At 38.9% G+C, this 144,179-nt stretch overlaps 1 protein-coding gene across 11 annotated transcripts; it reads left to right on the top strand.

Moving 5' to 3' along the window:
- Positions 1-54,644: 54,644 nt before the first annotated feature.
- POT1 (protection of telomeres 1) lies at positions 54,645-143,672 on the top strand. 11 transcript variants are annotated; one of them, XM_075428114.1, is made up of 21 exons: positions 54,657-54,677; positions 60,861-60,979; positions 62,495-62,628; positions 67,759-67,831; positions 69,297-69,388; positions 73,693-73,803; positions 76,278-76,325; positions 77,538-77,652; positions 96,316-96,446; positions 107,676-107,966; positions 111,783-111,938; positions 120,490-120,635; positions 121,383-121,471; positions 122,759-122,803; positions 123,245-123,401; positions 127,244-127,449; positions 130,566-130,701; positions 134,893-134,987; positions 136,592-136,683; positions 140,584-140,689; positions 141,720-143,672. In XM_075428114.1, exons 3-21 carry the CDS (start codon positions 62,506-62,508, stop codon positions 141,830-141,832), a joined length of 2,325 nt encoding a protein of 774 aa, XP_075284229.1. In that variant the 5' UTR covers positions 54,657-54,677; positions 60,861-60,979; positions 62,495-62,505; the 3' UTR covers positions 141,833-143,672. The 11 variants fall into 11 exon arrangements, 10 of the variants coding, with proteins under 10 accessions (XP_075284233.1, XP_075284229.1, XP_075284234.1 ...); XM_075428113.1 differs by lacking the exon at positions 54,657-54,677 and adding an exon at positions 56,014-56,095; XM_075428116.1 differs by lacking the exon at positions 54,657-54,677 and adding an exon at positions 56,014-56,095 and having other exon boundaries at positions 60,861-60,984.
- The last annotated feature ends 507 nt before the right edge of the window (positions 143,673-144,179 follow it).

Genomic DNA, 144,179 nt, shown 5'->3' with positions numbered 1-144,179 from the left:
TGTGCTTGCATTAGGGCTTAAAATACAAGAAGCCGTAACGTTAACTTCCTCTGAGAAGGCTCTTAAGAAAATAACAGGAAAACTTCACTATCCAGCAGAACAAATTATACAGTTGTGCAATTGCAAGCAGATTGATATAACATTATTTAAGACACTGTAAAATGATGTGTCAGCACTAATATGAAAGCCGTAAGTAATAAAAGCCTCAAATAATAATATACGCACTCTCTCTGTCATCATTATACACCATCATTTATAGATGGACAGCACCTGCATTCCTGCTGAATCCTCTGGCGTGTGTCCATCAGGCCCATTTAGTAAGTAAGTATTTCCCTTTGTGGTAGATCTGATCCTTTCATTGCTACTCAGAGGAACCTGCACAAAGATCCAAAGCTAATGGAATTTTTGGAAACTGACTGCAAAAATAAACCTAAAAAGAAAGAAAATTAAAATCATGTCTTTTTTAAACTTCTTTCTAAATTAGTTTCAAAAACTGGAATGCAAGTGTGGATTTTTCTTTTCACCAGATCAGAAAACAGTAGCAATCAGAATAAAGCTGACAGCCATAATCAGAGTACAGTTTCAGGGTGTGTGAAAGAGGGTGCACTTGGAAAATACACATGGGTGCAGGAGAGTTCTCAGAACTTTTGGCTTGAACTGAGGTGCATAACCTTCTACAAAATCAATACAGCGCAAACAGTAGTTAAGCTCTTTGTTCACTGCTCTAACTTCCTCTCTGACCATGCCCAACTTTTAATGTTAGGAGATACTTTTCTCTGTTCACTGACTTGAGAGGGAGCAAAGGTGCCAAAGCAGTGTATCTGAATCTCCAGCCTTTACCCCTAACGTATAGTACAGCTGTGAAAAGCTTTTAAGTACATCCACAGAAGCATAATACAAAGAGGAGACGTTGTAGGACAAAACTGTTATTGTCTACCAGTGCTAAAGGCTTTGCAAAGTGAATAATCCACAGACTAGAATTGCTGTATAGTGACTGATACCAGGCTAGAATGCAAAAGCATTTATTAGTTTATTAATCTCCATTAAAAGTAAAAATTTCTCTGCATCAGGAGAAGAGTGGTGAAAACATGCACACACACATTCAAATGCACACACATTTCTAATTTTGAAATTCAGGCCTAAAGTGACTTTCAGTGCAACCCAGGCTGATTGACAAATTCAGTGAGAGCTATTGACAGGCTGCTCACACAAGCTGATAAATTTTCATACAGACAAAAGAAGTTTTCTTAACATAGATGAAAAAGACAATCCTGTCACACCAAGAAACCTTTGGAGTTCTAACTTTCTTCAAGCAGTGTGTCAATGTGAGAATTTTTCAGTGTATTGTTGTTCACTCTCAATAACACTATGATGAGTGATATAAAGTAACATAATCTGTATTTTATGATTCCTCCATCTAGGCTTGACACTCCTGGAAAGGTTGTTTCAATTTTAAGTGGAAAACTGAGATACAGCATTTGATATAAAATGGTAACAATTATTTTCCAAATGCTTTCCAAGGTACCTAGCTGTCTCCCTAAATTTTGAACTTCATGCTCGCACTCTGTTGTGGTCGCAGCTTATACTAAAGAAGTGTGAATCAATGCTGTGCGTAATGATTCGATCTTTTCTTCATGAATTCTGTTAATAAGATCTATGGATTAATCCTGCCTAACTTTAGCTGTCTTAAAGTTAGATGTCTATTCTCACCTCATTATCCATCTTTCCTCCATGGTCAATACAGCAGGAGAGACAAAGGGATACCTTCACAGGCACATTTATCTCACTTTCCACCGCCGCCTGTCTGAGGTGGCCTATGTCAGCAGAAGTGAAGCCCACCTGCTTAGCAGTTGTCAGAGACGTCAGTGAAACACAATCGGTCTGACAGCCATGCAGCTCTGCAGAGCCTAGCTACGCCGTCTTCCACTCCAGCCTTACACCACCGAAACCACGAGCACAGAAAAGGCATTTGGAGCCAATTTTGTACTTTTCACTCTTGCAAATCCATATAACTAAACTAAAGGGCAAGTTCTGAACTGTTCAGGAAGGTTTGGAAAATTTAGAAGATGGAGGAAGAAGATACTTTAAAATATAAGACTTAAACTAACAAATTCTGAAAATATAGTTAATATACCAAGCTATTTTTCAGATTTACAACAGCAGACTATAATCTTTACCTGCTTTCAAATGTATTTACCAAGTCTTAGTAAAAAAAAATTTGAAATAATTCTCTAATGTTTTTCTAAATATTTGCTATGTATTTTTTAGTGCATTTTTTCAAATGCCAGCATCATGGTTTGTTAAAAGAGCTCCATCTTCTGGCAGCGGAAAAAGAACAGATCCTTCATAGATATAGAAGAAAGGCTTAAAATCATTTGCAGAATTTAATGAAAAATTGATCATGAGTAACCAATGTCTGCAGCTTCATTCCACAGAGACTGTGTGACATTTTTATTTTAGAGTAATTTGTTACTTGTTAACCTTGATTTCTAACCTTTTGTCAGGAATCTCAGTGGTTATCAAATTAAAATAAAAGGGTGACATATTAGAACAATCCTGAAGAAGGGAAGTAAATGTTGCTGACAGCAACATAACCACAGAACGACAACGTGCTATCTTGTGTCAGGTCAGGCTCCCAGCTGTGGCTGTTCAAAAAAAGAAAAGGCAAAAAGCAAAAAAGCATTGAAAATTTAGTTCAGCTTTTCAGAAAGAGCAGAATAAACACGAGAAGTACATTCTTCCACATTTTGTCTGCCTGACTTCCCAGTAGCTCAGTATTTAAAAAACATAGTTAATGCCAAAGAAAGAAGATGGCATCCTGTGTTTTATCATTTTTAACGCTTGTCTCACCCTTGATTTTGTTACTAAGCAGCTTAGCCTCATTCATTTTGCTTTTTTAAGGGGGAGTGTTGGAGGAAAAGTAAGCTGAGTCCCCAGGCTCTTCTCCCATGGTCTGCCAGCGATGGCACATCTGCTTGGTGTTACAGCATCACAGATCTGAGGAGAAAGCAACTCAGGAGATTCATCGCACCTCTTTAGTGTATTTATAAACTGAATAGTAAGACTCCGTTGCATTAACAGGTTGAAGGTTTGCGATACTTAAAATTCTTCACATAAAGAATAGCTGAAATTGTGACTAAAACACCAGCTTCCATGTTTTTAATCAGCCCTCTGTGAAAACAGATCACCTGTAAATGGAGACCGATCTGACTGCAGAATCAGTTCTTCAGAGGTCTCTGAAACACCGATCCTGCGTTAACAACTTCCAAAGGAAATGCTGAATATTTAAAAACTTGAAACGGAATATCTGGGGTATTTCCTCTCGCAGGGAAGTGCAAAACCAAGCAATGAAACAGGAATTGCTTTTTTTATATCCATTTCACCATTAGTAATTAATTGCACATTTTGACAAATAGTACAAAAAGTGTGTTTCAGTGAAATAATCATTGAATATTCATCCTGTAATAACATTAGAAAGACAGACTGGGAAAAAACATAATTTATATAATCCATCATATTTTCTCCTTTATATTTTCTTAACTGTAATATTAATTTGTCTCTGAAGCTGTACTTAGTAGATTTACTTTCAAAAATCAGCCGCTCCCCAGTCACACCTCTAAAATTATATTTAGACTTATTACTTTATTACAGATAAACTGGCCATAAAGAAAACTAGGCTGGAATTCAGAGGAAGGTTTTTACAAAATCCAAGCAGTAAAGTCTTTCAGTCGGTGCTACGGTTAAAGTATCTCACTGTTTCTAACTTCCACATGATTATATTTGCAGACCCACATGCTGCTAATGAAGGTTAGTTAAAGTAGCCTTGTCGAAACTGCATTAGATTTAGTAAAAAGAGTACTCATTGCTACCGATGAGAAGCACTCTCCTTTTACACTGTTTATAACAAGTTCATCCAAAGAACAGCAACATCTGAAGCCCCCATGCTCTTTCTGCAGAGGTCATCTGCTCGTGGCTTGATCCAGAATGTGCATGCAAAATGCAACATGTTCTTACTCAAACCTGAAGTGATTGATCATAGTAGATTGCCTAAAAATACAGACTCTTTTGAATTATCAATAATCAAAGTACACCCTTGTCACTATTATTATCTGTACCGAGCTTTCCTGACTACATTTATAGTATTCATTAAAAGCCCTCTGAAGACTGAAGAAGCTCTCTTCCCTCTGGGTTTTACCAAGAATATTGAAGAAATCAGAAGCAATGAAATTCTGACCTCAATTTGGTTTGGGATTGCAGCTGCCTTCAGAAGTCCCTATTTATTCTGATCAGTTATCCGTATCTGGGGCTCAACATAAGTCTATTTCCAGACATAATGTGCCTACTGCATAGAAGAAAAAAGTAGCAAACTATTAAAGTTGCAAATTATTCATTGTAGCATTCTTTAGTAGCTACTTATCTGTTCTTCTCACTCCTTGTACTGAAAATTCTCTTCTCTTTTCACCCATCGGTAAGCTTCATGAAAATGAATGTGAGGAGAAGTGATTTGGTTATTTGTGTGTACATCAAAGATGGAGAGAAAAATAGACACATTCTTTCATGTATTTAAAGTCTTTCAGAGAAAACAAGTGTGCTTAAAGAAAAGGGTTATTATGTAGGGGTGTCTCTGTCAGATATCGGCTGTGTTCTTTTCCAGAAGAAATTTGTTTTGGTTTCGGGACGTTATGAAGGTCTGAAAACTGAGCATCACTGAAGTATGCAATCATCTGGAAAATGCTGGTGTAATGAAGAAAAGACATACTATTCTAATAAAAACTTTGGCCCCAAGTACATACAGTATGTCAGAAAGACTATGTTCGGGAAAACTAGATTCCGGTCTTGTCGCTGTTGGGTGATCACAGGCATGTATTTAATTTTCCCTTCTTCAGTTTCTCCCCATGAAAAATGGTGATAATGTAACTTACCCCTGTAAAGAGCGTTCTGCTTAAAAAACATATCAGAACATATCACTACGTCAATGGAAAACCAAGTCTGCAGGAAACCAGAATATTTGGCAGACCCTCTGAAATCTGGCCATCATTCCTCACTTTAAGCTCCACTGCTGTGGGGTTTCTATCTGCTGTCCTCTAGCTCATTTACTTTGTCCTGGACATAGGCATTGTCTCCTGCAATTTGGCTTGAACTGTGCCTACTACTATGGAGCCATCTGGAATTGGCATGGACTGCTCTACAGTAATTGTAATTCAAATAATAAATCACAATAAATAAATTTCATGTGAAATTTCAATGGTATGATTGTATATACAGTCAGAAAGTGAGGGAGCTAAGGTATTCACATGGCTAAAAATCAGGGAAGATGGCATCTTACAGCATACCTGAAAAAATGCCAAATGTATGAGGAACACAATTTCAGGGAAAATGATATTGCTACAACATAAAGAACAAAGAGATAAAGACACAAAATTCTGTCATAAATCACAATTCATTAGATGTGGTTTTGACCATATATATAAATATTTTCAGAGACAGAAGGAACCGCAAGCTCTCAATCTATTAAATACATCCATTTTTCACACAAATTATCTCCATAAAATATTGTACTGTGTCTCAACACCTCATACTGGTTCTCAATGATCTTTTCTTCTAAATTTGAAAATGACTGTGGAAACATCTATTCTCATTTTCCCGCAATATATTTGCTTAATCCATTACCGCTACTGATTCCTCTTTATGGAGCTGTGAAGGTGGCAGGGCAGAGCTGATGCTGTGACAGGGTAGAGGAGCCCTCTCCCATGGCCATCTTGTGCTGGTGAAGTTCTGTTCCAGTGCCGTGACCCAGCCAGAACCTGGCAACCATCAGCCCATCACGCACAGGCATTAAGCAGCTGGGCTTATGTATCCCTCAGATATGATCAACAAGGAATAATAAATGAAAATAATATACATGGAGTGACACGCAACCCTCCCGTGACTGTACAGTTACTTTCACAAGCCTGCTCTACGCAATGTAGAGCGAGTTTCCCTATAGCACAAGTGGGCTAAATCAGCAAACAGGATCAATTTTTAAACATTTACACAGACCAGGTTTTCCCAGATTCTTCTGTGGCACCTAAATGTAACTCTGGTTACTTGAAGTCTTAAAGGTGCATGATTGTCCTCTGCAGACAGAAAAAACTGTAGCATGAAGGATTAAAAATTGGGAGTTTCAGAAACCATAATATTTTGTACAGCTGCAGTACTATGGCTTCCTACAGTAACAGACAACTTCTCGTTTGTGTATCTTTCCTTAAATCGCTACGAAATCCTAGAGAGAAACAAATTCAGCTGTGTTTTACAGTACTTCTCTTAAGTTTTCAATTGCCACGTCCCACTTTCTTTTCTGAGGTGCTACCAAGAGGAAGTTTAGAGTTCTCAACATTCAGGAGCAAAGCTGGAAGAGGACAAGAAAATGGTAAAAAGAGTGGAAAAACTGCAAAGGGAATAATTTGTGCAGCAGATGGAACCCCCTCAGACAAACTGTACAATGTCTAAAACCTACTCTGACAAAATCATCCCCGCCAAAAAGAGAAATAAATTGTTGTCCTGCATAGTTATTAAAGAGCAACACCTCTATGCGTGTCTGGAACCACACACGCTCTCCTTCAGTAACAATATAACTGGGTCACCTACTGAAATTCAGCATCTCTTTTCCATATTATTTATTTCATTTGTATTACTGAAGTAGCATAATAAGGACAAATTAATCATAGAAGCTTCAGGGACTTATTTCACAGTGTATCCAGCAATTTAATATCGAAGGTGATGAAATAATAGTGTCTTTGATGAAACTTCCCACATAGGACCTGCAAAAGAAACCACTAGAACATAGAAAATAAGAAAAAGAAGCAAATTAGACAGAAAAATAATTACAAAGGACTAGCCAAAACTACATTGCTCTAATGTTCTTTTCTTCACAGCCTTAAGAGATTCAAACTGTTTGAAAAAACTAACAAAGATCAGTCGGAAAGGGGGAGAGAGGTGGAGACAGTTATTTTTTTATTAAACAGGAAAGACTTACAAAGGATTAATCCTACCGTTCATTATGCATATTAAAGTATATATGTAAAATATAATTTAATTCATTTTAGCTTTCCATTATCTTCCTATCCCTCTGAGAGAGGGGCTATATACTGAAGATAAACTGATTAGAAATACAGAGATGCTTCAAATAAAATGTTGCATATCTGAGCAAAATAAACATAAGGCTTATGCGAAGAGAAAATATTAATTTGTCAGTAAATGTGTAATTGTAACTGGCCACAGATTTGGCAAGGAAACAAAAAAAACATTCACACAGAGGAATTCCATGCCAGAAAATAAAGAAACTAAACTGAAGAAGATAAATTACACCCCATCAACAAGCTGGCCAGCTGTAGCATCATCTTATGCTCTCTGGCTAGCAGAAGCTCAGGGCCAGCCCACAGATTTGTTCTGTTTTTGACAATGGCACATCCCTCAAAGAAATCAGAATACAATAAAAAAATAAATAAACATATTAGACTTACAGTGAGAAAACAAAGCATTGGCATTTGGCTAAAAAGAGTAACTTTACCCTGGATTTGTAAAATGTGCTCAGCAAAAGACAGACCTGCAGCTGTCCTGCACAGCCTTGGCAGAACTTGATAGTGCTTTGAATACCGAACAGTTTCAAGGAAAAAAGATATTTCTTATTTAGAAGGGCAAAATTGCAGCTACACTGCCTCCTGTCGATGTTTTTACTCAAGAGGCACAGGCAGGGATATCCTACCCATAAGGGACAGAGGAAGCTGCTTTCAAAATCCGGACAGAACTTGGTAGGAACATAGTTGTTACTCTCATCTCAAAGATGAGGGATCATGGCCTGAGAGGCAAGTACATAATCAGCTCTTGGTGTTGAGACCAGAGTTCTGCAGGAAAAGCAAAATACAGCTACAGGGATCCGAAATTTCTCTTAAATACAAATGTCTTCCATTTACTCTCCTCCTCTATGTTGACAACACGGTTGCCCCTAAAATCACACAGCAAAAGACCTTCTTGTAGTGAGGGGCCCAAAACTGAACACAGTACTCCAAGTGCGGCCTCACCAGTGCCAAGTACAGGGGCATGATTACCTCCCTACTCCTGCTGGCCACACTATTCCTGATACAAGTCAGGATGCCCTTGGCCTTCATGGCCACCTGGGCATATTGAGGACTTACTTCCTTTGCCCACTCTGACTCCATGTAAAACTCTACTTCACTTTTTAATTAGTAGGAAACTACAGTATTTGAGTCAGATAAGGGAAATATCGTGCAACACTGACCCCATGGTCATAATTTATGCTACATAGTGTTACTGTTTGCAAAACCTCAGGCACTGATTTCATTCATAGTTCACACTTTCAGAAGAAATATTAATCAATCAATCACATTTGGTTTGGCCTGGATGAATGCCAGGTGCCCACCAAAACCGCTCTATCACTCCCCCTCCTCATCTGGACAGGGGAGAGGAAATATGATGACAGGCTCGAGGGTCGAGATAAGGACAGAGAGAGATCACTCACCAATTACTGTCACGGACAAAACAGACTGAACTTTGGGTGAAAAAGGAAGTTTAATACATCACCAATCAAATCAGAGTAGTATAGTGAGAAATAAATCCGGATCTTCAAACACCTTCCCCCACCCCTCCCTTCCCGGGCTCAACTTCCCTCCCGTTTCTCTCCCTCCTCCCCCCGAGCGGCACAGGGGGACAGGGAAAGGGGGTTATGGTCAGTTCATCACATGTTGTCTCTGCCACTCCTTTCTTTTTCAGGGGGAGGACTCCTCACACTCTTGCCCTGCTCCAGTGTGAGGTCCCTCTCACGGTAGACAGTTCTCCACAAACTTCTCCAACATGAGTCCTTCCCACGGGCTGCAGCTCTTCATGAACTGCCTCAGCATGGGTCCCTTCCACGGGGTCCAGTCCTTCAGGAACAGGCTGCTCCTGTGTGGGTCCCCCACGGGGTCACAAGCTCTGCCAGCAAACCTGCTCCGGCATGGGTTCCTCTCTCCATGGGTCCGCAGGTCCCGGTAGGAGCCTGCTCCAGCGTGGGCTTCCCATGGGGTCACAGCTTCCTTCAGGCATCCACCTGCTCTGGCGTGGGGTCCCTTCCATGGGCTACAGGTGGATATCTGCTGCAATGTGGACCTCCATGGTCTGCAGGGGGACAGCCTGCCTCACCATGGTCTTCATCATGAGCTGCAAGGGAAGAGTCTCTGCTCCGGTGCCTGAAGCACCTCCTCCTGCTCCTTCTTCACTGACCTTGGTGTCTGCAGAGTGGTTTCTCTCATATCGTCTCACTCCTCTCTCCCCACTGCTGTTTTTTTCACCGGAGGTTTTCTCCCCTTCTTAAATATATTATCACAGAGGTGCTACTATCATCGCTGATTGGCTTGGCCTTGGCCAGCGGTGGGTCCATCTTAGAGCTGGCTGGCACTGGTTCTATCAGATATGGGGGAAGCTTCTCGGAGCTTCTCACAGAAACCACCCCTACAGCCCCCCCCGCTACCAAAACCTTGGCACGCAAACCCACAACAACAGTCCAGGTCAGAAACAGTGTATTGAAACTGTTTTCATCTGGACATCTCTATGTTTGTCATTTCTGGTTTGTGACTATGGTGGCCACAGTAGAGAAAGCCACTATGGATCACCAGGAGTCTGCTGGGTCCTACCAGGACAAACACTTCTGCGCACTGTAATATATGTTGAACACAGCAGAGTAGGACAGGAGATCTAGGCACCACAAGGAGGTATCAGAAGACCGATTATCCTCACTCTGTACCAGTAGAGAATGCCCAGATGACTTGTCTACAGGTGAAATCAAAATGAATTTATATACATTTTAACACATTTTGCAGCTCCCTGAGATACAAGTAAAGTAAATTTACAATAAGTGTAGCATGCTACATGGCAAATATTTGAGCTAAGCCAGGTTAGTGATTGAATTTGTTGGAAAAAGATTTCATTAAAGAAAAAAATCCGTAACTGAAGTTGTTAATCTTTCAGTGAAACTATTGCAGCTTGCATATTTCATTGTAGAGCTGAGGCCAAAGTTATAGTATACTTTCATGTTGTACTAACTCTAAATTTATGGAATCACAAAAGAATTATTTTTTTTTCTCACTACCAAACTTTCAGCTGTGATAATTCATTAAAAGTAACACAGTCTTCTGTAGTTCCTGATAAGAAAAAAATGCATCATGGTTGTTATTAGACAAGAAAAGACCACTGTTGTCTTCTTTATGTTGTCTTCTTTGTGTTAGCCTAAGCTAACTTTAAATGAAGTTTTCTTCTTAGTTTTGTGAGTTAAGCATAGGCTTAGATCTGCCAGCTTCTTAGTGGTTACCTTGGTTATGTTCTTTCATTTTTTTTTCTCCTTAGATTACAACTGCACATTGAGAAGGCTATTTTACACCAATATCCTAATAAACGAACTCAATACAAGAAACTGTTTCTCAGATTAACCCCTTTCAGCATAAGAACGATAAAGAAAATGGACTAAATGTAGCAAAAGTATTTGCCATTTACTTAGCTGGAAAAAACATCTAGAAACTTTGATGACCTCCCCTTCCTTTAAGTTCCCTTTATTACCTGTATCCATGTTCTAGTTTTTTACTCCAAGTAAGGTTAAATTCCTAGAAATAATCATGTGAAATATATTCACACTGAATTTTGTGCAAGAAGTATTATACCTGTTTTAAATCCTTCTAGTATTCCCAGAGCCTCCTCTCCAGAGCCTGCAAACATCAGGTAGGGCTCAAGACACAGGCAAAGAGAGGGATCAGACTATTGACTGAAGCACGGTCTCTCTATCTATAAAAACAAGATGAGGTAGTTAGCCCGAGTGAAGACGTTACAACAACCTACTCACCATACAAACTACGAAAACAGAATTTACACTTCAGGAGAAGCAAGCTCCAGTGCCCTTCTTGCAACATTTCTGGCCAGGTATTTGCTTTCAGTTCTAGACCTGAGAAGCAGAGGCTGCTTAACAGATGTGTTGAACAAGGGTATCTTTGATCCTCAGCTAGGCTGGCCTCCCAAGCGGTATGAAATATTCTCAGAAGCTCTGGGCCAGTTTGTTCCTGGCAGTGTGGGCAGTGTCCTTCTTTCTGTCGCCTCTTTCCCTTCTCGGACCCACAGGGTGGCTTCTACTGCCACCAACCTGCCAGTGTCTCAATTTGGCTTGCAACTTTCTATGTTTATAACACATGAAAAAGTAAAAGGACAAAGTTTTGCCCCTAAAGTAGTTTCTATAAATAGTCTTCTCACCTACAGGTACACAGATAGATTGCACAGAGCCTTCCTTTCCAAGTGTCTCTGGTGTCCCCTGTCCTTCCCACATGATTCATCAATATCTCAGCGTATTCATGTTTAACATTTTCATCCAGTCATTGCCAAACTTCTCTTCATATAAGATGCTTCCAGTCTTCATTCATTGGTGCTCCATGTCTTGCACAGATCTTCTTTCATTCAATTAAAATTCCCTTGGGGGGTACTAATTGTGTTTATCTGTCTCAGGAGTAGTTTTTAAGCAGCCTCTGCTCTGAGCCCTTCTGCGAGTTTTATTGTTTGATATTGCATGCTTGCCAACCAGATTGTATGGTGATCCTTTAAAATGTCACAAGTTAATCACGGTCACCACTAAATGACAGGATCCTAGAAAGGCTGAATATTAGAGAAATACTGCTTGTATTCAACATACATCTTTGATTTCCAAAATTAGAAACCAAGCACATGAGATAAAAAGGGAACTGGGAGAGGAAAGGGTAATGGATTTGAAGTGGAATAGGAAAGGGTTTTACTGATTTGCAGCTAGCTGGAATCTACTGGTGCTGACAGCCTACCTAAACGTTTCAAGCATAGATGCCATTATTCATTTCATAGCAGTCTGATTTCAGTTTTCATACTGTCTAGCCCCCCTGGTGACTGCTACTTGATATTAATTCAGAGCAAAATTGCATGTCACGCTACTGTCTGTTCTTAGCTGCTATATGCCAGTCTGAATACAGTTGTATTCCTGGGGGGGGGGGGGGGTGTGAATAAACCTAATTTACCTACATCTCCATGGGTCTGTGATACCTAATTACTGCTTGAAAAACTCTCTGAGATCATTGATTTAAAAAAAAATGCTCTTCAGCCATCCCAAGTATTGTAATACAGTGCTCCTAATAATATCTTCCATTTAAAAGTCCTGTAGTACATTTTCTCTAAATAGAGCTGCTAAAGGAGAAGAAAGAAGTTATCATTGTGCTTGCTTTTTTTTTTTTAACATCTAGATCAGTCATTTCAACTATCATTGTAAAATATATCCAGCCAACTCAAAACATATCCTAACACTCCAGAACCATTATCTTCCCCATAGAGTATTTGGTCATCCTTAGAGCACAAATTGAGTTCCTCGTAATACCAGTCAGTTACCAAGATCAAAACAGGTCTTATAGAAACATGTATTCTGTATGAAGTCTACATATGGACTGTAGAAGCATGTACAGACACTGTAGTTTGCCTCTTGACAAACTGGAGACAGACATTTGTATTTTTTTTTTATTTTGCATAAAATCCTAAATTACCTCAAGTGAAGTACAAAGATATCCAGGATTAGATTTTGGCTTTAAAGCTTTACCAGTACTCTACCTCGAGATCTCACAGGCCACAGAAAAGGTTATGAATGATTTCCAAGATTTCTACTTGCTACTGGAGAAAGAGTGGAAGGAAAGAGAAAAAAAACCAAAAAAACATATCTCCTGGGGACTGTCAGAATGAGGTGCATTGTCATCAAAAGAAAATAATGCTCTGTATCCCTGGAACTCACTGCACAGAAAGAAGCTAAGACACTGAGCTGTAATTTTGGCAATGTTGGCATTGTAACACCACCAAGTTGTGGGAATCTTGAGCTACTCCGCAAAAGATTTTTCCATTGTTTTTTTTCTAATCCTTCAAATCCTCAGCTGCTGTTTCTGAGAAGCACACACAATTTCACTTTATGCCTTTCCACATTCACCAACAGGAGATTTATTTAATGTATCTCCAGAATCATGAACAGTCATCAACTTTTCTTTATTAAAAAATCAGTTCTTTCCCATAACTTGCAATCCTGTGGTTTACTCTAGATGATTGTTATCTGTATTTCAATGTCTCGCATCAGCAGAAACAGAATGCAGGCATTTATTAGCACATCTGTCATTTGTTCCTACGTAATAGCATAGCCTACGTCTTCTTAGAGAAATTGGTTACTTTTCTCCAAAAATTTAAAGCCAGAAATCTTAATATAAAGATATTTTCCCCTAAAAGTATTTTTAAAAAATAAAATCAGATCCTTTGTCCTAAATGAAAATTGACTTCAATCAACAGCAAATAACAAGAGGATATTTCTTTTTCAAAATCATTGCCTATGTCTAGTTCTTCTAAATATACAGTCATATATATATGAAATCATAATCTCACAAATACAATTACAAAAAAGTGAATTCATTTTCTAGTCTGTCACCCTACTTCCTGCCACACTTCTTGATTAGAAGCATCCAACGTAATCTTTTTTCTCAAATACTCCCCATGGTGTTGGTGATTTGACCGCCACCCTCAGTGATTTCCCACATTGTCCAATTGTTGTAGCTGTTAAAGATTTTTTTCTTAATGTCTAACTTCAGCTTTTCCTTTCCTAGCTTCAGGCCATCACTTCGTGTCATGCCGTCTTCTGAGACAGTGTAATTCCCTTCCTTCATTTTTATTGTTACCTTGATGGTGTTTATAGACTGTGATTATGTTCCTCCTAAGCCTTCTCTTTCCTAGACTATAAAATGTTGTCATTTCCTCTATGCATATCCTTGTACTGATTATTCTTGTTAAATCTCACTGTATTTCCTGACTCCGTCCCTGCATCCCCCTGTTCTTCAGTATCAGAGGTGCCTGCAGTTTGTCAAGTGACTTGCCCAGTGGCATGTCAAGCGCTTTCACATTGTTCTGGTACATCATAATGATGCATGAGCTTCTTGCTTTGTTAAAAAAAAAAAAAAAAAGAATAGACTCTACTGGAGTTCACAATGTTCGGTTGTATTCTCACTTGGAGTCCCCAGGGCGGGCAATGCAGGACCTGGCAGCCAGGGCCCATCTGGCAGTGGGACGGACTCCGTCTGCAGGGTCCTGCCCTCTCTGTTCCCAGCCAGGAGCAAAGCAAATCTGGGGGGGGCATCAAGTGGCAGCCCCAGCCCTAGGCTTCATGGACCTCCCCAGGGATGGGGACAGGCCCCACCAAGTGGTGCTCCTCCGGCTTTCTTGCCCTATAATAAACTTGTTCATAATTTTTAGCAGTGCATTTCATAAAATTTTTACTCTGTTGGCATGGTCAGGTCATTTTGCAATTAGCTTTTGTGTCTCAGTGGCTTTCCGACCCAGCTATTGGTTTTCAGAGAATTCTTCTATTTTGCTGGAAACAAGCCAGGGGACTGGGGAGGGGACACAAGACTCAGAAGTGAACTACTGAATTGTGTAGACCTCAGTCTCTCAAATCAAAAGAAGTACATGTGAAACATTAACATTAATGTTGCGAACAGGAGTGATATATCAGATTAAAATATATCATTTGATAGATACTTTAAAAAAATCATTTTTTATAAAAAGCTCCATTTCTATCAAATTATCTTCTTCTGAGGAAAAACAGGTGCACTGAGAAAAATTCATTTGTTCCGCTTAAGAGTAGTGAATTGGTACAAAAAACAGTTGGATAACTATAAAATAAACCCTTAACAACTATGGTTGGCTAGGTCTCTCTGATGTCACCATTGTTAGGACTACAGCACACTATCGTCATCTAAACTAATTTGAAGAAAAAAAATATCCTTACAAAGAAGCAAGCCAGCAATGCGAAATTAATAATGAAAGTAAGCAAGAAGCAGGCGTGGTTTGAAGCACTGTGTTATCTTTGTACCACATTAAATGCTATCTGCAAATATAATTGTGATTTCAGTTACACTTCATTCTACAAAAGTGAAATTCCTTTTACTTCAGTAATCCTGTTCCCCTTTCTAGCCCTTTTAGGTTCTTCACTTCTATCTCCTCTGATAGACATCAAATCCATGCTACATCATTTTGGACCAGCTGGTATACATCATATAACTTGCTATTCTACAACTGATAGACAGAATTCCTTTACTGAAGTCCCTTTGCCAGATAAATCAGGATATTGAGAAGGGATTGCTTTCATTTGGCAAAATCACTTTAGTAAATCTATCTAGCTCATTAGCTACCAAGGGCCATTTTCCAAAAATAGTCTCTTTTCCAAAAGAGCTTTAGATAAGTGGTCATTTGCTGAGCCTTAATACTGTGATGCAGAGCCCAGTGCACATGTCCCAGGATAATTATATAGTGCCGGTGGCACATTCACAGAACCTTCCCCATCTCTTCTTCTCACCACATTTCTTGGTATTTTGCTTTTTCTTTTTGTATATTCAGTTGGTAAGGGGTTAACACAGCTAACACAGAAATCATATGGATGTGTCTAACAGGATAAAAGATCAAGCTGATCATCTTTCTGTATATTTCTCTCTGTGTGTGCCCTATCAAGGGTGGATTTGCTGGGGGAAGGAGAAATATGGAGGTCAGATTATACAGTGCAACCACATAGCCCTGTGTAGAAGAGGATGACATTCAGCAGTGCATGTATATGCATATGTTTGTTCACTTCTGTTTTTTTCTTCAACTTAACTCACTGAAATTGAATTACACTCACCTTTCTCTAACTCCTTTCTGAGTCTCCTCAGTATGTAATACATGTATATATATACAGACGTTTATATTTCAATTCTGATAACTAGAAGAAAAGAACAGAATCATAGTTACTTACACAATTCCATTCATTGCCTGTCATTTCAGTAATACAAACAGTACCTACCTTTTACATTTTTTATTTCCCCCACTGGAATATGAAACAAGATAGAGGAAAACTCATTTCCACACTGCCATCCACTGATTAACTCACTAGGACAGTTATTAGCCAGACTTTGCAACCCGTGTGGCGTGCTGCTGGGAGAGCTGGCAGCCAGAAGAAGAATGACTGCTAAGGGGTCAAATGCGGCTCTGCTACCCAGGAGGAACCCTCAGAATAACTCCACTGACTTTGAAATCAAAGAGTAAGCATGTTGCCACAAAATTCCAACACTCAGCAGGACACAATGTAATCACTGAGCAGAGCATCTCTCTTCAGTAGAAACATACTTAGTGTTTCTCTGAAAATGTTTAAGAAAATGCTCACATCTTCAGTCAAGTTAGGCCAGTTCCATTGCCTGCTGAAGTCCAAGAGTCCTACGAGAAGGGAGCCTGAACTTTCCCTCTTATCTGTTGTGTTCTTACGTTGAAGGCTGTCAGATGTTTCTCTCATTATTTAACTGACTTCAGTCCAGCTTTACAAATAGATCCCAGTCTTCCTATGAAAGCCGAGGTAGGAACAAATTTATTGAATAGCTGTTGTGTAAAAGAAAGTGGGTCTAAAGAAGCAAGCTGCATCCCACGGTCTGGATTAGTTCCAGTAATGCTGCTCTTAGCTCTGATCTCTCTTGAAGTTCATTCATTTTTGGCACCACTTCAAATATAAAGAAATAAATATGAAAGCTCTCTCTTCAGAAAAAAACCTTTTTTATAGGGTATCCTGGCATATGTTTGTGTCTCTACATTTTCTCTCCGATAATTTTTACTTGTTCAGCCTAAGACTATCTGTTTAAATACCTTGGTTTAAAACAGCAGCAACACCAGCCAACTACGTTGTCTTACACTTCTAGTAGAGTTTTCTCTTTTTCATTCATATTCGTTTTCTTTCTATTTCAAGATCTATAGTAGTATTTGCAAGTCATTATTATGTGCAAACAGCAGCATCCCTGTGGTGCAGTGTTGTAATGAGGACCAAGAAATTCCATTTAAAAGATCAGGAAGGGGAAGGAAGGGTGGTATGAGCGCCACATTTTTACTTTTAAAGCTCCTCCTCTGCCAGGCAAAGGAAATCAACCAATACTACTTTTTGTTCCAAAAATGCATGAAAACTAACTGTAAGTTAAGCATATTTTTTACAAAGGAATACTCAATGGATTTAATTATGCGGAAAGACTGTGACACTTATGGAATAAATATGACATTATATTCAAACCCTTTATGTATCCATCATCCACTAGAGATTGCTGAGCTGACCCCACTGCAGCTGAGGAGTCAGAAATTTGATTTTTAATGTCATAATCACAGCAATTAGTACATAGTGTCTGAATTTTGACACGTCAGGCAGAGGCAGAAGAGTCTGCAAAATACGGTCTACTGAGGAAAGAAACCTCAAAACAAAGTAACACACTCACAAAAAAAAACCCAAAAAAAAAGAAAACCAAGATAGAATTAGAGCAATCCTGCAGAGCCGATTCTGCACACATGGATGGATCTTTGCCTCCACATGGCTCAGATTCACGACCTGTAGTGCAATCAGTGAACTCTGGGTGCCAAGTCTAGGTTTAGTAAATTTTTTAAGAAAGAGATGTCTAAATGCTGAGTTATTTAATTTTCATCATAAAATTAAACCATAGTTTTGGAGGACAACACAAAAATTGCTTGCAGTGTTTCTCTCCAGAAAAACAAGAACTAGAGCAAGGAGCCAGGGACCACTGAGCACTCTTCCTTTGGATTTGAGGTGTTAACAGGGTGTAAATGCCTTGTTGCTGTCTCTTTGTTTTATCCTTTACTCCACCTGATGAGGTCAATTTGTTTTCAGTTAGAGGAAAAGGCAACTACATGACTGGATATAACATTTGTAATAGGATAAAGAAAATGTCCTGTACTATTGGAACAAAGTAACTACTCCTAATGTGTAATGTATATCGGAAGTTTGATCAGCCATCCCTATTACATGTTGTTATTTTGAATAAAAGAACCCATACAGGAGCAAGTGTGTGTTATAAATGCATTTTAAAGTGTTTCAGTTTAAGCGAAATTGCAACAGATGTGGATATAAAATACCGTATTGTCTGTTCTATTCCATCTATTTCCTCAGTATCACGCAGATATATGCCTATATAGACTTCTCTTATTTACTTTTTCTGCAGGCTACGTGCTTCATACGGACAGAGGTTCGAAGGCTACAGTTCTAACACAATTCCTGACCGGTTAACCATCTCTTAAGGCCTATTATCAGCTAGCACAGATCATCTCAGGCCCAAGGTTAAACTATGCTGTGCAAAGTCTGATACAGAGCAGGGACAGGAATCAGGGAGAGAAAGTGGGATCCTTCAGTCTTCCTTCTTTATCTCCTTCTGGATACAATGGAGAGAAACGATCAAGAGACCTGAAACAAAGTGGTCTGTCATTAGCCAAGATTTCTTCTCTGTTCTCACCTGTTTCAAAGCATTGCTGCTCTTTCAGCTTCTGCTTATCACTGGGAAAGGACTGAGTATAATTTGACATAATTTAGGGTATATTTTAGTGGGTTTTTTTCTTCTGTGGTGGAAAGTGGGGATAATGGAACGGTCTCCATGGCTGAAATGTTACCTGCTTTGAAGTTAGTGTGATGGATTTCATCACCTGACTGCAAGTGGGAACATGCTGCTCAGCATGTGCTAGCGCAGAAGTTCTGCATCTCTCCCCCATCATTAAGCAGCTTCACTTTACAGCAGTTGCAGATCCTACTTTCTGTTTAACACAGGGCAGAATTTCATTTTCAGTGGTCATTAAATACATATTCATTAAATAATTTAAATAAGGTGTTGTGGTGAATAAATATCTCAAGACAATACACATTCAAAGTCATTTTGGAAAGTCAGTTAATCAAGCTAAAATTTTATCCTCTCCTTTCGTTTAACCAAATGTGAGTTTCATTCATTTAGCGGTAGGATTGATTTCACTTAACTACGTGCCTAGTGTGGGCTTGTCATTGTTCTCTAACCTGTGGAGAGAAATGAGCACATCCAGACAGAAGTTAATCCCATTCTCTATTAGAAATCTATTTCTGGTTATAATGACCCACTCTATGAAAATATTTCCACTGACTAAAGAGCTGTCTAGACAACCACCTTAGGCTAAACATGTAATTTTCACATAACTAAAGTTAGGTGAGACATATCCTACTAAAGTGTCAATGAAGTTAACTTTGTACCTTTTTCCAGGCAAACAGAAAATAGTTATGCACAAAATTCACATGCATAATTCTGTGTTAGCAACAAATAACATTCTTTTAATTAATGTTTTCACTAGCTGTCAAGGAAATACCAAGCCACTTACTTTCATGCAAGCATCTGTTTTGGGAGTGCCCAGTCCTCCATCAGCAATAGCCACTGCTTTATGGCTACAGCAAATTTATAAAAAATTACTGCTCTGGATTCTTAAAATGTAACCTACACGGTGAGGAATTCTACTGAACGTGATCTGAATTCTTGAAGGAGGGCAGGTGACCTATTTTGCTGCTGAAGGTAGACCTCAATTACCTTCTTGTACCTCCTTTTGTACAGTCATTATGGACAAAGGTCTTTCAGAAATGTAAGCCAGGCAAAATTACTCTTAATTTTCCCTTTAGTTCAATTTACTATTTGTAGAAATACAAAGTACAATACAAATCTATTTACTGTCTGTTAATGAAAACTAATTTATTCTCCCACTAAATCCTCCAAGTAACACATGGTAATTTCTAGCTGTTAAGAAAATGCAGAGATATCTTCTTCATGTCATGCATTTCTGTATGTAAGCAGTGTGTAACGGCAGTTCAAGGTACTTTGTTCTTACTGCCAAACACAGAATAAGCCTCTTACATTTTCTCTAACCTGGTTTTATACAAAATGTCCCCTTAAATGGGACTAGCACTATCTGACACATATTTACATTTCTAGCAGAAGACTTAAGATGCAATCTGTAAGCCAAAAGATTTTTTAAAATTATCTCAGACAGTGTTTTCCAAAACCATCCCAGAGAGACCATGATGCTATTTTTATGTCAATCCCTCTGTTAAATCATTTGCACCGTTACTATGAGATTTGCTGCCAAAAAAGAAGGCAGCAGACACAGTACTTTTTGTACGTGACAGCCACGTCACAAACCTGCTTCTTAGCTATGAAATGTGAAATGTTTGTCATGTTATTGGCATGAATGCACCAGTCAACACAGTACTGCAAAGATGATGACACAAGGTATGAATAATTTCTTTTTATGTTCTGTTTTCTTGTTACCCACTGGGCAATGCATGTTAGATATTGCTTTCTGTGCCTGATCTACATAGTATTTAGAGTTGTTACAGCAGACAGTTAAGATCAAGTTGTATGGATTCACAATCAGTCGTCTGCAAATCCCCAGCTTGGTTTTTAGTGCATCACAGAGTGATGGCTATGGTAACACTGAGGAAGGAGAGAACCAAGAACTGAGGCTTTGAAATGCTTGGGATGAGATTTTGTGAAAAGAGGGTGTTTTTTAATGTTTTGGAACTGCAAAACCCACCGGTTAGAGCGTTATTGTCCCCTTCTGTGCCTGCTTGCACACTATGTGTAAAAGGCTTACTGCTGTGAGACACTACACCAAGGGCTGAAAAAACTTTTCTTACTCTTTTAACCTGATGTACCTACTAAAATACTTACTATGTTAATTCTAAATGGCTGAAGACTCTCAAAAGAATGCTCATGCATATTGCAAGCCCTGCACTGTCAAGAGGTGCCTCCTGTCTTCTGTAATTGTACCTGCCCTGAGCTACAAAAGTGCAATTTCCATTTAGTTTGTGGTGTGTCAAAGGGGGATAAATACTATACAGCACAGAACTGGCATGCACCGTATTTCTTATATTCTTCCTTTTCACAGAAAAATCACACACAGTAAATATTTTTCTGTTGACTTGGAATAGTGGGAGCAAACTAGATGGCATAAAGACAGGCAACAGTATGTCTGCATGCTGTTTAAGCTGAAAGAAGCTTCTTTGTTCAGTTCTTTCTTTTTTCTTTTATTTCCTGCTTGTTATGCAAGGAGCAGACATACCACACCGATGAGCACAGTGTGAATGCTTATATTAACAGTTTTTCCCCAAAATACTCTTTCAAAAATATTAATTTTCTCAAATTATGTGTGCATAGGGTAAATCACTTTAACAAATTAAAATCCTGCAGAGTTTGACTCAAAATCCTATTACAGGTCGTATTCACAACAATTTTAAAAGGGATACAACTGACATGAGGAAAGTGATATCAACTTCAACCTGTACCTGCTGAGGAATGAGAGGTCTTAATATCATTTTGATGGATATGGCATACCTATGTATTAACTAATATGAACAGAAAGACACCCCAGCGGCAGTCCATCTCTACTGTGTGGAGAGGAGGCTGAGCACACTTCGTAAGCCTTTTTAATGGCTAAAGTGTCCTGCAGTTACAACAATGCCACCATTTTAAACTGCTTTAGCAGAGAAGACTCAGCTTATTATAATGTTATGGCAGTAGTATTTCCTACTAAGTTTCATTGTTTATTTGTACCCATATGATGCAGGTGACAACGAGTTTAATATAGGTTACAGTTTAAAAGACAGAAGCATGCTTTTTCACAGTGTTTACATGCTGCGTAAGTTTTAGTCCGTAGACATGACGAGCATCCAAATATAAAAAAGTTTTGTCACTGTATCAGATCAGGTACATTTATAATGTGATGTGTGCTCCATTCTTTTGCAGCAGAGAAACTGATCATTGTAACAGAACCTAAAGAAAAGGTAAGGCTAAGACCTCTGGGAAACACTGAGACATTTTCACTATGTGCCTTAATGTCAAAACAGAGAAATGTATTAAAAAATAGCTTTTCTGTTTAGTTCCAAGAAATTCCTGTAAGCTTCAGCTACCTTTCGGTTATTTTTCATTTAAAGAATAACACACTACTTAGAAGTTACAAATGCAGATGCGGATGTAAAACATTATGAATATTTTTAATTATTATCCATATTAATTTGGAAATCCCTTCAACATATTAAAGTGCTTAAATGAAATGACTGCCAGTGAGAACAAGAACCTGGACTTTGCCAGTGGAGGAGGCTGTGTCTTGAAAGTTGAGAATGTGTATGAAGCCTCTTGCATTCCCCACAGCTCATGGTCAGCTTGTGAATCCTAAACGACAGTTATACTAATCTATGGAAAAGGTAAAGAAAGAAAAGGTAGAAAAAAAATCACTCGATAAGGTACAAGAATTAAATGGATTTAGTGCTAGAGATCTGTAGACGGAAAGAAATCTGGATAGGAGAAGATCAGGAAAAACACTGACACTTGGCAGAAGCTTACGTACATGAGTCAAACTTCATATTTAGAAATAATTCATCAGCCTGTCACTGTAATGTTTCTAAAATTACTTGTTGCTTGCCATGACCAAGGATTTGAGTTGTAGACAAAGGGGCTGAGGGGAGAGGTGACTACAACAGGTGTCCTGGCAGTCCTTGCCAGTGTCCCACAGGATGGATGCATGGAGGATTACATGGATCTGCAGAAGAGGCTTACAGAAGTGCAGGCCAAGGAGGTTTTTTCTAGAGAAACATGGACAGAATAAAGCAAACGAAAAGGTAGTTCAACCATGTGAAAAACTGGGGATGGCTTTGCACTGGAAGAATTTATTTAAGGATTAATTCTCTCAACTGGTGAAATCTGTGTAAGTAGCTGGGAAAATACACAGATAGGACTAACTTTCAATTGCCAAATTATTGAAGAAAGTTGTAAAAAATCATGACGTGTGCATGCCTGATTTCAGTACAAAGGAAAAGGAAAATCAGTCAATCAAAGACACAGGAAAGAGAAGGAATGCAAAACAAGGGAAATGCTAAGATTTATAGAAAAAAGCACTAGGAACACAATCATTGATAGAATGAAACTTAATCTGCTTGGAAAATTTGGTGATGGCAGTAAAAAGCTCAGAAAGCTTGTGCACTGTTGCAAGGAAAAAAACAGAAGACTCTGAATTATTGCCATAGGACATAAAAAACATATTTTACCAGTGGCAGACAGGCAAGAATAATAAAACATAGTTTCCGAAAGATATCTATTATTAAAGATACCTAGAAATAAAAGTGCTGAGGAAACACTAAGTAAATAATGTTCCAGGGAGAAGTGAAAGAGCAGACAATACAGAGTCAAGCACTGGAAAATAGTATGGAGGAATTTGTTTCTAGGTCCAGAATCAACTTTAAATACTGATGTTGTCTCAAATCCTATGACTATTTATTTATTTATATTATGCAAAAGACTGAAGTAGTCCTGAAACTCGGGCTGGAACACAGATTTCTTATACCGCATTTGAGCATTCATTTCTTTCTCATTCACTGTTTTGCACATTTACTATGCTCTGAGGGTCTAAGTGGTAGCACATTGTATCAGAAAAGTCAAAGACAGATTAAGGAAATGGGTCCTGCTCCCCAAATACTCCTGGCCAACTGCTAATGAAACATTTTGATTATTTATTTTTCAAACCATAGATAAGGGAGGTTTTCATTTACAAATGTGGCACTCCTTTCTAAATTCATTTACAAGTGTGTCTATACAAATTTGCACATATGTAAACAACTGCATGTTTACCTGAGGTGAATTTAATAAATGTTTAACATGTTTTAAAACAAAATAACCTTTTCAAGCCAGTGCCACAGTTGAGTTTAATGCTTGCTGACAGACTCTATTTTGACAATTATTTTTAAAGGTCTGTTTCTCTTCATTTTATTAGTGCGTGATAAAGTCAAGCCCTAAGGCATCCAATTTCTGAAGTAAAATGATGAAATACAGTAGTTAGTGAAGAGGACTAAATTAAAAAGATAGAAAAGATACTATGTTTGGAAAAAAAAACCCTCCACGCAGAGTGATTTTTTAGAAAATTTGGTTCTTACAAACTAGTGAGCAAAAGGTTATAGTATTTTATTGACAGCCCGTGCTTTACCGTTCAGTTTCTATGCCTTTCAGTTGTACTAGATGGTAAGGTACATGTTGCTACTGAATGCAAGAGAGAATATTAACCCCTCTGAATTTGTGCTGTTTCAAGTCAGTTGACTGTTAACAGACTTGGTAGGAAAGGTATTGACAAAACTACTGAGAAAGGTAGAAAGCTGACAAACCAGCAACAGCTACGCCAACGCAAGCTATCGATCCGAAGCCTCTTCATTTTGGAATTGCAATGGTAGAGACAGGAACGTGAACAGAAAAGCTGTCTATCATTTCAAAACATACCTTTTTGTCCAATAAAGAAGCATTAAATAACTAATCTAAGCTCAAAGACATGTTTTGCTAATTATCCAGACATTTCTCACTCCAGGGGAAAAGGATTTAAAGCAGAACACTGTTTAACCTTCTTAGGACTGCCTATTTACATTTTATGGAGAACTCTTAGGAATGAATGGTTTTGTGCAATATATGGATGTAAAGAGAATTTGACCTATGTCTTTTTGGGTACATGAAATATATTACAGTGTCAATAGGAAACTAGTAATCTGTATACATAAAAATCTTTTTAATATTATATGTAAGAAAGAGGCCTGGGACAGCAGCAATAATACTAGCTTACATAAGCTATTCAAAACAAACAGCATCTAGTAACACCATTGCAGCATGACTACTAAATGGCCTGTGAGACAAATAAATACTGCCCCAAGGGAAAAGAAGCTTGTTGATTACCTTGACCTTTACGGACAAGTATTATCATTCTTTACTGGTGTGCTGGAAATAATCAGAAGCACAGGAGATGGAATACATCTGACCATGTGTAAACTCCTTCACTGTCTATATGTAAGCTAGAAGTTTAGACTAATTTTATAATCAGTGGTGAAAAAAGGGGAATTCTATATTGCGATATGTCTCTTGTTAGAGAAGGCATCTTAAAATAAATCAGACTAATAATAATTATGTTTTTCTTTGATGGTAATGGGATACCTGCTGTGGATATCTACATTATGAATGTACTTAAAGAGAATGTGATGAATTGTAACTCCAAATACAACAGAAATTAACAGTATGTGCACATATATGTGCATAAGAAAGCAAGAAATAGAAAACATACCTATTTTAGGAAGCACACGCTTGCACCACATGCACACTGGTGTGTGCTGATTGACTGATTTTCTGCAATTCCATTAGTATGAATGTATTTTTTAAAAGCTTCTGCTACTTCACTGTCAATTTCTAGCATCTGTTTTTCAAGTAAACAGAAGTATAACTTCCAAAATAAGTGAATTAAGCCTTCCAGTTTGTTCAGTCATGAAAAGAATTCAGCCATAGTGTGATGTTCTGGTTTGAGCCCTGCACTTCAAAAACAGAGATGCAGATCAGACAAAGAGATGAGAGGAGAATAATGAGAATATGTAGAAACACATCACATATACAGAAAGTCTGAAGGACATAGGATTGCTTAGATTAAAAAAAGCTTAAAAAAAATTGAACTAACATACTTGCAGTCTTTAAATACATAAAACACTGTTAAGAAGGAAAGGAAGTAATTTGTTTTCCATTTCCACAGTGGATAGGAATAACAGGCTTCAGTTCCAGCAAGACACATTTAGGGTAGACAGTAAGGAAACACTTCATAACAATAAAGGTGATGAAGTACTGCCAGTGTAAGCTCAGGTGTCTTCACCACTAGGGGTTTTTAAGTGGTCAAACAAGCCACTGACAGAAATGCTTTAGCTCTAAGTGATCTTGCATTGAAGATAGTAGCAAAGAGACTACGTGGCCTTGGTACTTTCAGGTATATTCTCTATGAGGCCTATTTGTGAGAGCCCAGATTCCGCTTTCCAGAATTGAGGAGAATTTACCACTCAGTAATGGCACACTGCTTTTCATCTTCTGATGTTTCAGCAATTAAACTGTCATCAACAAGGAGAGACTGTGAATGTATTTTAGCAAAAATAAATAATCTATTTGAAGAAGAATAAACAGGATTTGACTTATCAGTCATAGAATCATACCATAATTCAGGTTGGAAAGGACATTTGAACAAGATCTAGTCCAATAGCCTCCTCCAAGCAGGTACATCTGTGCACCAGAAGGCTCTAATTTCCCTGAACACTGTAATTCTCTGGAACTTTACAACTAACTCTGTAAGTTGTAAAAAAGAGCAGTGAGAAGCCTTATCTGGCTTTTCTAACCTTGCACTCCATATGCATTGGCTCACAAGTTGCATTTAACCCCAGGCCTTTGCTTTTCCTCCTTCCTTGAGCTATAATGTATATAAGCTGTGTGAAGCCTTGTATCTTGTTGATCCTGGCCTTGTTGGCTTGACTTTCTGGCTTGACCTCAAACACACTTTGTCACTACAGACGTCTCTGGTGATCACTTGATGAACCTGGTTACCATCGTCAGATCTGCTCTCCTCTTCTCATCTGGGTTCTGTGGAACTGTGCCCCCTGTTGGCAGGGGAACAATTTGTCTGCAAACAGCAATTTGTGTGCATTGCCTTTTGTCCTATCAGTGGGTACCACTGAGAAGAGTCTGGCTCTCTCTTTTGTTCTCTCCCATCTGGTATTTACAAGCATTGATCAGATTCCCCCTGTGAATTCTCTTCTCCAGGCTGAATAGTTCAAGCTCTCTCTGTCTTCCCTCATATGAGAAACTCTCCAGTTCCTTAATGACCTTCATGGCCCTGTGCTGGATTTGCTCCATTATGCCCATCTCTGTCTAATACTGGGCAGCCCAGAACTAGACACAGTACTACAGGTGTGGTCTTACTAGTGCTGAGTAGAGGGGAATTATCACCTCCTGTCGCGTTAATTTGGCAGAAAATAAACCTCCTTGTGTTCTAACTCTCTTCACCGGAGTGGGAGGCTAGGTGTGGCTAGGTTTAAATTCTGAGTGATATCCATTTTGCCACTACCAGTCCACTTGCATTTAACATGTATATTAAACTACCACGATTCTGGATACACTAATAGCAGTCTGCACCTTCAGTCCAGTTGTGCTCATGAACTAGCACGGCCGCATTTGGTTGCATTCAGTGAGAAACTGTGACAACTGGCTACTTAAACAGTGCAGTTTTATTTGTGCAACAGGTATATAGGTTTTTTGAATTGCCAGTGATAGTGACTGTCTGCAAGAAAGCACGTGCAAATATAAAACGCGTGAAAAGGTTATAAATAATACAGCCTGGCTATAAACATTAGGGAGTAACTATTCCCAAGAAAAGCACTTAGTTTAAGTCTCACCCAAGGCGTCCCAAGAAGGGAAGAAGCAAGGCTCAGCCCATCGGCCAATCCTGGTTGTTGGAGGCAGTCTGAGGTGGAGTTTTCCTTGACTTGCTCACGTTGTTGTCTTCTTTTCCTCCGAAAATCTACGGTGTTAACTTCTCCTCCAAAAATCTATGGTGTTATCTTCTTCTCCGAAAATCCCCCATTTCCCTGGCTATTTTTATATCCTTTCTACCTTTAAGGTGGAGTTTGAGTGACTGTAGTCATACATACCTTTTATCATGATTGGTGTAAAATTCTCTCGCTTCACGTTTAAAGGTATAGTTTACAAAAAATTGAGAGCGCAGACTCGAAGAGGGGTGGTCGCACTTTGGAGGTGGGTAGCCTTCTGGATGGAGGTGTGTTTTGGTATTAAAATGATATTAAAACGAGCAAAGTTCACGAGAGTATAGCACTTTGGCAATGTTTCGAAAACGTGTTGGCTCAGGGGGCCAGATGAGCTGCTTATCAGTTCTAGAGAACCATTTCTTCCCACTTTATCATCACGGAGCCTGGCCACGGAGTCTCCACTCCGCTCCATCCTCTATGGTACGTTGCAGGGAGTTGCTGTGTTAGTGGATTCCTCGCATGCCTGCTGCAGCTGTGTCCCATCCTCAGAGCTCCTTTTGATTTCATGCTTTTCCTCAATGGGTGAACACTGCTACGTTTTTCATATAAACCTTAATTTTCAGATGTAAAACCTTAATTTTACTAATAATTCCACACATCCCTTGACCTGCTGGCAACATACTTCCTAACTGTATTTGGTATAAATGCCAAGGTTTTAGAGCAGGAAGAGCTGCATGTGTAGTCTCTGTGGGAGGAGATAACCGGCTTCTCTTGGCAGCTGGTTCCAGCCAGCTCCACACCAGACCCACCACAGGACACAGGTGAGGCCATCAGTAAAGCTGCTGGTGCCTCTGTGCCAACACATTTAAGAGAGAGCAGTAAACACCAAGACAAAGGAACAAGACCAGAGCAGTAGAACGTGCTCCACAGCGGAGATGGTAACACCCCAGAGGGATAGCAGCCAATAGATAAGGCCATGGTCAAGCAGGTACAACCATGTGGATCATGAAGGACCCATGCTAAAGCAGGTACATCACTTAAGGGACTACAGCCTGTGGATGACCACTGTCAGAGCAGAAGAAACCACTAAGAAGGAAGGCACAGTGGAAAAAAGGAGTAAGGCACAAGTAGCTGCAGAAGAAACTGCTATCTAGTGACCCCAATCTCCTGCAATGCCCGTTGTCTCGATGAAGGGACTGAGTGGAGACTAGGAAAGGGAAGGAATCACAGAATCACAGAACGTTTGGGATTGGAAGGGACAAGGTGTCTTCTTTAAGTGTTTGAATGTTTGTCTTCTTCACTTTCCAATACTGGATCAGTAATTAAGTGTCTTAAATGGAGTTAGATTTGCCAAGTCAAGTCTGTTTTGTCCATGACAGTAATGAGTTCCCTGTCTTTACTTTGATCCATGAGTTTTATTGCTCTGTATTTTCCTATTTTTCTCCCCTGTATCACTGTGTGTGCACATGGGAGGAGTGAGTGAGCAGCTTGGCTGCTAGCTGGGGCCAACCCACCACACTTATGTAGTCCAGGATGTTGTTTGCCTTTGTTACAAGACTGCACTGCTGCCTCACTATCAGCTTGTTGCTCACCAGGACCCCAATGTCTTTCTCTGCACAGCTGTCTTCCAGCTGGCCAGCCCCTGTTTGTACTGGTTGGTACACGGGGTTATTCCTCTTCAGATGCAGGTCATTGTACTTTCCTTTGTTGAACTTTATGAGAAATCTCTCAGTCCAGTTCTCCAGAAAGTCCAGGTCCCTCTGAATGGCAGCAGCTACTGTATCAGCCACTCCTCCCACTTTTGTGCCATATTCAAACTTGCTAGCTCTGTCCCATCATCCAAGTCATTAATGAAGAGGTTAAATAATCTTGGCCCCAGTATCAGCCCCTGAGGTACACCACTGGTGACTTTCCTCCAAATGGACTTTGTGCTACTGATCACAACCATCTGGGCCTCGTTGTTCAGCTATTTTTTAATCCACCTCACTGTCCATTTATGTAATCCATATTTTTTCAGCTAATCTATGAGGATGTTATAGAAGACAGTATCAAAAGCCTTACTAAGTAAAGGTAAACATGCCCACTGCTCTCCACTTGTCCATCAACCTAGTCACTTTATTGTATAACGCCATCAGGTTGGCTAAGCATGATTTCCCTTTCATAAATCCATGCTGCCTACCTGTGATCACCTTCTTATGCTCTACCTTCTTGTGCTTCTAGTGACTCAGCACTTGTGGCTGCAACCCATCAGTCTGCATGGATTTCTGTATTAAGTTCTCCCTAACGTGATCCTCCTCCATCAAGGGTAATTCTTCCTTGCTCCAGACTTTCCTCTAGTCTTAGGGACTTCTGATTCCTGAAGGCTGGTCTTACCTGTAAAGATTGAAGCAAAGTAGGCACTGAGTACCTTGGTCTTTTCCATGCCGTTTGTCAGAAGTTCCTCTTCCCTATTCAGCATTGGGGTCAGGTTTTCCCTAGTATTCCTTTTGCTGTTTATATACTTGCATAATCCTTTCTTTTTGTCCTTCATATCCCTTGCCAGATTCAACTCCAGGTCAGCCTTGGCTTTCTTAACTCCATCCCTGCATGATCAGACAGCAACTCCTGCAGAGCTCCTCATGCTGCTCCCTGGCACAGAGGTGACTTCCAAGGTTGAAGCAGGTTGCTCAAGGACTTGCCTGCTTGAGACTCTGCACCCTCTCTGTGCAACCTGTTCTGTGCTTAATTGCTCTCATTGTGAATACTTCTCTGTGCACCTCCAAGCAGAGTCCAGCTCCATATTCTCTAACTGATTTTCAGTAGTGGAAGACCCCCTAAGCCTAAACAAATTCAGCTTCACATCTCCTCTCCCTGTGTTCTATGCTCCAGGCATATAAAATAAAGCAATATAAGGCATAAACACCTTAATGGACCTCCACTGGATTCTTTCCAGTTTGTTGGCATTTCTCTCACACTTGGGTACCCAAACTGGGCAATTATAACTGATTAATAACAAAACATCTAAAATGATGGCCATCTTCAAAAATTTCTCTTCTTCCAATCAATTCTTTTAATTAAAGAACATATCTTCTGACATTACTAAAGTGAAAACTATGCTGACATAAAACAATAAAAATTTAAACAATCTAAACCTTCTAGCTAGCCATCCCCATAGGGTTGGGATGAGATGGGTTGGAAAGAATCACAGAATCACAGAATGTTCGGGGTTGGAAGGGACCTCTGTGGGTCATCTAGTCCAACCCCCCTGCCGAAGCAGGGTCACCTACAGCAGGCTGCACAGGACCTTGTCCAGGCGGGTCTTGAATATCTCCAGAGAAGGAGACTCCACAGCCTCCCTGGGCAGCCTGTTCCAGTGCTTCGTCACCCTCAGCGGGAAGAAGTTCTTCCTCATGTTCAGACGGAACTTCCTGTGCTTCAGTTTGTGCCCATTGCCCCTTGTCCTGTCACTGGGCACTACTGAAAAGAGGTTGGCCCCATCCTCCTGACACCCACCCTTCAGATATTTGTAAGTATATATTAGGTCCCCTCACAGCCTTCTCTTCTTCAGGTTGAACAAGCCCAGATCCCTCAGCCTTTCCTCATAGGAGAGTTGCTCCAGTCCCCTCATCATCCTCATAGCCCTCCGCTGGACACTTTCCAGCAGCTCCTCATCTTTCTTGAACTGGGGAGCCCAGAAGTGGACACAGTACTGCAGATGAGGCCTCACTAAGGCAGTGTAGAGGGGAAGGAGAACCTCCCTCGACCTGCTGGTCACACTCCTCCTAATGTATCCCAGGATCCTGTTAGCTTTCTTTGCAGCCAAGGCACGCTACTGGCTCATGGTCAACCTGTGGTCCACCAGGACACCCAAGACCCTCTCCACAGAGCTGCACTCCAGCAGATCCGCCCCAAGCCTGTACTGATGCATGGGGTTGTTCCTCCCCAGGTGCAGGACCCTGCATTTGGCTTTGTTGAACCTCATCAGGTTCCTCTCTGCCCAACTTTCCAGCCTGTCCAGGTCACGCTGAATGGCAGCACAGCCTTCTGGTGTATCCACCAGTCCTCCCAGTTTGGTGTCATCAGCAAACTTGCTGAGGGTACATTCTAACTCTTCATCCAGGTCGTTGATGAAGAAGTTAAACAAGACTGGGCCCAGTACTGACCCCTGGGGGACACCACTAGTTACCAGCCTCCAACTAGAGTCAGCGCCGCTGATGACAACCCTCTGAGTTCTGCCATTCAGCCAGTTCCCAATCCACCTCACTGACCACTCATCCAGCCCACACTTCCTCAGCTTCCCTAGGAGGATGTTACGGGAGACTGTGTCGAAAGCCTTGCTGAAGTCAAGGTAGACAACATCCACGGCTCTCCCCTCATCTACCCAGCCAGTCATGTCATCGTAGAAAGCTATCAGATTGGTCAGGCATGACTTCCCTTTGGTGAATCCATGCTGACTACTCCTGATAACCTTCTTTTCCTCCACTTGCTTGATGATGGCCTCCAGGATAAGCTGCTCCATCACCTTTCCCGGGATGGAGGTGAGGCTGACCGGCCTGTAGTTCCCTGGGTCCTCCTTCTTGCCCTTTTTGAAGATTGGAGTGACATTGGCCTTTCTCCAGTCCTCGGGCACCTCTCCTGTCCTCCAGGACCTCTCAAAGATGATGGAGAGTGGCTCAGCAATGACATCCGCCAGCTCCCTCAGCACTCGTGGGTGCATTCCATCGGGGCCCATGGATTTGTGGGCGTTTAGATCACTTAAGCGATCCCTCACACAGTCCTCCTCGATCAAGGGAAAGTCATCCTCTCTGTGGGCTTCTTCTCCTACCTCCGGGGCCTGGGATTCCTGAGGGCCAGTCTTAGCACTGAAGACTGAAGCAAAGAAGGCATGCAGTAGCTCTGCCTTCTCTGCATCCTCCGTCAGCAGGACACCCACCTCATTCAGCAGCGGCCCCACATTGTCCCTAGCCTTCCTTTTGCTGCTGATGTAGTTGAAGAAGACCTTCGTGTTGTTTTTTGACATCCCTTGCCAGCTTCATTTCCAGATGGGCTTTGGCCAGAATTCTTTGGTCAAAGAATATGTATGGAACAACAGAAACAGGAAACTGAAAGTACTGTTTTAGGAAACTGAAACTTGTTAATTGGAGCAAGGCTGAGACATTCTCCTTATTCAAATATCCTTTCTGCCTCGTCAGACTATGAAATTCTTGTGCATCTGTTTTGTTCATTCTTTCCTTTCCAAGTACCAAAGAAGAAAAGAACAGACTGCAGTGATTGGATTTTTTTAGATGCTTTCAGTTAATGGTACAGGGTTCAGAGTCAGTTTCTACTTCTCTTAACAAAAAAACACAATAATCTAACACAGCCTTCTTTTAACATGATCCTTCTGAAAATCTGGACTGAAAATTTTAGGTTGATTGCTGAAACTCAGAGAAAAGAATTGGGAACAAAATAAAGGAAAAAAAACACAACCAAAATCTATGTCATTTATTCATATAAAAATGGCTGACAGCATTACTGGTAATGTTCTAAAGTATAACAACAAAAATCAAATGAAGTAATAAAAATACATGTTTAAATAACATTTAAAGCTCTAGTTAGCCCTCATAAGCCAGATGAAAAGCTTTTATATATTTCACATATTTCCTTCTGACGCGTTACTACTACATTTCCAAACATCAGTTGTAATATTTTAAGATGTAATAGCAGAGACTATAATAAAATGATTAAAGAATGCAGTTTAAAATGCTAATTTTGTATTCTCATATTTTGTGTGAAGTGGACCCCTATGTGCAATATGCTTATGATGAGAGAGCTTCCTGACGACAAGAAAGATTTGCCTATTTTTTCACAGGCAATTAAGAAACAAAGCAACAATTGAACAACATTAGTACCTTGCAACATTTCCAGCCCCTAGTCTGAGGAGAGCTACATCTCTCTAAATATAATTATTAGTTACGATTAATCATTCTCCCACACAGCTTGGCTAGGATCATTGATTCACTTTAGAACTTTTCAGTTTATTGTGTCAAAGGAAGGTATTTAAGCTAATAGCAAACAGGAATGATGCTAGGATGGAAGTGATGTCCAAATATTTTAACAGAAAGGGTTCAAACACAAAAATCAAGGCAAAAGGACAATGTGCAAAATTTACATATTTGTTCTTGCCTTGCAACAAAGAAATGCAATAGGATACCTGTTTTAAAGTCTTCTTGCTCCTTCCATTAGGTTTGCCTGTTAGATTTTATCTTTCAAAACTAGGTCTGTTGAAAGAGGACTCCATGCTTAGCCTTTATGCCAAGCTAATTTTTTTTGTCATGCTACAGAAATTACTGCACATAGACAGTCTGATTAAAGAAGACACATACACATTCACCTTTGCACTTATCCCATGAAAATTAAGGTTCCCGTTCAGACCCAAGGCAGATTATTCAGAAAACTCTGTTTCATCCCCCTCTGTGCTACCACTACCATCTGGTCGATCATTTAAACTAACAGATTACATGACCACTAGTAGAGATGAAGGCTTCAAAATCACGCAAACCTGTAGTTTATATTCCCATTGAAACAACAGGTATTTATCACAGATATTACAGAATCACAGAATGTTAGGGTTTGGAATATTAATGGGTGCTAGCTTGATACACTGCCTTTTTTGAGGCGTTTGGTGGTTAAGATAAATAATTTTGTAATGATAAACCCCAGGAACAATAGGCCATCGGAAGAGAACTCAGCGGGGTTTTAATCTTAAAATGAAATGAGAGAAGTGGGATTTGGGAAGTATTCCAGTCCAGATCCCTCAGCCCTCCTGATGTGGCTGAATGGCGCCCTGAGAACCCAGATGCTCTAGGGATATAAGCAGACCTTCCAGGGCCTTGTAGGCCATGCAACCTGTTGAATTTAGCTTTGCAAGGCTGGAATAGCCACAGAATCGACAAAGGTTTCCAAGACTAAGCCCCATTCCTTACCAAAACTATTGCTGTGGCAGGCTGCTCCACAGGGCAGGCAAACCACAGCTGAAGTTATGCACAGCACAGGCATCACTGTCTCTTCACAAGTGGGGCACAGATCCACAGTATCTGGGCAGGATGAGCACAGCAGGGATGCCCATCACAATGGCTCCCACTCACAGTCCAGACAAAGCTAAGGTGACACATCATGCCTAATATCAGTTCAGGAAATCTAATCAACAGCTCAGGAATGGCAGTGAACAGGGCTGGAGAGAGGCAGATGAGGTAAGGACTATGGGCCCACGCTTGAGCTGAAATGAGGCTCCTGGCCATGGACAGAGTGGGTGGGTACAGGTCACAGGTGAGGCTTTCAGGGAACTAAGGCTATTTCACAAAGGCATTCGGGACCCTCAGCAGAAGACGTTTTCATTGTTAGCAAGAGGAAAATGCTCTCAGTGGGGCCTCTAAGCTGTCCTCCTACTTCTGTAGCAAAACAACGCAGTCTCATTAGAGTTAGAATTACCTTGGGTAAGCGACTGTGAAGAAAAAGTAAATGACTGTAGACAGACCCATAAAACTAAAGAAATCATTAAATAGGTCCTTGTGGATAAGTAGCATCCCAGAAAACAGAGTGATGGTTGAGCCTATTTATTATTTGGTAGATGGTGCTCTGACTTTATGGGAAGAATTAAACCTGCTTATTACTTCTCTCATTTTTGGTATTGATCCTGGTACTGTAAAAAATAGTGCTTGGATTATGATGCCAACTGGTCCCTGGGAGGGTAGAAAGTACACAAACCATATATTTCACTTTTCCCTCCTGATGTAACAGCATTGCCCATACTGCCTGTTGAACCAGTGATTAGTGTTAGTTAAATTTAAAATAAATAAAAGCCTAGAATTAAAGATTAAAACAGACCTTCTTGCTATCTGATTCTAGCCCCTTGCTTTCTGTTCTGTAATACAATAAATGACTGACCCTGGCGTTTGAAGTAACTGGTGGTTTTGCCATTACCGTTTTTTTTTCAAAGGCTACTTCAAGATATTTCTTTGCATACCTTGTAGCCAGGATGTGCAACTGTCAACACTGGTAGGTCTTACAATCAAATGTTCCTGACTGATAGATTTTAAAAAGAAATGGCTAATTTTATGAGTGGCTGCATCAAGGTATTTATTTTATCAACAAAAATTGACCAGTTTTTATTCATTGCTGAATCCGTGAATGGAAGAGGAAAGACCATTACACAAATGATAAGTAAACAAGGTCTCATTCTGCTAGGTAGGGATGGATCATCAGGTCAACGCATTTTTCTCAGAAATACCAGTGAGCCTCCCTCAAAGGTATTCATCAAATAAGTTGAATAAATTGTCTGATCAGAATTAACAGCTTCACTTGGTATACATATAGCACTGAAGAGTTGCAAATAATTGTGGTAGAGGGAATCTCCACCTGACAAAAATTCAAGATAGTTCAAGCTGTATAGTGAGATTTTTCTGTTTATCAGTTTTGCTTCATTCTTTATCCCTTCCCCCAACTTTTCTCCAGTCTGTGGCAGAGGCACGCTAATACTTGCCCAATAATGGAATAACATTTAAAAGAATCCACTTTCCTCCAGCTCTGTTCATTTTTTCAACTATCTGACTATTGCCACTCTTTATTTATCTTATATTTCATTTATTTTTATACTACTTTGGCTACAACAGTACTACCAATGGTGAAAGAGGGTCACTAGAGCAGCCTTAGTACTGGCAAAACTGTTTCAGTGCTGGAGTAGTGGTTTTGCTGTGTAAAATTGGATAACCTTATGCTACTCTTATTCATAAGGAACGTTGAACTGGCTCTTGGTTTACCAGGATCATAGAAACAGAAATCTGGCTTTAGGCATAGTTCACCAGAACTCAAGGGAAGCTGTTTGGGCTCATATAGTTACTCACTGCTCTTAGCTTAATGTATGAGTATTATTTAATACAGCTGTACAGAATTTTTAAAAAGCAAACATTCCATGGAGAAAGGATAGGTTCTTCTGTGTCAATTGCCAGCTTTAGCTCTGGATGTTGTGAGCTGGATCCACACCTCTCTGAACAAATGCCAATTACTTTTCCATCAGGAAATCTTGTGTAGTGAAAAAAAAAGAAAAAACAGTAGGCTAGCCAGAAGGGCTTGTAATAACTTACCTCTGCTCCTTAATAAAATCCTGATGTTTTCCCTTGGGGGAAATAACAATTTTACAGCATGAGAATCTGTAAATTGTGTTTTAAAAACCCGAGGTAAAATTCTGAGGTGATAGTTTTTTCTTTCTTATATGAACTTTCACTGGAAGAGAGAAGCCAAAGTTGCTACTTCCTTTTAAGAGAGCTGAGCCCTGGGGGTTTTAGAAATTATTTGGTCGAGAAAATTTCTAAATTTTTTACTAAGTCTGCTCCATCTGACTATGGAATTTAAAAAAAAAAAAAAAATTTCTTTTACCTATACATGATGCTGTTGCAATTGCCAATGTTTCTCCTTAATATGCAGCCATTGTCAGATGTCCTACTGATTTCACAAGGATTATGTCAGTAATATTAAATGTATGCATCTATGACAACAGAGAGTTTAAAATAATGTAGTATGTGAACTACTGTATGCCTTTAAGCACTTCTGCAATTAATATTACATGCTTCTTGCATTTTATGATGTTTTGTGGCTTATTGCATTTACAGGAAAGTCTATTGACAAATATTTTTCCAAAGCTTAAGTGTATGGGTTCTGATGATTCATGAGGTGCAAAAATATTAAATTCTTAGACCTAGGTAGTTGCAGAGAAAAGTCTGAACATCTGAGATATAACACTTATGGTAACTGGAAGCAATAAAAGAAACCTTCCGTCATTTTCTTAATCAACCTTTCAGCCAGTTGCCTAAGTATAAAAGGTCCAACTTATTTTTTCTGAATGTAGTCTCAGTAACTCTGGGTTGTAAGAGTTCAGAGGGAGTTTTATGGAGATCACATAAAAATGAAGGGAAAAGAAAGATGAGACACATGAGAATTATTCTAGTAAATTAAATTTACTGAGAGTATTCCTGGGTCTTCAAGCCAGCTGGCACAGAAAAGCCCGTTTCTATGCTAGTAATTCTGTTATCCTGGGAAATCGGGTAGTTGCACGTAAACCATCTACTAGCAGCCCTCACTGGAACTTTCCAACTCCAGAACCATGCCCAGGAATTCTTTGGGTAAGTTACTTGTGGCACATGAAAAAATCATGCCAAAAACACTAGCTAAAAAGCTAAAAGCTTACTAGCATAGGCAATTGTGTTCCAGCACTCGGAAACAGCACCATATACTGCATAAAGAGCTACTAATTTGTGTCCAGTATTAGGTTTGGATGAAATATACATATAGAATTTTATAGACACATAAAATAAAAATGTAAAAAATAAATGCTGTAATGGTCACATAACATGGCCACAGTTCCTGTGGCTTCCTATGTACATTCCAGTCTCAAACACTATGTCTACTCTCTAGGGAAAGGTTTCATACTGATTCAATTTTACATCATGTCCTTACATTGGGCTAATCTAACACTATGTTTACTTATTCATTATGGGTCTCACACTTTGCTCTTCTGCCCCAAGTTACAACTAACAGCCCCCTGGCAAGGGACCCGTTGCATTTGCATTGAAACAACCCACAGAGCGTTGCACGGAGGCAAAACACAAGATGTCTGAAGTGCACGTGTTCCTTTTGTCACATTTTTTCTGACATTGTTTATAGCTCTGCCATTCTTTAAGAAAATCCTCTAACTCACTGTGTCATGATCACAGAGCAGTCTCAAGCTGGTTCAGATGACCCTTCCACCATTCAGTAGAACAGCATCTTACATGGACAAGGCTGGAGTTTATGGAGCTGATCACCAGTAGCTATTAATGGGCTCCACAATAAGTATAAGCTACAATACCATATAGCAACAGGGAATTACTCCTCTCTCTGTAAACTCTGTTGGTGTTAAGTTAGCAAAAAAATCTACACAAGGATCACAGCTGGACTAGACAAATAAAACTGTTCCCCTGCAGCTGCAACCAAGTCCAAACTGCTTTGTAGCTGCACTGCCTACTTGCAGCTGACCTGTTCCGTTATACCCAGCCTCTGGAAGGCACTTGGAGTGCATGACCTCAAACTGAGGAAACTTCTTGCAGGAGACTACCAAACACTTCATCTTGATAACAGAAAACAGAAAGGAGAACACTATGGCTCTTGTTGGCCAAACCCAGCCATGATCGTCTCCTGTAGCCACTCCCGGATGATTAACAGAGTGAACACTGTCTCAAGGCACAAGAAATTGTTGAAAGCTTTGTGAACAAACCGCTTCACAAATTGCAGGCTGGGACAAATGTTTTACACCCAAATAAAGTCAAAACTCGTCCTCATATTTTGAAGCATTCTTCATCTCAAGGATGGAACTTCAGGTTTGGGGAATTTACAAACCTGCCGGGTGAAACAGTCAAACTGATTTCCAGAAAAGTGTTTTGAGCAAGGATGGCTCGATTTGTCAAATTTGGTAGTTCTCTCTGCTGACAGAGAAAATGTCAGGTGCGGTAGCACAAATCAAACTACTTCAAGTAATGTTTGCATGCATAAAACAAGAACAAAAGGGTTTTGTTATTACCCTGGGCACTCTGACATATAACTGTCACAGCAGAGCCAAGCACGATGGTTAGTGCTGAGACTGTGAGGCAGAAGCAGTAGTATAAAAGATTGAAAGTCACATTTCTAGTCCTGTTTATGCCATAAATCCTCCAAGGACTTTTGTGATTTTCAGAATATCAATTACACATCTCTGCCCACACATTCAAGTAATCTCAAGCTCTTACTTCTGCCAACAACTAAAAGATACCTGCTGCTTTGGCCAGCACTGAAAGACCACTTCTGGTCCTCTGAAGTGACATCATATATGTTGTTCTGCTAAGCAACAAATCTGCTTTGTCTTTGTTCAGAGCCTGCTATTGTTATTCAGAAAAAGCCTTTTGCAAAAAAAAAGCCAGTTTTCAAAAAGCTGAACTAATCTCTCCACTCTATGCAAGAGATTAAATCAGTACAGAAAACAGTGAAAAAATTGAAACCCTCAAAATTTCTACATCACATCATACAATGCTACTGTGAATAGGCTATACAATTTGATGAAGTACAATGTCGTGAATGAAACTTAATTCCGGCTTAGAACTCCATACAGTCAGAACTGTTTTATATGTGTGCATTTTTATTTTTCCTCTTCAGTCTCTTTTCCCCAGTAATGTAGATAGTTTTGCTTCTTTTAACTTGTGGCATCTGTTAAAACATGGCAAAAATAAATTTCGCTAAAATAATACAAATCACATGCAAAAAGGAAACAGAAGAGAGAACTACTAAGTTCTAACCAACCTTTTCTTGGTTTACTGCCATACGTATAGTAGCAGCTTAATACCCTACTCTTCTCTGCAACAGAGAAATAGAAAGAGCAAAAACCAGTAAGTGGAAAACGTCTTTGCAAACAACTTCAAAAGGATAACAATATTTGAGGAATGCAGGACTCAAGTTGTTTATCCAGCCAGCAAAGTGGGGGTTTTTTGCTCATCCTAGTGCTTAAAGGTTGTATCCTCATCATTTTTATAACACACACTCTATGAGCTTACAAATAGTTCCTCAAGGGAAGCACTGAGTTTTCCTAGACCAGTGAGATTTTTCTGAAATAAATCTTTGCCGCACGGCAAACTCTCAGATGTTGTTAGATAATTTTTAATGAAGCCCTCCTGCTACCTTCCAAGCTCCTTTTTTTGTTGAGATTTAAAAATATCTTACACTATTTCTAAATTAGTCACACTTGAAGCAATCACCAGGGATTTCCTTGCAGGTCTCTCAGAATTCGTTGCTTCACAGAAATGTTGACTTTATGAACTGTGAAAAGATTGGAGAAACTGACAAATTTGTCAAGCCTGAACTGGAGTGTAAAGATAGATTGTTTGATGCAGTAAATCATGTGAAAGCTATTTCCAAGGAGCCTTTTGACAAGCTGTCAGGACAGTCCTTGGACAAGCACTGGGTAGTGTAACTCAGGAGTGAAACAGTGACGATGGTGAGAAAACTCCTGTCATTTCAGCTCTCTGTGCCACTTCTGGAGAACCACTTGTCATACAACAGAAAATATCCTTCTTGTCAGATTGATTTTATGCACTAGGGCCCTGCAGGCTGGCTGCTTACAAGGTGCATACTCACAAAGTGTAATTTCAGGCACAACAGTCTAAACTGTGTAGGCTCCTCCTTTGACAGACAGTGGTGAGAGACAGGTTCCTCCACAGATTCCTTCAGATATCACAGGTGAGGCTCATTTCATGAATTCACTGTAAAATGGCTTGTCTCCTGGGTTTTTGTTGGCCCACTTCCCTAGACTGAAGTCTCTAGTTGCTCCGAAGGGTAGGTAGCACAACCATCAGCTGCTTCTCCCAGTTTTGCATCATATTCAAACTTGCTGAGGGTGCACTCTCTCCCGTTGTCCAGGTCATTAATGAAGATGTATTGGTCCCAGTATCAACTGCTGGACACATCACTAGCAACTGTCCTCCAGCAGGACTTTGTCCTGATGATTGCAACCCTTTGAGCCTAGCTCTTCAGTCAGTCTTTAGTCTACTTCACTATCCACTTATCTAGTCTGTACTTACTCAGCCAAGCTGTTACAAGAAATAGAGGCAATAGCCTTACTAATGTTGAGATAAACTCCTCTCACCCACCAAGCCAGCCATCTGCCATAACCTAAAGGGTTATTTAGCCTGCAAGTGCATAGAGATCATGACTGTGGGTTCACAGGATTCTAGAATACGCAAGGACATGGAGACTTTATCCTCCAGATTTCTCATTTTTTATTAAAGGTTACCACAAATACCACAAAAATCACCACTAGCCAGTAATTACTAAAGCAAATATAGATATATATACACACATGGAGCTATTACAAATTATTATCAGCAATCAGTAATAAATTATCAATCAATGGTATGGCAGCAACCAATAACAGCAACAATCAATAACAGCAGCAATCAGTAGTATAGCAATAATCAATCATATAGCAACAATCAATAGCATAGAAACTATCAATGGTATAGAAACTATAAATATTATAGCAACAACCACTAACAGCAACAACCAAGTAGGTATATACTATTACAGGTTACTAAAAACACCATTAGTGACGCAAACTTATCAACAATCGAACAGCAGATATACTTACATGGATATATAATACCTGAATCAAGCAAGTTAGACAGATTTCAGAAGAGGCAAACCATCCCAGAGAGGTAACCAACCATCCCAGACGACCCCAGAAGTGTGAGCCCAGAGGTGGACCAACAGAACAACAGAGTTTCACTGCAAAGACGATCCATGTCACAGAGTCTGGAGTCAGTCAGGCATTCCCCAGTGAGAGTCCAAGATCTTCTGGAAAGTTTGTGTGGAAAATTCAGCGTGTTTAGGAAAGGAAAGGTATGTGTAAGTTCTCAGAGAGAGGCTCCATTTTGGGTCAACATTAACTCATTTTGATATCACAGACACATAATTGGGCATAGGACACCACCACTTTGAGCAGCCAACAGGTGCAGTTAATTTTTATTTTTCACCTGGAACAGCCAACAAATTGTTGTTTTCTATTCTCTCAGACCAATTTTTATTTTTCCAGACTGTTTTCTTCTTCTTACAGTTAGAACAGCCAATGCCAGTTACTGATTCTTACTTTCTGAGGATGTTTTGCCCTTTTGGTGGAAAACAGTGAACTATTTTTGGCAGTATTTAAAAAGAGTATAATTATTACTGCATTGATTTAAAGGAAAGCATTATGTTAGTCAGACTCACAGTCCCACCTGATGAGCACTGCTGTTTCACAAGACCCATCAATAGCTGACATCCTTTGGCTTTTACAAGAGCATTATAAAATTTTAAAGTTTACTGTAAGGACACTTCTAAGTTATCAATAAACCTAAGACCTAATTGTTAGTCTCCACTTTCTTGAAGTTCTTAATCATTCTAGTTTATGCCATAAGGGTGATGGTCTAGCTCTACAGTAAGTTATAAATGTCTGGACAAATAGTAAAATGTTAAATGTATCTTTCATTGTTTTTACAGCCTTATTTTTTCTTGTTTTCCATTTCAGTTCTTCATGTCACCTTTCTCTGGTTTTCTATGTAGATATGCCTATAATAGTTAAATAATTCAATATGGATTGTTGATGACTTTCCATAAATATCAATTAATTTCTGGAATGTCACTCTATACAGTGTGCAAATCAATTCTCAGATGGCTACTTGCAACACCTGTTTACATCACTGGAAGCTGTGGTCTGTCACAGATTATCAGTTAAGGCAGTACTGACAAAATTTCCTTTTTACCAGTACCACCTGATAAACATTTCCAGAACAATCTAATTCCTGACATCTAAATAAGAAAGGAACATTTTAAATATTCTGAACATTGTGTGACACTTTGTTTTGCAAGCACATCATGTGGGAAATTATATTGCAGTGTTTATCAAGTTTAGAGTCAGATTATGGTAGTAAACAGACTACCAATTAATCAATGTCTTACTGTTATCTTGTCTATTAACTTCATGTTTGTCATCTCTGCATCCTCCCTCTTGTGAGATGTGCCAAAATGAAGTATCAGTGTCCTAAGAAAAATCTGTAGAAAGCCTGCTCCATAGAGGCCAGAGATGCTGATCCCCAGAATTAGTAACCCTCATCTTGTTTTCTTCTTCTGATCCCAAGAGTTTCATGAAACTACTGTAAAGAAGGATAGGTGAGTAAAAAGGCAGAGTTAATAGTTAATGATGGCATTTTCAGAGTTTAAGAGATGTACAAAGTAATTATCTTTAATCACTACTGCAGCCCTTTTTTGCCCTCCCACGCCTGTTTTTTTTAAATTATCTCTGATTGTGATTTCTACTATCATTTAGCCAAATATGCTACCTGCAGGATACTTGAATCCTCTGGAACGGTTATTGGATATTTCTCCAATGAAGGTAATGACCTACACTGTTCATTATGATCCTTTTTTTATTTTTTTCAAATCTTGTCTACCACAGTTGCTGCCTTGTGGCTTTTTTTCCCTCCTGACTTCTTCTCATTTGCGGAGATTGGCTTGTGTCAGACCAAAAGCAAAATGGACAGGTGACTCACTAAGAAATTGGACTGGTGACCTGGCAATGCTTAATTTGCTGCTGTGCTCAAACTGCCTCTCTCAGGCTGACCTTACTACCTCGCTGGCCTTCTCTTATCTTCTACAGGTTGAAAACACTTCCTGTCAGCAGCTGTTGTTCTCTTCAGGACAATGTGGTGTTAGTTCCTGATAAAGCTCCTGCTTGCTACAGTAATAATGCTAGTAAATAAGAATAAGAGTAAAATTGGCCCACCTTGAGAAAGATTTAGAGCTGGATGTCAATACAAATGATAAATTATCTTTGTCAAAGTATTGCAATGCCTATTGAATATCACATAAGTCAGACTAATAGCTGTAAAATACATATTTTATATAATATTTATTTAAAGTAAAAACCCTGGGGCAGGTTGAGAAGACAGGAATGATGAAAGCTGATGAGAGCATGCAGAACTTCAAATTTCTGACGATTCTATTCAGTGCTTAAAAAGTGATGACGGGATATGGATTTTCTCTCTGAAAAAGCAACGTGGATAAAAGTTTCTGTGTTGGTGCAGCAAGTTTTTGGTGTTGGGCAGTTGCAGGGGTGGACTCTGTGGAAGAGAGTCAGGGGCTGTCTGGCGCTGGAGATGGCCAGTTCCAGGTAGCTCTGGACCCATCACAGACCAAAGCTGAGCCCATCACAAGTGTTGCCTCTGTAAATACTTCTTTAAGAAAGGACAGAAATCACCAAAGAGGAGAGAACATGGAGACAACGAGGGAACAGAGAGAGGAGAAGGGAATCAAAGAGAAACAGCAAGAGAACACACAGGTCAGAGGGGCAGGTGGCGCACCATGGCAGAGCAGGTATGCCTGAAGGGACAGAGCCTGTGGAAGACCCACGCCGGATCAGAGGAAAAGACAAAGAAGGAGCAACAAACAGAAATCACTATGGTCCTGACTGCAAACACCACCACCCCTCCACCACTGCCGTTCCTTGCCTCACCAAAGGCACTGAGCATAACCTGCAGTGATAGCAAATGAGGAGGAGAGGTGTCTGATGTGAAGTTGAACCCAGGAAAAGGAGGGGTGTGTTTTCCCCAAGTATTTTACTGGTTTTTTATTGTTTTGGGTTTTGTTTCTTAATATCTCAAAGAGCAATTAAATATTTATATTATTTTGCAATAAATTAATTCCTCCAAGTCAAGTCTGTTCTTCCTGCCACAGTAATTGGTAAGTGACCTCCAAGTCTTTATCTCGATCCATGAGCTGTTCTCACTCCTGTTCTATTTTCTCCCCCGTCATGCTGAGGGTCGGGCCCCCAGCCAGGGTCAATCACGCACAGATTTTTTGGTAATTATTTTTTTGGTAATCTTGCTGGCCTTTTCAGTAGTCCCTACTCTTTAAAAGAATTTAATCTTCTTTAGAAGAATCCACCCATCTAAGCCACAGAGAAGGTAAAACTCCTGCAGTCCTCATTGCTGTAAGTACTTCAGAGATCGCTTCACATCTGAGAAGACGTATTCAGACATGTAGTGTCTGATCAATCGTAGTGTTGTTCTGTGAACAGAATCCCACAAAAGATTCACGTGAAACTAGCAAAGAAATACTGTTCACCGAGATTGAGACAAATGTGATCTACATGACTCTTCTTGTGTCTTCTTGAAGAAATGTCCTGTTTTCTTAGAAAATGCTACCTTGGACATCCTCTCTACAGGTATAAATTATATCAAGGTTAATAATCATATGCAAATAAATTGACCTTCTCCTCTGAGAAAAGACTACTTGTATTAGCAAGAGTTACAAGTCCCAAACTTGGTGTGCTATTATGCTCCTTCATGCTGGACTGCTTTCTTAAAGATGCAGAAATCAGCGTGAGGAGTCCTTGTCTATATTTATCATAAATGCAGCATCCAACGGCAATTTTTCAAAATAATTAGATGCTTGGTTGAGCACCCAGTTTTAGCCAATTCAGTTGAATGCACGTGTAATTATAATATATCAGAAAACACTGTTTACAATATTTATTCATTTTTGCTAGTGATCAAATTATCAAATACGTTTCAAAATTTCTGAAACCACTTAGCACTTTTTCTTAGATTTTTATGAGTTATCTAAAGGACAACGATTAAACCGATAATATTAAAACACACAAACCACAAAACTGAAGGACACTGTCAATATACAAGAAAGAACAAAGAACTAATGTGGCATGAAAATGTGCCAATGAACAATCATGCAAGATTGTGTAAAATAAAACTAAATGACAGCTTTTAAGCACTTATTAACCACATTCAATCAAATACAATGAACATATACTAAGCCACAAAAAAGCAACAAACTGTAAATATTTATTTTACAGTCTGCATATGAACAAACTTCCATCCCTAGCTAGTGATTGCTTTGGGTTCACATAAACAGCTTAGAATAATACTTTCTAACTGAGAAAAATACAGCTTTAGAAGTGAATAAATTTAAAGTAAGTGAAAGTTTCACTCCAAATCCTACACAACCATATAAAAATGGAGTTGAAATGACTTTCAGAAGGGATCTTATCCATCCATCTACTCTGAGACAGATCAGCAAGTTAAACCAAATACTTTATTAACCTGGTCCAAAAAAATCCATTCAGTAATGAAGACTTCAGGAAAATTATTCCATGCCTCAACATCACTTGGTTTTGGTCAGAGAGTCTGTCTTATTGACTAACATGAATAATTCATTTCAGAATTTAAGCTTATTACTACTTCTCCTGTGTAGCATGGACACCCAGAAACAATTATATCTTCTTTGTCTCTACTTTTTCTCTACCACATGACTCTGCATGAGAAAAAAACATACTCTTGGCTTTAGGCTAAATAACTCCAGGTCTTTCCATCCATCTTTCGAGGTCATGTTTCCTAAGCCTTTCATCATTCTTGATGTCCTTCAAAACCTCTCCAACTGACCTATGGTATTTTTTAAGTTTTATGTCAGAAACTGAAGACATTACTTCAGCTAATCAGAGCTCTTGAACAGAAAGATTATTTTATGTATCTTACAGGTTATTTATGTCATTAGTTCTTTTTCAGAACAGAATGACATAGCCGACTCACAATCAGTTTGTGATTCATTCCTTTTTTCTCTAAAGAACTGCCACTTAGCCCATTGTTTACCCTCATGTATTTATGCAGTTGACTATTTTTGCTTAAGTGCAGTATCTTTTGCTTGTCCCCGTTGACTGCATCTTATTTTTTAAAACTGTTTTCTTCAATTTGACAAAATGGTTGTGTAGTACAACAAAGAATCAACATCGTCCAAATATGATATTATTTAAGTCTTTCTTCACATTACCATGCTTCCCAGACTACAGCAACAACTCCATTGCCAAGAACATACCAGCATATTCTCATAATTCTGGAGGTCCTGAATATCTGTTCTGACACTTTTACAGAAGTTGAGCTCATGCAGCACCTCTCGAGAGCTCAGTAGTCTGTTAAATAAGGTCTTAACACAGCTGAAGAATCCTTATTTCTGCAAAATTCTATATGGCTTTAAGCCCATTGAAGTCCACAAGAATGTAACACATCAAGTCCTACACAGGTGCACTCAAAAAAATATGGCCAGTAATGGATGAAAGCACAAGCACTCTTAAGTTAGGCAAACTCTAGAAGTAAAGATGAGTGCAAAATCATGATTAAACTGTTACAGTACATGATATCACAGAGGTCAGAAGTTTTTCCTGTGCTTCTCCCTTATTCAGTCGCTGAAGTTCGCCTTTTTATTTCAGTCATGGTCAAAAAACAAATGGCGTATTTTGCCTCAGTGTTAATATTTTGGCTGTTTCCAAATGTAAAAAAAAAAAAGTTTATGTTTACCATGGTTTGGAAAATGCATTTCTGCTTTTGTGTAACACAGAAGCTTCAAAAAAATAATCATCTAGCCTAAGAAAATAAACAGATGAAAACATTTGGAAGACTAAAGTCAAACATCTTCAAAGTTATAAAATTTTTAAAATAAGGTGGTCTGTCATTCACAGTAGAACAACTTCTGTTCAGTTTTTCACAGAACACTGAAGCTAAAGAGGTTAAGAGCACTGGATGCCCCATGCTTTAGCTTCAGGGCACCCAAAAGAACTTAAGGCACTTTGAGTTAAAACCTGAAATAAGGACATCTTAGAAAACATTCAGGATATTTCAGGATAGAAGGTAAACATGACTAGTGATAAAGTCATTCTGTTTAAACTACAGGTCTTTTCCCTCCTTTACTTACTTAGCTTTGATTTTCATTGCATTTTCCTTTTACTTTTATCTTACTGCAAGCCAAAATAAATATATAATTAAAAAAATACATTGATGCAAAGCCAAAGTGAGAATCAAACATAAAAAAGCAGGAAAAAAATTTATATATATTGAATAATCCCTCTACAGTCCATGAAGATAGAATTTTTAGAACTGAGCCCTAAGAGCTAAAGATTTTTCAAGAAAAATAACATTATTTTTGTGTTTTTTCATGTATACCAAAAAGTCTGATTTTTCTGAAATTATAGTTAATTTTATGTATTGAAGTTTTCTCCAGGCTGGAGCATGTAATGACCTCTAGAAAACCGGCACCATTATAACAGCAGTGAAAGCTAAGTAACTCAATAGGAATAGGCTTCCCAGTAACGTCTTTTCCCAAGTCTCCTCTTGCTTCCTGATGCTTTTTTTGGTTTCAAAGTAAGTATCTCACTGCATTATAAATTAAATCCAGTTCTAATTGTGTCAGTGTACTTTGACTGTAAACTGGAGACTGGCTTTTTTGTTTGTCATTATGTTGTTAAACACAAAAGGATTCCAGTTCATAATGGCATCTACAGATTTCCACAGAGATGACAATGATGCCTGTGCTAGTTAGACTTTCATTCCTGAAACTGATGAACTTGAATTTTCCAAATAAACTGGTTCATAAAGAATTCTATTTAAAAAAATCAGAAAAAAAATTCTCAGGCTTTAGTATATATCATAGAAAATTGTTCCAGTTAATGAAAATAACAGAGCAAGAAACACTTCACTATTTTACAGGTAATACTTAAGTAGCTCTTATAGAAATACTTCAATTTATCTGTGCTTACACAATTGCACCCTTTAATAAAGCTTAAAAGCTCTTTTAATGACTTCCTTGAAAATATATGCCTAGGTTCCTATCCACTGCTGTCTACAACTGAAGCACACTTAGCAAAATTCACGTGCAATGAATGGACATACATACAAACAAATGTTCCAGCATTAAGTACAAGCACTTAAAAAATTAAATACTTCAGTGATACCACTTTGATTTTAACCACCTTGTACCTATGAATGCTGTACTTTTCTGGCAGAAATATCTTAAGATATTCCCGGTTTTATTCCTGTGTTTGCCTCAAAAGAAAAGATACAGTGCTTCTGAAGTGTTGGGTTTCTTTTCACTATCTGACCCCTAGGATATGTGTCCCATTAACACATCAGCTCTGTGGGAAACTATATAAATTCATTTTCGCAGTAGCCTTCTTAGCCAGTATAAGCTTATAAGCATCAGTGAAGGAAGCACAAACTTCTATAGCTAGTCAGACAGCTGAGATTTCAGAATAAAGAACAATATTTCAACATTCTTAGCGTTAAGGAGTATTTAATTTAAAATACAGAAAAACTACTATGCAAAGAGATAAAAAATATCCATTATTGTTCATTTCTACAGAAGGCTTTTGGATAGCTGCCTCATTAGAAAATAAAATCCTATTGCTAACAAATTAGCTAAGAACACAACCACAGCAAGCATACTTAACAAATGTATTAAATTTAGAAAAGAAAAATGTCTCATTTTAAACAAAGAAGCAGACTTAATACTGGCAAACAAAACTCTAATCTGCAGTATCTCTACTGATTCAATGGATAGGAAACCCCTGAAATCAATGGAAAGACTAAAATTGACTTCAAACAATTTTTGGTCAGGTTCCAAAATATACGCTGACTACAATAACTCTTTATATTCTATTACATCTTGTTAATGCTCAAAACCCCAGTAAATTTTGAAGTAGCCAGAAGGCACAAAAACCATTCCTTTGTGAGACACTCCACGTCGCTGTCGCAGATCCTGATTTAGGATCCTGCCATCTACACCAATTTACCACGAATGGGTGATTTAGATCACTTAAAGAATCACTGTCAAAGGTATTAGCAAAAGTGATTTTAATACAATGTCATAAAAGTGTGACTTAACAAAGTTTGGGGCAAGGTTCACTCTATTGCTGTACAGCACAATCATTTGAACAATGACGTAAAACTACCAAGGCACAAGTCAAAGTTACCAAGACAAAACCAAAGTTACCAAGACATATAACAGGGTTACTGTACTACAAGTTTATGGGCAATATCGGAAGCTTACCAAAGATCTGACGTTGGTAAAATTTTTCTCTGACTCCAGGAGCAACCTTGACAGGCGTCCCAGCTCAAGGGGATATCACCACCATGCAGCCACGCTGCCTAGCAGGGAGAGCTCAAAGAAGGCTCACTTATGCTGTCATATTTATGGAATAAAGTGATTGGCTCATAGTCAAATTACATGCGATGGGAAAGGTATGCACGAGGCTCCTTGTACTCACAACTTTCTTTGTTCCTTGATAAATGAGTGTTGGAAAAGCCACCTGCTACTCATGTATTAATTGCATGATCGTTATTTCAAGCTCATATTCATCGATGCTCACTGTGCCACTCTACTCCTTTGTGGGTTTTGAGAGAACAGATTAAAACTAGAGTTCTTGGCCTGGCTTTGTCTCAGGTCTTTACCTCCTTTAGACCCTGCACCAAACTACTGCTAGTTTGGTTAAAGGGTCAAGTGCATTCTTCACAGTATCATATACCACCTTATTTTACAGGAAAACTTGGAGAGATTTTCAGACATTTTTAGAGTTGCTGAACCACAGGATTGCTATAAGCAGAGACATCTCCAAAATCATAATAGTGGAGACCTTCTTCACACCCCTCCTACATTCAGTCTCTTGCTTCTCCCTCGATCCTCTCCCATTTCTTTTCCTTATCCCCTAAACACAGGAGAAAACTGTCTTCTACCCAGAATGAGTCTTTCTTCACCCACTACTCCACTAGTGCATTATTCAAAGCTGGCTTCTGATCAGGGAGCTGGTCATGAATCTGCTCTGAGTGAGCTACTGATATGCCAGCAATAGTCCATGGAAGTGTTCCACTGCTGTCATAGAACATGTACAACCTATAACCTACACAATTTGGTTTAATCTTCTCTGCAAATCTTGCTTCTTATATTATGATAATGTACCTATTAAATATCTATTAAATGTATGTTCTATTTATTTTTATATCCACATAAGCTATATGCATATGTGAGCGTCAATTACAAAGAACACTAATATAATACAAATAATGAAGAATTACATATTTTAATACTTCATACTTATTTCAACTCTCAAGCTGGTGTCTGCATTTCAGGTTTGTCAGCAGTGATAACAAAAATTCATGGATTTGACCATGCTTAACAGAAGGAAAATCATTTAGGCACAGCACTTTGTAGTGAGAAGTATGGTACAATCACATGATTTCTTATGGATTCATTGCACATGAACTATGCTTATAAAGATGCAATTCGTCAAAACGCATTCTTGGAAACTAGAAATTATTAAACATCTACACTGTCATCATTTCAGTAATATTAATAAATATGGATTTTTAACTTCTATTAGTGTATCAACTCTAACAACGAACACAGCATTTCAGATCTACTGCAAGTGATGGAGTTTCTCCTTCCGCTCTATACTGCCCTGGTGAGGCTCCATCTGGAGTACTGTGTCCAGTTCTGGGCTCCCCAGTTCAAGAAAGATGAGGAGCCGCTGGAGAGAGTCCAGCGGAGGGCTACGAGGATGATGAGGGGACTGAAGCATCTCTCCTGTGGGGAGAGGCTGAAGAAGCTGGGCTTGTTCAGCCTGAAGAAGAGAAGACTGCGAGGGGACCCCATAAATGTTTATAAATATCTTCAGGGTGGGTGTCAGGAGGATGGGGCCAGACTCTTTCCAGTGGTGCCCAGAGACAGGACAAGGGGCAATGGGCACAAATTGAAGCATAGGAAGTTCCATCTGAATATGAGGAAGAACTTCTTCCCGCTGAGAGTGACAGAGCACTGGAACAGGCTGCCCAGGACGGTTGTGGAGTCTCCTCCTCTGGAGATATTCAAGACCCGCCTGGACAAGGTCCTGTGCAGCCTGCTGTAGGCAACCCTGCTTTGGCAGGGGGGTTGGACTAGAAGACCCACAGAGGTCCCTTCCAACCCCGAACATTCTGTGATTCTATGATTCTGTGATCTCTGTCCTGCAACTGGCTGAATTTGGCCTGGATCCATAGAAATCTAATAAAAGTCAAGTACTGTCATCAAAGCAAAGTTAAAGGAGCAGCAAAGGGCTTCCTTTAGCTGTGGAAGTATTTGGCAATATTCTGCTTATCTTAGACTTTTACAATAGCTGTCAAATGAAATGAAAGCTGATCCTTTCTGAGAGCTGCATTATTTAGTATCTGAGTATATACTTTGCATTTCACATCATATCAGCACTCTATGAAATGTCTCCTGCTGAATTCGGAAAACCTTATACTGACACAGCTGCTAATGGAGATGACCTGTACTCCTATAGGACATTTCTCTTGCTGTTGTTTACTAAGACATTAGAGGGGAATAAGGTTGGACAGACGGAATTTTCAATATGGCTTGTGGACTTGACTGTCATTGCAACGCCTGTTTTTCAAAACACATTTGAAAATCTTAGCCAGTTATTTTCAAATGGTTCAAAAAAAATGAAAAAAAAAAACAAAACCATGAGCTTGAGGCTAGTTTTCCAAACCCCCGTTTAGTTCCCTGCCTCATTAAGAGAACAGTCTTCAGGAACTCCTGTGCCTAAGTAATTATAAAGTTTCTATTTCTGAAAGCTTTGATTCAATGTCTTATGTTACATATATTTTCAATGCACAGCGGGAAGGTTTGGTCTTCCTGGAGTGAATGGAAAGTTTCATTATCTCCAGTAAGATCAGCATTTCAGTTGTATTTGGGGCTTTCAAGCATTCCTAAATTGCTTAAGAGCACGGGCATCAAGTTACCTGCAGATTCTCTCTGCAACCCCGCTTTTCAAAACAGAAGTTTATGAAATGATAAGGCTACCATGTTGCTATTTATTTATGAACTTCATGAAGTAGTCACAGCTTAAAACATGATTTATTATAAGTCACAGAGCAAACCAATGTGAAGAACAGAACTCTGTTTTGGGGGGAAGGGTGGATTTGATTTCTTCTTCCTCTGCAGAGGTATTATTTTGTACTACGATGCACATAAATTGCAGCACATTTTAAGATTACTGCAAGTAGCATGAGAACATACAGTATATATTTACTGGAACACTAAAAATAACCTTTTGATGTAGCATATTTCAATATATTGTTCATCTAACTTCTTATATTTAATAATAAATTTAGAAAAAGTAGCCGGTAACAGGAGCAGTAAAGGATGAGAGAAGTAAGATGAGAAGCTCAACTAACTATTTCAATTACTCAAGAGTGCAACTCACCGTTTCCAAATTATTTTAATTTAATTCATCTATAATGTATAAGCATTCCACAATTTCACTTCACCGTAATTGTAACTGCTAAGCAGATCTTTTACAGACATGAAAAAAAGAAACAGAACAGAAAAGAGAAATGCATCAGCAGGTGAAAGCAGAATTCCCTCGCTTTGCACTCTTCCACATTTTCCAGAGTTTTTCTGACAAGGGGCTCTAGAAATGTTTCATTTCTGGTTGTGCCCTTCACGGCTTTGTTGATTTCTTCTGCTGATAAATTTTTGTGATCAAAACTGTTGTTTTCAAAATGTAGATTTAAAAATACTGGTTATAATAGAGGACAGTCAGTACGGCACCAGAAATACTAACTTGACAAAACTTATTAGTCTGAAAATAAGGTAGATTTCTCCAAACCTTTTAATGGAAACAAAGGATGTGGGCAAGGGACACTAATCTTCTCAGCCAGCCTACTCTGCTATTGCTGGCTCTTCAAACGGCCAGATCATTAGTCCTCCAGGTAATGAGGTGTGCTTAAATTCCCCACTCCATCTTCGCTCTGACTGTGGGCTTTTTTTATCATGCCTGTATAACAAGGTCTTAGTAATATTTTTGCTCACAACCAAGCATGACACCTCAATGCCCAATGGAAGGTACAGGATTAAAATTTACTTAGAACAGTGATGATCAAAGACAAGAAACCTGTTCCAGAAAAGGCTGTCAATAATGAAAATGAGTACAAAACATAAATGTCAGTGAATCCCCCTCCAGAGGCTTCCTGAACATGGATGGATTTAAGTTCCAGTATTTGAACTGAATTTGAATTCAAAGTGTAACTAAAACACTTCAGAGCTAAAACAGTTCCAAAACAGGGGGAGGGTTGTGAAGGAAATGATTTGCAGGTACAGAAAGGAGAAAATGATTTCCAGTGGGACTTTTAAAACAAGTCATTAATTGATGAGAAACAAGGAAAGGAAAGCTGTCCCAGATACCCAGCACCGCAGAGATGAGAAAGGGGAGAGAGCGAGCGCAGGGTGGCAGACAACACGTCTCTGGGGTACCGCAGAGAGAAAGCTGAACTCTCTAACAGATGCGGCCTTGCTGTTGCGACGCTGGGCCATGTACGCTGTAATTTTGAATCGGCAAGTAATGCAAATGGGATCTTGGCATGCGTCAACCTGCAGCATCCAAACATCAGCAAGCCTGAGGGACCCTGTGCCTCTGACAGCAACGAGCACCGGTTTTCAAAGCCCTTCCTGATGCTTCCTGCCATTGAAACAACAAACACTAGCAAGTAGCGGGTTTTGTTTGGTATTTTTTTTAACTTTCTGCAAGTGACAGCTTTTAAGTGCGCCTGAATTGAGTCCCGACATTCACTTTTTACCGGCTGCCCAACATCGGACCGCTCCGCGCCGGCATTGGGCACCCGCTTCCATGGGGGCCAGGCGACGGCGCTGCCTCGGGCCCTCCCAACCCGCCGGCAGGCCGGAAGGAGGCCGCTCTCAGGGCCGGCACGGCTCCTGCAAGCGGTCGGTGGAGCCCGCCACCGCACCGCGGGGCACAGGGCCAGGCCTGGGGTCCCCTGCCCAGGGCACACTTCGCTCCCGCCGCCTCAGCCCCTGCCGCCACCGCCCCCTCCCGCAGCCTGCCCGCCTCTGCCCGCGCAACCCACTGAAGGCGGTGAGAGCATGCGCTATGCGGAACCTGGGAGGCATCGCCCTACAGCAGAAGGGGTGGTCGGCGCCGACGGTGCGCATGCTCAGGCCGCCCGGGCATGCTCGGTGGGCGGTGGGAGCGCGGTGGGGGCGGAAGTGGGGCTGGCGGCTGGCGCTGTGGAGGCAGGTACCGACGGGCCCGCGGGGCCTCCCCGGCGGGGCGGCTGCTGCGCTGGAGCAACGCGTGGCGGGGTGCTCTGCCCACACGTAGGGCAGAGGGGAGCGGGCGGGCCGGCGGCTCGGCTGCGGAAGAGGGGTCTCTCGTAGCCCGGAGACCCCACCTCGTGGACCTGGCCTCGCGGCCGCCGCCGCCCCGGCGGGACAGAGCCGTGCCGCTGCGCCGTGCCGCCCTGGCGCTTTGCTAGGCTTTGCTTTCCCCTGTGAGACCCGCGGTTAGCTTGCGCCGTGCCGCTGATGCCGTGAAACGGCATTTACGGGTATCGCTGCCCTCCCTGCGTCCCTCCGCGCTCGGCCTCTGCTGTGGGAGTCGAGACCCGCGTGGGCAGACACAGAGCTTTGCGGATTAGAAGTTCTCTCTTTTCTTTTCAGACACCCAGTGTACTGAAAATGTTTTTGTTTTGTTTTTTTGTCGTTAATACGCCTGTGCTAACACAGCTAAGCTTATGGTTTTGAGAGCTCTCAGCTTCTTGCAGTTGCTGGGTTGAGTCTCTGAAGTGACTGCACCTCACGGCCTGGGAGGACCTGCTCTGCAGCCTTCTGAGGGCTGCTCGGTTTGCCGTGGGTGGCTGCTTGCTGGAGCTGAAATATTGTTGAGTTAAAAGGCAGTGTAAGAATCGATTTTCCTCAGGTAGCATTGGATTGTGGCTTCTTTTGCACAATGTCAGATTAGTAAATTTTAATCTGAATTTAATAAAGGAGATGTTTTGTTTTGGTTTTTTTTGAGAATTTTAGTTGTATTCTAGTGAAAGCAAGAACCAGCTTACTAAGAGTAAGAATTAAGAGTAAGAATAGCCTAGGACTTATTTCCAGATGATAGGTGCCTGAAGATCTGCAGCAATAGCAAGCTGACGCCTTGTAGCTAACGGAATAAGATCTGTCACACTGCTGACTTGGTATCTCCTATTTTAGTTAGCTTACCTGGTGTTTTCTTCTACTGAGAATTCTCAAGGAAATCACAAGTTACAAGATTAGACTATTACAAAATCTTTAGACTACAGACTGTTCTTCAGCAATGGTCCTCTTGATTCCATTAGCATTGCTGTGTGACAAAAGATTTCTCTTGTGACTGATTGCACGTTGAGATTATGGTAGTTCTGTACTGTCTGCTCTGTTCAAAGGTGTAAATGTTCATTTAATGAAGAAATTTTTCGTGAACTATAAAAAGGTTATGGCTGTGTCTACATATGTATGCATATGTGAGGCATTACCTATTTCATAGTTGTTTTAGCTTTTGCAAAACTAGCCCAAATGTTGCACTGACTAGTATTTGTGTTTACAGGAGCTTCAGAGATCTACCATTTTGACTGACCACATCAGCAAGGTGCTGATGCTCTTGGCTGTTCCTTCATTCTTCATGAAACTTTGGTGAGGTTTCCCCCAGAGGTCCACACAGTCATCTATTTTATTCTCTGATATGGAGAATGAGTTTGTGTGTGTCTCTGCAAGTAGCATCTGTTTTGATAGATAAAGAGTCTCCTTATGCCTCTGACTGCTACAGCTTCCTTTTCCCAAAATTATATTAATCCCTTTTATGTCATTTTTGTGTATCACTGAAGTATTTCTTGGTTGTAGAGAAGGGAGTAATCATTTCAATTTACTTCTCATGTCTTGTGTTTTCTTCACTTTTCTGCTCCAAAGCTGATCTCTCATTAGTTCTTGAAGAAAAGTTGCATTCTAGAGGAGGCTATAGAGGAACAGTCCATTTGTTGTAGTGAGGTGTAGAGTCAGGACCCAGTAGTGTGCATCTTTGGCTTGAGTTAAGGGCTCAGATGTTGGGCGGGTCTGAGTAATCCAGGAAATGAGGTGTCAATTACTTGCTGTCATGTGCAGGGGGTTTATGTACTATGATGATAAACCGTAACAGAAAAACAGATCCATGAAGTTAATTCTAAAGTCAAGATGGAGAATATTAGTATGCTTACTTTTCAGTCTTGGTTTTTTTTATGATTGAATGCTTACAGTATTTACGATGACGTTCTACTGTCTATACTGTTTATGTTTTGAAGTTTTGGTAGTATGAACTAAAAATGATACATCTTGTCTTGCATAGTATTTATAATTTAGTGTGCTGTTAGGGGCTCAATTTGATTTTTTTAAAACTTTTTTTTTCTTCTTTTAAATATATCTTGATTAATTTTTACTGAAGGAAATAACAGAATTGTAATGTTTTAGAGAACTAGATGTGGAAGACAAATATGATGGACTTATTCATCAAACAAAGACAATGGGGAAAAGTCTTGCTTTGTGATCTCTTTATGCTTTTCCAGAAAATGCTTCTTTCTCTTGATCTGTGGGGAAAAACCCCAAGATATTAACTGTGACTGTCATTACCCTAAATTCCTTGTATTACTCGTTCCTCATATGTCCTCAGATATGAGGTCTATGGGACACCATTCCATTACTAGGGAAATGAGTTTTCTTCTGATGTGTTATCATCTGTGAAAGTTCAATTTATTTTCGCTGAATCCTAGGGATTCTCCTTGCTTAAAAGAATTCAGCAACTTGTATATTCAAAATGTACGTGGAGTGATTCCCAGTTCCAAGAGGAGGTTGACTTGATCAGTCTGTCATGGTTAATAAGATCGTTTACACTGCTAGGATGTTCCCTGGGGCTTCAGACTATTATAAGGCACATTGGTACCTTTAGGTTAACATTGATAATGCATGAGAACGTTTTTGTGTACTGAGCTTGCTACCTACACCTTTTTGTGCTGAAATCTTTTAGAAACTTTGTACTGCTTTACTATGTTAATTGCCATACAATATTTGGCTATTTCATGTTGCTTAGAGAAGCATGAAGGAAGGGGAGAAACAATGATGAATTGTCTTGATGATAAGAACATATATGCCTTTCCTGTGTGGCTTATTTTTCATTTGTTCCTGTCTTTCAGTCATGTTGCGCTGGTGTTCATGTCAACAGTTCTGTATTGTTTGTGGCTGTGTGGTGTTAACTTCACTTGCAACTGCAGCTTGTGGCTTCTTAATAATTTTTAGTGTGCACTGAAGGGTGACATAACTAATCTGAGAGTTTAAATTCTAAAGTTTTTCCAAACATAATTTAAAATGTGTTTTTTTCATTACAGGGGAAGTTTAAAAAGCCTAGAGAAAAAAAAGATGTAAGGCTTTCGCAAGAAGACTTAAATGGTCAATTTCTTTCTACCACCCTATTTTGCAGTGCAAAGCTCAAAAATTAGTCTTTAAGCCTCTTGCAGAGCCACTGTCTGATTCTATAAGTGCATAAGCCTTTGGCTGTACACGTTGTCTTAAACACTGAAGTTACCAGGCTCTCAGAGCTTGTATCTGGGGCATGCTGCATGTAAAAGGAAATGCTAATTATTTTGCGTTGTGTGAACTGATGAAAAGACTGAGCCTGAAAGCTTGCCTTTTTTCTTGTGCATGCACTCCAGACCATACCTAGCTGTGGATGTTTAAACTCTCAAGCTGCAAGTGAGAAGGATGAAGTAAAGTCCTTCAGATGTAGGAATTTTTCTCTTGCTTCTGAACCTAGAGATAGAGGCATTCTGTGCAATATTTGGATGGAATAGTGTCCTCATTCCAGAAGGAAAAAAAAACCCAAAATGACTGCTTTTTCTGTTGAACGTTAACCCTTGCTCAAAGCCATTTCTACTAGGCAATTGTTTTCTAGTGTACTGTGGTTTAAAATGGATTTTATGCCTTTGGAATACATGTTAATATTCCGTACGCAATTAAAACAGAACTAGTGGGTTGTAGTAGATTGTTCCACTGTCAGAAATGTAAGGTCTAGAAAACTAGTAGGTAGAAAATCAAGGGTAGAGCAGAGTGGCGCGTAAAAGTTTGGCCCATAGCCATCCTCAGTGTAATATTTCACTTGTTTAAGCAAGTGATATATATTGCTTTCTCTTCCAGGGTATTACTTCTGAGTTCTAATATGGTGTACATCCTTCCATATAATTCTTTGCTTGTTAAAATTATAAAGTTTTTTGGTCACTCTCTCTTTGTATTTTTGTCACTTTCAGCTATTGGAAGGCATAAGTTGTAGTTCACTGCCTGCTTCATTCTACTCTCTGTGTGTGTTGTGTGTCCCTCCTGTTCTGAGAGTGTCCCATGGTGCTGTCTACCTTTCTTGCACTCTCTTTTTTTTTAACCACCCATCCTTATGAGTAGCTCTGCTTATGCCACTTACGGACTTCTTCAGCAGCAGACTCAAGTTGGAATGAGTCGTCAGTGTTGTGCAGTCAGCCTTTTGAGAACAACAAAGATACTTGACAGACTTATTTTCACTTCCTTGCTATTCAAGAGAGCCATGAACACGAAAAGAGGCGACAGCTGACATGAATTGGCCAAAAGCACGTTCCATACCAAACAGACTCATGCTGAGTAATAAAAAACTGGGGTTTTTTATTGGGTCTTCCAAGGGAGCAGTTGGTCAGAGACTGTCGGGGCATTGATCTGCTTGTGGGAGGTGATGAGTGATTGCATTTGCATCTTTTGTTTTCTGTTTTGGGGGGTATTCCCCCCCTCCCCCCCCCCCGCTTCACTTATTAAACTGTCTTTATCCTTTATCCTGACCCATGAGTTTTTTCGCTTTTACTATTCTCTCACCTGTTCTTCTGTCCTGCTGTGGGGAGATGAGCGAGTAGCTCTGTGGGTGCTTATGGGCTGGCCAGGGTCATCCCACAACAACAGCACAGTCAGCAGGTAGAACTCTAGCCCAATACTTCCTACAGCTCACTGATGGAGTTATGACAGGACTAAAAAATGTCATGCATGTTCACACTTCAACCCTGATTAACGTGTTGTGGCCCCTCCCTTCCCTCCCCAAAGCACCAGCACTGAAACCAGAATTGGTCAACACCATTACTGGTGAGTTTTGTGGGTGTTACTATGTTTTTTTAGCTTTTTGGCAACTGATGAAGGAGAAGGGTATTCAGATTCCAGTTAGACATTTGTGAATGCTTGTAAGCATTTAGTATCTACTGTTTCCTATCAGGTAAATGAATTTTGATAATGCTTCAGCTTTACCCCAGTAAAAGAGTGAGATTTTGTTACCATTTTACAAAGTGTTTGAGCTCCCTGCCCTACTGTTCATTCCGGGTGCTTGATCTTCATTGTATGTGTCCTCTGGGTTCCTTGCAGAAGAGTAAAATTCTCTATGAGGCAAAAGACTTTCAAAAGTTTCAGTAATTGGGCTTAAAACTGTTGTTTGTTCTAGGTGTAAGATAACATGTTCTACTTTGCAATCGGGACAGGTTAACATTGTACACAGTTACTGAGGTGAAGGTTGGTACTTTGTAACTGTGACTAATTCTTGTCCAGGTATGTGTCCCTAGATACATTATTTCTGCATTTATCCCAGGTAATAAACCTTTTGAGTTGTCTCACTAGTCAAGTTCTTAAATTTATTCATCAGTATTTGGTAAGCTATGTCTGTTGCTCTAAATGTATGGTGTTTTGAGTAGTGGTGCCTCCTGGAGCCTCTGTGTCCTCTGAATGTTATAAGGCCTGCTTATTTCATGCACCCTGGGGAGGAAGTTACAGAGAAACAAGTTGCTTGTTGACTTACATTGTAAAGTAGGAGAATATAGGTTGTAAGCAGGGAAGATGCATGACCGTGTTACTCTCCTGTTACTGAGTCTTCTGAGTGCTTGGGACTGCTTAGTATTTTGGAGTCGTTGAGGATTAGTTTTCAAAGCCTAAGCTACAATTCAAAAATTAAAAAAACCCTCAAGTCAGATACTAGTGTGTTTCCTATTTGAGACATGATATTTATCAGACTTGCTAGAATGTATTTTGCTTTTAAATTCATCCTTTATTGCCTAGTTACAATAGCTTAAGAAACCAGAGGTTGTTTTGCTATTACTGCTTTTTTGAGTCTTAAATGTTAAGGAAGAAAAGCTAGTATTGCTAGTGAAAGTTAACTAGTCTTCTAAGAATTGCAGATTTAACAGTAATGTATATTATGGCCAGCTTTTCACTTGCTTACAAACTTTTTACTTACTTGACAAAAGCTGCAGTCCAGGACAAGTGACAAGAGAGACAGATGTAATTTGGAAGCTAGGAGAAAACCAAAATCCACTCATCCTGTGTCTAGTCATTTTGACTGAGATACACTTGAACAAAAATGTTTTACTTTTGTTTTATCTGTTAGACAAGAATTCCAGGAATTTCATGGAAAAGAGGGAAGGAGAAAGGATGAAGTCATTCAGAGCGAGAGAAATAGCAATGAGCAATAAGTGACATTGGATGTCTTTGCACACTGGAGTGACAGTAAGGTGGAATTTTGATTTTTTGGAGAACCTCATATTTTTTTTTAAAGAATGTCCAATATTGTGGAGTGTCTGCACCTATATGCATTGACTTATGTTTGTAACTTACGATCCAGTGGTCTTTCCATTTGGCAGTGGCTTCCCATTTCTATTTAATTGTGAGTATTTTGTAAGAAGTCAGTCTGTCTAGCACTGAAAAAGCACTTCTGGACTGAAATGGAAGCATACTTTAGGTCTTATTTAGTAGAATACCAAGGTTTCATGTTCATCCTAAAGTATGGGAAATGCTTTTTGATTTTTTGTTCTTCACTGTCATAAAAGGATTGCTAAAACTCTGTCTGAAATTACGACTATGGCTATAATACTGCCAGTTGGGATTTTAGAAAATGGCCTGTTTTACTTAGTTTATTAAAACCTACTGAAAACATAAGATTGATAACACTGTGACTTTTCTGTAGATACCCGTTTTAAATAAAAATTGTACAGTAAAAAATCAAAGATACCTCAAGAAGAATGAGATGATCATGTAATGATAAAATATAGCAATATGTGATGCTGTGTTTAGTATTTAAGTGTGGGAGCTGGCTGGAGAAGGGTGATTTGCTATCTGGGAGCAAGCTGAGCACTGGGGTGCGAGAACATTGCGCTCTATATATTCTTTTTATCAGTATTATTGTTGTTATTTTCTTCTCGCTTTGCTGTTCTGTTAAACTTTTTATATCAACCCACAAGTTTTGCCTTTTTCTTCTGATTCTTTTCCCCATCCCATCAGAGGGTGGGGAAGAGTGAGAGAGCAGCCGCATGATTTTTTGTTGCTAGCTGGGGCTAAAGCACGATGTAGGCTACTCTTCTTCTCCTCCATTCTCATTATTATAACAGTGATGTCACCAAGAATTTATTTCATTGACTTTTAGCACAGTGAGAACAATAGACACAGTCATATTTTTTAGCTTTTTTACAGCTCATTCAGTGTTTAGCATTTGTAGATGCTCATCTTATTTTCTTTCTTATTTTTTCTATACTTGATACATCGATCAAAATTTTTAAGCTGTACAGAAGCATTTTTTCTTTATTTTGTTAGAATGACAGACTTTTTTACTTTGATGCAGTCAAACTGTCTTATAGGGAAACAGCTGAATATAGAGACTGTACCTATGCTGGGGGAGGAGTCATTCAAAGGCTCTGCTTGGTTTTTAATGTGCATTTCTGTACATAAAATATTCACATTGTTTACATTACCCTTTGCATTCATACATAAAGTAATATTTTATTGCCATTTGCAGTGTTTGCACAATAGTTTGGGTGGCTGTCAGTTGCAAATGTAATTTTTTCTCTTCCTGCTATTCATGGTACTAAGAGATGAGGCCAGTCCCTCTGATCTGTCTTACGTAGTTAAACTTTCTTATGATGAAATAGATAGCTAAATACTCCCCTTCTGAGTAAACTGCAACTTCTGGTAATGCTTAATTGGAACAAGATGAGTAGCTTCAGCTGTCTGTATATTGTTTTTGTTTAGATAAAGCAGCTATGCCTGTTCAGTTGCTGAAGATCATTGAAGGAAGATCTGAGACTCCACTGCCAAGCCATTTGCAGAAGGAGGATTTGAAACATTTGCAAGAAGGCTTGGATCATACCAACAAATATTTTAAGGTAACTTACTAATAAAAGAATTTTGGCTTACTTTGAAATAGCTCCTGGTATATTTATAAGGGACCTCCATATTCCAGCTCAGTTGGTGACCTGCTGCAGCTGTGCGTCTTTTGTGCATCTGTTGCATATCTTTAAGCAAAGCAAAATTATGACTTTGTTGAACTTCGTTGCATTGTTGCTATTGACTTCATTGGTTCACAGTTCTGCCCCTTCCTCTTACATAGCCAGACTTAAGTTTTATAAGGGTTTTCCTAGTTTCGAAACTGCACAGCCATTTAAAAACATGTTAATATGCAGAAGGCTGTGCTGAAAATGGAGGGACTGGGAGAGGTTAAGTGGTATTTTGTTTTTAAAATAAACCAGTAATAAGTACCACCATCCTGATCAAGATCAGATTTCAGAGCAATGACTTCTGAAGGATTTTTCCTTTCTTGTATGAAGCAATACACTATCCAGTTTTATGAAAAGAGGGCTCTGTAGCAACTACCTGCATCAAGATACAATTAGGTTTTTTATCATTTATCAAGTGTGCATTTATATTTTACAGTAGTCCGATATATAGTTCAGATTGGAAGTACAATCCTAGCACACTAGTGAAATGCAGAAATGTTTTTTTTCATCCCTAAAACAAGTATACTTTGTAAAATGCAGTGTTAATTCTTGAGGGTTTTCTTTTTTAACCCATTTAACTTTCTTTTTTGTGAATGGTTCTGAAAATCCTTTTAATCATCTTTGATTGCTTAAGTGGCAGGAAATCAACATCATCCCAGGCTTGCCTTCAGCCTGTTCCAAAAAAAAAAAAAAAGTATGGGGGAAGCTAATTCTGTAGAAAACCTTAGGTGGCTTCAATCCTTAAAAAATGATGGCACAAATATTTTAAAAATACGAGCTGAACTGCCCTAATGATTTTCTGTATCCAAAAAACATTTTTGCTTCCCCAGCTGTGTGTTCCCAGTTCCAGCTCTAGTGCTTGTCTGACCCTGTGATTGAGTCCGTTCATGAGAAATAAGCTGGCAGAAGACTATCTGTTTGGATGGAGAGAGGCTAATTTTCTACTACTCTCGCCCTCTGGACTGGTTCATTATGGTATCAAAAAGATGCCAGGAGTAGTGCAATTAGGTAAAGCAAAGGACCAAAACTGCCCTTTTTGGATGCAGACAGTAGAGTGTGATAGGAGGTGATTTGACTGAGGATGATCCAGCCTCCCTTAGGTCTTGTAAAGGAACAAATGGAAACATCAATAACCAACGCTGCTGGTAAACAGGGATTTTATTCCTCAGGTTGTAGTTTTCTGTCCCCATTCACCTGCAGGGCATAGAGGCTTATCTGCTTTTAAGAGCTACGTCTGCAAGCACCTCTGACATGGAAGAACAGGCATTCTTGTTCACAAAAGAAATGTTAAAGCAGACAAAAGCGGATTATAAATTAGAAAATGTTTCTGCCATAATAAATGTTTCCATTAGGAAAGAAGAACAGTTATTACCAGACTGTGTTTTAAAACATACATAGAGTATTATAGCTGATTGATGAAAGTGATAGTGTATAGAATCTTTCTGAGACTTCTGCCATATGTTAAGAGAGCTTCATGCTACTGCTGACATGGATTAGTACGTGACTAAAACAGCTTGGCATAAAAACAGTGCAACTGGTGAGCTGATAAAGCTGGTGCTAATACACCATTAAATATGTAGGAAAATCCAGTTCCACAGGCTGAGCTTGAAGCAAACCTTTGAATGCACTGATGTTAGGTTATCTTAGCGGTGGCGCAGCACACTCTCCTTCTAGAGCTGCCAAAATAGGGATCAGGTCCTGTGTTGAGGAGGCAAAGAGGAGGATTTTTATGAAATGTATTCTGGGAAAAAGTAACAAAAAACATCCAGGATACTTCTTTCTGGCCTGTGTGCTTCAGTCCTTTCATTCTTCTGAAACATTTTTGCTTTCTGGCATTCCTCTGAACAATACAAATTTAAATCTGTGATAACACAGCACAAGCAATGTCCATAAATCCTCAGTCATGATGTCCCCGATCTGAACCTAATCATGAATCATAGAATCATTAAGGTTGGAAAAGACCTCTAAGATCATCAAGTCCAACCGTCAACCCAACACCACCACGCCTGCTAAACCATGTCCTGAAGAGCCATAGCTATACATTTTTTGAACACCTCCAGGGATGGTGCCTCCACCACTTCCCTGGGCAGCCCTTTCCAATGCGTTACAACTCTTTCAGTAAAGAAATTTTTCCTGATACCCAATCTAAACCTCCTCTGGTGCAACTTGCTATCCCTGTCTCCCCATATCACTTGCTACCTGGAAAAAGAGACTAACACCCACCTCACTACAACCTCTCCCCTCAGCTTCCTCTTCTCCAGACTGAACAATCCTGGTTCCCTCAGCTATTCCTCATAAGCCCTGTGCTCTAGACCCTTCACCAGCCTCATTGCCCTTCTGTGGACACGCTCCAGCAACTCAATGTACTTCTTGTAGTGAGGGGCCCAAAACTGAACACAGTACTCGAGGTGCAGCCTCACCACTGTCAAGTACAGGGGCACGATCACCTCCCTACTCCTGCTGGCCACACTATTCCTGATACAAACCAGGACGCTATTGGCCTTCATGGCCACCTGGGCACGCTGCTGGCTCACGTTCAGCTGCCTGTCAACCAAGACCCCAAGATCTTTTTCTGCCGGGCAGCTTTCCAGCCACTCCTCCCCAAGCCTGTACTGTTGCATGGGGTTGTTGTGACTGCAGTGCAGGACCCGGCATTTGGCCTTGTTGAAACTCATACAGTTGACCTCAGGCATGGATCCAGCCTGTCCAGATCCCTCTGCAGAGCCTTCCTACCCTCCAGCAGATCAACACTACCACCCAATTTGGTGTCACCTGCAAACTTACTGAGGGAGCACTCAATCCCTTCATCCAGATCATTGATAATGCCTCCTCCCATTAATTTATCCTCTGGATTTTGCTGTGGCAAAGATGAAAAAAACCTGAAAATCAGCTGCCAAATCAACTGTTGGACCAGACTGAGGAATGAGGCTGCAGCAAGGAAGGAGGCAGATTCACTAGAGGAATTGCATAGTCAGTTTGAGCGTGAGTCTAGTGGTGTGTGGAATGGGAAGGGTTTTGGAAGAAATTTGTCTGTGGGCTTAATAAGCAGTGTAGGATTTGTGAAGGAAAAGTGAATTTGAGCAGGTTTTGCTAAGGTAGGTTTTGTTGAAGTTTGGAGCCCAAGAGTTTCGGGCGTGTTGAGAAAGCATTGGGTAGTATTTCTGCTGAGGAACAAGGCATAGGTGTTTGGCATACAAAGGAAAGTGATGGGGCCAGACAGTTAGAGCGAAGAATGTGGTCCCAGAATTTGAAAACTCATGGGAAGATACCAGGATGTAAAAGGGAAAATAAAAAGTAAAAATGGTCAGAAAGCAGTCTCTTTTTCATCAATGTGTTCTACTTTTAAATAGCATGCTTATGTGGATTAAAATTTCTTTAGTAAGAAAAAAATATGTATGTAAGTACAGAATGTTCATGAGGTGACTTTGTTTCATTGCAAAGACTTTATTAGAAGAAAAGTTCCTGTTTACCTGGGAGTACACTTCAAGACAAACAATCACAGCAAGAACAATTACGTATAATACTTGAAATTTTGAAGAAAGTTGTAATTTTGAAAACAAGTATTCATAGACAAGTCTCAGAATGTTATTCTGCAGAAGCTGATTGTTAAAATAACTGATACTTAAGTGTCCTTACAAAACTCATTAGTCTTCCCTGTGAAAAATAGAAACTTACCTGTTAAAAACATGTGGCCAGAGGTTTTTGAACTTCATTGTCTCAAAAGCAATAAAGCAATATGGTACATGTTAAATATAATTCAACATGGCTCTTTTTTAGTGTTTTAAAATTAAAATGTACTTTGGGTTGGAAAAGGACAATTTGTGGAGTCTTAGTGTTTCTTTATGAAACAGATGGTAAAATAAATTGTTGAATTTGATTTGGGTTCCTCCTCAGTTAACATGTAGGACTAATTTTGCTCTGACAAGCCTCTACCATAACAATTCACTGATGTGTATTTTATCCTAATTTGGTGTACGAGGTGCTTACTAACATTTAAGTCAAGCTTCCCACCGAATATGTGCATTGTAAAAGTATAATGATTTACCTGACTGTCCTCTTAATGTTTCCTTTGTCCATTTATAGACAGATTGTCGCTGTTGTCTCTTTACAATAAACCTTTTATTTCCTGTGCTGTTTGTGTATTTCTCTTAAACAGTTTATAGAGTCTGTTTTCTAATATTTGTATTTTTCGTTATTGAACCAATTTCTGTGTTTTTATCCTTGAGAAGGATACAGTGCTTTACCTGCCATACTGTGGAAGGACATTTTTGCTACTGTTGGAGAACCTTTTTTTGATGAGATATCATCTTTCTAACAAAACACATTTGTTCAGAAGAGAAGTTAACATAATTGAAGTTGTTGGCCTATGATTTTTGCTTCATTGTAACTTGAGCTTCACTAAAGAGAGTATTTTTACATAATTAATAGGACTTTTGCATCTTTTAGAGCATTTTTGTCATTGACAAATTAATAGGTCACTACAGTTTCAAAATGTTGAAATACTGTTCTCCCAGCTGTGCAGTTTATTTTTTTCATAGAAGATTTATCTTCATATACATCTTTTATCTCTTGACTGTGTGTGTTTGCTTTTTTTTTTATATTTGTGTTGCAGTTGTTTGCCAATATTTTTGGAGAAATTGCTGTATCTTTTAAGATTTTGATCACTCTACCTTTTTAGCCACCTTTCAGGTTTTATGCTAAAACTGTACTCTTTTGTGCTATTATTGTAACTGGTAAAAGGTAATTCCATAGCTACTATTTTATTGTTTAGTCTAAGCATATCATCTGGTCAGTTGCGTCTAAGTAGTATTGACATGTAATATTTCCTTTGTTATATCCCAAGAATGCAAGAATGTTGCTCTTCAATACTGTCTTTAGCAGTTGGGTTTTTTTTTTAAGAAGTCATACGGTAATTTGCACTTCTTACTTCAATTCTACCTTTTTTTAGCTTACAGATGTATCAGTAACTTAGAGGAATATAATCTTAGTTCACATTGTTTATTTTTTCTTACTTTTTAGGGAACAGTTATTCTTTCCTACCCACTAACAAAACTCGGAGATGGGACAGACTTTTTCAAGGTTGTTCTTCAAGGTACTACATTTAAGTATGCATTTTAAATTTATATTGTTGAACTTCTTGACACTTTTTTTGACATCATGCTATTACATCCCTAGTACCTACTTTTTCAGTGTTCAGTAAAATGTTTTTTTTTTTTAATAGTCTCTAGAAGTATTCTTTCTCTGCAAAACTGGATAATTTTAAAATCATGCCAGGTAAGTTAATGGAAACAGTAGAGTCTTTATACTTCAGTAGACTTCTTGGTGCAGAATCTGTCCTGGAAATGCATTAGCTATATGGACAGATTTCATAGTGTGTTTTTCAACTGCTTATCATAAAGAAGCATGAAGAAAAATGCACATGTGATAGTTACCATATAGTACATACTATGTAAGTGCGCATTTAGTATAGGTCAGTATGTTGATTAGCAGCAAAATATTTGTATTTCATTCTGTTTTAATCTAAGCAGTTAAGAAATGGAATTTCACCTGATTGCTCAGGTATTAGAGTATCAGTAGACACAGTAACACATTGAAAGGCTTAAGTTGTTCATCATGTAATAAATGATACTAAAAAATAGTATGTCCCTTTTAAGTCCAAAGCTCAACACCCCCTCCAGCCAGGAAAGAGGAGGATGTCATTAGTCAGGAGTCTGTGTTGGGTTCAAGGAACTTTCAATTTCTTTCTGTTTCCTTCTCAGCGCCTTCCTTACACTGGTTAGAGAATCATCACTTGCTCCCTCTGAGCCTTCCTGATTCTGCAATTTGTGTGACTGTGTGCAAACAGCAGGTCGGGGGTGCAGATCCTACCTGGTGGTACTGCTTGTGGCTGGTGCTAGAGTGAACGAAGCTGATGGGACCTGAGTCACTTTCCCTGCTGGCTTCAGGGTTCCCAAAGAGGGGTACAAAACTTGCTTGAGTCTTGCTGGTTTCACGTTGCTGTTCAGGAGCGCTGAGAGTTTCTGCACATTCTTCACAGCCTCAAAAAATAAGTTTGCACATCTAAATCTTTAGTGTTGTTTCTGAAACAGTAAAAGGTAGAAAACTCTTTTAAAATAACAACGTAATTTCTGCTTCAGTCTTCCTGGATGGCTATTTATTGATATGTCTACATCCTGGAATATCTCCAGTTTATATAGTTCTACAATGTGTTCTGTGTTAATGTAAAAAATCAAATGTGACTGGACAATATTTTCTCTCTAACACTACCCACTGAATTGTCCAAGTGGAGATCCTTGTCATTTCTCATTAACGTACACTGATGTACAACATACGCACTTTTTAAATGGTCCTCTTATGAAGAATATTCTGTTTGATAAACCTGTAGTTAGCACACTAAAGCAGCTGTACAACTATTTGAAAGGATTTTTTGTTTGTAGATTAATTGGAATGAAAAATGTTAGACTGTAGATTAACTTCTTTTTGTAAATCTCTTCCCGTTGCTGTTTTCTTTTGAAGAAGGTATGGTGACTGGAATGGCTTCTGCTTTTTTTCTCTAGATTTGGATAACTGGTGTTCACGGATCAACAGCATCAATATTTTAATATATGGAAAAATGGCACAGGATTGTGCAAAAGTTATACGCCACGGGGTAAATTTTTTTTTTTATTTTATGAATTGTTTTCCACAGTAGTATGATGACTTCTTGTCTTTGTATAGCTATGACCAAAATTAGAACTAGTCTATTCCATCAGTTCTTATCTATAAATATGAACTAGAAAAACACTAGAAGTATTTACTTATGTAAATTCTTTCTAACAATAATATTGAAATAAAGCAATTCTTTTTGTCAGTGCTGTTTATCTAGCAAGTAAAGGATCGTGAATATGGATGGGAGAGAAGTCATCTGTTTATGTTCATAATTTGAATGTCTATTGCCATTTAATCAGATAGATTTTAGAATTAAATTGATTTAAAAGACAGTTACACTAAAAGCTTTTTAAAAAAAAAAATTCAAAGCTGTGTACACGGTTTTCTTTCTTGGCTGGATGCTGCTATCTTCCTTTGTCATAGATACAAGCGTGGTTTGATTAGCTCCAGGGTAAAGAGCATTAGCAAATCAGCCTATGAGTTTGTGAGACACTGGTGCAACTGAAGAAGGAGAACAAGCTGAAAACAATTGCCTCAGCTAAATATTTTTATTAAATTGCCTGTCAGTTTGCTGACATTTCAATATTAGCCAGCTATCAAATTAAAATTAGTGTACAGTACTTTATGAGCTCATATTAGTGCTTTTTTGTTTGTGATAAAAATTTGCACTAAATCATAGAATGGTTTGGAAGGAACCTCTAAAGATAATCCAGTTCCAACTCCACTGCCATGGGCAGGGACATCTTTCAGTACATCAGTTTGCTCCAAAGCCCTGCCCATCCTGATTTTGGATGCTTCCAGGGAGGGGGGCATCCACAACTCCTCTGGGCAACCTGTTCCAGTGCCTCACCACCCTCAACAGAAAGCATTTCTTCCTTCTGTCCAATCTAAACCTACCCTCTTTCAGTTTAAAGCCATTGTCCTTTGTCCTGTTGCTATGGGTCTTGGTAAAAAGTCTCTCTTCATCAAAAAGATGGAAAGTTATTTAGTGAAGAAAATAGAGCTTTGTGTTCACATTCTTTGAAGTATTTGTTATGCACAGAATTTAAGGGCTGTCTCAAATATAGAAATAGCAATGGCTTAGAATTCTGTCGGGATTTTTCAAATCAAGCAGACTAGTACACCTGAACTCTGGTGATCTATATGTTGAAAAAGGGTAAAAATTATAGCAGACCTTAGGGCGTAACATCAAAATATCACTTAAAGCCCAAGTTGCTCTGAATTTATGGAACATTTAAATTTCAGTTCAGAGACATACGTATTCTTTTTATAATTCTACCTAAGGTTAAATAGTGACTTTTGCTTGGTTCCCAGCTCTTTCTTCTTTTTTTTCTCTCTTTTTTTTTTTTTTTTTTCTTTGAGAGGAATAGATCTATTTATATTCCTTGAGTGTGATTGTGCTCTTTCTGGGTAGCAGCTTACACCCTGAATTGTATCAGCTTCAAAGGTGCATGCATCAGTTCATGAGGCATACAGGACTGAAGGTGCTAATTTCAAGAATTACACCTATAACTAGAGCTGAGACGTTTATATAATGTATAGTGATCTGTATTATAGTTTTTATATAATTATGTGCTTCTAAATGTTTAGACACTGAAAACTTTTGAATCCCTGTGTTTTCAGCGTTGTTCATCTGAATAATGTGAATTGGGTGAATATGTATAGATTAGAGAGAAAGAACTGAATGTTTAATTATTGCTTTTATCATGTGGACAGTCCTTAAACAGCAGATGACATAAGTTGGTGGCCTCTTCAAATGGATAAGAAAAAGCGTATCTCGCCCAAGAAAGCGTTTAGTGTTTCTCTTTTTCAAAAGAGATGTAACTGTTTTGAGCTTTTTATCACATTTCAAATTATAGTTGAAGTCAGTGAAGAGGTTTGGAAGTCACAGAACATGTAGAACAGAATGACATGACAGTGAAATTTATCTCTATAAAAAGCAAAACTAAAAAAAAAAAAAAAAGCAGTTTTATAAACGTTTAGTGAATAGTTGAAGAAAGGTATTTGAAGTTATAGTTGTCACCTAGTGCAGCATTAAAAAAAAAAATTAAATGGCAGGATCACATATAGGTGATAACTTCCCGTGGAGGAAGGTTGTGGAGTCTCCTTCTCTGGAGATATTCAAGACCCGCCTGGACAAGGTCCTGTGCAGCCTGCTGTAGGCGACCCTGCTTCGGCAGGGGGTTGGACTAGATGACCCACAGAGGTCCCTTCCAGCCCCTACCATTCTGTGATTGTAATATAACAAATAATATTGCAATATAATACTCTTCTGTTGACATGAAAATCTACCAATTTATATAAATGGCTTTGATTACCAAGCCAATTATAAGAGAACTTCTAATAATTACTTTTAGCTAAATATGAAATAGAAACTACTCTGTTTTGAAAACTAATATAGCCTTAAATTTAAAGCACTGTGCAAACATGATAGAAATTTTTTGCTTGTTTAGCAACTGCAAGTCACAACCTCTCAAAGATGACTGTGAACTTATAACACAACTGACAATATACCTGTTCTTTTTACTTGTAATGCTGGATTTTGAGCGTAGTGCTGTCTTTTTCCTCACTGAAATGGCACAGTCCTTTCACAAGTGTTTTTTGAATGTCATGTTACGCATTGCGTATTACATGAGAGTAACCTGCAGTGATCTTACACTCTTCACAAAATAGTTTCCATTTATTATCAATCTGTGTAAATGCTGGAGTCTGTGTAATTCTAAAGATCCTTCTGACCGAGGAGAACAAGACAAGTCAAGTCAGCTGTCAGAGCCATGATCCTGCCTGACTCAGCAACCAAGCCCCAGAATCTTGTGCAGCCTGCAATCTAATAAAATGCTGAAATGGGAATAATGTATAGCAGGGCATAGTTTTTAGCTGAAGATTCCACTGTTGAAGGAACACCATGCGTAGCATCAGCAACAGTGAAGGGGGAGTCACATGCTAACACCTGGTTTCTGCAGAATAACTGAGTTTCCTGAAGCTTGTGTTTGTTGTTTCATTCTTTCCACATACAAATACGCACTTTAATGTATGTTAGTAGGGTGATGTGTTCCACGTGCAAGTAATATGGAGTTGTCTAATTGTTTTAACCCATTTTAACTTACTCAGCTCTGAGTATGGCTTACACTTAGGTGACTTTTAGTCAAAATATACATTATATTTGTATTTATGACACTACCTAAAAATCACCATGCCCTAAGTAGTTTTATTTCTGCAGTAATTTTTTTTTTGCAAATCCTTTAATAACTAAATATATCACTGTCAGTTAAGCTAGCAGCCTTTCTTTTTGTTGCACAAAACATTAAGGTTTTGGATCTTGAATCATTTAGAATAGCATTGTCAGATTGCTGAAAATAGCCAAAAAGAGCTATTGTAGTGCAATGTATGGCTAAAACTGTCAACTTTAATTGGAAAACTCTTTTATTTGTTTTAATGAAATAAACACATGAACAAAAGTCATTCAGTAAAAGCTTATGGAAGTGCATTTGGCAGAAGTTCAAATAGAAATAGAGTTCCGAGTCCAGTATAGTTTTTTTGGGGGAGGAGGTCTGTAAGTTCGCTACTAAAAAGGTGAGTTGCTTCAGAGACTTAAATCATTTACCCCTTAAATCATCATTTTATTGTTCACTTTGTGGTATCTGAGGAACTTCATACCAAAGCGAAAGCACAGTTGCAAATGCAGTTGTCTCCTGTGCCAGAATCTCAGGAGTGACGCCAGGGAAGTTTGTAATGTCTCTTTTGCAACTAGAAACCTCCCTGTTGATTGACTTATCTATCTGACCCTTAAGGAAGAAATTGGAATATGTCCTTCTAAAACAGAAAATATCTACAAGGAGAGTCTCTTTAAAGTGCAGCTGTAACTCAATAAGAAATAAGCTGTGAGAAACGAGTGTTTTGTCACTGCTGATCCAATGTGTGATTCCTTTTCTAGCTTAGTTAAGCTTACCCAGAAATGAGTCGGTCTTCAGTATATTCGAAGAGGAATGATTCTTTTGCTTTATTCAGTGTGACTCTTCCCCTCTAGTGTTTGCCAAAATTAGCACTCAGTCACAGTAGCATCAAGAGTGTGAAAATTTTAGGAGAATTTAGAAAAAAAATGCTCTCTGGTGTTGGTTGGAAGTATAAATTCTGTGGGTAGAAGAACTAAATGGAGAAACTTAAAGGCACTGCTTAGAATTTGTTCAGGATTTTTGTTTCTTGAATGTCTTGAGACTTTAGGGTGAAATTTCACATCACATACTCTTAAAATAGCGTATGTGATACAGCCTGTGTAATCATCTGTTTATCACCCTGTTCCCCTAGGACATGTTTGTAGTTGCTGGATTTAAGTTGGCAAGATCACCTACGGCAAGAGAGGATGGTAGACATGGTTGCCACCTGGAGGTGTCTGAAGAAGCTGGATCATCCATTTATGTACGTGGGTACCCAACTTTTTTTGCCTTATTTTTTTTGCCCCAAATACCAACATTAAAATTCCGTTTACAGTAGAAAAAACAATAAAATCTATTAGAATCTGATGTACTACAGATTATTTTAGCATGTCTATCAGGAAACATTCAGGACACACTTGTATGTGTGTTCATACAGTTTTATAGTACCCGTATGTATGCAAGACACAAATTATCTCAGGCCTCCCAGGTAAATTTCTACTTGTTGAGTGCAGAAATTTAACCTTAATTGGCTTTAAGGTAGATCCCTAGAACTGTTTAAACTATTCTCATGCATAACAGTGCAATAATGAAGATGAGTTAGAGGGTGCACGAGTGGTCTTAGGTCTTAACGTTTTTAGTTTTCTCCAAGCTGTGAGTTTGTGCTGCTTTAACTCACATCATTACACTTTGCCTTTGATATACATTGATTCCTACATTCTTAATTTTTAAAAGAGAATTACATCCTTTTTTCTGAGGAAAATATTTGTTCTTTTGTACTATTCATACATTAATACTGTTCATCTTAAATGCTTCCATCTGTTGCGATATGGGAGTGGAGATTACACTGTACTGCTGCTGCTTCTGTTTGTCTGTGGTAGTACATCAGTGGTGCATGTTTGTTGTGGCCACTGTGTCTTTACTTCAAGAAAGATTTGCTACCCTTTTTAAGCCTAAGAATTAGTATATTAAAAGTTATAGAGCTTACAAAAATTTAAATACTGAAGGATTTAGAATACTATTCTACATTTGGGGGATGAGGAGAGGGGCTCGGTGTGGACTGAAACTAAGGTTTCAAAAACTGTTGGATGCTTCAGTGGGATATTTCTAATATTTCTTATGAAAGTTATCCTAACAGTTATGTGCATCTGGTGGGAAAGTGTTGCACATTTTTGATCCCTGTAATCGTCTACTGCTGTCAAAAAGAAGTATGATAGCATTGCACTAAACTCACAGTGACAATGCTGTGAACTCCATTCTGTAGTCAGTGAAAAGGAAGTGGCACCTTCACTGGAGAACAATATAGCTTTATACTATATTTTACATACTATTTTTTATTATAAGTTTTATATATAATGCTATATTATATTCTTATTATTGTATTATACTATACTATCCATCAGATTTTAAAACAGAGAAATAATTATAACATCTTAATCACAAAATCACATATAAAAGAGACTCACTGAAATAAATTGTGTGCCAATGTTAAGGTTTGAACTTTTGTCTGTATAATTGTTGTCTGATAATAATTTTGAATTTGACCTGTATAGATAATTAAAGCTTGGCATGCAGCTCAATGAGAAACAAAATGAATTAAAATTATAGTGCGGACTCTTTCATGACATTGTCTGTTGATAATGATGATGTATAGGTAGAAAAAGTGTGTTTCATTGAAGATAATAGCAAAACTGTGCCCTGTCTCTGGGGAAATGTGTCTAAACTAAATCTACCTAAATTTTAGGCACTGCATGAGGCACACGGTTGAGTATTGGCTGGACCTCATGACGTGCCATCTAATCCCAAGGAAGATGTGCAGCTCTCTGATCATGTAGGTTGTGCTGAGGAGGTGTCTGTCTCATCATTTGCCATAGAATGGAGCTTGTGGCACTTAATTTACTGACACACTTATTGAATGCTTAAAATTCATACAAATGATCTGATTTTTTTTGTGTGCTTTCTCAATTATGACTCTTCACCTGACTATTTATAATAATTAAATGGAAGTAAAACTAACTTCAGGAATGCAGTTGAGGGTGGAGAGCAAAACCAGATCACTAGCGGGAATCTGCACTGCGGAGGCGATGTGCAGCTGTGACATGGGACCCTGTGTCCGGAAACAGGCTGTGGTGTTGTGTTGGGTTGGCAGCCCAGTCCTGCATTCCTCATAGGGTGGCTACGTGTTGGCGTTGCATCAAATCACCACAATTAGTTCTTTAAAAGACCTTACACTGAAGATAAGTCTGGCTTATAAGTATGACTCTAAAAGCTTAGGAACTGCCTTTAAATAGAATTTATTCTGTTCTGGTGAATTTACTGTGACCATTTCTTCTTCCACCTCCAAAGGAGCATAATGGGTCACTGAAAGTAGACCAGCTCTAAGCATGTGCAAAGCCTAAACCCATTTAAGTTCTCTGTTAAGCAAGTACAGTTTTAAATTTGTGGCCTCCGACTTTCAGATGTTGACAATACTAATGTGTCTTCAGATATATTCAATTAAGTGCATTTGTACTTTAGAAAATGTATGTGTTATTTAAAGTAGCTTTTGTCTGAATAAATGGAGTAAATATTATTTTTTTCTGTAGGATAAAATCTAACCAGTTTCAGAGGTGATTCGCATAGCAAAAGTGTCTGTAGTGCTGTTTTGTATTTGCTTATATTTGCTTTAGAATTATCAAATGTTGTCATATTTGCAATGCCTTCAGTTTTGTAATCAGTTTGCTGTTTTTTTCTCCTTAGATTTATGTTAAACCAAGAACAACTGCTCCTTCAGAAACTGCATCTGCGGTGAGTTTATAATAGGAATGTTTCTAAACTGTGTGATGCTAACTGCATGTAAATAAGAATGTGTGGAATTCTTTTTCTCTCCTGTTTATTTTACATCCATACTCTTACCCCAGCAGTCATTTGTTTAGCTTTTAGTTTTGCAAATAATATGCCTGGAAAACAGAATAAAATATGAAAAAGTAGTACTTTTTCTATACTTAGAGTGTAGTTCTCATCTTGATCTCCAAATAGGCTGCATGTTGGTTTAGGAAATATGAGCTAGAAAGGTAACTATCATTCTACAGAAGATTGTACGTTTGTGCTTTAAAAAAATGGAAATACGAATCTTCCTTTGATTTAAAATCAGACTTCATGTAGTGGTCTTAACATTTCTTTGGATTACTGTTTGAAACAAGCCTTCATCTGTCTAAATTAAAATTCTACAGGAAATAGTATGTCAAAGGCATAGAAATAGGTGTATGAAATTTTATTGTTCTTTATCATAAAGTTAAAGATTTAGTACTGAAGATGACACAGCTTGGCTTCCTGTTTTTATGAAGTTCCATTTTTTCCCCTGATACAGTAATTGAAAGCCACAGTTTTCAGTCAGTTTCGCAGAACTTACATTCTTTAAAAGACACTAATAAGCATATAAAGTAACCTTTAGATGAGAGTAGTCCTTAAATAGTAGTAGGTAGTCCTTCTTTAATCCTCCAACAAGTGTGCTATTTTAATAGAAAGACTTACACAAAGGCTGTGAGAGCTACACCCTCGCCGTCCCCCCCAGCAGTGCTTCTGTGCAGTGACACTGCCAATAAGTGTTACAAAATTATTTATATATGTGTTTTAAAAAGACCTTTGGATGAACATGTTAAAAGCAATTACTAAAAAATTACTTTCCATTGTTCATTATTATAATGACTTTTATTCACCTATTTGATGTATTGAAACCTACTTGGACTGGTTAGTTTAATATAAAGAAGATACAATCACAAAAAGAAATAGAAATAAGTCTTGTGTGCTTTATTGCCTTTATTGAATATATATGCATATAGATATTTATCTTTAGAGAGTCTAAAGAAAATAAGACGGAAAAAATAATAACCTTTTTTTTTTAAGACAAAGTAAATCGTATCTGATGATTTATGGGTGGATGGTGTTAAAAAACAAAATTCTGGGTGAATGTTTGAATAATTTTTCCTTCTGTTCCCTAATTTTATCACGCCTTTCCAGTCTGTTGCACCAAAATATGTGTATACTCCTCTGAATCGTCTTAAAGATGGAACTATAGTGAATTTGTATGGCATTGTGAAATTCTTCAAGCCTCCATATGTAAGCAAAGGAACTGGTATGTACTATGTTCAAAAGATATAAAATCTCCTCCAAACAGAACTGTTCTTACTATGTTTGTTAAAAATCAACTAGAAGAACAAATTCAGGTGATCTTCTGACCATGATTCTCAGCTAACATCAAGGAAACAGAACAACAAGTAGGTAAGGGATATCAGGTTCTGTTTAGGCAGACTCGTGGAGATAGCAAATGAAGAAAGTGTTTATCAAGCTGATACTATCAGTACAAAACACGGAAAAGGACCTGTACAGAGAAAAGTACAAAAGCCCTGTAGCTGTCCTTGTGGGAAAGGATTGTTGTGTAACTATGTGCAATAAATATTATGGTATGCTATAAATGCGATGCCAGCATATTTGTTATTTGTACAAGCTGTGCAACAACCAAATCTTTTTTTTCTCGCTGTGAGGTGAACATTTACTGATTGTGCTAGTTTTTCTAGAAGATTGTACCATTTCACTAGGTGCTCAGTAGGTACACAGCTAGGTAATATCCCTACTGAATTTGATTAAGCAGTAGAATTTCTTTTTTGATTCAGAATTAACCAAAGTATTTTTTGCTTATTATAAATTTACTGTGCATTTTAAAGTTTGTGGGTTTTTTCCCTTCTGAATGTATTTCTAATCAAACAAAAGAATAGATTATGATGATGACTGTTGATTTTTATGGTCTTAATTATGCATACAAGTATCTTGAATAATGTCAATGAATTTGGCTTCTAACTACAGAAATTTAAGAAGTGAGCATTGAATCAGAACAAAACTTAGCGACTTGTCTACAAAACCTTTTGGAAACATATCTGTATGATCTTTCTTACTCAGAAACTGCCAGGAGCAGTCTGAAGGTGATGCACTCAAGATAAAGCAGTAAATGCCTTTGTGAGAGCACAGTGCTAAACCTGCAGTACCATGCCTTCCAGAATGAGGTTTGCTTAAATTTAGGTAGCTTGAAACGAAGTGAAATAGCTGAAAGCTGTGCATATGTGGTGGCACACCCAAAAAAAGTTCCAAGTCCAACTAAGGTTCGACTAGTGGCTTCACTTTTTGAAGACCAAGCAATCTTCAGCCTTTGTTTGAATTAGTTTGGAGTGTATGAGTGGCAGGAACATGTGGGAGGTCTGTGCAAATGTGTGTCTGCTAGCTGCAGTATGTTCAGCTGAGCTATACTGAGATGATCTGTATTGTGGGCATGCTTAATTACTTCTGTTTGGTACATGTATTATACCAGAATACCTGTTTGTCTAGAAGAATGAACAGCCCTATTGACAGGAACATTTTGCTCTCACTGGTAGCTAAAGTGTGGCTTCACTTGTAGCTAAAATGTGGTCTAACGCTCACCGGCAGAAAAGACAAGACGTGCGTGTGCCGCTGTCAGCTGCACTAAAGGCAGCCACTGGGCCAGTCAGCAGTCATAGTTAAGTTGTACAGAGCAACGCAGATTGGAGTAACTGAGTCCACAGGCTAACGAATAACTTTTGAGAATTCAACGCCGTTTTTACATACTGTTGACCAAGTCAACAGAAGAAACGGTATCCACAGCACCAGGGCTCTGTGCTCCGGTATCTGCACGAGGGCAGTACTGTGTTTCCCATATGTGTAGTTGTCAAAATGTGTTCCCATTGGTGTTTATTACAGCAGGTGATGAGGCTTGCTTCTAGGAAACCTTTCCGCTCTACATTCTTACTCAGTGTTGAGAAGGCAGTAGTGTTTCCCAGAATAACTCTGAAACATAAACAAAAAAAGTCTGAAGAATATGGGATAATCTAATTTAAACATTAACATTTCAAAATAGATGTAGTCATTAAGTTGGGAACTGAGCCTGTAACAGTTCATCTGTTTTTATAGCAAATACAGTGCATTTTTTTCCCCTCTTGAGACTGAATTAAAATTAATATTATCATAGGCTACGTAGTCATTGATACACTGAAGTTATTTGCTAAACAGTAACTTGCAAATCTTTACGAAGAAATACTGTTTCAATTGGTTTGTATAGCAAAAAGCAAATGTTGCTGGAGAAAGCTCTGGAAAAGCTGGATGTCACTTTTTTCAGAAAATATTTGGGTTTTGATAATACTGTAGGCCAGTAAAAGTGGAGAAGTACAAATTCCAGTTGTTTTACATTATGTATGTTACAACACAACAGATATTCCTAGATGTAAATGAGGCATAATGTTAAATGAAATTGGCTGCAGGAACTCAATACATTTAGTCGGGAAACAGAAAAGTATTCTGGCAAACATTCATAAAATACTAGATTAAGTGTATTAAGGGCACTGGGGCGACTGGTTGAGGGATCGGGGCGCAGGTGGTGTTTTCCTCCATCCCATCAGTGGCAGGGGACAGCACTGAAAGGGGCAGGAAAACTCACCTGGTTAACAGGTGGCTCAGGGACTGGTGCCATCAGTCAAATTTTGGCTTTTTTGATCATGGGGAGGTGTACACAGCACCGGGCCTGCTGGCAACAAGTGGAGCTCAGCTATCACAAAGGGGGAAAAGAATTCTTGGCCACGAGCTGGCGGGGCTCATTGAGAGGGCTTTAAACTAGGTTCGAAGGGGGAAGGGGATATTGCCCAGCTCACTAGGGATGAGCCTAGGCTTGGAGTGCCAAGGCCAGGGGTGAGATTGACAGCCCAGCTCAAGTGTGTTTACACCAATGCACGTAGCATGGGCAATAAACAGGAGGAGCTGGAAGCCATTATACAGCAGGACGGCTACGACTTGGTCGCCATCACAGAAACGTGGTGGGACAACTCGCATGACTGGCATGCTGTCATAGATGGCTACAGACTCTTTAGGAAAGACAGACCAACAAGGAGTGGTGGGGGAGTTGCTCTATATGTGAGGGAGCAACTGGAATGCATTGAGCTTGGCCTGGGGGCAAGTGAAGAAGGAGTTGAAAGCTTGTGGGTTAGAATTAAGGGACAGGCTCATAAGGGTGACATTACGGTGGGAGTATACTATAGGCCACCTGACCAGGAGGAGGAGGTTGATGAGGCCTTCTACAGGCAGCTGCAAGCAGCCTCACAGTCACAGGCTCTGGTTCTCATGGGGGACTTCAACCACCCTGACATCAGCTGGGAAGACCATACAGCTAGGCAGGCGCAATCCAGGAGGTTCCTACAGAGCATCGATGATAACTTTCTGATGCAAGTGGTGGAGGAACCAACAAGGAAAGGCGCGCTGCTGGACCTCGTGTTAACAAACAAGGAGGGACTGGTGGAGGATGTGAAGGTTGGAGGTAGACTCGGCTGCAGTGACCATGAAATGGTCGAGTTCAGGATCCTGCGTGGAGGAAGCAGGGCGATAAGCAGGATCAAAACCCTGGACCTCAGGAGGGCTGACTTCGCCCTCTTCAAGGAGCTACTGGGAGGAATCCCGTGGGCCAGGGCTCTCGAAGGCAGGGGGGTCCATGAGTGCTGGTCGCTTTTTAAACAACACTTCTTCCATGCACAGGATCAATGCATCCCCCTGAGAAAGAAATTTAGCAAAGGAGGCAGGAGACCTGCATGGTTAAACAAGGAGCTTCTAGTGGAGATCAGGCAGAAGAGAAAGGTGCATAGAATGTGGAAAGAGGGACAGGCCACTTGGGAAGAGTACAGAAACGTAGTGAGAGCATGCAGGGATGCGACGAGGAAGGCCAAGGCTCACCTGGAATTGAAGCTGGCAAGGGATGTCAAAAACAACAAGAAGGGCTTCTTCAACTACATCAGCAGCAAAAGGAAGGCTAGGGACAACGTGGGGCCGCTGCTGAATGAGGAGGGTGTCCTGGTGACGGAGGATGCGGAGAAGGCAGAGCTAATGAATGCCTTCTTTGCTTCAGTCTTCAGTGCTAAGACTGGCCCTCAGGAATCCCAGGCCCCGGAGGGAAGAGATGAAGCCTACAAAGAGAACGACTTTCCCTTGGTCGAGGAGGACTGTGTGAGGGATCGCTTAAGTGATCTGGATGTCCACAAATCCATGGGCCCCAATGGAATGCACCCACGAGTGCTGAGGGAGCTGGCGGATGTCATTGCTGAGCCACTCTCCATCATCTTTGAGAGGTCCTGGAGGACAGGAGAGGTGCCCGAGGACTGGAGAAAGGCCAGTGTCACTCCAATCTTCAAAAAGGGCAAGAAGGAGGACCCAGGGAACTACAGGCCGGTCAGCCTCACCTCCATCCCGGGAAAGGTGATGGAGCAGCTTATCCTGGAGGCCATCATCAAGCAAGTGGAAGAAAAGAAGGTTATCAGGAGTAGTCAGCATGGATTCATCAAGGGGAAATCATGCCTGACCAATCTGATAGCTTTCTACGATGACATGACTGGCTGGGTAGACGAAGGGAGAGCCGTGGATGTTATCTACCTTGACTTCAGCAAGGCTTTCGACACAGTCTCCTATGATATCCTCCTGGGGAAGCTGAGGAAGTGTGGGCTGGATGAGTGGTCGGTGAAGTGGATAGAGAACTGGCTGAATGGCAGAACTCAGAGGGTTGTCATCAGCGGCGCTGAGTCTAGTTGGAGGCTGGTGACAAGTGGTGTCCCCCAGGGGTCAGTACTGGGCCCAGTCTTGTTTAACTTCTTCATCAACGACCTGGATGAAGAGTTAGAATGTACCCTCAGCAAGTTTGCTGATGACACCAAACTGGGAGGTGTGGTAGATACACCGGAAGGCTGTGCTGCCATTCAGCGTGACCTGGATAGGCTGGAAAGCTGGGCAGAGAGGAACCTGATGAGGTTCAACAAGGGCAAGTGCAGGGTCCTGCACCTGGGGAGGAACAACCTCATGCACCAGTACAGGTTTGGGGTGGACCTGCTGGAGAGCAGCTCTGTGGAGAGGGACTTGGGTGTCCTGGTGGACGACAGGTTAACCATGAGCCAGCAGTGTGCCCTGGCTGCCAAGAAAGCCAATGGGATCCTGGGGTGCATCAAGAAGAGTGTGGCCAGCAGGACAAGGGAGGTTCTCCTTCCCCTCTACACTGCCCTAGTGAGGCCTCATCTAGAGTACTGTGTCCAGTTCTGGGCTCCCCAGTTCAAGAAGGATGAAGAGCTACTGGAGAGAGTCCAGCGGAGGGCTACAAGGATGGTGAGGGGACTGGAGCATCTCCACTACGAGGAGAGGTTGAGGGAGCTGGGCTTGTTCAGCCTGAAGAAGAGAAGGCTGCGAGGGGACCTTATAAATGCCTACAAATATCTGAAGGGTGGGTGTCAGGAGGATGGGGCCAAGCTCTTTTCAGTGGTGCCCAGTGACAGGACAAGGGGTAATGGGCACAAACTGAGGCACAGGAAGTTCCGTCTGAACATGAGGAGGAACTTCTTCCCTCTGAGGGTGACGGAGCACTGGAACAGGCTGCCCAGGGAGGTAGTGGAGTCTCCTTCTCTGGAGATATTCAAGACCCGCCTGGAGAAGATCCTGTGCAGCCTGCTGTAGGTGACCCTGCTTCGGCAGGGGGTTGGACTAGATGACCCAAGGAGGTCCCTTCCAACCCCTACTATTCTGTGATTCTGTGTGCGTGTTTGCTGTGAGTATAGCAAATAAAGTTATACTGCTAGCTTGAAAGTAATAGTAAAAATATTATTCTGCCCATAGAGCTGAATACTTGTTGTACTGTGATGTGATTTAGCTGCAGTTAACACTTACATAATACTTAATACTTAGAAAGTATTAATTCAAAGAAAGATTCCAGTAGGAGCTCTTCAACGTTGGAGATAGTTTCCCGGATAGTAGTGAATCGGTGGTGGTGGGTTGCTGGGGGCTTAAGCAGAAGGATTTGGTGCTGCCAGTAATGAAAAAGGATTGAAAATGGGAAAGCAGGCTGTTCTGGGTGTCCCTGCCCAGGTGTTGGTAGCAGGGTAGGGGCCTGTGGGGAGAGGCCGGGGCTACCCTGTGCCCCTCCAGCCGACCCCACAGCAGGGCACGGCCGAGCCCCTCGGCCACAATGGCAGCATCTCTGAGATAACATATTTGAGAAAGGGCAAAACGCTGCATGGCAGTGAGGAGTGAGGAAAAAAAAAAAAAGTGTGGGAGAAACAGCCCTGTGACACCAAGGTGAGAGAAGGAGGTGGGAAGGAGGTGCTCCAGGTGCTGGAGCAGAGGATCCCCTGCAACGGATGAGCAGATGGATCCACACTGCAACTTGCAGAGGACTCGCTCTTGAGCAGGGTTGTCCCAGAGGGCTGGAGCAGGAAAATAGCATGAGAAGGAAGGAGCACGAGAGAAGAGGAGCTGTTACGGACCGACCACAGTCCCCCATTCCCCATCCCTCCTGCGCTGCTCAAGGGAAGAAGGGGGCAAGTAGAGATGTTGGCAGTAAAGAAGTGAAGTCAAAAAAGGAGTGGGGGAGAAAGGTGTTTTAGTCTTTGATTCTCACCATCCTACCCTATTCTTTTTGGCAATAAATTAATCTTCCCCAAGTAGAGTCTGTTTTGCCCATGATGGTAGCTGGTAAGTGATCTCACTGTCTTTATCTCAACCCACAAGCTTTTCCACCTTATTTTCTCCCCTGTCCTGTTGAGGAGGGGGAATGAGAGAGGGGCTGGGTAGGTGCCTGACAATGACAACCTCACACATGCTAAGACTCTCCAAGTTTTTCAGACTTTTCTGTTCTTTGGATTATAATAAAAGGAGGATAACTGGAGAAGGGATCTTGAGAAACTCGTTTCCTTTGAAGATAAAAACCTCAGGAGAATGAAAAATCTCTGTAGCTTAAAGAGAACACGTAGTCTTTATGCTTTCTGAAATGGGAGGACCAAATTAAAAAGTTCACAAAACACTTCTTTTGGGTGAGAGATCTCATCACTGATATTCTCTCCTGCTTGACATTCCACTAAAATCTGTAAAAGACTTCATTGTACAGGTGCAAATATTATCTAGACCTGTACAGAGCAGAGAACAGTATTTTGTTTTTAAAGTAAAGGACTGATAAATCATTTCAAGGTTGATTTACTCTATTTGGTCTTTTCTGCGCAGGCTGCCAAAAAACACGTTGCTGTGGTGAGCTTCTCGAAATCTTCATTTTGTAATTGCTGCTTATTGTCAGTCTTAATAGTATGTCATAGAATCAGAGAATGGTAGGGATTGGAAAGGACCTGTGTGGATCATCTGGTCCAACTCCCCTACTAAAGCAGGGTCACCTAGAGCAGGCTGCACAGGACCTTGTCCAGGCAGGTTTTGAATATCTCCAGAGAAGCAGACTCCACAACCCCTCTGGGCAGCCTATTACAGTGCTCTGTCACCCTGAGAGTAAAGAAATTCTTCCTTGTGTTCAGCTGGAACTTCCTGTGCTTCAGTTTGTGCACGTTGCCCTTTGTCCTGTTGCTAGACATATAGAATACATATATATGTATTTATTTCAAAAGTTGGGCTCTCACTGATCTTCTCAGCCTGCAGTTGTAGTAGATTTCTTAGCTGTGCTTGTAAGGAACTAAGATTAGCTTTATCAGTAATGATTCAGGATATTGCCAGTGGTGAATGGAGGTACTTTCCTCTTGAAAAATACTGTAGGTCTAAAACTCAGGCTTAACAGCAAAGAAACAAACAAACCCCACAAATCTTTTAAAGGTTTTATTTCCTTTGTTCATATTGCTGACAACAAAAAGGTTAAGAAGGAAATGAATCAAATGCAGAAAGTACTACTTTTACTCTTTGGGTAAATCATGGAAGGGCAGTTCTTGAAGGATCACATAGTCTAGGTTTGTCATTTGTCCAGCTGCTTTAGCAAGAACACTGGGGACCTGGGGACTTTGAATATCTTACTTAGCACTGATTGCTTGAAATTATGAAGAAAGCCATTTTCTCCAGATATGTAACAACAGTGAAGTTAAGTGCACTGACTTTCCAGGTAGTATGTCTCTGAAACAACTCATGCAGATTTTTGCAACCGAGTCATTTGACGGGTTAATCACTTCAGTTTTGTAAGTAGTAGAAAGTTAATAGCAAAAATGATGATTTATTTAACAACTACTCCTCGTCTAGATGTCATTAATAACTTCCTAATATATCTTCCCTATATATTTTCAGTTGATAATATTGAAAAAACCCAATGCAACAGTATCAGTGGAGATCAGGGGCACAATATGAAAAGTTTCTTATTTATGAAGATAGTTGTGATTCACTTGCTACTTTATCATGAAAATCTCTAAAACAGTTTTAATTGATTTGGGTTTTAGTGTAAAAATATTCACTGCTCAGTTAAATATTTCAGTGTTGGGTTTTTTTTAACACAATCTAGAGTTATGTCTGCTTGAGAGGGTGCAAAATGCTCAATGATTTCTCTGAATTGCCAGGGCATGAAATAGCTCTTGTCAGAAAATTCTGTAGTCGCATTAGATCTGGCACAGTCCTGCACTAATACATTCTCTTTCTGACGCTGTGTCAATAGAATCATACAGCTTTAAGCTGGAAGCATGGGCAGTGGAGCCACTCTACTTAATCCATATGGGTCTTTATTCACTATATAGATGTGCCACTAGATATGAGGTATTACTCTTTCTTACATGTATTAAAGCTTAAGGCTGAAGGTTTGCACTGTGTTCCTACTGAAAGCAAGCAGGACCTGATTTAGCCTTGTCAGTTTATATAATCTATAATTAAATGTTCATCATTTCAATTACCATTATTGCATTAGATGAATGTTAAAACACTGATGAATGAAGTGAGTTTTCAATATGATCATAAATTATTATTTATTCCAGAGAAAGCTGTTTTAACTGCGCATGCTTCAGCTCAGAGCATGTAGTTTGGAATGTCTGTACGTGAGTATTTTATGTGTTCTGAAAACTGTCCAGGGAGGTGCTTCGGGTCCTGCTTGGTACAACAGAGAGCTGGGTTTCTGTCTGCTGGAAGGTCTGTTGGAATTGTTCAAAATTATATTCTAGCGTTCCTTCCCGAATAGTTACAAGTCTTAGATGTTTAAAATTTTTTAACAAAGGTGATCCTCTCCTCTCTCCCCTCCCTTAAACCCAAGGACGTCTCAAGTATTTAGCCTGAGTAAAAACAATAAATATAAAAGAGCCTCTGTCTTTATAGTGTCCAGTTGCAGAGACTAGGTTCTTGACCATGAAACTTTTGGGACTTGATAATGTGACGCTACTGCTTCCCCAATGCTTTCTATTATTTTCCTGCAGATACTAGTCAGTGTTTTCCATAATGCAGGGAAGAATTATGGCAAGAAGAGTAGTTGCTGCTGATAAGTAATAAGTCATAAGAGTAATGTCCTATTATCCTGGGGAAACCTCCACCTAGCTTATTCTCTTAGATAGATGCAGTATATTTATGTCACATGGTGAATTAAAATCTCATTTTAGCCTACCTAGACATGCATGTGGATGGTAGCTATTTTATTTTTACAAAATATTTCTCAGAATCAAAATTAATAAGGGGTAACATTTTCAGAAAGTGCACATCTAAAAACCTTGGAACAGTTCCAGGTCAGCAGTTCTTCATGTCCAAAATACAGCCTAAGAACCATGAATCAGGTTCTTAAAGGTATTCTGAAGCCCTAAATTTTATTTTTATTTTCAATTTTTATTTCATCTTGAGCAAAGTTCATCAACATTCTTAGCCCAGAATTTGTTTAAAACTATGTAGCTGAAAAAACATTGCTTTAAACTGTAACATGTGGGCAAATTGAATTAAAATAGTCAATTTTTAGTAAGTAATAGCAAACCAACTTTAGAGTGCAAAACAAGCCAATTAGACTGTTGTGGTATCTGATGGTTTGTTTGCAAGGAAGTGGACTCAGAGTTAATTCTACAGTAGTTTTGTTCTTTAAAGTATTGTGTTGCATTTTGTTTTTTCCAAATCATAATACTTGAGCACGTATTTAAATTTTACAGAACAGAACTCAAGTGTGTCTATACCAATGCACGTAGCATGGGCAACAAACAGGAGGAGCTGGAAGCCATTATACAGCAGGACGGCTACGACTTGGTCGCCATCACAGAAACGTGGTGGGACAACTCGCATGACTGGCATGCTGTCATGGATGGCTACAAACTCTTCAGGAAAGACAGGCCAACAAGGAGAGGTGGTGGAGTTGCTCTATATGTGAGGGAGCAACTGGAATGCATTGAGCTGGCCTGGGGGCAAATGAGGAACTAGTTGAGAGCTTGTGGGTTAGAATTAAGGGACAGGCTCACACGGGTGACATTACGGTGGGTGTGTCCTACAGGCCACCTGACCAGGAGGAGGAGGTTGATGAGGCCTTCTACAGGCAGCTGCAAGCAGCCTCACAGTCACAGGCCCTGGTTCTCATGGGGGACTTCAACCACCCTGACATCAGCTGGGAAGACCATACAGCTAGGCAGGCACAATCCAGGAGGTTCCTACAGAGCATCGATGATAACTTTCTGATGCAAGTGGTGGAGGAACCAACAAGGAAAGGCGCTCTGCTGGACCTTGTATTAACAAACAAGGATGTGAAGGTCGGAGATAGACTCGGCTGCAGTGACCATGAAATGGTCGAGTTCAGGATCCTGCGTGAAGGAAGCAGGGCGATAAGCAGGATCAAAACCTTGGACCTCAGGAAGGCTAACTTTGGCCTCTTCAGGGAGCTACTGGGAGGAATCCTGTGGGCCAGGGCTCTCGAAGTCAGGGGAGTCCAAGAGTACTGGTCGCTCTTCAAACATCACTTCCTCCATGCTCAGCAGTGGTGCATCCCCCTGAGAAAGAAATCGAGCAAAGGAGGCAGGAGACCTGCATGGTTAAACAAGGACCTTCTAGCGGAGATCAGGCAGAAGAGAAAGGTCCATGGAATGTGGAAAGAGGGGCAGGCCACTTGGGAAGAGTACAGAAACGTGGTGAGAGCGTGCAGGGATGCGACGAGGAAGGCCAAAGCCCACCTGGAATTGAAGCTGGCAAGGGATTTCAAAAACAGCAAGAAGGGCTTCTTCAACTACATCAGCAGCAAAAGGAAGGCTAGGGACAATGTGGGGCCGCGGCTGAATGAGGTGGGTGTCCTGGTGACGGAGGATGCAGAGAAGGCAGAGCTAATGAATGCCTTCTTTGCTTCAGTCTTCAGTGCTAAGACTGGCCCTCAGGAATCCCAGGCCCCGGAGGTAAGAGAAGAAACCTACAGAGAGGACGACTTTCCCTTGGTCGAGGAGGACTGTGTGAGGGATCGCTTAAGCGATCTGGACGTCCACAAATCCATGGGCCCCGATGGAATGCACCCACGAGTGCTGAGGGAGCTGGCGGATGTCATTGCTGAGCCACTCTCCATCATCTTTGAGAGGTCCTGGAGGACAGGAGAGGTGCCCGAGGACTGGAGAAAGGCCAGTGTCACTCCAATCTTCAAAAAGGGCAAGAAGGAGGACCCAGGGAACTACAGGCCGGTCAGCCTCACCTCCATCCCGGGAAAGGTGATGGAGCAGCTTATCCTGGAGGCCATCATCAAGCAAGTGGAGGAAGAGAAGGTTATCAGGAGTAGTCAGCGTGGATTCACCAAGGGCAAATCATGCCTGACGAATCCGATAGCTTTCTACGATGACATGACTGGCTGGGTAGATGAGGGGAGAGCCGTGGATGTTGTCTACCTAGACTTCAGCAAGGCTTTCAACACAGTCTCCCATGATATCCTCCTGGGGAAGCTGAGGAAGTGTGGGCTGGATGAGTGGTCGGTGAAGTGGATAGAGAACTGGCTGAATGGCAGAACTCAGAGGGTTGTCATCAGCGGCGCTGAGTCTAGTTGGAGGCCGGTAACTAGTGGTGTCCCCCAAGGGTCAGTACTAGGCCCAGCCTTGTTTAACTTCTTCATCAACGACCTGGATGAAGAGTTAGAATGTACCCTCAGCAAGTTTGCTGATGACACCAAACTGGGAGGACTGGTGGATATACCAGAAGGCTGTGCTGCCATTCAGCGTGACCTGGATAGGCTGGAAAGCTGGGCAGAGAGGAACCTGATGAGGTTCAACAAAGCCAAATGCAGGGTCCTGCACCTGGGGAGGAACAACCCCATGCATCAGTACAGGCTTGGGGTGGACCTCCTGGAGAGCAGCTCTGTGGAGAGGGACTTGGGTGTCCTGGTGGATGACAGGTTAACCATGAGCCAGCAGTGTGCCCTGGCTGCCAAGAAAGCCAATGGGGTCCTTGGGTGCATTAGGAGGAGTGTGACCAGCAGGTCGAGGGAGGTTTTCCTTCCCCTCTACACTGCCCTAGTGAGACCTCATCTGGAGTACTGCATCCAGTTCTGGGCTCCCCAGTTCAAGAAAGATGAGGAGCTACTGGAGAGAGTCCAGCGGAGGGCTATGAGGATGATGAGGGGACTAGAACATCTCTCCTATGAGGAGAGGCTGAGGGAGCTGGGCTTGTTCAGCCTGAAGAAGAGAAGGCTGTGAGGGGACCTAATATATACTTACAAATATCTGAAGGGTGGGTGTCAGGAGGATGGGGCCAAGCTCTTTTCAGTGGTGGCCAGTGACAGGACAAGGGGTAATGGGCACAAACTGAGGCACAGGAAGTTCCGTCTGAACATGAGGAAGAACTTCTTCCCTCTGGGGGTGACGGAGCACTGGAACAGGCTGCCCAGGGAGGTTGTGGAGTCTCCTTCTCTGGAGATATTCAAGACCCGCCTGGATGCAGTCCTGTGCAGCCTGCTGTAGGTGACACTGCTTCGGCATGAGGGTTGGACTAAATGACCCACAGAGGTCCCTTCCAACCCCTACCATTCTGTGATTCTGTGATTCTGTGAATAAAAACTGTTGCAGAGGTAAAGATAGTGATTCCATTTCAGGGACCTAAAAGTGATGGTAATGTTCTTTTCCCTTCTGTTCGCTGTGGTTTGTATGTGTTTCTTTTTTAAATAATCACTGTTTCCTATCATCTAATACTGAAAATAAATAAAAGTTATAAAAAATTTAAAAGGAAATTAGAAGTTAAGTAGTGTAATGAATAGTTAATAGAAAGAAATCTCAAGACAGTTACTTTGATCTACAATTTACCAATGATGTCATTAAAGCATCTGTGTAGACAGATGCTTTTGGTGCTCACTGAATGTTTGTATCTTAAGTGTATTGCGATATTAGAAATAACAAGCTGTAGTAAAGCATCTTCAGTTTGATTCTTTAGAGGTTTTGTTTTGGGCCTCTGCAATATCTGTGTGTGTATATATATACACACACATAGGAGTGTGTGTACATTCATGTTGATTTTCCTCCTGCATTTTATTGAACATATTTGGTAAGTTAGTTGATTCAGCTGCTTGGTTTTAGTACAAAGACACTTGTGTATTGAATGGCCTCAGTAATTCTTGAAAACGGTATTAATGTTTGGTGTAGTTTTGAAGAGAGAATAATTTACTACAATAATCTCTGTCTTTTTTTTGTGTGTATTGAAATACAAGAAACAGAAGGCAATCTCTAATTAGAGTCCCTCATTGCCAACAATATTGCCAAAAACCTTTTTATCTCTTTGCAGAGAGAAGTTACTGATTCAGGATAGTGTGTTTTCCACTTAAATGTTAGTCAGGAATACATAAGTGATTGCCCAAAAGGGGACTCATAATGAGATCGATGTTTTGTACCTAAAATATTTATAGAAACATATTTGTTAGAAATTGCTGAAGCCTTCAGTAAAACTGAAATAAATGTTTAATCAGTAAACACTAAATGCCTTCCTACAACATCAGTAACTACGAATCTGGAAATCTTTTGTAACAATTCTAGTTTTCTTACAATGCCTGGAAAAGAAATTTGTAAGTGAAGCTGTGGGTTTGGGGTTGTTTTGGGTTTATTTATAGATCTGTACATTGTGGAGAGATGCTGACTTTCTGAGAATGCTAATGATTGTCATAACAGTCCGTAACAGAGTGGGAATGCTGTGGCATTTATAAAAAGAAAGGTATAACCTGAAGAATGAACCTAAACCACCATCACAGTGGAGGAAAGTTCAGCTGTTCAATGAGTGTTATAGGGCTACAAAACATTCATATTTCAAACTATTTAAAGATAGGACCTAGAAGCTTGGAGATCAGTGTTCTCCAGGTAGTTAATGTAACCTTCTACTGATCTTGACTTGGAATTTTATTGATTTCAATATAGTCCTTGCAATAACAATTGATTCCTTCTGTTGCATGATTTTCATTTCTAGAAAGCTGCTTTACTGAATAGTTGTGGGGTTTTTATGAAATGAAATAAGAAACTAAGTAACAATTTAAAGTAATTGTGTTTTTAAAGAGCAGTAAGGACTAGTCTGGAAGGATATAAGCGGCATATCAGACAGGTGCATCACTCTGTACTTCCTTTTAAAACCAAACATTGCTTCTCTTTCCTTGTTGTTTTCATAAATAGCAATTCTGAGGTATCAGAAGCATCGTTGCAGATAGCTGTCCATTGCTGATGGTCCCTCGCATGATATTAAGCCTGAGTGGGAGTACCTCTTCATAAAAACTAAGTATATTAAAAAAGAAACATAAGTGCAGTTTGGAGTTCTGTGTAGCATCAGACTAAAACCAGTGCTTTTACTGAGTCAGTCTAGTATGAAAGTAAAAACTTTCTTTTACAGTATGTAAATTTGGTGAACTATGCATCCATTGTGTCATACTTTTAAGCCAGATTTTTACAAGTAAAAAGTACCAGTGGTGATTTCTCCTCTTTAAGAAAAGTCAGTCAATGGAATAAATTTATCTAGTAAAGGAAAATTGACTCCAATATGTAAACTTTCTTTTTTTTTTTAGCTTGATAACTGAGGGATTTTGCTTCATTGGAAAGTATATTGTGAAAAATAAAAAGTCTGAGCAATGGCATTTAGTATGTCATTTCCTATAACCCTGGGACATTATTTAAATTCAGCAATTCTGTTTGGAGTTTGACTCTTATTATTTGTGCAGAAAAGTTTATTCAGTCACTGAACTATAATGTTGCTATAGTAAGTAGAAAGCAATTTTCTCATTCCAGCTGGAAAAGGAAAGACAGGTGGCTTTTTATTTTTAACCTTCAAAAAGGACTTGCTGGATGAGGATTTCTTTAAAAGAAAATCAGTTGTGATGCTTTGTTCTTGAAGAGCTGTGTTTTCATTAGATTTATTGTAGGAGTGATGTTTTGAGATGACAGTTGAGAATGTAAGTGCAAAATCACAGAGACAGAGAACATATGTTATGTAGAAGGTGTTTTCTAGCTACATAAAGCAAGTATAATATTTTATAGTACTTGGGGTAGAATGATTATTAGTCTTTTGAGTATGCTAATTGCACAGAAAATGGAGGGAGCGTGTTAACTTTTTCTGCCTTAAATAGGTAGCTGCACGTGTATGAGGCTGGCTAGGTTATGTAATCACAGCATCAAAGAGTAACCACAATTTTAATGTGGAATGTTTTTGTTATTTCACTCTTGATTCCTATGCTGGATTATATCAGTGTGCTGCTGTTAAGATGTTATCCTGTATCCTCAAGGGATTGTAAATCTATGAACCGTATGGTTCTTTCTTCTTAATTGCTCATTTTGCTCATACCACTTTGCAGCTGACCTGTTAAGTTAACCTCTAGACTTCATACCCAAAGAAATACAACAATCTGTGTTTGGATTACAGTAGTAAATACTTACAATTTTGTCAGCCACTGACTAGACTTTATTTTCATGTCTGCTTATCCTAGCATAGAATATCAAAATAGGTGCTATATGATGCTTGACTTTGTGCCTTTGGTGGGAGTGTGCAAAAGAATGATGCTTAGCAACTTCTGAGTGCAATAAATGAGAATTTATCATTATTGACTCTGTGTAAAAATCTTGGGGAGGAAGAAGAGTAGTGGTTTTATAGAAATACTACAGGTTTTTAGATCTGCAGGAAACGTAGTTTTATTTTTCTTGGTAAGCCTTCACTGGCTTTCTTCTTTCAACAGTTCAGTCACTCAACTCATTAGAGAATTTAAACTTTTAAGTTTAATTTAAACTTTTAAGTTTAAATTATAGTAAAATTTAAGGGTGTATTTGCTGGAAGTGGCAAACTATTTTTTTTGAAGGCATAGGCAGTGCACATACAGGCATGTGTTTTAGTCCATTCTAAAGTATCTGCCTTCATGTTTGGGGAATCTGTTCACAGAGTTTACATATGACAATTGTCTTTTGACTGTCTTCCTATATTTTTTTATATAAGGCAAATCTGTCAGTTTTAGTAGACTGATAGTATTCTCTTTCAAAGCTGTCTGTCAACAATTTATGTGTCTGTATCTTTGTGAAATGCATGATGAAGATTTTATCAAGTTTGTTTTAGCGCTATGACACCTTTGTTTGGTTCTCAGATATGTAAACTCTGGTTTAGTGTCATTATCACCGACTGCCTCCGAGAATTGTAGGTAAGGGAAGTTGGAGTTTTTGATTTGTTTGAATTTTTTGCTTTTTTGTTTCAGGTTTTATTTTTGAGAGTTGAAGATGTCTGTCATGGGCAAAACAGCTTTGACTTAGGGAATTTAATTCATTGCCAGTTAGCATAAACATTTAATAACCTATTCAGGTATTGAGAAACATGGAAATGCGGAGGGAAAACAGCTTTCCTCCACCTTTCCCGGGCTCAGCTTCACTCCAGACCTATCTCCTTCCTCCTTCCTGATCTCCACTCCCCTGTTACTGTCGCAGGTTACACTGTGTCTCTTTGGAGGGCGGAGGGTGGTGCCGATTTGGATTAGTATATAGCAGTTTCTGTCTGCTGCTGCTTGTGCCTTACTCTATTTAATTCCAGCCCCCTCTCCCCCCACTGTACTTTGCTTCTTAGTGGTGTCCTCTGCTCCAGTGTAGGTTCCGCCATGGGCCTCAGCCCTTTTGTGGGCATATCTGCTGTGGCGTGGGTTTACAAGCCACAGCCGCTTTGACCTGGAATTTCATTTATAGTCTTCTGATGTTTAATTTCACTGTTGTGGAAATTATGCATCTGGTCAGTTCAGTTTTATATAGCTGGTTTCTGTAGTTTGTTTGAGGATCAGTAACAGAATTTGTAAACAGGTCAATTCAATTCGTTGTTTGTTAATTTTGCTTCTTTACTATTGACTTGATGCCTGATGAATTATGATCACGTCTTTCTGTGTTACTTTGTTTAGAGAGTTTTGTACGTTGAACAGTGTTTCCGTTCTTGGTACCTCAAGAGAATGGGTGTGAGTCTTCATGCAAGTCTGTTTCTAAGAGTTGCAACTACTTTCTTTTTACAATGTTGAGATTCTGTTGTTGGCTCTTCCCAAATTGCAACATAAAAATTGGCAAAGAACCTTTTTGTTTAAATGGGGATGAACAATGAAAATGTTATGGCAGCAGTGAATGGGTTCTGTACACAGAGGAACTGTTCCTGTTTCTAGATGGTATCTCTGCATTTTATATGCAGGTCAGCAGTGTGAATAAACTAACTTTTACAATGAAAACTTACATTCTTAAAATAGGATTGTGAAAGCAAAAATGAGGGTTAAAGTAGATGACATTAGGAAATTGGAGAGTTGCCCAAGCATTTTGAGTAATTCAGATCTAGCGATTTATACTTTTTTTTAGTCAGAGTGGATAATAGCAGAATTATTTCATTCATGATTCCAGTCTGAAAGCACTGTGTGCACTTCAAACAGTTCAGATGTATCCACTCTTTTTAAAATTTTTTCACCACTCTTACTAATGCTGATTCTGTGCTTTCTCATTCTGACATTTCAGAATGGTATGCTCAAATGGAAAACCAATGGAGAGTTCACCATTGCAAGAGTTCAAACTTCAGAAATTTTAAATTGTAAATCATTGAGTACTGTTAATTTAATGCTTAAAAACCGTACTTTGTGCTTGAGGATCTTGCTAACTCTTAATAAAAGCCAAAATTTTGTGTACATAAATGCATCAACTTGTAATTCAGGCCTGAACTGTAAGTTTCAGCAAATGCTAGCATAAGAAGTATCCGAAACAAAAGCACTCTGTCATCTTCATTGAAAGCAACTAGGACAGGATATGCTAATGTTGGAGGTGCTAAACATACAGCCAAGTTGACAATGGGTATTTGACAAGTTCTCAGGCAGGTTAACCAGCTACCATGGTGCGAAAGAGCAAGTGTACTCTCACTCCATTTTATGTTTGTAAGATATCTGAGCACATGTGCTTCTGTAAGCTGAAACGGAAAACACTGGTTTTGTTTACGTTATCTGCAAATACTGCTCTATTCTGGGCTATTTTGCTCTGTCACATTTGTGTCTTGTTTTGAGTTTATTTTTTAGGTCATTAATAGAAGTGAAATTCTGTTACTGAAGTTTAACTTCGAAAGGGCACATTTCAGTTTCTTACTATACTTTCTAACTACCACTGTGTGACTATCCATGCAGTATATATCTTGCATTTGTCAAAGTGAAAGATAAGTAATTTATGCTTTAGAACTTGTAGAACTCATTACGTCTTCAGAAGACAGTGCAAAAATAAATCTCAGAAAGGGATCGTAGAGGAAGTAATTGAAAGCTGAAAAAACAGCATGCCCGTTGCAGAGAGAAGAAAAATTTTTGTGTGTTCCTGGCTCTCAGACCTGTGCTTAATCACCCATTTCATTTTCAGTTATTTGGGCTAATTATCCGCAAGATGGGCCACACTTTAGTTGTTATGCTACTGTAACTAAATTATCTTTGGAAGAGTTACACAGATCACAGCAGAAAAAAAATTTGCCATATGATTGTTCATCCCAAATTTAATATCTGTGTATTAATAACTCCATTAATGCCTACTGTTCATTCAGACACTTTTGTATTTTACAGATTACTGCTCAGTTGTAACACTTGTGGACCCATCAAATGTGAAGTTAACGTGCACTCTTTTTAATGGAAATCTGGATTCTCTACCAAAAATTTACAAAGTTGGAGATATTGTTCGTTTTCATAGAATAAAGGTACGTACTAGGATGTGGGGGGTTTATGTGCTTGCTTTTGTGCAGTGAGAGGACTGTAGGAATAATTTAATTCTTCATGTACTGAAAGTAACACATGGAGACACTGGATAAAGCGATTGATAAAACAGCTATGGTTATGGTATGGACCGAAACTGGAAATAAGCTATCGAATTTTTTAAACACCAGAGCACTAAACTGATATGTCTCTTTAAAAAAGTGTTCTCTTTTAAAAAAGTGTGGTTATGACAACTCCAGAACAGCATTTTTTTTGAGTATTTGTTAAACTAGTTGACAAAATTCACATGGTAATAGTTCTAGATGAACAGTTAAACTGGCATAAATGTGCACAATTCACTCTGCCTCAAACTAACAGAACTGAGGGATTGCTTTAGATCTTCTGCTGTGGAGCAGTTTAGATCAGCCGGAGAGTTACTCAAGTACATCTAATCTATCTGGCCTTGTTAGTGTGCAATACACTCTAGCTGCCGCTCCTATTTTCCTACCTTATCCCATATTTATCTGTGTTAAAGGCCGTCAATGAAACAGTGTTTCCTAACTTTAGTACTTTCTGCTGGATGTTTTTCTCATGCCTGCTGCAACTGTATAGGGAAGAGGAACCATGCTGCAGAGACTGAATAGAAGTATTGTAATGCTGGACCATACTTAAAGAGGTGCAGAGTAGTACCCAAGACATGATTTTACCAAGTTACTTATTAATTTGCAAGATAACCATACATGATTATATATTTTATTTTTGCTGAAAATAATTATAGCAGAAATTAGTAAATGTCCTGAAAGAGGCCAGTTAAAAAACAGTTTGCATATTTGAACACTCGAGAGATCTAGGAAATTTAGGATTGTACAAAGGGATGATGAAAAGGATAAAGATTAGTGATACTAATCATGTAATCATGTATGTTTTGATATGCCGTAGCAGGAGAACATGTATATTATAAACATTTACAATTGAGAGAGAAATTAGCTAACCTATTCTGGATTAGTATAAAGCTTCTTTAAGGTCATCTTTATGTATAATTGGAGTGGAATGAAACTATATTTAGATTTTGAAGCTTGTATTGCTAATCAGTACCTGAGATGTGTTGTTAGTTATGGGAGTTCATTGATTTGACTTCAGATGGGAAAGTCTTATGCTAAATTTTAAATTCTCTCTGAGTCCAGGAGGGTGAGTGTTACACAGTTACACTCATTTCTGAGATTCAGTGAAAGTAGAAAAATGTTTATTGCTTCTGAAATCAAAGTACATATTTTACAATATATGTGTGAAAAAGTACAAAGTAGAAAGGATCCTGATTAAAATAAAAGAATTGAAAAGTTGCATGTCTGTGGTAGGTTAGTGTTGGATTTTTTTGAGATGTGGGAAGTACAAGTTAAAAAAAACAAACAAGACCACTGTCAGGGAAGTTATGTATGCATCCTCTTTTATGCAAACATAATAGTGTCTCAGCTCCACTACTTTATATTTAATATAAACTTATTAAGGAAACCTATTGATACAGCACACATAAGGAACGTCACCATTCTCCTGATTTGGCATCAGATTTTTTTGGAGATCATTCTAAAATCCTTATCAATTGGTAATTCATTGTTCTCAAAGATGATGTTTCGGTATTTAAAGATAGGGTCCGTTAATTTCCACCCCGCATACACTCTTTTTTTTTTTTATCCCTTCATCACAGCTGAGCTGTTTTAAGTGGTTTCCAGCCCGAACTGACCTCCAGCTGCTCACAATCTGTATCTCCTCAGATGCATAAGCTGACACCTTGTTTAATTACTTTCAAAGTTAGAATAATCTAGAGTCACCAAGTTGTCTTTTTCTGGATGGGAATGTTCTGACTCCCCCAGGCTAACAAACTGCTACTTTAGAAGTTTTCATATCTGATCTGAGCAGGTAAAAATCTGACACAGAAGCCTGGTGCCAGCTGCTGGGAGTAAACTGAGAGGAGGGTGACCTCTTCCTCTCTTTCACCTATAACCAGCATAGTATGTGTGATTGCTGTGCAACACAGTTTTCAATTAAAAAAAGAAATTAACTCTACTGAGAGTTCTAATTACATTGGCTGCAGTGCCTCCTTCACTCTCTTCTCCTTTAGTCTTTGGGCCTTATCACTTTCTCTTAGCTTGCGGAACGGAAAGCAGTCGAGGGTAGCAGAGGCCATAGTCTGTCAGAGCTGTGCTTAGCAATGAGTACAGGTATACATGGTTCTTGCAGCATGTATTCACATATCTGTGTCCTAGATATGCTTTTGAGAGACTTCCAAGAAGTCAACATTGATAGCAGGCACATTTGAAAGATGACTGCTCCCTGCTACACACTCTCAGCTGCTAATGAGTAACTTCTCTTTGTAGTAACATGGGTGTTGGCGAGGTCTCATGGTTCAGAGCTAATAAGAATTTAGTGGAGAGGATTCTGTTGGGATTACTCTGGGTAGAGAGTCATTTTATATGCTCAGTATTTATTGCAGAGAATGAAAATTTTAAGTGTCTTAGTAACAGAACTGAAAGACTATCCAGTTTTAATTACATTTATGTTAATATTTCTTGAAATGCCCTTTTATGACTTCTTATGATTTCTCATTAATTATAGTACTTAGTGATTTGCTTTACTGTATTTGGGCCTTCAATCACAGTCAATGCTCTGCAGAGATGGCAGTTGGGGGGATCCCCCCAGCCCCCAGTATAAAAGCTAGGCCAGTGATCTGATTGTCTAGCCTCCTTCCATCTTCATGGCAAAGAAGGAGTTATCTCAAGTGGAGTTTTCTTTGAACTTTTTTTTTCCTGGTTCAATGTGGATGTTCTTAATATCTTAGACTTAACACTGTATATTTATGCTGTTAAAGAGAAGGAAGAGGCAACTTTCTGGTACTGACTAAATCTGCAACATTTTATCCTCACTTGACTTAGGGGTTTTGGTGTACATTCTGCCCTTGTATTACTTAAACCCTGCTATGATGACAGAATTATTAATTTCCCTATGGACTTTTCTCTAGTATTCCTTATTACATCTGAGTGATTCACAAACAAGAATTTATTTCTTCACTCCAAGTGAAGTGAGTTGGTATTTGGTTTCCATTTTAATGTTTGAGAATTGGAGAAAAGCAAAGCACATTCTTATTTAGATATTCATCTTGTTCAGCGTACTCTAGTTGTCTGATACAGTCACTGTCTAGGATGTGTTTTGCTGGATCTTTTTCCAGAATCCACAGCATTATAGAGCTGTGTGACTCGTGGAATATTTAGAAATGAAGACCAAAGGAGTGACCTCTCATTACAAACTTTACTTATGTGACTTCCTCAACGTAACACAATCCCTGCAGGAATTACGAAATCTTAATTCTCAAGCTTTTTGTCATAATAATCTTGATACTACTCTCTTACTTTCGCGCCTTAACTACTTCTGTGCATAGGCTCCGGTTGCTATAATAAATGAAGTAGAAGTCTTAAAGATGACAGCTGCTTTGTTACATGGCACTAAGTGATCACCACAGTAATTCTCAAGTCATGCACTGCATAGGAAAAAGTCTTCTAGAAAAATAGTGTAATGGAATGGGGTATTGTAATATAAATGCACCATGAGCTGAACTGTGTTTGAACAGACAGCAAATAACTGTGTCATCTACCAACTTTGGAATAATTATGGTTTGTTATTCTAGTGTTAGAGCTTTGCAGTTAGATGTGGCATCCTAGATCTTTAGAATAACAAAAGGGAGAAAAACAGCAAGAAAATACAAATTCTTTGCATGCTGTCAATTGCATATTTATGTGGTTCAAACTCTTTAGATTTACAATATAAACACATTGCTGCTTTGAGCAAAAGTACTTTATAGCCATTATATAGATGGTTATTCCTGCCGTAGGTCAGTCAGTGGACAAGTACAAGATGTATGTTTTGCTAGTGGGTTTCTGAGCTGTTTACCTGTCCACGGAGGAGTAGGAATCTGAATATCAAGCACATGGAGCGTGGCTTCATATAAACATAGAAGGACCAATCACACTGCTTTTTTTGTTATCCTTGCTAGGTCTGTCCTACCTCTCTTCTTGGCCATCATTCTCCTTAACCTAATAATACTTAATGTAGCATTTGTTCCATTAAGTTACTTACTCTGATCTTTAAATCAGTCTGTCATTATTTCTAGGAGCAGTCTTATTTCTGCACTTTGCTAGCCATTTTCTTGCCTCTGTGTATTCTCTCCTTTAGTTTAATCATTTTGTCCCATGAAAGTTGATTCCTTCTTCTTGTTTCTACCTGATGCAATATGGAAGGCACTGAGAGAGAGACATAGAAGTATCTGCTCAGCTTTTTATTCCTAGGAAGCTATGGCTGTAATTGTCAGGTTGATAAGAACGAGAGGGGAAAGTCTGGAGCTTAGACGTAGAACATACTGAGTGAACATTAAACTTTGGCAGAATTTAGCTGCTACAATCTTAGTGTCCTCTGAGTAAGTGTGGACCAAATATATAAACTTGGCCAAAGTTAGATTTGAGACTTTTTGCTAAAAAGGATGTCAAAGCACATGTTTTCTGTGGCACTGCAACTCTGTTTTCAAATTCTTGCTCTGAAGCAATTAAAATTTTTTTAGTAAACAATTATAAGATTCTATTCAACACAGAGGAACCAACATTTTACTCAGAAATATCAGTATTACTATTGCTTTGGTCTTCCCTTCAAAAATCATGTAAGGCATGCAACTCACTTTGAAGTTTTGATGGCTTTTAAATTAAGAACAAGTATTTGTCCTATAGTAAATAATGTCAGGAAGTATTGACTGTAGGCAATGATAGAGTTTCTCCATAATTTGAAGCCTCAGAATTTTGTACCTATGCTTTCTGAAATTTTCATCTGAGTACTTGGTCAAGGAACCTGATCGTGTCTGAAACATGTAGGAAATATTCAAAAATAGTGATTTTTTTTAGTTTATTAGAGTTCTCTCAAATATACTATGCCACTTTCTCTGAGGAATATTTCTAAAGCAATATCACAATGGCTACTGGGTTTTTCTAATCATTATTAAAGCAGAAATTATTTCAGATGTTTTAAGTACATATACTTTTTGCAGACAATTTTTTTTCCACAGAACGATTATAGTATATTCTGGTGAACTGAGAAATGAAATGAACAATGTATTGTTAATTTTCTTCTTAAATTTGTATTTCCATTGCTGTAGGCATTTATGATCATCTCATTTTGCAGACAGCAATTCTCAAGAATAGTAGAGAATAAGCTATAATTTATGGTCCTAATATCTAGGTGTATTTTTCATGTCTTTGTAAAAATTCATTTTACTTCCATATGACTAGCCTTATTCACTTTCTTTTGGAAGGTGCCTGCAGATAGTTTTTGTAGTTAAGTTTTCTTGTTGTTATAATTAGACATGTTCAAAATAGTTTAATTTATGTAAGGAAAGAGATTATTTACTAAGTAACTTCAAATTGCTTCTCTATTTCATTATTACCTCTCTGTTCATAGAGCTGGAGGTACACGTATGCTAGGATTACATTATTAAAATACAAGAAAGTATAATCAGCCATATTATCCAAACTTGTTTAGACTGTATTTTACTCTTCTTAAGGTGAGAAAACATTTACATAATATAAGGAAATGTACCAAATGCATTCAGGTGGTTTTTTGACAGGAAACTCTTTTTTCGTATAAACAGCACCAGTGACAATCACTGCACTTTTGCAAAGAAATTAATCTCTGGATTTGGTATGGTACTAAGGCTCAGGTTCAGTTGTGTAGCATATTTTTGAGCAATAAGTTATTAAATTAGTAACAATTTTAATGAAACAGTAATTCGGGGGGAGTATTTGTTTGGGGATGTGTATATGATTCAGATGCTTGATCTGCAACTTTGTTTTAGCTTGGAAGTTTGTCTTCAGTGTTTGTGATGGGGTTTTTTTAGCCTTTCATCCCATCCCACCCTTGTGCACTGCATGACACTCAGAGTGGAAAGCAAACATTTCCTGTTTCCAGATTAGTTGTAAAAATGTAGGTTTCCAGACTGTAGGACTGAAGTCATTCTCATGTTGCCAAGTTTGGAAAGGGCTAGTGAGAAACATCTCCAAAGGTCTTACTCTAATTTTTAGACTCTTCTTAGCCCTGTGCAATTCCTAGTAAAGCTCAAGAGTTTCAGCACTGGTGGAACAGGGACAAGTTAAGGGGACTGAAGGTGATGGTGGACATAGTGTAATGTATTCAGTGGTGACAGCCTCTGAGAGGGGAAAAATCATCATAATGCTGACAAATCATTGTAAATCCAGGACTTTGATTTTTCTCTAAGAAGTCCTTAAACCAAAGGAGCAACTCCCATTTAATAGAAAGGCTGTTTAGGAATGAAATTTTTGATGCCATTTATACCCTAAAAGACTTCAGGACAATTCTTTTGGGAGTTTTTTCACCATATAAACATAATTTCTCAACAAGACACCTTCTCATCCTGCTTCTGCTTTGTTTCTTATTTGAAATGTCAGAACCACTAGTAAAGTAATAGTATTTAACAGGAGAAAGCAGCCTTTGTTTGTAACCCATCACTGCTGAAATAGCAAGCAATACTTACGGGGTGTTTCCAAGTTTTAAAAGCTCTGTGGTTCAGTTCAGACAGGTCTGTAAACCCATGCTGTCTTGGATCAGTGGCTCTTAGATGCCATTCCATTCTGCGTTGGCTACCTGTGCAGCCAAAAATTGAAAAGAAAGAACCCAAAGAAATAAGCTAAATACCTATCTAAGCAAACTAATTTTTTTGTCTTGACACAATGGAAAACCTGTTTTATTTGTTTGTGTTTTACCATCAAGTATCTGCTCCTGCTATTCTAGACCATTTTTCAATTTAAAGTGCAGTGATCTGTCTCTAAAACTTTGTGTAAGGTGGTGAGTGAATGGGGAGAATTGAAGGGCATCCCTTTGACCTGGAATTCCCCATCCCCTCGCATAGGGTAAATTTTTTTCTCTGTTTTCTAGAAAGAAATCCTTTTCCATAGCCATCATTTATAAGAACAAATTACAAGTGTGTGTGGCAACTGGTATGTTGCGTTCTTTTTTTTGCACCATTCCAAGTTCCTGTCTAGGTTTTTGGATGGAGTTTCTCTTGAAATATAATTCATGTGTAGGTATTTTCCCCAAATTCCTACAGATCTTTTTAAATATTCCATAAAATCAAAATATTTAGTAATCAGTGTTGGGGAACCTTACAGATCTAGACATGGTAAGACTTGATATGGCAAAGGAGGGTTTTCCAAGGATGGTTGTTGACTAAGAGAGTAGTGCATTATTGAAGGAGGTTACCTGGGGAGGTTCTCAAATCTCTGTGCTTGCAATTTTTCAAGGCTCAGCTAGCCAAAGCCTGGTGTGACACAGTGCTGACAACAGTCCTGACCTGAGGAAGAGGTGGGACTTCATGATCTCCTGAGGTCCCTGCCAACCAGAATTCCTGTGGTTCTGTGACTGGGCCATACCCTTCTAGTATTTGAACAGTGTCAGTCTTCAGTACAGCCATTTGTAAACCTGTCTATACCTTTATAAAGTTTTTTGTTCCTGAAGGCTAGTGATCAGATTCTGTGTTTGAGAAGGAGGGGACTTTTTTTGTCACTGCTTATTTGCATAAGATATCTTGCTTCTGTGTCAGCTGAACCCTGTTTGTGTCACACAGAGTGGCATGTGCTTATATACATGTGCTTGACTGAGGGGAATACACTACTCACCACAGTAACTATAATTCTTGCAGATATATTGCCTGTGGACAATTTGCACTCTTTCTTTCCTTTTCACTAGCATCTCACATATGCTACATTTCTGCAGTTAAGGAAAGACTGGTTAGCAGCATGTGAACATAGATCTTCTATTATTTTGTTGTCAACCATGAGTCACAGGGATCATAAGTTTTTGACTTCTGCTTAGGCAAAAGATACCTTACAATGAGGTCTTCAGGTGAATGTATACTCAAATTGGAATAGAAGATTGGACAGTGCATTTCAGACAATGCAATAATTCAAGTTAAAACTCCAAACAACAACACATCTTGATGTCTTGAAATAATTTTATATGTGTAATAATAATGTTAGTATAAGAACGTGTACATTAGCTTAGTTTGTTTTACAAGGCATTTTTTTGATACTCTGAGATGATTTGTGACTGCATTGGTTTCATAATAGTCCTTTACTTCTGCAATTTAACAATCAGTTTTGATGGAAAACTACCTTGGAGATGCTATTGTTCCAGCCTTATACACTACTTACTATCACAATTTTCTCTTCCATTGAGTGAGGTGACTAACACTAGCTTCAATTAAAAAAAAAGAATTCAGTTGGTTTAGGTTGCTGTAAATCTATTTATAAACATTTCAAGATTAGCTTCTTCTCAATAAACATATTCAGGACAGAGTTGTACACCACAGAAATCACTAAAGTTTATTGTCAATGCAGTTTGTTGATGTGACATTTCACTTTTTGTTATTTAATTTATAAAAACTATGCCAAAGACTCCTGCAATATGTATTGGGATTTACTTGCCTGCTTAGAATAAGCCAAATACGTGCTATCTGCTCCATTTTTATCCCAGAAGATATTTTTGTTTAGCAACAATAATTAACTGAATTTATATAACATTCTCAGGAAATTTTTTAAGTCAGAGCCATCTGCCCCGGCTCCCTGTTTTCCACCACACCCCCACACCTCAATTTTAAAAAAAAATCACCAAAGCTTCTAGAAATGACACAAAATCTACTGAGGGGGAATTGTCATCATACACAAAAGTCTCAGATTAGCTCTTTTCCCTAAGTTGAATTCAATTTCGAAATAATTTGTATATGGAAAATATAACTAGTTTACAGTATCACTGCTTAACTTGCTCTGAGATCTACTTAGAATGCCATAATGAAACAACATTTGCCCATGGATTTTGTTCATTTTACGCTCCAGTGATTCCTCATCACTTCAGCAATGATTTGTTTTCAAAGGTGAAGCCCGGAGAATTTCTGTTGACCGTCATCTGTTCTGTGGGTCTGACATAAGTAATTTTCCAGCTATGAAATATTTTGTTCTGTAGCCCATTCTACATTTACTTTTCCTGTTTGTTCAGTTGTTTGCTAAATAATGTTGTTGAAGGCTGTTTACCTTTGAGACCACTCAGTGGCTTCTCTACATACCTATCTCTGCTTAAGGACATTTTGTTTTGCTTTAAGTTCCTTGGTAATTTTCTCACCATGACACTTCAAGTTTACCTTCTTACATATTTTATTTTATTTTATTTTATTTTATTTTATTTTATTTTATTTTATTTTATTTTATTTTATTTTATTTTATTTTATTTTATTATTTTCTAACTGCCTTTCCCTACATTCAGGCTGATTTAAAAATCCACTAAATGAGGGTAGTAGGAGATGTCAGAAGTACAGTGTGTTCAAGCACAGCCTCACGAATGCTCAAAACATGACATAAAAGATTTGGGAAATGGGGCAAATAGTCTGTGGTGGAATACTAGTGGAAACCCAGGGAGACTGAGTAATTTCTTGAACTGACTTCTTGAAAGGTTTAGAGCCCTCATAAATAGGCTAGATGTCTAGGACAAAATTCTTAGAAAGAAGTCAAGATATTTTGATGATGATTTAAAAGAATTAGTGAAGAAATAAATAAGTAGGTAAATTGGAAATTAAAACACTTTGAGAAATATTTGACATGTCAGATAAGATATGTTTATGCAACTTAAAAATACGCTTGAAGTACCTTTTGGTAGCGGATGAATGAGTAAAAGTGATGAAAGAGAGTTTTCCTCCCTTGTAGATGTTACTTGTTTTGAGAAGCTATGGAATGTAAGGCACTGGCAGCAACTAAAGTGAATCTGTATATTTATATTAGATTACGTCTTAGTGTTATAGTGGAATATTTTTTCCAGATCATGGGTAATGGGTACAAATTGATTATGAAACTATGTATTTTCCTGATTTGTCCATTGGCTTTTCTTGTATTTTCATCGTTTAAAGCTAAAGGTTAAAAGACTAAAGCTTTTCAGTGTTACAATGAAGAAAAACTATATCATGAATTGATGTGCTCCATTGATCAGGTCTGGAGAATCCTTACGTAAATGAAGGTTTATCCAGAGGCAGTCCTTAATGCATTTCTGCATTATGTCAAAGTAGCAGGGATTCCTGTCACCAAGATTGAACTGCTTTGTTTATAAATTTCCAAGGAATACTTGATTTGTGTGCTTTTTAAATTTCAGTGTGTTTATAAAATATAGGCCTAAATTGTTGGCAGTGTTCTGGTAAAAAATGTTGCTGTTTAGAACTTCTGTCACACCTTTCAGATTCTGCACTTTTAAATCTGTAGGATTTTCAGCCACTTGGAAATTGAGCACTGGGAGTCCTAAACTAGATTGTGTCACAAATGCTATATTCAGATGTTATGTTGCTTTTTTGGTAAGCAAATTTTAATTAAAAGGGGGTGGATAAAAACAGCTGGTTTGAGATTTCTGGATAATGAGTCATGCAGTGCTTTGAGATATATTTATAGTGCAGGGAACAATAAGACTAGACTAGATCCTGGAAGGAAGGCTTCAGACTTTGAACACTGTGTTTTATGTGGTAGCAGATACACAGCTAAATCATCAGGATACAGGGGACCTGCCATGTGCAGGGCTGTAGACATAAGAGTAATTGTGAAAGCTGTATTCATAATTCAAGGGATGAAAGCTGGTCACTGTTTGCTTTCTAAAAAAAAAAAAAAATAGCTCCTAGAACTGGTATTTTCATTTTCAGTTCTGTAATATCAGGAAACAGGAGCTACTGTGAGAGGCAGCAAACGAGAATCCATAAAAAACTTTGCTCCACCATCGCTCTGCTTTGTGACCCCTAAAAATTAATTTATCTTGTGCCTCAGTTTCCCCACCTGTAAAAGCAATCCTGATGTGTTCCCCACAAACATTTTGAGACTTCTGAATAAAATAGTCTGCACTGATGCTGTATATGTACAGGTAGGTATTAGTCTGCCTCTTTAAAATTTTTCTTGTGTTAGATTATATTTTCTGCTTATTCACTTTATTTTCTTGTTAATGTTAGTTTCCTTTTTTTGTTTTGTTTTTATTTTGACACCATTCTCCTAATAGCACCAGGAACAAAAATGATCAATGGTCCATTCTTCATGCACACAATAAAACAGAAATGTATAAGTATTTTGATGCAGTGCAACGGTTGGGTTTTTTTAACACCTATTTTGTTACAGATCAGGGAATACAATGGACAGATGCAGGGAATTACCAGTGCGGGATTTGCATCCTTGACATTTGATGGAACTGTAGGAGCACCGTTAGTTCCTCGAACATCTAGCAAAGTGTACACTTTTATGGATGAAGAACAAAAAACAATAGAAGAATTACGTGTTTGGGCAGCTAGTAATCTTTCCATCTCTGGACCAGCAGCAAAGTTGTCTGGTGTTCAGCCAATGCTATTCTTTGATCTTACTTGCCAGCTGGTAGGAAAAGCAAAAGTGGATGGATCTTCTTTTCTTCTAAAGGTAGATTTATTTTTTAAAATAATTTGTTGGATTTATGTATTAAGTCACTGTGATTCAGTTTTTGATAAAACAGACATATTCATTTATTTAAATAATGTTATGTAGATAAATATTTCAAGGTTAAGCAAATTTTTGATCCTTGAGCATTTTATTTCTATGAAAACAAAACAGAAATCCCAGTTCTCTTTAAAGTTGTTCATCTGATTTATTTCTTTAGGGAGGTTTTGTAAGATGGCATTGGTGTGAATCATTGTTTCACAAACATTTGTAGATAAATGTCGTAAGATTTCTTAAAGTTGAAAAATATAGTTAGTTTTAAATTTAAACTTGTTTTTTAGTAAGCAGCAATTATTGTTTGTTTTTCTAGATCTGCTGGATGTAATTAATGCAGTAAGTAGCACTATCTAGAAAAAGAGTGAATGGATAATGTTATCTATCGTGATGGATTTTATGAAGCTTCTTATAAGCGCTTTGGGGATCAGTACTCACTGAAAGTACAAAATGCAAAGTGCCAGACAACAGGAGAGTACTTTCCAAGGGTGATCCTTAGCATCAGCTAAATAAAAAGGAGGTCGGCATAGTTTTCCTGGGTTTAGTTTCAGATGTATCAGTCTGGTGTGATTCTGAAACTCCTCTGTATTTCTTTTTCCTTCTTTTATAAGTTGATTATTAAAATGTGAGCAATGAACAGCCTGTTATTTTCCATTTTATGACTTCATAAAATTATTTATTAGTTCTACTGTATTAAGCTGTATTGTTACAACATATTTAGAATTAGCACACTGCATTATTCCTTCATTAAAGCAACAAAGATTTTTCTTGTGCAGAATGCATGCACTACACAGAAATAAACCTTCGTTTTCATCCTGTAATATGCTTTGCAGCTGTTACAAATATTTCAATTTAATTATCCCTTGTGAAATAGATGTCAAATGAGACCCAGTAAAGCTTCAGAACTTTGTGGACTGTAATTAAGTTGTTTGTTAATATGTTCAGCATTGAAGGACCCTTTGCAAGGACAGAGACAAGTGCTTTCTTAAATTATTAATATTTCTTTACACTCTTTTCTGTGTTATAAGATCTGAAGTTGATTTTGTCAGTTTTGCATAGTAAAGATAATGACTTGGGAGGAAAAACTTGGGATAGACATTGGAAGGTAAAAGTTTGAAATCAAATGACGGTAGATCAATTTTTCTGATACGTGAATTCCTTTGATGGTGTATCTTTTTAGTAGTAAAAATATAAAATACTTAAATTTGTGTTAAAATACATCAGACAAGTTTAAAAATGGTAGATTAACATTGGTATGCTGTTGCTAATTTCCTCTATTTTTCAAGCATAGCAAAATCCCTTTCTCATAACGAATGTTGATCATGATAGAAGAGAAGCTTTTTTGAAAAATTGTAGACAGATCTCTGATTATTTTGTTGATTTGCTAAACAAACAAAAAGAAAACCCAAATTCAATACCAGCTCAAATTGAATGATCATTAAACATTACTATTATTATTTTTTTATATAACGAGTATTTTAAGCATTGAGCTCATGTAACTAGTGAAGATTGCTTCAAAGACAACTACAATGAATTTGAGTGATTTTCTGCATCACCCGTAGCATAACTTTTAATATTACACTTGATAAATTAATTGGGATATGCAAAGCCCCTGAGGCTGACATGGCATAAAGATGGTATTGCTAACTTCCTAGTGCTTCCCTTTTTCTGAGAATTTTGTTATTCAAACTAGTGGAGACTAAAAACCTCACACTAGAAATTATTGTCTCATTTATGCCTTTAATAAGAGTTTTACTACTATTCTTTTCTTTCCGTCTCTCTGTCAGTTAAATTCCCTACATTAAGCTGTGCCGTACAATCAGCACACTCTGCTGAAGTAACAGGTTTCCTTGTGTCTCTCCCATTTCAGTGTTTTGTCGACCATGGTGATCAAAGGTTGTCACTAACTACTCTTAGCTGCAGCCTGTTCATGACTAGTAACGGAACCATTTGCTGTTGCTTATTCATAATTAATTGAATTGGTGTTGGGTTTTGATACCAGGGCTTCTGTGTTGTCATACATAATTTGAGTAAAGTGAAGCTGGCAAGCTCCTGAGGTAGCGAGCTTGATCTGTTTTCATATTTGTGCAAGTGACAACCAAAACCAACTAGTTTTCTAAGGATGTGTCTCTTTTTTTTTTTTTTTTCTTGTAAAGAAAGCTTCTGGCTTACAAATTCCTCCAAGAGGTGCCCTAACGCTAGCCCCTATCAGTTCCTGTGGTAAACTAAGTAGTCATCCTTGTTATCTGGCAGGGATCATTCAGGTTATTTCAATCCATTTGATCCATCTCTTAAGCGTAGAACTGTCACAGTGTCCCAGGTAAAACCAGTTGAAAAATAATGGAAAACTTGACACACTTAAGGTTCTGTCTTTTGTCAAAGTGACTAAATTCATATTATATATGCATCAGATCTATGTTTCTCGTAAGCTCAGTTCTGGAAAAGGTTTGATAATTCAAGCAATAGGCAACCTCTCTTTCAAAGGTGGTTTTAAGCATTTCACGGTACAGGATCAGAAGATAATAAACTTTTCTTTAATCTGTGGCAGCATGTAGCACCTCATTATCAGGGTCCTTCAGAATACACTCTTTTTTGGGAACACTAATTTGATGTTATGGGTCATTTGCACTGTGAACAGTTTTCCCTTTCATCTCTTGATTTGGGATGAGTATTTCAACCATGAGTTGTGCTCAGTGTATTTACACATGGCTTTGCTGATTCTTAGATCTTTTCCTGTGGATCCTTTGATCCACAGCAGTTAAGTATAAGGGGTAGAAACCGTTTCAAAATTAAGCTTTGGTGTCTCTTTTTCTCCACCTCTGCAGTGCCCAACTCATGAGACAAAATGCCTTGTTATCACAAATTGTCTGAAAATTAGCTTCTGTTGAACTATATGCATGAAATCCTATGAAATGCAGAATTTCAGTCTTACAGTCCAAATGCCTCTAGATTTTTTTTTTTCTATGCCACTATTTCAGACCATTATTTCTGTTGTCTTTGAGAAGAGCATATCTTCAGGAACTCAGGAAACCAGAGTTTACAGAATATTTCATAAGCAGCTGTCACTGAAATTTTAATGTTTAAGTAATAAGATTTTGGTTCCAAAGTGCTAAGTCTTGGTAATCTTACTTTTTTATAATAACTGATAGCTCAAAAATAACTCTATTGATATTTCAATACTTAAGTGTATCAAGAACTTAGCTTTAGGCAATCAATTTTTAGAATCCTTGTAATTAAGTAGATGTTAAATACTGATGTTTTTCTAATGTGTTTTGGATAACTAGCAGTGTATGCTGATGTAGGAGATCATCAGTAATTAAGGAAGTGTATGCTGTGTACTCAGTCATCCCATACTGTAGCTGGAGTCGTTAAAACAAACCTACAGCAGGATTAAAATATTTTCATATGTATGGTTCTGCGTATGATGAATTCTAATAGTTGCAACTGCTAGATAAACAGTTGAGGTTTTGCTAGCACTGGTTTTGGGTGGGTTTTTTTTTTAAATATTAACAAGTCCCAGGTCTTAACTCTTGATCATATTCTCTATGGAGGTTATTTTATACTCTGTAAGGAACAATAATAATTTAAAAAAAAAAATTCTCATAAGAGTTAGTTAAAGTAATTTAAGGACAAGAAGACTAAGACTCCAATTAAGATTTCTTATTGTTATGATTTTTTGGTCAAACAACAAATTTATTTTAAAAATAATTAAAATCTTAATCTGGAATTTTCTGAGCATATTGAAATCATGAATTTGTACTGCAGGTATGGGATGGCACAAAGTGTCCCTACCCAACATGGAAGGTGCCTGTGGAAGCAAGAGACCTGGAAGGAGAAAAAGTTCTTCTTCATCAGCTGCGAAACCTGACGGTGGATATTCTAGTCTATGATAACCACGTACAACTGGCAAAATCACTTAAGGTAATGCAGAGTTTGGTATTTCTAACTCTGGTTTTGTGGCCTATTTTCTGCTTAGAACTCACTTCAGAGAATGTATCAATTCAGTTCTGCTGTGAGTTAGTTTCAAATGTTCCTCTATCTTTCACTGTATTTCCCATACCTTTTATTTGAGTGCAAAACTCTTTCAACATATGTAAAACAGCCTCATTATCCTAAAATTACCATGAAAATAATTCTTCCAATAAGCAGTTCTTTCCAGACTCTGTAATATCATATGTAATCCTGTGAAAATAATGCACTCAGAAAATGTATTTTATGCTTTAGAATTATATTTTTTTTTAAATGATATAAAGTGGGGTTAAACTTGTAGTCCCATTAAAGGCCTATAATTCTAAAGTCAATAAAAGATTTTCTGTTCTGTAAACTTCTGCAATTTGCAGTGCAATCTTCATTTAGTGGGTCAGTAATGTCGATTGTGCTTAGACAGAGAAAACAACATAATTAAACATTTGATCTTCAGCAATACTGCCATCTTGCTTCTGAATACAGTAGATTAGCAAAGAATACATCTTTCATTTTATGCTTTGCCCTCTATACCCAAGCATCGTTTACAAGAAAGTGTTTACCAGAAAATAAAGATAAGTGATAGCCATTTGTTAGGCTGGGGCTATCAGCAGACATGAAATCAATTTGATATATTAATGCCCTTTCGTAAGTAAATATCAGATAGCAAAATAACTTGCCTTTGTTTAAAAAGTCATAACAAAACTTACTCACAGAAGTATTTCATTATTTACAGGTTCTCTTCCAGAATTTTTCTCTTTCTAACTGGTGTAATCTATTGATGTAAATAACTGCTGATGTTCCAGTGAAGCAATGTGTTTTGAGATTTAAGAGAAAAAATATTTTAATATTAATAAAATGTATTTTCTTGAGTAGCTGATGATACTGCCTTTATTACACTTTCCTATTTATATTCAGGAATTCCTATTGAATATGTGGTAAATGGGATGTCTTCTCCATTTTTTTCCTTCCTGTAAGCCCTTTCTTTCTTCCTGCTAAAGCATCTGTGCCTTTGCTGGATACTGCACTGTGTAGCAGAAGCTCTAATGTCAGTGTGAACTGTTATGAAACCTGGTCTGACCTCCTGAGCAACACAGGCTGTTTTTCTCCTCCTGACTATGTCCAAAGTTGCAGTAGTTTCACTCATGCAAGCTGCAGAAGTTTTAAGTTAGATCGTTTTTGAACACCGCTTTTTATTGGATTGTCTTAGTGGAGTTATTGCAGAACAAGTGCTGATATCCTAACCATTAAACTTCAGGAAGATTTATTAAGTTCAGGTAGCAATATGTGCAATTAATGCTATTTCACAGAATACTATAAAGATAGTAAAATTTTGAGGTACTTTTCCTGAAATGGAAGATTTATTAAAAGATTTGGTTTTAAACAGTAGTGGAGATCATGTCATATTGTAAGAAAGTATAGTTGAAATCTATTAATCTGTATAATATTTTATTTAGTTCAGGATCTTGTTATGCAAAGATTTTTTCAGAAAATTTATTTATGTAGAATTATAAAACTGGAGAGCATGTAGTGTGTGCATGTGCACCTTCCCAAGTGAGAACAGAACAGTGTGGACAGAAACTATACTAGATGTTTTGCCAGTTTGTGGTTTCAGAAACAATGAAAGTGCGGTTTTTCAGCCATCTCTTCTGCATTTGACAGTAGCTTAGAATTACCTTTTTAAATGTAAGTTGCTATTGAATTGTTAGATTACACTCTCCCACATTGTTGTGTACCACTTGCAATGACAGTTGTAGCTCTGAAATGATGTTTTACATAGGAACCATCTGGTTTACACAGCCTTGAGACCAAGCAGGCCAGACTGAAGAGGAGAAAAAAAAAAAAACACAGACCATGAAACCCCTGAAATATTTGTTCTTATTTTAAAATTGAATCTTTAGGTGCATGTTCAGACAAGGAAACTCTGAGTAAGCACTACACTACAGTCTAGAGAAAGTGGGTAATGTGTTACAGTGAATTTTTGCTAAATCCTGGAGCACACTCTCAGGGATATTCATGCAGGAGTTGGTTAAAAGCTCCTTGTTTGGATTGTCTATCCTGAGAACACTGTAGATACGAGTATTTTATCCCATTTTCCAAAGCAGTCCAATAATATTTACAGTTTTCAATGGAGAGAACTTTAGTAATATTGAAGGTACACTGCAGTTGATACCATAAGTAGACCTTTTGTCTGCTGTATTTATTGGCCTCCCTTTCCTGCTGGGTAAGATTGTGGCTTTTCAGCATTTGCTGCCTTAGCAGAACACAAACAGAATATTCAGAAATCTCATCTCTGAACTAGATTATTTACTGGGGCATAAAGACACATCCAAGAGCTACAACTAAGCAAAGACAATAGTGTTCACTGCTTTTTCCCAAATTTCCCTCGTCCTCTGGCTACCTGGGACGCGTGAGACTTTCTTGTTACTATAGGAACCCCAGCCTGCAACTAACTGTTCAGAGTACAGTTGCTCTGTGTAGATTGTTATTATTCAGCCTTCCTCATTCCAGTTTTTCCAGAGGTTCTCAGGATTCACTGATCTTGCCATACAACTCAGGAATAGGTGGGTTTCTCCATCTGGGGCATTTTGCTAGATGGTAAGCATCATGGTGAGTAAGTATCAGTGGTCGGTCAGTGCACAGTAGGGCTCCAGCTGTCCACAGCTGGTTGGAGATTTCCTTATGTACTGTCATTCATTTAATACAGTGTACTGTGCATTCCTCTTATGGCTTGATACCATCAATTTTGTGTTGCCATGCATTTTCTGAATCATGTAATGGTTTGGGCTGGAAAGAACCTTATAGATTTTATAGACCATCTAGTTCCAACCCCCCTCCCATGGGCAGGGACACCTTCCATTAGACCAGGTTGCTCAAAGCCCCATCCGATCTGGCCTTGAACGCTTTAGGGATGGGGCATCCACAGCTTCTCTGGGCAACCTGTTCCAGTGCTGTACCACCCTCGTAGTAAAGAATTTCTTTCTTATCTCTAATCTAAACCTACCCTCCTTTAGTTCAAAGCCATTATGCCTTGTCCTATCGCTTCATGCCCTTATCAAAAGTCCCTCTTCAGCTTTCTTGCAGTCCCCCTTCAGGTACTGAAAGCATGCAATAAGGTCTCACTGAAGCCTTGTCCTCTCCAGGCTGAACAGCCCCAGCTCGCTCAGCCTTTCATCCTAGGAGAGGTGTTCCACCCCTCTGATCATTTTTGTGGTCCTCCTCTGGATGTGCTCCACAGGTCCATGTCTTTCCTGTGCTGAGGGCTCCAGAGCTGAACACAGTACTCCAGGTGGGCTCTCACCAGAGCAGAGCACAGGAGCAGAATCATCTCCCTGGACCTACTGACCACGCTTCTTTTGATGCAGCCCAGGATACAGTTGGCTTTCTGGGCTGCAAGTGCATGTTGTCGGCTCATGTTGAGCTTCTTGTCAACCAGCACCCCCAAGTCCTTCTCCTCAGGGCTGTTCTCAATCCATTCACCACTCAGCCTGTGTTTGTGCTTGGGATTGTCCCGACCCATATGCAGGACCTTGAACTTGGCCTCGTTGCACCTCATGAGTTGTTCACACAGGCCCACCTCTCAAGCCTGTCCAGGTCCCTCTGGATTGCATGTCTTCCCTCCAGCGTGTAGACCATACCACACAGTTTGATGTCATCAGCAGACTTGTTGAGGGTGCACTCAATACCACTGTCCATGTTGCCAGCAAAGAAGTTAAACAGCACTGCTCCCAATACCAACAACCCCTGAGGAACACCACTCATCACTCGTCTCCACTTGGACATTGAGCCGTGAACTGCAGCGCTTTGAGTGTGAGCATCCAGCCAATTCCTTATCCACTGAGTGGTCCAACCATCAAATCCATGTGTCTCCAATTTAGAGACAAGGATGTCATGCGGGACAGTGTCAAATGCTTTGAGATGGCATTTAAAATTGAGATGGCAGGGAGATGACATTTAAAAATGGTAGTTATGTTTCCCCTTTTCTAGTCATTGGGAACTTCAGTGGATTGACACAAATTCTTAAATATGATGGATAGTGGCTTAGCAACTTCATCTGCCAATTCCCTCAGGACCCATGGATGCATCTTATCAGGTCCCATGGACTTGTGCACCTTCAAGTTCCTTAGATGGTCTCAAACCTGATCTTCTACAGTGGGCAGTTCTTCATTCTGCCAGTCGCTGCCTTTGCCTGCTGCGACTTGGACAGTGTGGCTGGAGCACTTGCTGATGAAGACTGAGGCAAATAAGTCATTGAGTACCTCAGCCTTCTCCATATCCTGGGTAACCAGATCTCCCATTTCCTTCCAGAGAGGGCCCGCATTTTCTTTAGTGTTACTTTTATCACTGATATACCTATAGAAGCTTTTTTTTGTTGCCCTTGACGTCCCTGGACAGATTTAGTTCTATCAAGGCTTTAGCTTTCTTAACCTGATTCCTGGCTGCTCAGACGATTTCTTTGTATTCCTCCCAGGCTACCTGTCCTTGCTTCCACCCGCTGTAGGGTTCCTTTTGTGCTTGAGTTTGTCCATGCGCTCCTTGTTCGTCCACGCATGCCTCCTGGCGTTTTTGCCTGACTTCCTCTTTGTTGGGATGCATCACTCTTGAGCTTGGAGGATGTGATCCTTGACTATTAACCAACTTTCTTGGGGCCCTCTTCCCTCCAGGGCTTTATCCCATGGTACTCTACTGAGCAGATCCCTGAAGAGTCCAAAGTCTGCTCTCCTGAAGTCCAGGGTAGTGAGCTTGCGGTGCAGCCTCCTCGCTGCCCTGAGGATATTGAACTCCACCATTTCATGGTCACTGAAACCAAGGCTGCCCTTGACTTTCACATTCCCCACCAGCCCTTCCTTGTTGGTGAGAACAAGGTTCAGCATAACACCTCTCCTCGTTGGCTCCTCTATCACTTTGAGAAGAAAGTTCTCGTTAACGCATTCCAGGAACCTCTTGGATTGCTTGTGCCTTGCTGTGTTGTTGCTTCAACAGATACCAGGGTGCTTCAAGTCCCCCATGAGGACCAGGGCTTGTGAACGCGAGGCTGCTCCTATCTATCTACAGAGGGCTTCATCCACTCGGTCTTCCTGATCAGGTGGGCCTGTAGCAGACCCCCACTATAATGTCATCTGTCCCTGCCCTCCCTTTAATCCTGACCCATAAGCTCTCATTTGGCTCTTCATCCATCTGCATCTTCAGATGCAGAATTTGAGTATTTTCAGCTGTTCCTCCTGCTGTGTACAATGTCATGTCTTTTTTTATATCATTTGGACTAAGAAGTCTTGCTTGCTTTTCTAGTGTGAGAGTCACATTTACAACCTGCAACTTAAATGAGTTACATGGCTGTAATATCTAGCTGCATGTTTTTCAGACCTGAGTAGCATTCCTTTGACCTGTCAGTGGTATTTTCCCCCCTTCTGTCTTTGTACTTATTAAAAGGAAAAAAAAAACCAAACTGCAACACCCCCCCATCCCACCCCCAAGTCCTCCAAACCGTTTGATGGATTAAGTTGATAATTTTTATTGCAAGGGACCACACTCAAATGCTATGTATATAATGCTTCTCGTTTTCAAAAAGTTATGCACAATTTATTCAGTAAAATTAGACAGTTAATATGATAAAATGACAACAAAGACATCTCATTGAATATCCTCAACCATAAAATAGGCATAAAAATTTTTACAGATTTTGTGAAGTGATTCCTATAAAGACAGCCTCTTGTCATGAGTGTCTTTCTAGCCAAACGTGAACATTTAGCTGCCATGATAAATGACCATTCCAAATTCATCGGTGTCTTAAATGTGAACACAACCCTATATGTTTTGAAATAATTATGAGCATTTGCTATGCTAAAAAGTTGTTTTAGTTGGCTAGTTAAAGGGAACTGCGTATGTGACTTCTTCATTTTAATTCTTTTTAGCCTTAATATGTATTTTTAAAATAGTCATATTTGAATTGGACTGCAAATAGGGTATTATTGTATTTTGTATTACTGCAAGAAATGTGTTCTATTGCTTTAATTTCATTTTAAATGAACTTTCTCTAAATAGGTAGTTCATAAACAGAACTGCTGTAAAGTCAAGTAAGGAGTTGGCTTTGTACTAGATTTTATTGATGGCTCTGTAAATCTCAGTGTTTACTTTAATGTGGATTGTAATTCCTTCTCAGTCAAATATATGAAGTGCTCGGCCAGCAGGCATTCTGGGCAGACCAGAAATGCGGTAACATTTTTAGCCGTAGCACCGCCGTTTGCTGGCCGCTGTTCGCGGTGGGCAATGCTGCCTTCTGAAGGCACGCACGGAAACTGCACGCCGGCTTGCACAGGCAGTGTTTGGCAATGCTGATCGTAACACGTCTCTTCAGTATGGTTCTGAGGTTCTAAGTGATATTAAAATATATACAACAATAACATTTTCAGAAAAGAGATCTAATAAAATACATGTGTAGGAAGATATATTTTTATAGTGATCATGAATCTTGGGAAGTTGAGTGTTACACTAAAACAAGTAATTTGGTTGACTTTTGCATGAATTTCAGCACACAAGTTTAGAAGGCAAAACCAGCATTTTGTATTACTGGCTTCTGAGCTCTCCTCTCCCGTGTTTAATGTTTTATGTTTGTACAGCTAGTAAATACTTTTTTTTTAATAGATTGTTTTTGAAAGAAGGAAACCCTTCAATTATAATCGACTTTTTACTGCTTATATACAAATTGCTCTTGGGGGAAAAAAAAACAACAGAGTTTGGCAGTATTATATTGACATAAGGTTATTTGATAAGCAGAACTTAGGTAAGAACTTTTAAAAAAACTTTCTCCAAAAGCATTTGTTGTAGTCATTAGGTTAGTTTTATAATGTGACTGTCCCTTGCATTTTTGGATATTCAACATGATTAAGTGAAATATAACATCTGGAAAGAAAAAAAAAATAAAAAACCTCCAGATAATCCTCTTACTGCCATCTAAATGCAGAAGCTGTCCTGTTGATATCCTTTGAATGAACAAAATGAGCAGCCCCTAATGGTGCAGATCAATTAAAACTCTGGTAAGAGCTACGTGCCAGAAGCAAAATAGGTGCAGGCTGAAGTGTACTTCTTATGTCCCTGGTGCCTGAATTTGAAAACATACTCTGTGTGATTATTGTTTGAAAGAGCAGTTTGATACCAGCATTATATAGTCATAGTCTGTTCCTTGATACAGAGGATTCCAGAATCAAGATGCTGCTCTGTCTGCTTTTATGCATATATACATACATTTATAGGTGTCATACTAAGACCTGGCCAATCCAGTCTAAAACGAATATGTTTTAGGTTCCTACTGGTTAAAGCAGGAGCTGAAGCTGAAATAAGACTTAACAGAGTGGCTGCTGTAATATTAATGTTAATTGCATTCAATTTCAAATAATTTATCATTTATATAGAGCTATTTAAAAGATACTTAGAGAGAACATAAATCCAGGTTATTGAATGTGTGTAGCTTGCCAGCTATCTGCTGGATCTGAGGTTATGTTTTAAAAAAAATATTTGGGTGTTAGTTAATTTGATTCAAAGGCCTTTAAAACACATCAAAGCATAATTAACTACATAATTAAGTCTCCAGCTTATCCACCTTTAGAACCTTGGTTTTGGCTTGGGTTTTTTGGGCGGGTAGGGGGAAGGGATAATGGGAGTGGTATTTTGAGATAAAAGCAAAGTTATAAAGATGTTTGATGTTCAGCACACTGTAGCTTCTTTCTTAATAGGCACTTGAATAAGTTAGCCTAAGTCCGTCTGTGTAACTTGACAAAACTGCTTCAGAGAACACAGAGCAATTCTAAGCAAAACAAGAAGCATATTCTCCATGTACCTGAGGAGAAAATCTAATAGATTTAGGAACAGTGCCAAAATCTTTGAATTTCTAACACGTGTTGCCTTTTATCCTTGTGCTGAAAAAGTGTTATCTGTAATATGAGAGTAAGGTATGATAAAGAAATCTGGGTAAGCAGATGTGTTTGCATGTATACAGAAGCAGAAACATGCCGTGCATGATGATGGACATGAGGTCAGTTGCTGAGTGCGATCATACACGGACAAATCACAGCACATCAGTCCCTGGAGAGCTGTTTTGTGAATATAGAAGACAAATTGTGCCCTCAGGAAAGGAATATATTGGCTCGTTTGATCTGTCTTCTTAAGTCTGCTTGAGAATCAAATTTTGTAAGAAGGCTTATGCTGGTTCTGAGCCAGCCTTTGCTGCCAGTAATGTTGTCTGATAAAGAAAAACAAGCAGGTCACCCAGAGAGGTTTTGGAGTTTCCATCTTTGCAAATATTCAAAACCCAGCTGGAGACAGCCCTAAGAAACCTGCTGTATTTGACTCTGCTTTGGGCATGGGTGTTGGACTAGGCAATCTCCAGAGATCCCTGACAACTTCAGCAATTCTGTGATTCGGTGAAAACAGGGAAAAAGCTTTATGAGGCCTAGAATTTTCCAAGTAAATAGCTAACTTTGTGTTATCAGATTTTTTTTTTTTTTCCTTTAAGCTTGGAAGTTTTCTGAGAATTTACAGTATTCATACGAAACAAGCAAGTGCTGACGATATAGAATTTCATCTTCATGGTGGCACCTGTTACGGTCGAGGAATAGGAGTCTTACCAGATAGTAACCCGGATGTTAAGGAACTAAAAGCGTAAGTTCTCTATGTAGGATTTTTTTCTAGATGATTCCGGAAAACTCTAGGCTAATGGAAAAACTGTACAGTTTAGAATTGTAAATGTATGTAAGAACCAGAAACTCTGGAACAGAATATGTCTTTCGCACCACTAAGATGAAGAGTAAGTATGTGGGGGGATTGGTAAATAAAGGCTAATTTTTTAAATTGAAAGTACAGTAGAGATTAAGATTTCTGTTTCGTAGTGCTGTAATAATAAGACCTGGCCACATTAACATACTTATTCTGTTTTATAGTGGTATATAATCTTTTAAAGATAAAAGCTATGGTTAAGCAAATAAATTGAGCACATTTTAAGCATGTGTATATGTGTTACTTGGAAATGGTGAGACTTAAAAGATATTAAAAATGAAGCATATAAATGCTTTGTTGAACTGCGTTATACACGTAAGGAAAGGCTAGGTAACCAAAGTCCACATTTCTTTATCAGGAATTCTGTTTCCAGTAGTGCAGTTTTATTGTGGCACTATGTTTTGTTTAAAGCTCCAGAAGTGAGTTGGAAAGGAGTATCTCATGTGCATGATTAATATACACTTCTGCAGCTTCTGGCTTAATTGAGTTTTGTGTCTCTGCTGGAAAATTTACGTCTGAACATATTACCTGTCTATTGATAAACGGTAGGTTTCATATAAGTGTGTATTTATAGTCATATATAGATATGAAAGACTTCTCTGGGTTATAAAACATTTAGCTGTTAATTTTTAGATTCTTAGAATCTGTGGCTCTGGCAGAGAGTCAGAATATGGAAAGCATGTCTTCAGTGGAATTAGATGGCACTTTCAACAACGTTACAGGTAAGAGCAATTGAAAGCTAATTTGCTCTTTTTTATAACATATATATGGTCAAGATAATGTCACAGTTATTGCTTCTCTTAAGTGTAAAATGTTATTTTCACATGCAAAACCTTAGAGAATTCTTTTGAATTATGAGACTGGAAATTGACATTACCCTGTCCTTCTATCTCGCAGCACAAGCCTTTCTTATACATGGAAAAATACTTTCATAGGAGGTAGTGAATAAAGTAAACAAAGATGGTGTTCTTAATCATACTATATTAGATCATAAAACAGAGTGACAGAACTCCCTCTCTCTAAAGGGGGACTTCTCAGAAACAAGCACTGAAAACACACTGAACAGCTGCTTGTTGGGGAGCCCTTCTAAAGCTGTTGGATGGAAAGTTGTGTCAGTGTCAGAGTTGCAAGGTGCAGCTGCATAGAAAAGTAGTATCTTATCGGATCTGTAGAACTGCCTATATTATTCTTTTAATGGCATTTTTAGCCCAGAATAAGAATAACTAAAAGTGAATAAAACCCTAAAGCTAGTTGGACATAGTCTGCATAGAATCATAGGATCATAGACTCATAGAAAGTTTTGGGTCGCAAGGGACCCCTAGAGGTCATCTAGTCCAACACCCCAGCAGCGAGCAGGGACACCGCTAACTAGAGCAGGTTGCTCAGAGCCCTGTCCAACCTGGTCTTGAATGTTTCCAGGGATGGGGCCTTCACTACCCCTCTAGCTTTTACAATGTTATGTTACTTAGCCATTAGTAACATACTGTGACAGAATATTTCTATAAGTGTGCAAAAGTCAAGAATAAATAAATGCTTCATGTCTAGACCAAAACATGGCACATTTAGAATTTTATGCAGATTTACTGCATTGTGTATGTGTAGTAGAGATTGTTCAGAGGAGGGATCAGGCAGTCCACATTTTTTTTAAGAATAATGTATTTGTGCTCTTGTCCAGAAAGATTACAGAGGTATGAATATTGTTTATGTCAGCAGTACCATTCACAGTATACATTTGAAAAGTGTTCATTTTGCTGGTCATTGCTATTTAATGTAGGCACTAATTTCTCCTCAAATATATTAACTCTTGATATCTGATGTTTGTCTCCTGCTTACGTTGTTTTTTCCTTTTGCTATATTGTTTTCATGTATCATTAGGACTTCCATTTTCCTTTGTTCAGCTTTTTTGTTTTGTGTGTGCATCTGTCTGTCTATCTGTCTGTTTTGTGTGTCCACATGATAAAGGAGAAAAGAAGGGAGGAAAATAATTAGGAAATTCTGCTTGATTTTAGATCTTGAATCCCACTTACAGAGATGTCAGCAGTTATCTGTTACAGGTAGGAAACATTTTCACCTGAAGGTGAATTTTATTTTTACTAAAGAACAAAAATGTTTTTGAGACCTCAGCTTAAAGGTTGGAATAATATCTTTTAGAATAGCTCTTAGTATGGTAAGTAAGCGTAGAAGTTTATAAATGTTGCATTGGGTTTATTCCATTTTTAAAGGAATACAGCGTATTCTACTTTGATTTGTTTTTTTCTACATGTTGAATTTCTGTGTGCTGAAGTACACCATGTTCCCACAGCCTGTTGTGATTTATCCGAAGGACTGTATCTGCATTTTGTACTGATAAAACTGAGGCTGCAGCTGGGGAGGACAGAGAAAGCTGGGAATTAAGGGAAAATGCATACCTGCAATGGCAATTTCCCATATTCCAAATATTATGGTGTTTAATAGGTATGGATGGGTTTTTTTTCGTGTGTGTTGTTATTTTGCAGTATTAACAGATCATCAGGATTTGAGTAACACAGAACTGAAAACCATTCTGAACAGCACGGCTCCTCAACAGTATCGCATTAGAGCAAAGCTGAGAAGTTATAAACCCCAGAAGCTCTATCAGTCTGTTAAACTTCATTGTTCCAAATGCAACAATTTGTAAGTGTTTCACACAGTAAAAGTACTTAGGAGTTCTTCTATATGTTTTGAATGCCTAGATTTTCAGTGTATCTTCATCCACTTTTTTTGTGTAAAATGAGCTGAACGTAAAGGTATTTCATTTTGAGCAAAGATTTGAAACTCACTGATAATAGGTAGGAAAATTTTAAATCATCAGATGAGTTCCATTTACAGAATCCTTTGAGTGCTTTCAAAACAATTTTTGTTTATTTTCAAATTTAGCCGTGCATTTTTCCAGTACCAAAGTTGTATTTAAGTACCTGTTTCTACCTTGCATTTTTAAAATAGGATGTGCAAAAAGGTGTGACAATGTCGAATGAATAAAATATTTTTGACTAAATTGCATCTTCCAGAGACGACATCTTTTCTTCATCCAAAAATATCAGGGAAACACCATTCACCTTGGTATTTTTGTCTGTTTTCTCACCTGAGTCAGTTCGCTGACCATTTTATCATTGTTATTTCCCCTTTAATGCCATTTGTAATTGTATGAAATAATGCTCAGTCAAATAAATGTACGCCATTTCATCTAAAAATGAAAGAAAGTTTGTTTGAAATGGCCCACTTTGGGTTAAAATACTGAGTGACATGCATTACAGTGCTGTTCATGATCATCTGAATCCCGTATCACTTTTTTCTGTCTGACGTAGCCTAGCATCAGTCCTGAGCAGACAGCTTTTTTGTTACTGGTGTAAACTATTTCTTTCTTTAAACAATGGCATGTTTAGCATTCTCCTAACCTTTTGAAACTTTTTGCACAATCAAGATTTATTAGATATAAACATCACTGAGACAAGAAAATGCCCCTACTATCCTTCTCTTACAGCTTTTGGATGCAAAGCATCATGCTTACAGCCTTGTCGGACGTGATAACATTCATAGAATCAGAGAATGCTTTGGGTTGGAAGGGACCTATAGAGGTCATCTAGCCCAACTCCCCTGCAGTGAGCAGGGATATCTTTAACTAGATCAGGTTGCTCAGACCCCCATCCAACCTGGCCTTGAATGTTTCCAGGGATGGGGCCTTCACTACCTCTCTGGGCAACCTGTTCCAGTGTTTCACCACCCTTATGATAAAAAATTTCTTCCTCATATCCAGTCTAAATCTACCCTCCCTTAGTTTAAAGCCATTACTCCTTGTCCTATTGCTACAAGCCCTGCTGAGAATACTTTCCCCATATTTCCTATAGGCCCCTTCAGGTACTGGAAGGCTGCTATAAGGTCTCCCCACAGCCTTCTCTTCTCCAGGCTGAACAGCCCCAAATCTCTCAGCCTTTGCTCCTAGGAGAGGTGCTCCAGCCCTTGGATCATCTTTGTGTCCCTCCTCTGGACTCACTCCAACAAGTCCATGTGTTTCCTGTGCTGAGGGCTCCAGAGCTGGACACAGGACTCCAGGAGAGTTCTCATGAGAGCAGAGCAGAGGGGCAGAATCATCTCCCTCACCCTGCTGGCCACACTTCTTTTGACGCAGCCCAGGATACGATCGGCCTTCTGGGCTGCAGGTGCACATTGTCAGCTCGTGTCCAGCTTTTCATTCACCAGCACCCCTAAGTCCTTCTCGGCAGGGCTGCTTTCAATCCCTTCATCCCCCAGCCTGTGTTGATAGCGGGGGTTGCTGTGACCCACTTGCAGGACCTTTCACTTGGCCTTGTTGAACCTCATGAGGTTCACATAGGCCCACTTCTTGAGCTTGTCAATGTCTCTCTGGATGGCATCCTGTCCATCTGGTGTGTCCACTGCACCACTAAGCTTGGTGTCATCTGCAAAGTTGCTGAGGTTGCACTCGATATCACTAAGTCATTGATGAAAATTTTAAACGGCACTGGTCCCAGTATGGACCCCTGAGGGACACCACTTGTCACCAGCATCCATTTGGACATTGTCTTGGTTGCTAATGTAAGAGAAAGCACTTCATTATCTTCACAACATACAAGCACATGGTCTTTATTACCAAGTATAAAAAGGGAGATTATTGCACTTTTGTCAGTTTTTTGTTATATTTGCCACCTCTGTATAGTAAACAAATAGATAAAATTGGTAGAATTTTATTTGTTCATTACGAACTTTACCATTATGCCACAATTTTGCATGACTACTATAGCCTTTTTTATGTATTCCTGACTTGTTAATGTCTTCATTTCTGTTCATTTGAGTCTCCTCCTGTTTCACGTATTGCTGTCTTCTCCTTGCCACAGAATTAGGGCAGACTTTTAACCAGATAGATTTGTGACGCTTTAGTTAGCATATTTCCTACTACTGCTACTACCACCATCCTGCTGCAATGACGGGACTACGTGCAGTGCTTTCCCAGAAATTTAGCTTCTCTTTTCTCAACTGTGTGCATCAAGTGGAAGGAATCAGGGAAATATAGCTGACCTATACTGTAGCCTGGATGGGGTGAGTTAAGAGGCCCCCAGGAAGGAAACTTGATTTCGGGGCATCCTTCTCTCCTACGTGTTTTGTTGTGGCAGAAGTTGTTTCGTGTTTTAGCATATGCTGAAGAGCCTGACCGAAGAAAGTTCAGCACAAATTTGATCCTTTAACACTTTATGCAGTAAGATGCATATAATGCTTGGGGTACAGAAGCCTTGTGAGAGCTCTATTTTTGTTTTTTAGACTTCGACTGGAAGCTTCTCTGTAAATAGCAAAATATTGATATAGTTTTGTTCTTGTATCCATGTTACAGATATTTCAACCATTGTGTTTAGCTTAGTTCAAAAACACTTCATTTCTTTCCTGTCGCTGCAAGAAATCTAGAGGCAGGCTGTAGAGGCTGGAAGAGTTCAATGGGTGTATGTGGCAAGATGACCTGTTAAATTAGGTCCGTTGCTTTTGCATTGAAAATAGTAATCCAGGGACACAAGTGGAAAGAGTTCATGTGAACAGCACTGTGTTTGTGAAATGAAAGTTCAGGTTCAGGAAGACCTCTTGTGTGCCAATTCTGCAGTCGTAGCAGAAGAATATCAAAGTTTGGTTTCATAGGCAGGAATTCTTCTGTTCACGGGTGGAAGCAGCTGCTCTTGGGTTTGAAAGCGAAAGCTTCAGAATAATCTGCAGGAGTTGATGGTATTTTTTCTTTAACTCCACTCTGAAGCTTGGCAGCTACTTTTTTTCAGTGTTTTATGAGATAGCTGAAGCTTTTACCTTTTTTTTTTTTTCATTGTCCTTTTTGTCCCAGTTCATATTCCACCTGAAGCCAGCAGGTCTGTCTTGCTTAGGAGACAACATTCTAATGCGTTTTTAATTTGTGTGCCAACCACTGGCCTTTTGCCTGTTGTTGGTAATATTGGTAAAATTTGAATGGCCTGCATTACTTCTCTGTGGATGACAACTGGAAATGCACAAATGGTGTGCTCTGGCAGGACGGGAAAGAAACTGTGTGGTTCAGAGCTGCAGTTTTTTCCCTTTACAGTACGTATGTGAAGCTATTCTGCTCCTGCCCTTTTTTCTTTTTTCTCCCTCAAAATATGCAAAGTAAAATAGGCTAGAACATAAAACTTTAAATTATATGAATGCAGCTGATATATTTGTTTTTCCATGGATTTACCTAAGTGTGGATGAAGCCACTAGGCTGCCTCTGTTCCTGGGAAAGATTAGATTACTTAGCATATTTGTTAAAATGTAAATTAATTATCTTGTTATAGTTTGCTATACAACTCTAAATGTTTAGACTGATATAAAAACAAAGTTATTTTTCCTGTATGTACTTTAACTCTCATGACTATATTTTAACATTTATTCAGAGTACTGTCATCCTTGTTGCTAAATTGCCTAAGGAGAAGCTGTTAGAATTTACTTATTCATTTTGGAAATGGTTTTAGGAGAGAAGTTCCAGACGGAGATGACTTTGACTTAAATTTACAAAGCTCTGCCTGTACTGCTCCAAACTTAGAATTACAAAATACATCTTGGTATGATTCTGTAATGTGGACTACACAAGACCATAAAGAAAGGAAAATAGCTATCCATTTTGTAAAGCATGACGAAATGCTTCAACAGCCTGAAGACACTTTGCTTATGATAGAAGGTAAGATAAATTTTTGAAGTTGTGTTCAGTGTGAGTGGTGATGATCATAAAGGCATCTTCAAAGAAAAGAAAAACTCAGCTGGAACTTTAAGTTACTGTTGTGCAAACAGGAAAAAGTCATCTGTGAAGGTCTTGTAAGGCGCTTCTGTCTATTTTAAAACTATACCAGGAAGTTTATTGTTGATTCTGCTAAAATTATCATCTAATGGGGGGGGGAGCGGTTCTAGCTCTGCTTAATGATTTTTCAGTTCTGATTTGAACTCACTGACTCTTCTAAAAAAACCTATCTTTAGTCTTGATGTGAAAAAGTTTTGGAAGGCTTCTGATAATACAATCTACAATTAACTTTGTTAGCCTCTGGATGTCAGTGTTGTTTCAGATCGATAGAGCTTCTCGCAGCATGAGGCTTTTTTTGGTTTAGTGTTTATCAGATTTCCTTAGGGAAGAGAAATAGCCACTGAACTTTAAACAAAGCAGTTTAGCAATACTAATAAGGAATGTTTTGAATAGAATGAAAGAAATAATTGCATGCAATACCATTCAGAATTAAAACAGTCTTCAATTGTGCTCATGTACTGGTGTGAATAAGCAAATGTAAGTCAGATGGTCCTTTGTGTGAGGGTCAGTGACCAAACCCCTTCTTTTTTCTGTTTTGTTTTATATTGAACTAGTTCTGATAGCTGCTTTATTTCTGACATGTTCCAAACTGGATTTTTTTTTTTCAACCTAACCTTATCTGTGTGAAAATAAAAGAAAAAAGAATCAATTTCTACTGTTTTCTTAAAATAGCTGAACAATATAACTTGGCAAATCTTTTTTTAAGATATTAAAGTGCCAGCAGCTAAGTGTGTGTGTATGTGGATAAATGTGCTTCATGTTGGAGCACAAGGAAAAGGCATAATCAGTGTTTTGGCACTTTTTTCCCAGCACATTGATCATGAACCTTGCCGAAGCTACATGCTGTTTTAATTTTTGTCTTTAAGGTTTTTGGAGGTGGAGATTTTTGAAGTCCCTCTAGAAATATTCCCAGCACTTTTTCAGATACAGAGTACCCTCAAAGGCCAAACACATTATGACACTCATTAGACAGATGTGGTCTAGATTCTATTTGTTAAACACAGCAATGTACTCTTCTACAACACGATACTCTGTTCTTTCCCATAATCATTATGCTGAAGCAAGGACTTCTTTTTGAGTGTTTGGCACCTGTTGGACTGGAATTGAGGAAATAGTTAGATAATGGACAGAATTTTACGTGACCATCTGCAGGGAGTAAAGGGAATCTGTAACCATTGCTACAGATTAGTTGAACTCAAGAGCAAAATGTTACAGTTAACAAGTAGACTTAATGCTCCTTGCATATCCTCATTATTTCACATGAAATCACTGTGATTCATATCATTGTCAGCCTCTGGTAATTCTCAGTGTTTTATGCCAGTTTCTGAGAAGCTAGAATACATTTTCTCAATGTAACTTCGTATTACAGTGAAGTTGAAATTCTGGAGACCTTTTAGCAATGACAGTTATAACTACCCTGAATTTCCTATGTTAATGCCTTGAATCAGAGTTCAAATGTGTATGAGAGACTTTATCTGTGTTACTGTACTTGGAGGACCTTTGTTTTCTGACCTTTCAGGAAGCTATTTCAAATATCTGTGGCTCTGTTTTCTTTTTTTTTTTTTTTACTAGGGGAGGTTTCATATTATTGTGCTTTTTTCTATCACGAGGAATAATGCATTTTTATTGATTTTATTTTTTTCTCTGGTTACCTCTGCAATAAAGGTAACAAGTATATACAATAAATATTTTACAATCCAGTGTTGTAATTACTTGTCATAAAGTCTTTGAAACATCTTAGTTACAGTTAGTGGAAAACGACACAGTTCTAGAATATATTTGTTTTAAAACAATTTGCTCACTTTTTTTTGTTGTGTTCCCAACCTGATTAAATCATATATATTTATCGAACTGTTTCCAAATAACTCTTCTCTGTGTGTTAAATTAATAAATTTACCACATTTGTAGTGCGTTGGTGAAATGTCAGAAAGATGCCGTAATCAGTTCTGCAGTCCATACTACAGAGACTGAAGGCAGCTTATCCCATGATTTATAATAAATTTTCTTGTCACTGGAACTGGAAAATCTCAGGGTTCCAGCTGTAATATATTATATTTCTGCTGTGTTACTAGCATGGGCCCAATTTAGTAGCACTCAAGTTAGCATGAAGTTTGGTGGTTCTGCATTTTCCACCTCACATCACTTAGGACATGATAGAATAACTACTTTTTCATAAACTGCTGGTTGAATATTAATAGATTTTTGCCACTTAAAAGCTGAAAAGGAAGTTACTTAGGAGAAATTTCAAAAAGTCAGTTTAGTCATTTTTTTTTTCATATGTCCCCCCAAGAAAACTGCTAGTAAAATCTTAGGATTAATTATATGAAAATGATGCTAACTAATACAACTTCATGGTTACAGTGTGTTGTGGTTTAGTCCCAGCCAACAGCAAAGAACCACGCGGCCGCTCGCTCACTCCTCTGCCCAGTGGAGTGGGGAGGACAATGGGGAAAAAAAGAGGCAAAACTCCTGGGGTAGGATAAAGATAGTTCAACAGAACAGCAAAGCAGGAGAAAAATAACAATTATACTGATAAAAAGAATATACAAAGCCAGGGATACACAGTGGAATTTGCTCACTGCTCAGTGCCCAGCTTGCCCCCGAGGAGCACTTAACCTGCCACAGCCAGCTCCCCCAGCTATACACTGAGCATGATGTCACATGATATCGAATAGCCTTTTTGGGTAGTTTGGGCCCTGCTGTGTCCCTTCCCAGGTTCTGGTGAAAATTAACTCTATCGTAGCCAAAACCAGGACACCGATATAGCTATGAGGAAGATATTAAGGCATCTACTTTTATAAATGTCCATCTTTGATTCTTTATTGAGTCTGTTGTTGAGTAAGAGTGAGGAGGTTATGGACCATTTTTTCAGTTTTCCATAGTGGGTATCCGTTTGTATTGAAGGTCCTAAAATCAACATCTGATCAGCGAAGGAATTCAAGTTGTTCAATTTATTCTCAATTACAGTTTAAAAAACCATGTTTTTGTGTTTTTAATAGGTGGGACACTAAAAGAAGTCTGGAAGCTTACAAAAAGATTTAAATGTGTTATTCCTGTGAGATCCACAGAAGATGATCTTGAATTATTAGATCTTTCAACTCCTTTTCTTTTACAAGGGAACATAAAATATTATGGGTAGGTTAAAAGTGTTTGTTGAGATTTTAGTAGTTGTAGTAATAGATAGATAAAATTTTCTTTAGTAATTCAAACCACAGTGCTCAAGGGATAACCTACCCAAGGATTCTTTGATGCAAAATATGTAACATGATTAGCAGTACTGAGATCAGGGATGAAATGCCATGCTGCTACCTTGTGTCAAATAACTCAACTGCAGTTGGGCTTTATCTTGCTCTGTAAATCTTATGCTCTTAATCACACAGCACCCAGGTTCAGTCTTGCCTGTGGTGTGTGGGTAGGTCAGTATACTACAGAGACAGAAGTATACACGAGACTCTTTAGGCTGCAAAATGCCTAAATCTTCCTGTTTTAGTCTAGAGCTTCCTTTTTCTGGCCAGAAAAATACTATTTTCTGGTCCCACTCATTAGACTAAGTCAAAACATTGCTTCAAAACTATGCTGGTTTTTTGTACATAAATAATATTTAAATAGAGACCCAGTGAATAATTTCAGGCTGTCAATCCTCGTCTCATTCTCTGTGTCTTTCCTAGTATTGGGAAAGCTTGGGTTTTGGAACAAATAAGGGATTTTGGACAGCCTTTCCTCACCATTTGCCATTTACAGAGATCTGCAACGCTGCAAAGTGGCTTACCTGTTTGTGGTTGTCAAGTCACTGCAGAGACAGCTTCAATGGGTTTCTGAATTCCACAGTTCCAAGGCTGTAGAACACAGTACACACATCTAGGTCTGGTATTTGGTCAGACATTGGAACAGGCTGCCCAGGGAGGTGGTGGAGTCGCCATCCCTGGAGGTGTTCAAAAAATGTGTAGATGTGGCACTTTGGGATATGGTTTCATAGGCATGGTGGTATTGGGTTGATGGTTGGACTTGATGATCTTGGAGGTCTTTTCCAACCTTAATGATTGTATGATTCTATGATCTGTGCTATGCCATGGGAGACTGTGTTCCTGCTCCATGAGATCCAGCAGCAGTATGTTCTCCCAGTACTGCACAGCAGAATCGTAGTGTCATAGGTTGGAAAAGACCTCTAAGATCATGAAGTCCAACGATCCACCCAACACCACCATGCCTACTAACCCATATCCCAAAGTGCCACACCCAAATGCAGCATGAGTTACCGAGCAGCATGCAGTTACCAAGCTCAGAAATACCAGTCTGCTTCACGCAAGCTATTGAGTCATCCCTCTCAGCATTCCTAATAACTTCAAGCGGAGTGCTGTGTTGCACTACTTCAGTCCTGTAGGCAGTAAAAAATTCCATTGCAGAAATATTGCATGTTTCACATGAACCCTAAGGTTTCCCATAAGGGCCTGATAAAATGAATACAGGTAATTATTTCTCTTTGTCATATATTGTTTTGACCTTTCCAGATACGGCTGTCCACAGCTTTTTTTAAATAAAGGCAGTATGTGGGTATTCCTGCTGGGAGTGGATCTTCACCAGTACAAAGTATTTCCCCTTGCACTTTCATAATCTGTGTATTTCCCCAGCTACGCACAACTCATCTTCAGACATAGTTCTCTGTTTAACAAAGACTGTGTCGTAAAAGTCAGTGCTTCATAAGATATTCCATGATTGCTTATAGGATATTTAGGAAGGAACCTCACAAGGATGTTGACATTTCAGAGCTTTGTTCCACATGCTTTTTTATCAGTTGCATATACTTAGCAAATTCTAAAAAAGATTCTGTATGGTAGAATCAAAAGCAAAGATATTTTTGCTGTAGGAATGAGCTTGATTACCTGTGTAAATGTGTGTGTGTGCATATGCATGTCTATTCATATATATATACAAAAAAATAAACACACACATACTTGCATATAAAAACCAAAATTCAGAGCTAAGTTACTTTATTGGAGTTTGGGTGTTTTTTAAAAGGAAAAAAGTAACTTCATTGAGCTTGGTTATACATCACTTGAGCAGAAATGGTGCTATTGATTTTTATAACATGTTGTGCGTGTAATTCTAAAAGATAATGTCTATTTTAATTTCTAACTGTAGTATACTAGCACAGAAGCTTAACTTGGAAAAAACAGTTGTTTTGTAATTTTATTTCTTGAGGCAAATGAGAACAACTTTGAAAACAGTTCTTCAATATTTTCATCCACTTGCAGAATTTGCTGACTATGTCACATGTAAGACATTGTTTTGATAACTCAGAGTCAATATTTTTTAACATAGGTAAAGTCAAATTTCTCGTCTAACCCTGTTGCATTTTTAGAGCAACCTCAGATTCAATCCTGCTTTTACAAAGTGGGATGTTGTTTGCGTTGCTAAACAACAAAGTACTGACATGAATATATTCTAGCAGTAACATATGAATATATGTTTATCAATGTAGTGATCTTAGAATCATAGAATGATTTAGGCTGGAAGGGACATTTAAAGGTCATCTAGTCCAACTCCTCTGCAGTGAGCAGGGACATGTTTCACTAGACCATGTTTCTCAAAGCCCTGTGCCACCTGGCCTTGAGCAGTTCCAGTGACTGGGCACCCACAACTTCTCTGGGCAACCTGTTCTAGTGTTTCACCACCCTCATTGTAAAGAATTTACCACGTGACCCACCTAGTGGATGAGGGAAAGGCTGTGGATGTTGTCTACCTGGAGTTTAGTAAGTCCTTTGACACTGTTCCCCACAGTATCCTCCTGGAGAAACTATCTGCCCATGGTTTGGATGGGTGTATGCTGCTGGATAAAGAACTGGCTGAATGGCCAAGAACAGAGTGGTGGTGAATGGAGTTAAATTCAGCTGGCGGCTGGTCACAAGCGGTGTTCCCCAGGGCTCAGTTTGGGGTCTGGTCTTGTTTAACATCTTTATCAATGATCTGGATGAGGGGATTGAGTGCTCCCTCAGTAAGTTTGCAGATGACACCAAGCTGATGGTAGTGTAGATCTGCTGGAGGGTAGGAAGGCTCTGCAGAGGGATCTGGACAGACAGGATCGATGGGCCAAGGCCAACTGTATGAGGTTCAACAAGGCCAAGTGCCGGGTCCTGCACTTGGGTCACAACAACCCCATGCAACATTACAGGCTTGGGGAAGAGTGGCTGGAAAGCTGCCCATTGCAAAAAGATCTTGGGGTGCTGGTCAACAGCCAGCTGAACATGAGCCAGCAGTGTGCCCAGGTGGCCAAGAAGGCCAACGGCATCCTGACTTGTATCAGGAATAGTGTGGCCAGCAGGAGTAGGGAGGTGATTGTACCCCTATATTTGAAACTGGTGAGGCCACATCTGGAGTACTGTGTTCAGTTTTGGGCCAAGAAAGACACTGAGTTGCTGGAGCGTGCCCAGAGAAGGACAACGAGGCTGGTGAGGGGTCTAGGGAACAAGTCTTACGAGGAGCATCTGAAGGAACTGGGGTTGTTTAGTCTGGAGAAGAGGAGGCTGAGGGGTGACCTTATTGCTCTCTACAATCACCTGAAAGGAGGTTGTAGTAAGGCAGGTGTTGGTCTCTTCTCCCAGGTAACTAGCGATAGGAAAACAGGCAATGGCCTCAAGTTGCGTTAGGGGAGCTTTAGAATAGATACTACGATAAATTTCTTTATTGAGAGAGTGGTCAGGCATTGGAACAGGCTGCCCAGGGAGGTGGTGGAGTCACCATCCCTGGAGGCGTTCAAAAAATATGTGGATATGGCACTTCGGGACATGGTTTAGTAGGCATGGTGGTGTTGGGTTGATGTTTGGACTTGATGATCTTAGAGGTCTTTTCCAATCTATGATTCTATGATTTCTGCCTTACGTACAATCTAAATCAACCTTGTTTAAACCATTGTCCCATGTCCTGTCAGTATGGGCCTTGGTAAAAAGTCTCTGTCTTTCTTATAAGCCCTCTTTATGTATTGAAAGGCTGCAATAAGGTCTCCAAAGAGTCTGCTGTTCTCCAGGCTGAACAACTCCAACTCTTTCAGCCTTGATGTACAGTTTTCTTCCTTTCTATTCACTGAGGTGGTCTTTTCCAGACCATAATGATTTATTTCTTCTCAGGGATAATTCAAAAGCAGTATTAAAGAGTTTTGTTGTGGTCTAAAGCTTGTGTATTTGGTAAAATAGTTATTTTAAACAGCAGTAGAAATATTTTTGCACTCCCACTGAATAAGGAAATCAGATTTTTTTTTTTTCCTGTGCAGAAAGCTTCTAGTCTAAATAAATCAGTGTTTGGTTCATCTCAGTATCTTGTTTTAAATGCTAGGTGCAAGCAGTGTTCAACTCCAAAGCCTATCAAGAGTCTAAGTTCCATTGCAGCAGAACAACGACCATCATGGGAACCAACTGAAATAGCACAAGGTCAGCTGACATGATATTGTCCTGAAAAAGTTCTGTGCCTTGATTCTGAAGCATTTATGTGAAATAGTTTGGTTTCTGGGTTGTAGTTTAGTACAGAAAGCATGTAATTTATGGTTATGCTTGAGTATAAAGCTGTAAAATCTGTTCAACTTTTACCAGTTGAAATAACATACTTTTAAAAGTAAATTACAGTATGAATGAAAGGATTTTATATGTTGAATAGTTTTTTCTACCATAGGTGTCACTAGTAACACCTATCATAGTACAGATGTGATGAATTTTTGGGCTTTTTTATCTTTGCAGATGTCATTTTTAAACTGTGTACATCTTGCACTCCTAGAAGTTAGTCTTGCTTTTCTTTTTGAAAATACAGTTTTTCTGACTTGAACTAGAGAGAGTCTTATTTGATGACTAGTGCAAGTTGGGCGTTTCTCTTCTTTAAGCCTTATCAATGCTAAGCTTATTCCAGAGAGTCTCCAAGAAATAATATTCAAATTAAAGGAATTATACCATAACATACATGTGTGTTCTATGCTTTGTGTGTTTCTTGTGTTACTTTATGTAGTCAACACATTCAAATGCTGGAGGTAAAATGGAGCTTAAAACTTCACACCACATTAAAGAAAAAGAGTATTTTCATCTTTATCAATTCATGTTCTAATACATTTAGTTGGAATATCTGGCAGTACCTAAGCTTGGTAAAGACTTTACAAAAGAAAAAAACTATTCAAGCAATACAGAGCTACTATTAAATAAACTGTCAATTATATTCTACTAAGTTAATGTAAAGCAATATACAACTGACAGTGTTATAGTACCTGTGATTGACATTTAATTCTCAAAATGAAAACAATATTCACTAAATGCTTTCTGGCATTTAAATTATTCTTCTTTTATCATCTGTATTTTCAAGCTAAATGATAACCTGGAAGTATATCAGATCAATTGAACATAAAATGACTAGCCAGTTTCAGTAAATGTACCCGGAGAAGACTGATGCAGAGTTGCAATAACTTTGTGTGTTTAAGATATTTTATGTTTGTAGCATAACAGTTACTGCTGCTAGTGAAAGAATGACTATAGTAATTTACTTATGGTAGAATATTTTCAGAACTGCCAGCAAAGTTTTTCTGAATAAGACTTTGCCTGGTAGCTTTTACTACATCATATGAAACAAATTGTTTTCCTCAGAAGATACGTTTTCAGGTGGAATGCTATCTTATTACCACTGCATTAAGAGCAAGTATCCTTTAATATTCCATGGATAAAAGAACAGGAGTAGGAGGATCCTACCAAGGTAGGATCTAAGATCTAAGCAAATATTAGCATCTCTTTTTCGAGGATGAGGATTAGTACTTAAAAATCTTTTTGCATTTTTATAGACTCATCTATTAAAGTGTTTCTAGGGAAACTGCAATGCACTCTTAAATATAAACCACATTTTGCTATTCAGAGCCTCTATTATTTGACCTATCAATTTATACTTTTACTTACAGTATTCAAAGTCAGTTACTATTAAAGGAGGCATATTGTCAGCTTGAGTTGTTGGGGTTTGTCTTGCATATTAGCTCTAAGAAACAGATCAAGTTTTTTTTTTCCATCAGTTTTAGGTATTGAGCCACTCCAGTATGTTTTTGTTATGAGGTTTACACTGGTTGATGGAACAGGAGCACTAAATGCATACCTTTTTGATTATGTAAGTAAATCTAGGTAAACTATAGAAATTATGTGGGTCTGGATTTTATTTGTTTTCAAAATAGCAAATACTGGAGAGAGTCCAGCGGAGGGCTATGAGGATGATGAGGGGACTGGAGCATCTCTCCTATGAGGACAGGCTGAGGGAGCTGGACTTGTTCAGCCTGAAGAAGAGAAGGTTGCGAGGGGACCTAATAAATGTTTATAAATATCTCAAGGGTGGGCGTCAAGACGATGGGGCTAAACTCTTTTCAGTGGTGCCCAGCGACAGGACAAGGGGCAATGGGCACAAATTGAAGCATAGGAAGTTCCGTCTGAACATGAGGAAGAAATTCTTCCCGCTGAGGGTGACGGAGCACTGGAACAGGCTGCTCAGGGAGGTTGTGGAGTCTCCTTCTCTGGAGATATTCAAGACCAGCCTGGACAAGGTCCTGTGCAGCCTGCTGTAGGCGACCCTGCTTCGGCAGGGGGTTGGACTAGATGACCCACAGAGGTCCCTTCCAACCCCTACCATTCTGTGATTCTGTATAGAAATACTCATTCTATGTTACCTGCAGTGTTTTCTGGGGACAGTTAGAAGTACTGTAATGTTTTTAATACTGTGCGTAAATGAAGATGCACAGAATGGAATTTTTAGTAATTTCTCAATAAAAGATCAGACTACAGAATATTAAAGCATAAAGACAAAACTGAAGCTTTTAGACAGATTGTTTGTTTTTTCCACAGACTTTTATACATTTCCATGGCTGAATTTCTCTTTTATTGGCAATGTTAAATTAGGCAGCCTGAATCCTGTGTGAATGATAGGAGTGTTTCAGGATTTATGCAGGTAACTTCTGGATTAGTTCAAAATCTCGTTACCTCATTTTTTAACTCTCAGTAGAATCTATCCATTCAGTAATTCTTGATTTTTATTTCATATGACCATGAGGTAGAAGAGGCCTTGCTTCCCCTGAACCTAGATAGGACTCAGCTGTTGCTGATGTTTGTCTTTGATTCCAGAAGCAGTTCATTCAACTACTTTGCTATCCTTAGAATTAGCCTGTCTTCAGTTTTCTCTGAAGTAACTGAAGACCATTCCTACTACCTGAGGCACTGAAGAATGGATGGTTTTCCTGTCATTACAGACTGCATAATGAGTTTACCTTCTGAAGGCTAAAAAAACACCATTCATTCTATCTTTTTCTGTATAAGAGGGGTTTTTTTGATAACACAGGGGTTTTTTTCCTCCGTATCAGAGTTCTTTGAAAACTCTGACCATCCTCACTGTTGTTTTTCTACATTCTTCCCAGGTGGTCCACATCTTCCTTGAAGTTCTAAAACAGTACCCTAGCATGAGGCATTGCTAGATAATGTTTCTATATGTATAAACCAGTATGGTGATCACTTGATTTCTTGCTTACTGATTCATAGTATAATCCCTTCATCTCTGAGCAGAACCTTGGCTTACTAAATTTTTACTTATTCCTTTTTTGAGCAGTTGATTTGGCTTGCTTAAAAGTAGTATTTTATACATGTATCTAGTTGAAAGTGTGAGGGGTTGGGGTTTTTTTGTCCTACTAGCTCTCAAGTTCATAAAAAATTAGTTCTAATTCTTTACTGTTGTATGTTTGCAGTTCCCACAGCTTAGTTTTGTCTGTAAACATAGTGGGCCTATTTGCTATTCCACAAAGCGTGTCACTAATGAAAATTCTCAAAATTGCCAAACTTGGGACAACCCCCTGCAGAATCCACTTTGGACATCTCCCATTTTGACAGTAAACTACCAATTACTCTTCAGGATTTTTTTTATTTCTTTCCTTTTTACTCTGATTCATAAGCTTTATTATTAGATTAGAAATTTGAAGCACAAAGGTGGTTTGAGTAAGAATTTTACGTGATGCTGAAGGTGGAGGATTTCTGACTGACAAGAGCTGGTCATTGCTTCCTACATCTCCAGTTTAGGGCTGGAGATGAATTTGATATGTCTAGCATCCTCCTTAGAGAATTTACTCCTTTACATGTATTTTTGTATGCAGTAGAAATAGCTGTTGCTACATACTTTGTGGGTTTTTTTCCTTTTGTTGTACCTTTTGGGTTTTTTGTTTGTTTCGGTTTGGTTTTTGTATGCACATGCATGCACCTGTTTTAATTACTACCCTAAATTTTGAGAAGGTATGTCAATCATTTTGAAAAGGGAAAATTGTGAAAAAGCAAGAAAACTTGGTAAAGACGAGAATTATAATCTAAAATAGAATGGTATTACATTGTACCTTTGTTCTTCTGAAAGTGCATTTGTGTATTTTCTTATTTCAGCAATTCATAGCTGTGAATATCAGGATCTCACATTTGGAGTAATCTGTCTACCTAAGTGTAAAAGAGTCAGTGTAGTGGCACTTCAGAGTTATAACTTTGTGCAAAATGGGACAGAGAAACAATTTAGTAGGGTGATTTTTTTTCCTACTTTTTTTTCCACCATTGTACTAAATGACCTTGAATTGGACTTTGAAGGCAATACTCTTCCTTGTTTAATTTTAAGACTTGTTATATTGAGAGAAATATAAGTGTGTTTTCTTAACATACACAGCAAACTATCAGCGAAGGAGGTCAAAGACTGCAATCCCCATTTCAGCTAGTCATCTTCTCCTGCTACTGTCCTTTTTCCTTTTTACGCTGAGAAACTAAACTGCAAAAGGACAGTGGGGAAAAAGATTTTAAACCATCTCTTGATGCAGAATTCTCAAAATCTCTACTTCAGCGTAGCTCAGATTCTTATCAGATACTGCCCAGTACTACAACTTTAGCTGCAAGAATAAAACCCACAATTTCTTCCAAAGTGCCAGCTGCTAGCATTCCTGCTGATGCTACTTCAAAGACAAGCCAATAGCTTCAAAGCCTAAACTTGGGTCCTTCAGCACCACTTGAGAAGGAACTGGGCTACTTTGAAGTGCAACTTTACACTAGCTTCCAGTCCCACTTGTGTAGGAACGCCCTCAGTTCTTTTCTTTCCTCCCCTTTTATAGGAGAAGTCATTGAAGGAAAAAGTCAAGAAGTTTTATAGTCAGAAGAAGAATTCAAAGAGTGAGAGGAAAAAGTGTTTATCTGTGTCAATTTTGCTACTGGATTATCCGCTAACTTCTGATCACTTCCATTAAACATATACAAAAATTATACAAAGAGAGATTATGCTGTATTTGTATCTTTTAACAAAAAGGAGAAATTGCCATCAAAAACTTTAGCTCACTTTGAGAAGGTATAAGATGATGAGCCTTTACAGATACAAAATCAGGTACAAACTTGGAAAGAATAAAATTTTGTCGATCATGCTTCATCTACATGGTTTAAAAATACACAGGAAGGGTTTATTTAACATTTCAGTGTTCCATTCTTCATTTTACTCCTCCATTCAGAAATGTATCCCACAGTATAAGTTTTTCTCCGTAGATTCTAAAACTATCAAATAATGAAACTCAAACTGAGGGAGTTCCAGTTGTACGAAGCCAGGTTGCAGTGCCCCCTTGTTTTCAAGTGGCTTTGTGCCTCTCAAAATGTTCTGCTCACTGCACTGAGGGACTGTTGAGGAGAAGTGACCATCCCTTCTGACCATAACATTATCCGGTTATGGAGGTGTATGAGGAATATCTGCTATGTATATTTATATATGCAGACCTACATGTGTGCTTTCTGAATGGCTGTAGTCTCTGAGTACTCAGGGGTACTGAAATACAAACTATTAATTTTTTCAGACATTTTGGTTTTTTTCGGTATCTGAACATTTTTGGAAATAATATTGTTCTTCTGTTGTGTTACCTGTCTGGATAATTTTAAGTTTCTTAAATGATAAAAGAACATGCAGTCAGGGTTCTGGCTAATGATTTCTTGCCTATCTGCCAACACCTCATACTTTTCTGTTCTCTTCCAGGAGAAGTTTTTCCAAATTCCTGCCTCTGAAATCTTAACTAATAATTTTCTTCAGCAAAAGATGCAGATGACCATGAATACGCTCTGTCCTCCAGAAAGAAAATTAGGTCAGCTTGTCACTATTTTAAAAGGGGGATGGGAAGGGAAAGGGTCTTTCAATCTGGTATTGCATCTGCAGAGTCTCAGAATTCAGTTTATGCATAGGCAAAACTCAGAACAGAGAAATGCAGGAGTCTGTAAGGAGAGTTCCAATTAATTTGTTTTGATACATTTCTTTAATAGTCAAGCTCCCTTTTCAGAAAGAAGTAATGGTTCAGTAAATTCTCATGTAGCATGCAGTGATGTGTGAACACAGTCACGTCTATGCAGGCACTAGCATGTCATCTGTATTCACATGGAAGTTAACCAGAACACCCTTGTACTGAATGTCACAGCACGTTAGGGAGAACTGAAAGGGAATTCAGCGTATGGCACATGCTTTGGATGAGATTCTACTTCTGAGTGTACATGCTGATTTAGAGCATCCCTTGCTACAGGAAAAATCAATGGAAATTGAGCAAAATCTTAATCCAGTCACAGAGGATTTTGTGCAGTATTTCTGTTGTGGCAGAAAGTAGCTCTGCCTAAAGTACACATGGCCAAGGTCGCTGTATGTCTCTGCCGCAGCTCTGACCTCTGGATAGCATACTCCCTCTAAGTACATAGCTGTCAGTGACCACCACAACCACGCTGGAGTCTTTGCCATGCTTACAAAAAGTGGCCCTGTTGTGGAGGGTGTAAAGGATGTTCCCGTTCAGTCTGCTGAAATTACCTCACTGAGATACATGGAGATGAGTTTTTATCATTGGGAAGTCTCTATATGTGCTATGCTGTGGTACAACTACTGGTACCAAGTTTTTCAGAGAGGCGCCGGGGCGGGGAGGGTGAGGCTTGGAAGATTGTTGCTGAACACCATTTCAGATGGTGCAGGAAACTTTTAAGATACAATTTGGAATTTCAGAATTAGTAATTCATTTTTCTCCCTATTAACTGTTGTATACATTTAGATAGCCGAGTTAAAATCCTGCTCAAGTTACACTTCTCTCCTATAAAAGTTAAGAAATTAGTATTAAATAATAATATGGATTTTGTTTGTAGATGACTTGCCATGGCTGGAATGCTTCATCAAGTCCTATAATGTCAGAGATGCAGTGAAACATCAAGTTTATTACCAAATTTTTGACACTACAGTTGCAGAAGATGTTGTATAGTGATGTGTTGCTGATGGGAAGTAATCCAGTAAGAATCAAATTTTGGGATTTTCTGGAATTGGAGACTGTATTTAAAAAAAAAAAAAAAAAAAAAACAACCAAAAAAACCCACCTTTGTTCCTTTCTTAGGAATTCAGTCTGTATGTATGAAGTTTTAGTTTGTATATTGATGTGAATGGGAATTATGCTTTGATGCATTTAGTACTTTCCTGGCATACAGCCTTATGATCTGAGTGCAAGTGGAGGTGCTAAGCTTTTCACCGGAGGCTGCTTGGATCGGGCTGATGGAAGCAATCTAGTACCCATCTGTCCTTCAAAAAGGCAGTGATGAGGTTAGTCTGAACTGGTGAGTTTTACTCAGAATATAGTCAGAATGATGCTGCTTTGTTCATTTCTGTATTAAAATAAACAATGCCAGCAGAGATAGGGAAAAGCAGCTCTTCAGTAAACTTTCTCTCAGACTACTTTGTGCAATCTTATGTTACCATTCTCAGCCAGTTTGACCAGGGAGGTTGTCTGTTTTTAGAGATTTCTTTGATTTTGCACTGATATGTACATTTAGGCAGAACTCTTCTTGTTAATCATACTGAGTTAACTGCTATGTGTACCAGTTACTATAGATTTTGATAGAGTTATGAATGTGGCTGTGTAATGGTTATCACTAAAATTGAAGTCAAGCCATGAAGAGTAAGGCAGTATAAAATTGTACAATGATTGTTGACATTCACTAGATTGTAATGATTTTTAAGGTGGCCCTATTGAGTACCAAAGTTGTTAGCATGATTGTTAGCTGGGTCTTTGTTTTCAAAGGCTCTCACGTATCTGGCTAAATTTTACTGTCAGATCACACTGCCCGGATCTGCCATTTCTATCTTACATAATCAGATTGTATGACTAAATTTAGAGGTACAGATCTGATCTAGTGAATCATGGCTTGAAAATAGTTCTGGGCTAGAAAAAATACTTAGTGGTTTTACTTTGCATTCAGAAGTCCGTAGGACTAATTCAGGACATGTTTCTTCAATGATGATTAATGTAGAAATTCCTGTCAAATCAAATGCCTTCCATCAGAGCAAAATTAATATTTACAACAGCTGTTTTTTAAGGGAGTTCGGAAGCAAGATGGAAGACTTGGACGTAGATTATTATTTTGACAGTAGATGACATTTTAATTTTCAATTTTTCAGGGCTGCTTAGTAGATTATGCAATTTGTCATTTAAAATTTCATCTAAATATCTTCTGATAATTTTCTGGTACATTAAAAAATATTCTGGGTTTATTTGTCATGAACCAGGAGGCTATGTTCGTTGTTGATAAGTGTATAGAGAAAGCCAATATTAAAAGTGGTTAGTGGATATTTCCTTTAAAAAGTAGGAAAAAAAAGAACTTTGGAATTGAACAAGCAGTTTACCAAAGAGGAGTACTGGCTTATGGAAGCTTGCCTGAACCTGTGAATAAACGCATAAGCGAAAAATAGTTATAACCTGTTATTAAAACGCTATTATAAAACTTTAGACACTGACCATATGCAAATGATTTCAGAAGTTAGGGGTTAAATTGAAGGTAACCTTTTTTACTTTTCTTGTATATAGCATGTGAAAAAAATGGAAGGAAATGTTTTTATTTTTAGATTTTTGTTAACAACTGATAGATATTGATGTTGCACATTTTTTCTAAAGAAGTCTTTGTAAAGTAATATGTATGAATATGTTTTGAACTTCAGTGTAAACTAAATCAGTTTCACTACATCCCTTGTCTGAGGTCCCTGACAGAAAACTCTGTATATACATCACTTGATTTTTGTACTGTTGAATATTGTATTAAAATGTTTAATAAAGAGTTTTCCATATTGAGGGATTTTTGTATTTGACTTCTGGTTCCTAGTTCATAAGACTGTGAAAACTTTGTCATCATGAAGTAACCTTCATCCAAGAAAATGCTCCAAGTGAATGTTTGTACTGTTTACTGGATTGAAACATACACATTTAATTCTCTTTCTAAATATAACTCATAGAAATAATTTTAATTAGTAATGAAAAATTATGTATTCAGCAATACTAAAGATCACAGTATAGAAAGGAATTTGTGCACAGACATTGAAAATGTTTGTGTCTCATTGGTAATCTTTATGTGGAGCAATGGAAGTCACTGAGATGCGACTCGGACCTTTAATTACTTATCCTGGTCAACGCTGAGACCTGTGAATAGCTGACCAGTGAACGGAAATCTTGAGATTGCTATGTCCTGAATTTACAGCACCGACAGACTCCAATTTTCGAAAGCTGAACATCACAAGCAGCAATGACTTTTAGCCATTACCAGCAACCTCCTTAACAGAAACAAAAG

The sequence above is a fragment of the Opisthocomus hoazin genome, chromosome 8 (genome assembly GCF_030867145.1).
Source record: "Opisthocomus hoazin isolate bOpiHoa1 chromosome 8, bOpiHoa1.hap1, whole genome shotgun sequence".
In the NCBI taxonomy this organism is placed as follows: domain Eukaryota; kingdom Metazoa; phylum Chordata; class Aves; order Opisthocomiformes; family Opisthocomidae; genus Opisthocomus; species Opisthocomus hoazin.
Note: the sequence above shows the minus strand (reverse complement) of the source record. Positions and strands in the feature narration are given on the sequence as shown.

Excerpts from the sequence above, each read along its gene's own strand:
- POT1 (XM_075428118.1), top strand. The coding sequence starts at position 62,506 with ATGCCTGTTCAGTTGCTGAAGATCATTGAAGGAAGATCTGAGACTCCA. Across the intron at positions 120,636-121,382 it reads GATGTTAAGGAACTAAAAGC|ATTCTTAGAATCTGTGGCTC; the intron begins GTAAGTTCTCTA and ends GTTAATTTTTAG. Across the intron at positions 123,402-127,243 it reads TGTTCCAAATGCAACAATTT|GAGAGAAGTTCCAGACGGAG; the intron begins GTAAGTGTTTCA and ends AAATGGTTTTAG.